General features: G+C 36.3%; 1 protein-coding gene across 1 annotated transcript; it reads right to left on the bottom strand.

The window, feature by feature from the left end:
- Positions 1-60,041: 60,041 nt before the first annotated feature.
- Positions 60,042-134,189, bottom strand: MANEA (mannosidase endo-alpha). Its single transcript, XM_022552790.2, has 5 exons — positions 134,025-134,189; positions 121,970-122,551; positions 100,611-100,720; positions 66,056-66,132; positions 60,042-65,235 (listed from the first exon to the last, which is right to left on the bottom strand). The coding sequence occupies exons 2-5, from the start codon at positions 122,511-122,513 to the stop codon at positions 64,578-64,580; spliced, it is 1,389 nt and encodes a 462-aa protein (XP_022408498.1). The 5' UTR covers positions 122,514-122,551; positions 134,025-134,189; the 3' UTR covers positions 60,042-64,577.
- Between the last annotated feature and the right edge of the window lie 9,990 nt (positions 134,190-144,179).

Raw genomic sequence — 144,179 nt, 5'->3', positions numbered from 1 at the left:
GGAAGAAAGAAGCAAAGAAGGAAAGAAGGGAGGGAGGGAGGAAGGAAGGAAGGAGGGAAAGAAGGAAAAAAGACAGAAAGAAAGAAGATACAGTAAAAATAAAATAAAGTATAATATAGTTATTGAATTAAAAAATGTTTAGAAAAAAAAAAAGAAATAGAACCTTAGGACAAATGTTGGAAGCAAAGCTATACAGAGAAAATCTTACACAGAATCATACACATACACCTTCACAAAAAGAGGTAAAGGGGGAAAATTCATAAATCTTGCTCTCAGAGACCACCTCCTCAATTTGGGGTGATTCGTTGTCTAAAGGAGGGAAGGAAAGAAGGAAAGAAAGAAAGAATGAAGGTAAAGTATAATAAAGTTATTAAAATTAATTATTAAGAAAAAAAATTTTAAAAAAAAAACCATGGACGGATAGAGCCCTAGGACAAATGGTGGAAGCAAGAGTATACAGACAAGATCTCACACAGAAGCATACACGTACACATTCACAAAAAGAGGAAAAGGGAAAAAAATCATAGATCTCGCTCCTAAATTCCACCTCTTCAATTTGGGATCATTCCTTGTGTATTCAGGTATTCCACAGATGCAGGGTATATCAAGTTGATTGTGGAGCTTTAATCCGCTGCTTCTGAGGCTGCTGGGAGAGATTTCCCTTTCTCTTCTTTGTTCTCACAGCTCACAGGAGCTCACCTTTGGATTTGGCCCTGCCTCTGCGTGTAGGTCGCTGGAGGGCGTCTGTTTTTTGCTCAGACAGGACGGGGTTAAAGGAGCCGCTGATTCGGAGGCTCCGGCTCACTCAGGCCGGGGGTGGGGGGGGGGGAAGGAGGGGCACTGCGTGCGGGGCAGGCCTGCGGCGTCAGAGACGACGTGACGTTGCGGCAGAGGCCGGCGTGACGTTGCACCATCCTGAGGCCCACCGTGCGTTCTCCCGGGGAAGTTGTCCCTGGATCCCGGGAACCTGGCAGTGGCGGGCTGCACAGGCTCCGCGGAAGAGGGGTGTGGAGAGTGACCTGTGCTCGCACACAGGCCCCTTGGTGGCGGCAGCAGCAGCCTTAGCGTCTCCCGCCCGTCTCTGGGGTCCGCGCTTTTAGCCGCGGCTCGCGCCCGTCTCTGGGGTTCGCGCTTTTAGCCGCGGCTCGCGCCCGTCTCTGGAGCTCCTTTAAGCAGCGCTCTTAAACCCCTCTCCTCGTGCACCAGGAAACAAAGAGGGAAGAAAAAGTCTCTTGCCTCTTCGGCAGGTGCAGGCTTATCCCCGAACTCCCTCCCAGCTAGTCGTGGTGCACTAACCCCTTCAGGCTATGTTCAAGCCGCAACCCTAGTCCTCTCCCTGCGCTCCGTCCAAAACCGAAACCCGAGCCTGAGCTCGCAGCCCCGCCCGCCCCGGCGGGTGAGCAGACAAGCCTCTCGGGCTGGTGAGTGCTGGTCGGCACCGATCCTCTGTGCGGGAATCTCCCCGCTTTGCCCTCCGCACCCGTCGCTGTGCACTACTCCGCGGTCCCGAAGCTCCCCCCTCCGCCTCCCACAGTCTCCGCCCGCGGAGGGGCTTCCTAGTGTGTGGAAACTTTTCCTCCTTCACAGCTCCCTCCCACTGGTGCAGGTGCCGTCCTTATTCTTTTGTCTCTGTTTTTTCTTTTTTTCTTTTGCCCTACCCAGGTACGTGGGGAGTTTCTTGCCTTTGGGGAGGTCTGAGGTCTTCTGCCAGCCTTCAGTAGGTGTTCTGTAGGAGTTGTTCCACGTGTAGATGTATTTCTGGTGTATCCGTGGGGAGGAAGGCGATCTCCGCATCTTACTCTTCCGTCATCTTCAAGGTCCCCTATTAAATACATTTTTGATCACTTTATCTCTCTCTTCTTTTTCTGGGGTCCCTATAATGCAAATGTTAGTATACTTGATGTTACTCCAGAGGTCCCTTAAACTGTTCTCGTTTTTTAATTTGTTTTTCTTTTTGCTGTTCTGATTGGCTGGTTTCTATTATTTCATTTTCCATATTACTTACGTGCTCTTCTGTATCACCTCGTTGCTTGTTAATTGCTTCTAGTTTGTTTTTTATTTCAGTTATTGTTTTCTTCAGTTCTGACTGGTTCTTTTATATTTTCTAGTTTCTTAAAATACTCACTGTTTTCATCTATTCTTTCCCCTGTTCAGTTAGCATTCTTACTACTAATGCTTGTAACTCCTTATCTGGTAAATTATTTATCTCAGGTTTTAGTTTTTTCTGTTTTTCTTTTGTTTCTTGTTCTTTCACTTGAAACACATTTTTCTGTTTTCTCATTTGCTTACCTTTCTCTGTCTCTTTGAAATTAAGTGAAACAGTTACCTGTCCATCTTGAAGGGGTGTCCTTGTGTGGGAGTGTCCATATACAATCTGCGTGTGTCCAGTGGCTTTTGTGGAATGGCTGTATCTGAAGTGAGCATCACATCTTCCCTCAGGGTGTGCTGGCAGCTATCACCTTGGTGGGAGGTGGGGTTGGAGATGAAGGATTTAGTGCCAGAGCCAGGTGTGACCTGGGTCTTTCTCTCTGCTCAGTAGCCAACACCACTCTGTTGGGGGTAGAGTCAGGTCCCAAGCTGCTGGAGCAGAAGCCCCGAGGGTCAGGTCTGAGCTGGGTCCACTCCCTCTAAGTGTGTTGTCTCCCTGTTCTCAGCATTCGCACTTTCTCACCTGAGGGGAGCAGCACAAGAGGGCCTGGAGCAGGCACCTAGTATGGGGAGGGGCACATGCTGGGGAAGTCCTGGCATACCAGTCAGTTTTCTGGGCTGCTTCTGATCTGCTGCACCCCCGTGAACACAAGTAATGGCTGCCCTCACCCTGTTCAGGGGCCATGCTAGAATCTAGCTAGCTCTGTTCCCCACACCTGCATGCTATCCTCAGTACCAGCAGCCTTCATCCTAGTGTGGAGCTGCAGTGAGGATCAAGAGGGTCTGGAGTGGTGCTCAGTGTGGGCTGAGGCATGCACTTGGGCTGTTGTGAGAAACCAGCCAGAGTCCCTGGGCAGTTTTAATCTACTTCCTTTGCCTTTCTTCAGGAGTAAGCAAGTATGTATGTTTGCCCTTCTTTAGCAAAGTCTAGGTTTCTTATAGTCCAGTTGTTAGTCCCACTGTTCTTCAAACCGGCTAACAGGACTTGTCTTCCAGGTGTTGGACCCCAGGCCTAGGGCCCCTAATATGTGGTTTGAACTGCTAGCTTCCCAAGGAGGATCTCTGAGCCTGTGTAATCTCCCTCCTCTTCTGTGCCCCTCCAAGTTCCTGACCTGCTTGTTTCTATTCCCTTCCTGCCCAACTCCATGTGGATCTTTCTTACAACCTTGTTTGTATAAGAGTCCTGCTATCTCCAGTTTGTTTCACTGAGAACTCTTCCACGTGTAGATGTATTTTTGATGTATTCATGGGAGTAGGTGAACTCCGTGTTCTCCTATTCTGCCATGTTGATCTCCTCCATCACCTTTAACTTTTGGCTCTGCATTTTTGGACTGATTATTTTTCTGTGGTAAGTGTCCAGACGCATTTACTTTTCTTACAGATATCCAATTGACTCCAGCTCCATCTGTTGAAAAGTTTATCTTTATTCCACTGTAACATCACCTTTATCATAAATTCTAGGCAAATTTTAAAGTTGAAAACCATTTAAAAAAAATGACATGATGTGCAATTAGTGCCCACTATGAACAGTCACATTTTAAATGGCTTTTTCTTCTTTTAGAGTTGTTGAAATAGTTTAAAATATTTTATTAACTTATTTATTCTTATCTATTTAATTATTCAACTCAGTGAGAAGCGGTATAATAAAATGGTTTCTGTCTCTGTCCCCCCTCATTGTGCTTTGTGATGATACCTCCTTGGTGATCTGCTGATTTTTTTTTTTTTTTTTTTTTGCGGTACGCGGGCCTCTCACTGTTGTGGCCTCTCCCATTGCGGAGCACAGGCTCCGGACACGCAGGCTCAGCAGCCATGGCTCATGGGCCTAGCCGCTCCATGGCATCTTCCCGGGCCGGGGCATGAACCCGTGTCCCCTGCATCGGCAGGCAGACTCTCAACCACTGCGCCACCAGGGAAGCCCTGATCTGCTAGTTTTTATTAAGCTTTCTTGCCATGTGCAGATGACAAACATAAAAAAAAATAGATTTAAACTAAATGATGTGCCTCTGCCCATAGCTATCTCTCCTCACTATAATTGTAATATACTCATCAATAGACCTCCTACATATGCAGAGAAGTTTCCTTTCCCAAGTAACCTTAAAATATATTTATTTTACATATAAGAAAACTGTAGTGAAATGAAGTGACTTGTCACACTACAAGTTAGAGAGACAGCCTAGAATTTAAACCCAGAAATTCGGAGTCTTATTTCCTTAGATATTTTATTTTTATTTAAATATAGAAGTGTGTACATGTCAATCCCAAACTCCCAATTTATCCTTAGAGATTCTTACTTTTAAAAAACAAAGAAAAGAAGAGAAAAATCTGAATCACCTAATTATTTTGAAAACGTGTCAATTCAACAAAAATATTGCTCCTTTTCTCTTTCCCATGACATTGGGTGTCTGAATTTTGTGCTTGAGTTAATGGAAGCCCCACTACCAGTCTCCTAAGGACCCCTGCTATGGTCTGAATATTTGTGTCCCCCCAAAATTTGTATGTTGAAAACCTCAAAAATGATTACATCAGGAGGTGGGGCCTTTGGGAGGTCCTTAAGTCATGGAGCCTTCATGAACGGGATTAGTGTTCTCATTAAAGAGAGATCCCAAGCCATGGCAAGAAGGCGCTGGCTATGAACCAGGGAAAGAGCCATCACTAAAACATGATCATGCTGATGCCTTGATCTCAGATTTCCAGCCTTCAGAACTGTGAGAAATATATTTATGTTGTTCATAAGCTACCCAGTCTGTGGTATATTATAGCAGCTGAATAGACTAAGACACTACCTGAACTCCTGCTTTGTCACCAAGGACCCAGGGAAGTGATAATAGAAAATGGTAACAAAAGGTCCTGCCTGTGTGGTTTCTTGCTGATATCCAGACTGTAATGACTCTAAGCTACCATTCACTCTGCAGATTTTGCAAAATTATAAAACAATTTGTGAGGAAAAACAAATTTCGCTCTTAAGGTATACATATGTAATAGCACATTTCTAGTCTCTGTGCATTTTATAGTCTTTATGTATTTTTCTTTATCTTTTAGTTGGACTTTATACAAATAAAAAATACAAATTAAATCTAACTGATAGCCATTCCAGATTTTTTTTAATCTGGAAATCAGTATCTAATGTAGGCACACATTTCCTCTTTTTGAAAATGGAAACATTTGTTCCTTTATGGGTGTCCCACACTTCTCCTTTCCTGCAAAATTAAAATAAAATATTTCTGGCAGTGACTCTGAGATCACATTTGTACATTTCTACAGCTTCCTAGAATATAAATCTTCAGAGTCTTGAGACTTGGATTAATTTAGCTAGGGACTGCCTCAGACAATTTATATACTGTCTCAAGCAGCAATATCTTTTTTATATTGTTCTAGCTGTTTTAGTTCAAAGATACTTTTCTTTGCCTGAAAAAAATACAATCTGAAGAATATGTGGTTATTCCTTTCATTTGTAATACTACCATTTTAACTAAGCAGTAAGTCTATTCTTACCTCTTTACAAATAACTTTAGAAGGCTATGCATTGTTTTCTACTGAAATAGGATGGTTTACTGGAGACAAGGAGACATGAATGCAAATTCTAATTTTGTTTCATTCATTGATTTGGGCAAGTTTCTTAAAGTCTAGAAGCTTTCTTTTCTTTATTCCTAATTCTGAAAAAAATATGTATCATACAGGGTTTGTGATAGGGACTTAAAGGCCATGAGATGTAAATGTAAAACATTTAGCAGAGTGTTTGGCATATATATGATTGTTAATTTCATTGAGTCACAGTACTTTGTTTTCAGATGGTCATTATCAGAGAGTGGGTAAGAGTGATTGTGTAAAATTTGTGACTCTGGGAAGCAGGCTCTGAACTAGAGTTAGGAGTGTGAAATTTTTATCAAGGAGGGCAAAAGCCTTCAGACTTCAATCCGTATCTGTCTTCTGAGAACAGAAAAAAGAGTCTCACGCTGAGATAGAGATCTGTCAAATTTTTATCTGGCCAAAGGGGCTTTAGAGCATAATTACCCACTAGAGGAGACTCAAAATGGGCGGAAATACCAAACCCTAGTCCCTCTGCTCCACTCATCAGGCAGGAAGCTGCAGAAAGCCCAGGAAGAGTGTAGTCTTTGTTTACAAATTCAGACACTGTAATTAGACATTGTCAGTCAACTGCATTTCTTGCAGCCAGATAGCAAACTCTTTCTTGAAGGGGGATCCAAGCAGTATCTCTATGTTGCCCTGTAGGGTTGTGGAGCAAGACTGCCTGTGCTCATTCCAGTCTGACTCCTCCACTTGCTAACTGGTAGATTGTAAGGCAGGTACTTAACCTCTTTGTCCTTGGCTTCCTCATCTGTAAAATGAGAAAAATAACAGTAGCTAACACAGGGTTATTGTGCAGGTTAAGTTAAATAATGCATATAAAGTACTTAGCATCTGAAACAGAGCAGAGACTCAATAAATAGTTACCACTATTATTGGCATATTCTTACATATTTTGCCTCTTTCTTGGTTTTATTCTTGCCTATATAACCCCTTCTTGCATCTTTGGTATATATTCTTTTCTAAAAAAACAAAAGAACAAAAAAAAATATGCTTTGCTGTGAACCTAAAACTGCTCTAAAAGTAGTCTTTAAAAACTCTTCATGGATATTTCTCATTGCTTATATTCCCTTCCTTGCTCTTATTCCCCATTGTTCATTGTTGTCACTGCAGGTAATTGCACTTATTAATATTTAATTCAATAATCCCACTTAGTATAGGTAAGAAATGAATCTACAGGAGATTTTCATGTCAAAACCTTGCAGATTCAATGTACTTGTTCCACAACATGAACAAAATAAGCTTCTCTGAGGGCAAATCATAAGCACTCTGGGCTATATCCTCCCCAGATAAAAGGGAGCTATTTTATATCCATCAAAGTGCAAATAAGGTTTAGTTTAGTGGACCAGAAAAATATTACCTGTTTTGACATAAATACAACAGAACAATTCCAAAGAAATCCAATTTTGAACAGCACTGCATGCAGGGATTAGAAAGTTTCAGAAGATTTGGGTGTTCTGAATGCTTTTTGTTGTTTGAGATGCTCTCCTAAGATTAGCGGAGCATTAATGTGATGAACCAGCCTTATCCTTGTGCTCTTTCCATTTCTTCAAAAATGAAAATTTAATAACTATCCATTATATTCAGAGTCTCACCCATTCCAAGAATCTGAATTTTTTAGATGTATCGTCCTTTGAAGAAAATACTCCTTTGGAGCAATGGCAAGGCTACCACTAGTATTTACATGTAAGGACAGAAACCATGAGCTATTAAACTATGATTGTAGAAAAGAAATTGGATTGTTCTGACCAACTTGAGAGTCATGATTTTTCTTTTTAAAAATGTCATTTCTTTTACATCATGTAATAATGACACATAGAAGATATAAGTGATGAATCTCAGTCCTATTTTCATGACACTTCAATCATCTTTCTTCGAACATTGCCCTAACAGTCATTTATTCACTCAGTAAGTATGTACTGAGCAGCTATTTTGTGGCTGGCCTACTTCTATGTACCATGGTACAGAAGTGAACAATTGAAATGACATTCACTCTCCCACTTAAAATTCTCCCTTATAATTAGAGTAGAATTCTTCCATTGCCTACAAGGCCAAATCAGCACTTCAGCCTCTGCCTGTGTCTACGAGTTTAAGTTGTAGAAGATCCTCTGAGCTTACTTTGCTGCAGACACAGTGTTCTATAGTTCTTATCTTGGTTTTTGAACATCTCAAGCTTTTTCCTACCCTAGGACATTTGCACTAGCTGTTGCCTCTACATGGTATGCCTTTTCTACATATCTTATAGTTTCTTCTCATTATTTAGATCCCACCTCAAAGGGTGACCTCACAAAGTCTCTGGCCTAAAATAGCTTCCAACTCTACTCTCCAATCCATGTTTATCACTTAACACTGTTTTATTTCTTATCCAAAATAATCATTATTGGAAATTATATTAATTGTTTTTAACTATCCATTGACTTTTTTGCAGTGTGCCTAGCTTTTTGATTTTATGACTCCATTTGACACCCACCTCCCTTACTTTTATGCCCTGTCTCCAGGATCCCATGATGTGTTTCTGGATCACTTTTTTCTTAGTTCTATCATAGCACTGAGTACTCTCTGTGTTGTAATGATCATTGTATTTGACTGCCCCTAGCACTGACATGCAGACTGTTTGAGGGTAGGAACTACAGTTTCATATTCACAGTTGTAGGCCCTGAAGCAATGCAGAGTAGGCAGTGATTTCTCAAAAATTATTTATTGAGCAAATTAATGAATTAATATAAAATTTTATGTAATATTTACCACTTAATTACTATATGTTGTTTCACATAAATAAGCAGAGAAAGGCATAAGCTTAATTTCCCTTTTCAAAAAACTCTTACATTTCTACTCTAAAACTATTAGAATCATATATTTTTACAGCCACTTGTGATTTCTATGGTATTGAATATCCTTCTCATTAGAGGTCTATAGATAGGAAGCAAGTAGGAAGAACTAAGAAAGTTTGGGGTACTTTTATTTGCAACTTATGTTCTAGTTCACATCATTCCCTTAAATTGATTGTAGAGAAGACTTCTGACATTTCATAGGAAGGAACTCATTTACACAGATAAATGAGAGAATGGATGAAGGTTTATGTACTAATTTTTAAATTATTATTTGTATGTCTGCCTTATTTCTACAACCATTTTAATATATAAATGCCTTTGGTTAGCAAAAAGCAGATTGAATTTCTTCCAACAATAACAGCATTGTTGGAATTTCTTCCAACATTGATTATAGCTCTTCAGTATCATGAAGCCCAATTGTTTATTAAGTTTTCAAGGAAATGATATATACTTGCTACTTATTATACCATAATAGATAATTCTTCTTATTCAGATAGACTTATGGAATAGATGTTAGATTAGAAAAACAGAATATTTGAAGACCTAATTATATGCAGAGAACAAAACATAAATCTCTTTGATTATGGTTATTTTCATCAGAGTTTTGTTTCCAAATGGAATTTAACTTCTCAAATATTTATAAGAAAACAGAATAAAATTAATCATCAATTAATGTAGCTACACCCTGTGCCAATGGAGTAATTTCATCATATATCACTAGAATTAGCCAGAATAAAGGCACCACTGCTTGACTCATTACGTTGACATTGTACAAAAATAATAATAATGATAATTCAGCCTTTATATTTAAATATTCTTCCATATGTGGTTAAAATATATATCAATAATATGAACGTCAGAAATGATATTAAATAAACCATTAAACTGGGCAAAATATTAAGAAAAACACATTACATTCTCCAATATTAGAGAATATTGGATCTAGGATCATGTTTTTAAGAAATATTAAACTAATTCATCATAGAAGGACAACTTTATTTTGTTTCAGAATGTCACTATACAGCATATTCTTTGTTTTAAAATTATGTGCTTAAGAGTGCAGTAATTTTTATGCTCTGGAAAGGATATGAATTGCCATTGTTTTTTTTACTGAAGCAGTCCAGGCAGTTTGAACTGAAATTAATGCAAGAGAGAAAAATCACCATTCAACAGAAATTTCCATGTACCACAGTCTGTGGTGTTCTTTTTAGCAATCTAGGGTGAAATGAGCAGTATTTTTCTTTTTCAAATGTTCTTTCCATATTGGCCTTTGATAGTGCATGAAAAGATGTACTCCAGTGACTGGCAGCCAGACTTGCCCTGTTATTCACAGTGGTTGCACCTTGCATAGGTATATACGTCGAGGTTTTTTACACACTGAAATAGTCACAGATGTTTTGACCACATTCCTCCAGCACATAAAGTGATGCAAATCACATGCCAGTTAGTTATATATAATGCCTCAATTTGGACAGTGCTGCTTTTAAACAAAGATGAACTCAGGAACATACTGGAAAGAGGAAGAAGTGCAGCCTAGAAGAGGAAAAAGAAAGGACAGAAAAGCCCTCCAAAGGTTTATGATCATATTGGAAGAAAACAACAGTACCTACGCTGTAACCATAATGCTTTTCCTAGCTCACATTGTTAAATTGAAGACAGTCCCTCTCTTTCTCTGTGACATGTGCATCTGCCCTATGGTGAGCTCAGTTCAGCTGATGTGTCAATTTATGGTCTGAAAATGCAATAACATCTGATGGGTGAAGTGTGGCCCTAATTAGAGAAGCATGAGAGATGAAAACTGATCTCGTACTAGGTGGTTATTATTTTCACCCTTCTACAATCCTATACCCTAGATTTTAATGTAATTTTTAATAAATATACTATGGTCAGATCATGAAGCTAGTAAGTGACGAAGCTAGAATTTGCATCCATGGCTGTGACTCCCAAACTTGCACCCTTCTTGTTATCCTATGTTTTCTCATTAGAAACAAGTGCTTAATCTTCCTTTGAGGACATGGACACCTTCAAGTAAGCAATAAAACGGCTCTTTTTAGAATAATCAATGAGCTTTTTATTAATGAAACTACATCATACAATGTAGGGGATTCACAGTGTTCCACATTTTGGGGATGAGTATTTGATTCAAAATGAGACTTTCTCATAAGAAGTCAAAATGGAAGCTTTATTTCTCTTCTGCAGGCCACGATTTTTTTTTTTAAATAGTGTTGTATTCAAAAAGGAAGAGGCAGATAAATAAGGTTGATTTTAAGGGACTAAATAGTATTATAAACTCAAGTTCAGCAACAACAGAAAAACAAGAGCAATCATTGTGCTCCTTTGTGATTAGAACAGATTGTTTAATATACCTCCTCCCTTCAAAGACCTGCATTTTAAAATAATCTTCTATTCAGCTAGAATGGTAATATTTTACTTTTCTACTTGTGTTACTGTTATTTTAATATTGATTTTTTTTCTCCTTTAGTAACTGTAACCTCAAAGTAATGATTTAAATATGGATACATTTAGACAGTACAATGTACATGATTGAGAACATTTTAAATACCTTAATTTAAGACACATAGTGTCACCATGATTTTCACGCCACCATGATTTTCATATCAGCTCATCCTTTTGTTAGTACCGTTTTAATCTACATTTCTCAATCTGGGAAACTCAACATGTCTGATTCTGTGTGCATAATCTCAGATCCAAAGCCTTAGATATTTTTCCAGTTCATTTAATTTTTAGCTTTTGTTTGAATTCAATAATGTGATTATTGAAACAATTAGAAAATCACAATGAACAAACTTTCAAAACATAAAATTCGGGGGGAGGACCTACAAGATGGTGGAGGAGGAAACCATGGAGATCACCTTCCTACCCAAAAATACATCTACATGTGGAACAACTCCAACAGAACACCTACTGAACGCTGGTAGAAGACCTCAGACTTCCCAAAAGGCAAGAAACTCCCCATGTACCTGGGTAGGGCAAAAGAAAAAAAAAAGACAAAAGAATAGGGATGGGACTTGGACTCCTGGGAGAGAGCTGTGAAGAAGGAAAAGTTTCCACACACTAGGAAGCCCCTTCCCTGGCAGAGATGGGAGTGACAGGAGGGAAGCTTTGGAGCCATGGAGGAGAGCATAGCAACAGGGCGGCAGAGGGCAAAGTGGAGAGATTCCCGCACAGAGGGTGGGTGCAGACCGGCACTCACCACCCTGAGAGGTTCGTCTGCTCACCTGCCAGGGCCAGTGGGGGCTGAGAGCTGAGGCTTGGGCTTCGGAGGCCAGACCCCAGGGAGAGGACTGGGGTTGGCTGCATAAACACAGCCTGAAGGGAGCTAGTGTGCCACAGCTACCCGGGAGGGAATCCAAGAAAGAGTCTGGAACTGCAAAAGAGGTAAAAGACCACTTTTTTGGGGTGCATGAGGAGAGGGGATTCAGAGCACTGCCTAAACAAGCTTCAGAGATGGCGCAAGCCTTGGCTATCAACGCAGACACCAGGGAACAGCATAAAATGTTAAGACTGCTATTGCAGCCACCAAGAAGCCTGTGTGCAAGCACAGGTCAGTATCCACACCTCCCCTCCCACTGCCAGGGTCCCGTGATCCAGGGACAACTTCCCCAGGAGAATACACAGCACACCTCAGGCTGTTGTCACGTCATGCTGGCCTCTGCCACTGCAGGCTCGCCCTGCATCTGCACCCCTCCTTCCCCCAGGCCTGAGTGAGCCAGAGCCCCCTGATCAGCCACTCCTTTAACCCTCTCCTGTCTGGGTGAGGAACAGATGCCAGAGGGTGACCTACATGCAGAGGCAGGGCCAAAAAAAAAAATTAATGGATTAAAAGCTCCAACGAAAACACATAGACTGGCTGAGTGGATACAAAGACAAGACCCGTATATATGCTGTCTACAAAAGACCCACTTCAGACCTAGGGACACATAGAGACTGAAAGTGAGGGGATGGAACAAGATATTCCATGCAAATGGAAATCAAAGCTGGAGTAGCAATTCTCACATTAGACAAAATAGACTTTAAATAAAGACTATTGCAAGAGACAAAGAAGGTCAGTACATAATGATCAAGGGATCAATCCAAGAAGAAGATATAACAATTGTAAATATTTATGCACCCAACATAGGAGCACCACAATATATAAGACAAATGCTAACAGCCATAAAAGGGGAAATCGACAGTAACACAATCAGGGGATTTTAACACCCCACTTTCACCAATGGACAGATCATCCAAAATGAAAATAAACACAAGCTTTAAATGATGCGTTAAACAAGACAGACTTAAATGATATTTATAGGGCATTCCATCCAAAAACAACAGAATACAGTTTCTCTTCAAGTTCTCATGGAACATTCTCCAGGATAGATCATATCTTGGGTCACAAATCAAGTCTTCGTCAATTTAAGAAAATTGAAATCATAGCAAGTATCTTTTCTGACCACAATGCTATGAGACTAGGTATCAATTACAGGAAAAAACCTGTAAAAAATACAAACACATGGAGGCTAAACAGTACACTACTTAATAACCAAGAGATCACTGAAGAAATCAAAGAGGAAATCAAAAAATACCTAGAAACAAATGACAATGAAAATATGACAACCCAAAACCTATGGGATGAGCAAAAGCAGTTCTAGGAGGGAAGTTTATAGCAATACAATCCCACCTCAAGAAACAAGAAACATCTCAAATAACCTAAACTTACACCTAAAGCAATTAGAGAAAGAAGAATTAAAAAAACCCCAAAGTTAGCAGAAGGAAAGAAATCATAAAGATCAGGTCAGAAATAAAAGGAATGAAATGCTACCAAAGAGAATAAGACTAAAATCTGGTTCTTTGAGAAGATAAACACAATTGATAAGCCATTAGCCAGATTCATCAAGAAAAAAAAGGGAGAAGACTCAAATCAATAGAATTAGAAATGAAATAGGAGAAGTAACAACTGCCACTGCAGAAATACAAAGGATCATGGGAGATTGCTACAAGCAACTCTGCCAATAAAATGGACAACCTGGAAGAAATGGACAAATTCTTAGAAGAGCACAAACTTCTGAGACTGAATCAGGAAGAAATAGAAAATATAAAAAGACCAATCACAAGCACTGAAATTGAAACTGTGATAAAAAATCTTCCAACAAACAGAAGTCCAGGACCAGATGGCTTCACAGGTGAATTCTACCAAACATCTAGAGAAGAGCTAACACCTATCCTTCTCAAACTCTTGCAAAATATAGCAGAGGGAGGAACACTCCCAAACGCATTCTATAAGGCCACCATCACCCTGATATCAAAACCAGGCAAAGATGTAATAAAAAAAAGAAAACTGTAGGCCAATATCACTGATGAACATAGATGCAAAAATCCTCAACAAAATACTAGCAAACAGAATCCAAAGCACATTAAAGGGATCATACACCATGATCAAGTGAGTTTTATCCCAGGAATGCAAGGATTCTTCAATATATGCAAATCAATCAATGTGATACACCATATTAACAAACTGAAGGATAAAAGCCATATGATCATCTCAGTAGATGCAGAAAAACCTTTGACAAAATTCAACACCCATTTCTGATAAAAACCCTCCAGAAAGTAGGCATAGCGGGAACTTACTTCAACATAATAAAGGCCATATATGACAAACCCACAGCCAGCATCATTCTCAAGGGTGAAAAACTGAAACCATTTCCACTAAGATCAGGAACAAGACAGGGTTTTCCACTCTCACCACTATTATTCAACATAGTTTTGGAAGTTTTAGTCACAGCAATCAGAGAAGAAAAAGAAATAAAAGGAATCCAAATAGGAAAAGAAGAAGTAAAACTGTCACTGTTTGCAGATGACATGGTACTATACATAGAGAATCCTAAAGATACTACCAGAAAACTACTAGAGCTAATCAATGAATTTGGTAAAGTAGTAGGGTGCAAAATTAACGCACAGAAATCTCTTGTATTACTATATACTAATGATAAAAAATCTGAAAGAGAAATTAAGGAAACACTCCCATTTACCATTGCAGTAAAAAGAATAAAATACCTAGGAATAAACCTACCTAAGGAGACAAAAGGCCTTTATGCAGAAAACTATAAGACACTGATGAAAGAAATTAAAAGTGATACAAACAGATGGAGAGAGATACCATGTTCTTGGATTGGAAGAATCAGTAATGTGAAAATGACTATACTACCCAAAGCAATCTAAAGATTCAATGTAGTCCCTATCAAACTACCAATGACATTTTTCACAGAAGTAGGACAAAAAATTTCAAATTTTGTATGGAAACACAAAAGACCCCGAATAGCCAAAGCAATCTTGACAAAGAAGAATGGAGCTGGAGGAATTAGGCTCCCAGACTTCAGACTATACCTCAAAGCTACAGTAATCAAGACAGTATGGTACTGGCACAAAAACAGAAATATAGATCAATAGAACAGGATAGAAAGCCCAGAGATAAACCCACGCAGGTATGGTCACCTTATTTTTGATAAAGGAGGCAAGAATATACAATGGAGAAATGACAGCCTCTTCAATAAGTGGTGCTGGGAAAACTGGACAGCTACCTGTAAAAGAATGAAATTAGAACACTCCCTAACACCATACACAAAAATAAACTCAAAATGGATTAAAGACCTAAATGTAAGGCCAGACACTATCAAACTCTTAGAGGTAAACATAGGCAGAACACTCTATGCCATGAATGACAACAAGATCCTTTTAGACCCACCTCCTAGAGAAATGGAAATAAAAACAAAAATAAAGAAATGAGACCTAATGAAACTGAAAAGCTTTTGCACAGCAAAGGAAACCATAAAGAAGATGAAAAGACAGCCCTCAGAATGGGAAAAAATATTTGCAAATGAAGCAACTGACAAAGGCTTAATTTCCAAAATTTACAAGCAGCTCATGCAGCTCAATATCAAAAAGACAACCCAATCAAAAAATGGGCAGAAGACCTAAACAGACATTTCTCAAAAGAAGATATACAGATTGCCAACAAACACATGAAAGGATGCTCAACATCACTAATCACTAGAGAAATTGAAATCAAAACTACAGTTAGGTATCACCTTACACCAGTCAGAATGTCCATCATCAAAAATTCTACAAACAATAAATGCTGGAGAGGGTGTGGAGAAAAGGGAACCCTCTCGCGCTGTTGGTGGGAATGTAAATTGATACAGCCATTATGGAGAACAGTATGGAGGTTCCTTAAAGAACTAAAAATAGAACTACCATAGGACCCAGCAGTCCCACTACTGGGCATATACCCGGAGAACACAATAATTCAAAAAGAGTCATGTATCACAGTCTTTATTGCAGCACTATTTACAATAACCAGGACTGGAAGCAAGCTGCGTCCATTGACAGATGAATGGATAAAGAAGATGTGGCACATATATACACTGGAATATTACTGACCCAAAGAAAGAAACGAAATTGAGTTATTTGTAGTCAGGTGGATGGACCTAGAGTCTGTCATACAGAGTGAAGTACGTCAGAAAGAGAAAAACAAATACCGTATGCTAACACATATATATGGAATAAGAAAATCATTCTGAAGAACCTAGGGGCAGAACAGGAATAAAGACGCAGTCGTACAGAATGGACTTGAGGACACAGGGAGGAGGAAGGGTAAGCTGAGACAAAGTGAGAGAGTGGCATGGACATATACACACTACCAAATGTAAAATAGATAGTGGGAAGCAGCCACATAGCACAGGGAGATCAGCTGGTGCTTTGTGACCACTTAGTAGGTTGGGATATGGAGGGTGGGAAGGAGACACAAGAGGGAGGGGATATGGCGATATATGTATACGTATAGCTGATTCACTTTGTTATACAGCAGCAACTAACACAACAGTGTAAAGCAATTATACTCCAAAAAGATGTTAAAAAAAACCATAAAATTCTAAGAGTCTATAAAATCCGCTGTTCCATTGACCAAATTTCAGAAGCTATCAGACTTAGTTCATTTTGATCTAGTTTACTTCTTCCTCAGAGGAATATGGGAGTCTTTTTTTCTGCCATGAGTAGTTTTTAAAAATGTAAAAATTCCCTTTTCAAAGATGGATCATCCCCTTCCCATCCTACAATCTTTGAACTAAGTGTCACATCAGTGACAGCATGCATACCTCTTCTTGGAATCATAGCAAAAGTTACAGCTTTTTCCCCAGCACAGGTAGAACACTGGAGGTGATAATGAAGGAGAAGTGTAGAAATTTGGAAACCTTGTAAGAATTAATGAGAAATGAACATGAAACTTTTAAATTACAAATTACTATTTACATATAAAAGTTGCCATTCTTCTTCTTTTTCTTATTACTGCTGCTGCTGCTATTACTACTCCTACTCCTACTCTTACTCCTACTACTACTATTCCTACCACCACAGTTAATATTTGGATTTTGTAAAGCCTTAAACGTTCTTTTGTCCATGGCAGGAGGGTTAGTAAATCGTCCTTGTGTTACAGAGATTAATACTGAATTCTGGCTCTACATTCAATATCTGTGTAATTTAGGGCAAATTATTTTAATTATCTTTGCCTCAGGTTCTTCATCTGTGAAATGGGAATAAAAATTTTATCTGAGTAAATTTCACTTCTGGTCATGATGGAGTAACTGGTACCAGACTTTCCTTCCGATGTAAAGAACTAGATAAATGTGTATGAACAACCTCCATGAGACAACTGTTTTCAGATATTAGGCAATAGCCGGAGTGGAATGGTTTGCCCTTAAAGAAGGGGAAAACCCTGCTGAGCCCTATAGTTGTCTCAGTTTTCTGCCTGGATGCATGTTCCAGACTATGGAACAGGGGGAGGGAATCTATGTAAGGATGGCATTTTTGCTCAGTTGATGAGTTTGCAGGCAGAGATCGAGGAAGCTAAGGTAGCTGGAATTTGCAGTGTAGAACTGTAGGAGAGGGAGCAGCACAGAGAGCCACAATTTACAGAGGGAGTTCCACTGAGTCTTTGTGAAACTGTCACATGTGATAAGATTCCGTGAGGATATGCAAAGGACAATTACTGGGACAGGACAGCTTCCAGGAACTATTCACTGAAAAATTACCAGATGAAATTTTTCAAGGGTGAAATATATAGAGGTATTTTGTTGAACATTCTCAATATTCAGTAGAGAATTTACTATATAGTAGATAGTCTTTAAGCAATCTAGCCCACATCCCTCCCTTCTCCCTCCTTCCTTCTTGTTCCCTTTTTGTTTTCTAAAGTTGGATGTGGGATAAGGATAAACTTTTGCAAAAATGAAGTGGGGATGTGACCCTCCTCTTACATGAGGAATAAATACAAAAAAGATACACCCTTACATGCACACACACATACACAAAGGGAAAGAAACACATTTTATAAAAGCAAGAGCTCTGAATCACTTTCATACTCACTACAAAAGCTCCTACCCTTTAGCACCATGGTCTATTAATGTTCTGAACTGTGACCCCCATCAGTGCTTCTTTTCCTTGGAAGGAGAATACAGAGGACTTGAATTCAGTGTGAGAGATCAAAGTTTTCCATTAATAACCATGACCTAAACTCCAGTGATGGCACATGGAAAGGGAAGGAAATGAACTGAGAGATGCTGCAGAGGAATAAATAAAGACTGGAGAGGCAAGGATTAAAAAGAAAGAAAATGATGACATCATTAATAGGACATGGGACATGGATATAATATGCAGGGATACAAAAAGTAGGCAATAATTTGAACATGTGGAGACAAGTCTAATTTTGTATTTGCTGAATCCGAAGTGCTGGTATAGGACTGAGGTGGAGCTGTACAGATGATCACAGCAAAAAGAGACATGTTTCATGTGAGCTGCAACATGATTTTATATCTCTATATCTAATTTAAATATGTAGATATCTGCTTGGAGGTGCCTGTAGACACCTTAGGAAGTAATTAATGAAGAAGTCAACATTGAAGGAAGTACAAAGTTTAGGATAAAATTGTGAGGCAAATCTGACATCTCATTTGAGTGGAATGGATGAAGAGCCAGCAAAAAAAAAATGAAGAGTGGTAAGAGAGCAGTGAGATTCCCAGGGTTCAGTGGGTATATTAGCTTGCTAGGGCTATGTGGTACTGTGATTTATAGTAAGAAATGTGTATTTGGTCTTTGACCCATTCCTGGCACAGAGCCCCCAAAACCCTTGTAATTTCCTAAGTGGTGATAGAGATAAAGGTGTCTTTTGGTATGATAATGAGGTGACTTTGGAATACATCTAAGGAAGGGGGTTGGTTGCCAGGAGAACCAACCAAGTGATTAGAGGACTGGAACTTTCAGCTCCACCCCCTGACCTGGGGATGGGGTGGGGTGCGGGGTGCTGCTGGAGATTGAGTTTAATCATCAATGGCCAATGATTTCATGATTATTGCCTATGTAATGAACCTTCATAAAATCCCCAAAGGAGAGATTTTGGAGAGCTAGCTGCTTGGTGAACACATGGAGCTTCAGAGAGTGGCACCCTCAGAGAGGGTATGAAAGTTCAGGCCCTCTTCCTGTACATTGCCCTCTGCATCTCTTCCATCTGGCTGTTCGTGAGTTACATCCTTTCATAATAAACTGATGACCTAGTAAGTAAAATGTTTCTCTGAGTCCTGTGAGCCACTGCAGCAGATTAATCAAACACCAGGGGGAGGTCCCGGAAATCTCCAGTCTCTAAGTGGATCAGAAGTAACAAGCTGGGTTTGCCTCTGGCATCTGAAGTGAGGAGGGAGGCAATCTTGTAGGCCTGAGCCCTTAACCTGTAGAATATGGTGCTATCTCTGGGTAGAGAGTGTCAGAATTAAGTTGAGTCGTACACCCTGCTGGTGTCAGAGAATTGGTGGTGGTGTGGGGAAACCCCTCCACACTGCAATTGGATGCAGCATTCTTAGAATGCCATAACAAAATACATAGGCTGAGTGGCTTAAACAACAGAAACTTATTTTCTCACTGTTCTGGAGACTGGAAGTCCAAGATCATGACGTCAGCAGGTTTGGATTCTTCTGAGGCCTCTCTCTTGGTTTGCAGGTGGCTGCCTTTTTACTGTGTCCCTCAGGGTCTTTTCTCTGTGCACAAGGATCTCTAGGGTCTCTTTGTGTGTCCTCATATCTTCTTCTTATAAGGACATTGGTTGAATTGGATTAGGACTACCCTAATAGCCTCATTTTAACTTAATCACCTCTTTAATGGTACCTATCTCCAAATATAGCCACATATTGAGGTACTTGGGGTTTAGGGCTCAATATATGAATTTTGAGGGGACACAATTTGACATAACAGGGGAGAAAGAAAAAAATTTAAAGCAAAGCATAATGAAACATATCTACAATTAATTTTAGAGCAATCAAAGAGAAAGGGATTTTAAAACATAAGCTATGGAATTCATAAACAAAATTGTTTATTAGTGTGACAGAGAGAGCAGACTGAATGTGAAGGGTTTAGATTGAGTAGTTGAATGGGAGAAGAAGACATGTATGAAGTCATTTGAGAGTATTACAAGACTGAAAGGGATTATTTTTTTCTTTTTGAGTGCAAAGGTCAGAGTGTTCTAAGTTGAGTGGGAGAAGGTGCTAATGCAAAGACAAAATAGATATGGCTGATAGAAAAATCTGTGAAGGGCATTTTAAGGAAAAGGCTTAGGAAGAAAAGGGGATAAGGAGACTTAGTTTGCAGGGTTGTTTTTTTTTTTTTAAGTTGTGGGGAGGAGAAATTGAGTAAGATCATGCCAGTTGGTCTCAGCATTTATTGTACAGTAGGTTGCTAGGCCATTTTCAAAAAATGAAAAGAGTTTGTCCTTCTGTGACTGGCTTATTTCACTTAGCAACTTGTAGGAGGTATCTAAAATGGTCAAACACATAGATGAGAGTAGAATGGTGGTGTCAGTGGCTGGAGAGAGCCGGAAGCTGGGAGTTGCTTTCAGTGGGTACAAAGTTTCAGTTTTGTAAGATGATTACTCTAGAGACCTTCTGTACAACACTGTGCCTATGGTTACAACAGTGTATTGTACACTTAAAATTTTAAGAGGGTAGATCTGGTGGTAAGTGTTCTTACTACAAAAAACAAGCAGTGCAGCTCCAGCTTAGTGGTAAAGCAAATGAATGAGAAGAGGAGTGATGCGGGGAACAGAAAAGAGGTAAAAGTAATGCTGATGTGGAGAAGGTTAAATAGGAAGAAATGAATGGGAGGTTGAAAACAGGAAAATTGTATTCAGAGCAGTGTTGGGTGGAATGCTGGAAAAATAATAGGGATAGAATGTTCTTGTGTTTCAGAAGAAACAATGCTAATAACATTACAAATTTCAAAGATTTTATTTTTCATAAATTTATTTAATTTATTTTTGGCTGTGTTGGGTCTTCCGTTGCTGCGCACGAGCTTTCTCTAGTTGCGGCGAGCGGGGGCTACTCTTCGTTTCTGTACGAGGGATTCTCATTGTGGTGGCTTCTCTTGTTGCAGAGCACAGGCTCTAGGCATGCGGGCTTCAGTAGTTGCAGCACGCAGGCTCAGTAGTTAGGGCTTGTGGGCTCTAGAGCGCAGGCTCAGTAGTTGTGGTGCAGGGGCTTAGTTGCTCCGTGGCATGTGGGATCTTCCTGGATCAGGGCTCGAACCCATGTCCCCTGCATTGGCAGGCAGATTCTTAACCACCGCACCATCAGGGAAGCTCCCTCAAAGATTTGGTAAATAAAAGAAAGTAGATTAATTTCACTGAAGAACGAGCGAGAGAGGAACCAATATCAAGCAGCTGACATTAATAGACGTAATCACCTATTTTTTTTTCCTGTCTCTCTAGTGCCCCTGTTCACATAATAAACAATAGTAGGAACTAAGGGGTTATTTTAATTCTATAACAATGCCTCATCTTTGAATGATCTGAGTGGTTTTCATTATAAACTTTTGATGTAAATTTTAATAGGCTGAACATACACAGCCTTAGGAAAGTTAATTTGTTTCTAAGGAATCCTTTAATAGCTATTACAAAAACTAAGAAAAAACGGACCTAAAGGAAAAGATTAAAGCTGATTTAACTATGTCTCAGAAAATGCAAGCTAACTGAAAATACAAAATGCCTCAATGCATGGAAATTGTTGTCATAAAATTAAATTATTTTAGGGGATATGCATTCAGAGAGTGGTAAATAATGCTATTCACTCATAAGAATATACTTTAAACTGGAAAAAAAATACAGACACCTCCCATTAAGAGAGATAGCCTCTTTGTTCCTGCAATATAGACACACTAAATGATAGAAAATCACAATACAGTCAGCAAGTCTGAAAACTCACAAGGTCATGTCTACATAATGATAGTAGTAGGATCTAGGTTCAAAAATTATATTGTGCCCATGTTGCCTATTCTCACTCTATTACAAAATAATGTAACTGAAACAGATAAACAGATTTTTATCTGTGGCTTCCTGGAATTAGAAGAGTTTGGTACCTCATCACACTCACAAGTAGATAAATTCAGCAGAAACACATGTTCACTTCCACTGCAGTTCAGAGGCATAAAGAGCATGTCAACCCTGATTTCTCTCTCTGTGATCTGTTTTCCCTCAGAGGCCTCTACTCCCACGAGGCAGCTGAAAGAAAGAAAACTAAATTTACCCAATTCAGTATTCTTAACTTGAGTTAATAATGTTAAACCACTCTTTAAGTAATTCATGTCTTCGGAATACAAATATTTATTTCCAGATTTCTATCTCTTCCCTTTCGAGAGAGGGCAATGACTTAGGCAATCTCTTGTCAGCAAAAGAGATTCAGGCTGAGACCCACATGGAATCCTTTGTGTCCTCCAGGATCTTGGCTCTGGAGGGCCTTGGACTCGTCAGCTCTCTGGTCTGGTGAGGTGTGACTGACAGTATTTTGCTCCCTGTGTCATGTGCTGGCAGCCACTGCTGAAGACTCTGGCTGCAGATATCTGTCCTGGGTCTTCACGTTCCTATCTGCAGTAGCTCCATCATGGACCTGCAGGCTTTACAAACTACCTACTGTCCCTCTTATCACATCTGCCTCCCTCACAGGGGATGCAGGGACTCCCAGAGCCTCTGACAAGTAAAGGCCTAGAGGAATGAACGTGAATGTCTACCTACCTCTGGCCACCACCTCGGAGCCACGTTTATACCACATTGGATCCAGAGAATTTTCCCAGGGGTTTGTAGCCTCAATGACACAGTTCCCATGGAATTATGCCACTTGTCACAGTGTTTCCCAGCTCTAACCTACAAGTATGGATGTTTCTCAAAACCCTCAGCTTAAAGTTTTGGTACTGAGTGGGAATAGAAGAAAGAAGTTTTGACCCTGAAACTGCTTTATCTTATCTACCTTAGGAGAATAAGACTTATGACCTAATCATCATAGGCAGATGGAATGTCTTCTCTGCAATATGAAAGAAAATCTATGGCTGGAGTCTATAAGGTTTATTTCTTCATGTACTAAAAGAATTTAGAAGATTCATATCTCTTTAAAAAAAGCTTAGATATCTAGATAATTGTTCTTCATCAAAATACTATTTTAAACATCACAAACTGAGTACAGCCATTAATTCTTTTATTCTCTTTGTATTCCTGATATGTCAACTCTTAGTCTCCACATACAAATCCAAAGGGACACCTTGCTTCTGACAGACTAGCGAGACAATCCTGAACACATTACAGAAAAAGAAAAAAAAATGCCTTAAAATATGTCAAAATATTAGATTCATTACATTGAAAAAGGAAATTGTAGGATTAGGGTGGAATTTATTTGAATTTGGAATCTATTATCTACCAATTTCTTCTGGACTTTCCACTAACTTCTTTTGAATTAAGAAAACCAAGCAAGCAGGGCTCACATCTTATCACTTCCCTATTATCTATACATTTCTCAGGCCAAATCTGGAATTGAGTCTCTATGTAACATGAGTTATTCTTGAGAACATGTGACTCTGGGATGATACACTAATGATACAGTGAAAATAAACAAATTTTAACACTCAGTTTTTTGATGTGCAGAAGGATTTTATTAAAGTCCATCTATTAATTGTCTACATTTCTTTGATACTGCTCTTATAGAAATCTAGTCTCCTTAGTTTCTCATATGTCTGTATTTTCTTTATCCATCACCTTCACCCTAAATTTGGCCCTTGTAACCTATACTGGTCATACATGTTTTTCAGTCTGTTCAGTATGATTTCTGTATTAGTTATCAATAGCTCTATCACTTTCACCACATGCTATTTGTCAGAAGCAGGTTATTAAGTCCAGCCCTCACTTAAGGGGGAAGGGAAGATTAAACTCTACCTCTTGAAGGGAAGAAAATCACATAATTTGTGGTTATATTGTAAACCACAACACCTTCCTACAGGGAACTACTCTTCTGCCATAATAATGCATCTGATTTTCATAGTCCTGTCCTGGACCCAGGGGTTAACATGTGATTGGACTAAGCCAATGACCTTCATGCACTGGACAATGGTGGTCCATTCCAGGGTCGACTACTGAAGATCTTTCGCTCTTCAACCCAAGAGATACATCCACTTTTATCTGTCATAATCCCTTTATAAGTATACTCTCTGCTCTCCCGAATCTGTATATTTGTTCACCAGATTTTCTCTGCCTGAAATACATTTCTAAATTATTTCCCCATCTTACTACATCTTCTTAATCTTTGTATATAAAATCCTGATACATCTTTGAGTTCTAGCTCAAAGCCTACCTCATGTGAAAGTTTTCTGTATTAAGAATATCTTGCTCCATTTTCCCATACTCTTACATTCTCTTAGCCTACCTTTTACTTCAGTCATTGCCTTAGCAACCAGCTTCACACAGGTATGACCTGATAGCACCTTCCCTTAGCTGTAACAGTTATTTTTTACTTTCTGTCCCAAGCTTCTCTGATAAAGGACATCTATGGGAACCAATCTGGCCACTTACTCATGTGTAATCTGGAAGTATTAGGGAGTTAATGTCCCAATGGACAACTATTGATCAGTGGAGAGAGGATAGCTGTTATTAAGTTCTGATCTTTTTTGTCCCTCAGGCAGGCAGTTCTGGGGCACAACCTTCATGGCTCCACAAAAGGTCCAGGTAGAATCAAGCCAAGTTTTTACCAGTGGTGACCAATTCAAGAATGTAGTCTGGATTTAGCTTTTCCTCCTTAACTATTTCACTCTGCCTCATCTGCCACTCTTCTTCCCTGGGATTATTTTTGCCTACTTGCAACAGTTGCAGCCTCTGTTTCCAGGTGGATACCTTGAGTATGACATTCTCCCTGACAATCGATAGAAAACAATCACTTCTTTCTTCTCTATCAGAGTAGGCCTTTTATGTTGCTCTTATTATGTCTCCTTGTACTTGTCTGTAAGATTCTTTAAAGTGGAAACTATGTACAATTCATCTGCATAGCCGTGATGCCTACCCCAGGGTTTTCCACATCATAGGCTTTCAGTCATTTCTTGAATGAAGACATAACTTTTAAATTCCTTGAAAGTAGATGACATAGCAGAATACATATGCCTGTTGTCTGCAAAACCAGATAAGTATCTTCCTTGTGAAATGTGCCCATAAACATTTGGTCAGTGATACAAATCAAATTCAGGCTATTTAAAATTAAATTCTCAAAGGAGATGCAAGCTGTGCCAATCTGAGTTTTTGGAGGCCTCTCTTCTGGAATATTATAGCCATAGATTTACGGGTAACTTTCAGGAATTTTATGGACTTATGAAGCCCAAGGCATCTTGGGAGGATCACCTGAGGCTGTATCTATATGACATCAGGAAAATAATAACTTAGCAAATCATCAGTTTAATATAAAATGAAAAATATTATGTTAAAATAGAAAGCAGTCCCGTCATTTCCCTTTGTCTTTACTTTATAATGTTCTGCAGTAGCGAGGGAGACTTCCTTGTAAAACATCCTGTTTATCTATTGGTTGATCTTTCCCTAAATTTCCACAAAGTTAGCAGTTTTCATTTTAAAGGATTATAAGGTATAGTTCTCCCTGTTCCCACTTGACTTTGTTAAAATTAATTTCCCACACACAGCAACCAAAATATTTCTAAATGTACATCAAATCATATCATCACCCTGCTTAAAGCAGGGGATGTTAGAACAAATCCACCTCCTTATCTTGACCTAAACAACCCTGCGTGTTCTGACCCTTACTTGCCTATCCCACTTTCGTACCATACTCGGTCTTGGTTACTGTGCTAGTCACAAGTCCTTTGCTCTCTAACATTCCACCTGTTTCTCATTCAGGGGTCTCCACCCTACTTCCCTCTATCTGGAGTGCTCTTCTACCTTGTTGTATGTCTGCGTCCTTATCATCTTCAGTTCCAGCTCAGTGTTACCTCCTTAGAATAATTCTTCCCTGACAACCACATCTAAAGAAACCAGACTTGACCACTGTTTTCACAGCACCTTTTACATGCTGACATTAAATTATATGTTCATTTGTTTATTATCAGCTTTCCTTGTCTCTCTCTGCCCCGACCAGGTCTATGTGAGCTAGGATCTTGTCTTCTGCATGCGTTGCTATATCCCTAGTGACCTGACCATAGCAGGTGGTATTCAATAAATCTCTGTTGAATGAATGAATGAGAAGAAGTCTAGCATGGTAGGAAAAACATGGGGCTTTGGAGACAGACTGACTCACTTTGAATATCAGCCTGACTGCCCACTAGCTATCTACCATGGGCAACTTACTTGACCTCGCTGTGCCTCAGTAAAATGCAAATGATAAAAGGACCAGTCTCATAAAATTGTTATAAATGTTAAATGCTAAAAAAAAAAAATGCTTAGAACACAGTCCAGCATAATAAGCACTCAATAAGCATTAGTTATTATCAGGCAGGACGATTTTTCAAAAATGGAAAAAGAGCAACATAGTCTTATTTAATGAGATGAAAGCTGCCTGAATCTCTACCACTCATTTTTAAAGTGAGGGACTCTGGTATTTGGAGGGGAGAGAGGAGGAGAGTCACAGTAGATATTCTTTGCTCTCTTATGTAGAAAGAGAAATTTTAAAACTTCTCTTTCATTTTGGTCCCTGAAAAAACTGGCCATGATCATGTGGTGACTTAGAAATGGCTATGAAAAATTCCTTCATGGAATACGGCACCATAATGACGTGAAAGATTCTCCGAAAGAAAGGGCAAGGTGGATAAATGCTAGAATTTCCTAACATTAACTCATGGAAAGATTGGGTAGTTTTTCAAAAGAGGCTTTGTACAGATGAAAAACACAATTTTAAACCAGAAGCAATGGATAAGCTAAACAGCAAGTGTTGAACAGCAAGATGAAATGAGTACTAGAAAATGACAGATTCTATGAATCTGAGTTATAGTGTATACATTTTGAAATTATACACACACACATACATACTCATTTAAAATGGTTGTGAATAGCATTTAAAAAAAAATACTGTGAAGAAATTCACCAAGTTATGCCATGTCTGATAGCAGGGAAGTGGTCCTCAAACTTATGTGGACAAAAGAATTACATGGTGATATTACACAATTACAGACCTGGAGTCTTTAAAGCCAAAGAGTCTGATTCAGTAGGGTTGAGTGGGCCTAGAATCTGCATTTTAAAATCTTGTTCGATGATTAATTATATGACAAGCTGTATGAGGACTAAATTTAAATAACACTCTATGTCCTAAAGATTTGTCAAACTGGTAGTTACGACAAATCAAGAAGGAGACTTCATAGAGTCATTACACAGGAGAGTAAGACTCCTAGATTTTAGACTGTATGGAAAGAAGGGAGTGAATCATTGAAAATACAAGTGGCATTAGTTATGATCTGAAAACCTGGTAAGCAACATTTGTTGTATTAACTGTTAACCAGAAAAAGTTGAAACATTTTAGAGAATGCAAGCTCTGTATAATCAAAAAGTTTAGGGAAAAGGAATCTTACAAAGAAAAGAAGACAACATTTCATATATTTTATTCTTCCATTCTCCCTAATTAATTCATTTCCAAATAGCTTAAATTATATCAAGTCGAATACCAGGCTGTCCCAACTGCTGACAAGCACCTTAATTTTATACCGATAAATGCACATAATCAAGGGAAATACGTTCCTATAGAAGCCTCAAGTGGCTTGAGCCAATTTGACTTTTAAAAAAGAATCTTCTTCCTATTGTGTGATTCCATCTACATGTTAAGTTCAGTGCCGAGCACAACAAATCTATGTTTTAGAGCTCAGGATTGTCCTTGCCCTTGGTGGAGGGGCAATAGTGCCTGAGGATGGGGGTCTGGGGAGGATGAAGGGGCTTTGGTGGCACTGATAGTGATCTGGGAGCTGGATGTACAAAAGTTTAAATTCACTGAGCTATGTACTTAGGACATGTACTTTCTAAAATAATTTTTTAAAATTTTAGAATAGCTTTAGATTTACAGAAAGACTGTGGAGGTCATACAGAGATTTCCCACATACTTCACATCCAGTTTCCCCTATTATTAAGACCTTAAATTTGCCAGTTTACTCAGATTTCCTTAGTTTTTGCTTATTCCCCTTTTTCTGTTCCAGGACTCCATCTAGGATTCCACATTACATTTAGATGTCTTGTTTCCTTAGCTGTGACCGTTTCTCAGAGTTTTCTGAGTTTTGATAACCTTGACAGTTTTGAAGAATACTGGTCAATACTGGTCAGGTATTTTGCAGAATGCCCATCAACTAGGATTTGTCTGATATTTTTCTCATGATTAGACTGGGTCATGGGTTATAGGGAGGAAGTGCCAGCATCACATCATATCAAGAGTATATACCATCAACATGACCTGTCACTAGATGTTGACCTTCATCACCTGCCTAAGATAGTGATTGTCAGATTTCTCCTCTGAAAAGTTCCTTTTTTTCTCTCCCTTTCTATACTGTGCTCTATGAAAGGAAGTTGCTGTGTGCAACCCATACTTAATAAGTGGGAGGTTATTCACTACCTATCTGAGGTTGAAATACCTGCATAAAATATTTAGAATTCTTCTGCACAGGAGATTTGTCCATGTTCCTCTGTTTATTCTATCATTTAGTTATATCAACAAGAACTCATAAATATATTATACTTTGAATTAAACATAATATTACTTTATTATGTTGCTCAAATTCTTCCAACTTCAGCCTTTGCAAGCCATTTTAGTTGGTTTCTGTGCCTTTTTGGCACACTCTTACATTGTCTTTTTGTTTTTGCTGCATTTGTTCATTTGCTTGCTTGTTTTGCTAAGCATTTCCTTCCTTTCTGGCACTGCAAAATGCCCCAGGCTAATCTTATCTATTTTCTGCCCTTAGCCCAGAATCAGACATTCTGTTAAGGAGCAACTGGTTCTTTGTATAGGACAATGGTAACACCAAGGTCTGGGCGATGTGGTTATAGCTACTAGCATGTTGTTGATTCTAAGCCCTTTAGGCTGACAGACCAAGAAAATACATGGATGTATGTACTAAGCCTGTGTATGTACATATATCTGTGTTTCTGTATGTCATCACCTATATCTATATTAAGCTGAATATGAATTAACACAGATGTAGCAAACTTGAGCCCATTACTCCATGGATTCTTCTAGCATCTTCCCCTTGCTTATCTGTTATCTCCCACTCGAACAATGAGAGACCTGGTTCCCACTGTATGCCATTCATTAATTTAAATGTTCAATTCCAGTAGACAGTTGGCCCTCCATATCCACGGGATTCACACCCATGAATTCAAAATATTTCTCAGGTGAAAATACTTGAAAAAAGATTCCAGAAATTTCCAAAAACCCAAAACTTGAAATTGCCATGTGCCAGCAACTATTTATATAGCATTTACATTGTATTTATACCTATTTACATAGTGTTTACATTGTATCAAGTATTACAAGTAATACAGAGATGATTTAAAGTATACAGGAGGTTGTCCATAGGTTATATGCAAATACTATGCCATTTTATATAAGGGACTAAAGCATTCACAGATTTTGGTATCCGTAGGGGTTCTTGGAACCAAGTCCCCCATGGACAGGGAGGGACAGCTGTACATGTAAAGCATTATGAGGATTGTTAACAAGTTCTGCTGTGTGAAACAGTTTTATCAACTAGGGAACAGTGCTTATAAGCAATTTCTTTTGCCTTTAGTCATACAGACTCCCCCCATTTCCAGAATTACTTCAATCAGCACCTTTTACTCCATCCCCCTCAGTGAGGTTGTTTGATAGATTTAGATAATTTTGGCCACACTCTGCATTCTATCCTGTGGTATCCTTTTAAATCTTTTAAATTATTTTTTTTTAATTTGCATACATAAAGGTTCACTCTGTGCTGTAAATTTCTGTGGGTTCTAACAAATACATAGCTTCATTTGTCCATCATTGCAGTATCATAGTGAACAGTTTTGCCTTCTCAGAATTCCCATCCTCTGTACTTCAAAGATTCATCCTTCCCCTGCTACCACTGAACCCCCTGGAAGTCACTGATCTGCTTATTGTCTCTATAGTTTTGCCCTTTCCAGAATGTCCTATAATGGGAAGCATATGTATGTAGACTTCTCAGACTGGCTTCTTTCATTTAGCAATATGCATTTGAGATGAATCCATGTGTTTGTATGGCTTGGTCCTTCATTGCTTCTTTTAATTGTTGAATAGTACTCCATTGTATGGATGTAAAAGAGCTTGTCTAACCATTTACCTATTAAGGGACATCTTGGTTGCTTCCAATCTTTGGTAATTATGATTGAAGCTGCTATAAAAAAAATGTGTGTGTGGGTTTTTATGTGGACATACGTTTTTAAGTCATTTGGGTAAATATCTAAGAGCTTGATGGCTGAATCACATATTAAGATTATGTTCAGCTTTGTAAGAAACTGCCAAACTGTTTTCCAAAGTAGCTGTATCATTTTGCATTCCCTCCAGTAATGAATAAGAGTTCTTGTTGTTTAATGTTCTCACCAGCATTTGTGAATGTCTCTGTTTGGATTTTAACGATTCTCACATGTATATAGTGGTATCTCATTGTAGTTTTAATTTGCATTTCCCTAATGACACATGATATTGAGCATCTTTTCATATACTTACTTGCTATCACTATATCTTCTCTGATGAGGTATTTGTTCAGCTCTTGTGCTCATTATTTACTGATTTAACTTCTTTTTGTATTTTAACAATTCTCTGTGTATTTTGGATATGTCCTTTATCATATATGTGTTTTGCAAATATTTTCTTACAGACTGTGTCTTGTTTTTCATTTTCTTAATATTATGTTTTGTGGAAAAGTTTTTAATTTTATTAAAGACCAACTTACCAATTTTTTTCTTTTATAGGTTAAGTTTTTTGTGTGAGAATGTATAATGGAGAGGAAAGGCAGAAGTTGGGGGTAGGTTGCACATGGCATACTCTCGAATTCTTAGGTGCCATAATGTTTGAGGCTCAATCCTGTAACATGGATTTTATGCTAAAGGAAAGACAAAGTAACTTGATTTGATTATATAAAATAAAGTTACTTTGTTCTTATGCAAATTTTACTTCAGCAATTGATACCAGGAGATTGCTGATGGCCAGATTCATAGACGGCTCCTTGGAAACCATAGCACAGTTATAAGAAAGGCAGGCAGGTGGGCATGGCTGACATTTTAAAAACTAGATTCATTATACAGCTAATTCTAAAGTTGAAGTACTCTCCCTTGGGCTGGACTTCAGTTTTTGTTAATTAAAAACCCATTTATCTAAATTGTATTAGGTTTCCCTCAAACCTGAAACGTGAACACCTGCAAGTGATATTGATATGGTTCTAAAGCCCAGGCTGCATAGGAATTGGCGAGTTATTTTTCATTGTCAGAAATGCCCTTAATCTAGATCTCTCTATGAAGAAAATAAGTACATAATAGAGTAAAAAATAAAGCCCAACATTGTTCTCTAAGCATATGGATACTTTTTAGAGGCAATGAAACATCACTGTATTGATAAATCCTTATCGTAAATTATTTTGCAGTAGATATCTGGAAGCAGTAAAATAATATGATAAACGAAAGTTCTGATGCCAGAGTACATGGGCTTCTATCCCAGCTCCAAAACTAACTGGATAGCGATCTTGCACAAGTTATTTAATCTCAGCTTCTTAACCTGTATGTAATCATAGTGGGTCTAATGTCAGCTATGCTCACAAGGACATACCTCACTGGTTTAATTTAGCACTGCTTTGGCCAGGAGTGAGGTTTTTTTCTTCAGCCATATTTCTATCAGGATGCTCAAATTTCCTACCATGTCTTCAAGGGGGAGCTTATAAACTTTGAACTGTGGAAGACCAGGTTGGTGGGGGATTCATGACCCACTACAGTTCCATCTTGGATGACTCTCCAAACCGTCCAGTCTCTCCTTTAGGTTTTAGATGTCATATCATTTTTTCCTCTCATTTCGACAGGCCTATTTTATTTATTTATTGTTTAATTTAATTTTTATTTTATATTATAGTTGATTTACAATGTTGTGTTAGTTTCAGGTGTATAGCAAAGTGATTCAGTTATACATATACATATATCCATTCTTTTTCAGATTCTTTTCCCATATAGGTTATTGTAGAATACTGAGTAGAGTTCCCTGTGCTATATAATAGGTCCTTGCTGATTATCTATTTTATATATAGTAGTGTGTATATGTTAATCCCAAACTCCTAATTTATCAACACATTTCCCTTTTGGTAACCATAAGTTTGTTTTCAAAGTCTGTGCATCTGTTTCTGTTTTGTAAATAAGTTCATTTGTATCATTTTTTTTAGATTCCACATATAAGTGATATGATATTTGTCTTTGTCTGACTTACTCCACTTAGTATGATCATCTCTAGGTCCATCCATGTTGCTACAAATGGTATTATTTCATTTTTTATGGCTGAGTAATATTCCATTGCATATATATACCACATCTTTATCCATTCATCAGTTGATGGACATTTAGGTTGCTTCCATGTCTTGGCTATTGCAAACAGTGCTGCAGTGAACATTGGGGTGCATGTACTTTTCAAATTATGGTTTTCTATGGGTATATGCCCAGTAGTGGGATTGCTGGATAATATGGTAGTTCTATTTTTAGTTTTTTAAGGAACCTCCATACTGTTCTCCATAGTGGCGACCAATTTACATTCCCACCAACTGTATAGAAGGGTTCCCTTTTCTCTACATGCTCTCCAGAATTTATTGTTTATAGAATTTTGATGATGGCCATTCTGACTGGTGTGAGGTGATGCTCATTGTAGTTTTGATTTGATTTGCATTTCTCTAATAATTAGCAGTGTTGAGCATTTTTTCATGTGCTTTTTGGCCATCTGTATGTCTTCTTTGGAGAAATGTCTATTTCTATCTTCCGCCCATTTTTTGATTGGATTGTTTGTTTTTTTGATATTGAGCTGCATGAGCTATTTGTATATTTTGCAGTTTAATCCTTTGTCATTGCTTTGTTTGAAAATATTTTCTCCCATCCTGCGTCTTTTCATTTTGTTTATGGTTTCCTTTGCTGCGCAAAAGCTTTTAATTAGGTCCCATTTTATTTTTGTTTTTATTTTCATTACTCTAGAAGGTGGATCAAAAAAGATATTGCTGCAATGTATGTCAAAGAGTGTTCTGCCTGTGTTTTCTTCTAAGAGTTTTTTTTGTTGTTGTTGTTGTACGCGGGCCTCTCACTGCTGTGGCCTCTCCCGTTGTGGAGCACAGGCTCCAGACGCGCAGGGTCAGCAGCCATGGCTCACAGGCCCAGCTGCTCCACGGCATGTGGGATCTTACCGGACTGGGGCATGAACCTGTATCCCCTGCATCGGCAGGCAGACTCTCAACCACTGCGCCATCAGGGAAGCCCCACCTCTAAGAGTTTTATAGTGTCCGGTCTTACATTTAGGTCTCTAATCTATTTTGAGTTTATTTTTTGTATGGTGTTAGAGAATGTTCTAATTTCTTTCTTTGACATGTAGCTGTCCAGTTTTCCCAGCACCACTTATTGATGACACTGTCTTTTCTCCATTGTACATTCTTGCCTCCTTTGTCATAGATTAATTGACCATAGGTTCATGGGTTTATGCTTCATAGGTTGCCTCCTTTGTCATAGATTAATTGACCGTAGGTTCATGGGCTTTCTATCATGCTCCATTGATCTATGTTTCTGTACCAGTACCATACTGTTTTGCTTACTGTAGCTTTGTAGCGTAGTCTGAAGTTAGGGAGCCTGATTTCTCCAACTTTGTTTTTCTTTCTCAGGATTGCTTTGGCTATTCAGGGTCTTTTGTGTTTCCATACAAATTTTAAGATTTAAAGCCTGTCTCTGAAAAGAAAATCATTTTCTTCCCCTTAGGTTGGCTGTTTCTTTCAATTTTTCTTTTTCCTTTAGTGTAAGATAGATGGAGGGAAAATAGCCCTTGGGGTACAAGTGCAAGAAAAGAGGGATAGAGAATTAGAGAATTAACTAGATTAATTAATACTTCAGGATATAATTCCATCATACATATAATACCATAAGCCCAGTGCCTGGCATTAGTAAGAGGGTAGAAACAGACTTATGTTATTTTCTAATCATAATCACCAGTATTGTGGTGACTGTCTTAGTTCAAGCTGCTATAACAAAATATCACAGATTGGGTAGCTTATAAACAACAGAAGTTTATTTCTAGAGTTCTGGAAACTGGAAGTTGGAGATAAAAGAGCCAGCATGGTTGGTGAGGGCTCTCTTTCGGATCACAGACTCTCATGTGTCCTCACATGGCAGAAGTAGCAAGGGAGCTTGCTGAGGATTCTTATGAGAGCACTATCCCCTTCACAGGAGTTTCACCTGCATGACCCAAGCACCTCCCAAAGACCCCACCTCCTAATACCCTCATCTTTGGGCGTTAGGTTTTCAACATATGAATTTGGGGAGACACAAACATTCAGACCATAGGAATGACTCAGAAAGTTTCACTAATTTGGAGTTTAGAAAAGATTACAAATAAGAATTTCTGACTAGAGAGACAAGAAAAAAGTAAAAGCCATTTTAACCACTTGAAAGAGCAACAAATAATAGAGACCTAAAGAAAGAGTGAACCAAGAGGTGAAGAAAAGGAATCAGAATTTTCCTGAATGCCTTCTTTGACTGGCTCGTACTTCACTCTCAATAGCAGCATCTTGATCTCAGATCTAGGAAAGAAAAAATCAGTCCTGCTCAGGAACCAATATATTTTTTGGCAAGTGCCAACAGAATGTTTTTTAATGAACAGCACGAGAGGTAACACACATCTCTCTTGCATCAGTCTTGACTCTACGTGTTGATCTCTTCACAGCCTCAGTGCTCCAGATGGGGCCAAGACGGGCTACCGCAGGAACCAGGCTGGGTGACCTCTAACTTGTTTCTTTTTCTGTTCAGCAGAAATGATTACCAAGTCACCTGGGGTAAACAAATTTAATAAATAGGCAGGAAATTCTCACACTATTAGCTAATGTTTATTAACCGGAAGAATAATGTATTTAAGATATTGATTTCAACTTAAGGATTTAATCAATTTGAGAAGTCGCTTTCTATTTCTTAAGCCATACTTGGATCAGTTTTACATGTTGCATCCAGAAGCTAGAGTTTTCCTTTTATTAAAACAAGCCATCAAGCCCACTCCTTTTCCTTCCATTTCTTTGAAATTCTAGGGTATTTTCTGAAGCACTCTGAGGCTACAGTGACTTAATTATAATTTTTTAAATTTGTTTTCACTAAACATGCAGATGTTTAGCACTGAACCTTAGCTTGATTTTTTACATAATAGTCTGTTTGCATATGCTTCACATGTTAAGTATTATACTGCTATTCTCTTTGCTATAATTAAAGTTAGCACTTCATTATAAAATCCTATTTTTTAAGTTTTATAGCATGGCAGTAAATATTCCATGAAGCTAATACTAACCTACCCAATTATTTGCATTTCCTTTTTATATATTGAGATATACATGTGTATGTGTTTCTGTATTTGCGTGTGTGTGTGTGTATTTTCGCTAAGCTCGGGAATGGTAAAAAGTTTGGAAAGTTTTGTATTTTGGTTTTCTTTTCATTTCTTAGCCTCAAGTTGAAGTTTACTCCAGTTTTACAATGATTGAACAGTTTCATTAACACTTGTTTTGTCATTGCTACAAGCAGTTTGGGTTACATATATTTGAAGCTACATTTTCTGTATCAAAACCTTTGATGTTAAATCATCTCTACTATCTCATGATTTGTGTGAGTTCTGAATAATCCAACTATTTCTGAGTGGTCTTCTTGCAATGGAAATGAACCTTACCAGAACTTTGCTAAGGGCTAACACCAGTATTGACTCAACCAGTCTTACTAACTTTAGAGACTCAAGGGGAACTCCAAACCACAGATACCATTTACTTTCTAAAACATAAACCATGTCTAGTTTCTCTTCCAAATCCATCTTTACTAACTTTGAAGAAAATATCCTGAAAAGCAGTTGTGACAATATGGATTGGTTGTCAAGAGACCCTAGTTCTACCTGGCAGTCTGTCCAGGTATAAGTCTCTTAGCTCTTCTGGTATTTGGTTTATAATATAAGGGTTTGCATGAGATCATTTATAGGGTCTTCTTTTAAAATTATGAGATTCTGAAAGCTGAAATTTCAATGTCAAAAGACCCATGTCCAAATCCCAAATCTACTCTGATAGACTACCTACTGGCTATTAACCTCCTTCAGGTTAGGCTTTCCATCTGTGAAACAAGGGAGAGTATCTGATCTCCATAGGCTTTTCCAGGTCACGTTAAGGATTATAGATTACTAGATTCTATATAGTAGCAGCAAAATAAAGAATAAAACTGCACATGATGACACATTGAATATATGCATTATGTTCTGCTCCTTCCTAAAATCCCATTAAATGACATCAAAATAATGTTTATAAGGTAGAAAATGACAGAAACAATGAGAACAGGCAACAAAATTTGGAAGCTGGAAAGCAGAGGCACAAGGAGGGACTGACTTGGTACACCCAAGAAAACTGAACCCAAAGCTAACAGTGGGGAAAGCAGAGGAACAATTATATTTATACCACGGAAACTTCAAAAGGCTCCAGAATTTAATAGTTGACTCTGGAAATAGGGTGAAAATAGGGCTATCCAAGGCTGACTGAAAATCTCTTCAGGTACTGGTAGACCTCTGCATACCTTCCCACTCTTGCAACCGGGCAATGACTCTTCCTTTATCCAGATAGTGATTGAAGTTTTAAGTTTTTGGATTGGGTCAAACTGAGGGTTTCTGGACTGGGGGACAGCAGACCAAGGTGAAAGTTGGGATCCATATAGAAAAGAGGGAGGAAGTAAAAATGTACACACTGATTGTTGAGTCCTCCAACTTTCTTCACACTTGGCGCCTAGAATGCTAGCAGCTAGGCGCAGGTGGTTGAAAGAATCTTTTCCAAGTAGCCTGGATCATAGGAAAAACCAAATCATACTGACAGGAAGTTTCTCAGTAAATGGTCCAGATGAACATCTCACATTAAAAATACACTCAATATGTCCTACTCAGATATTCCTATCAGGTTTTTATTGCCCATTATGTGATATGAGTGGACAGCCAAGGGTAATCTGACATTTAAGGAGTGCATTTAATATGAAAGACAAGGCCAAAAAGGAACACAAAAACTGAGTGAAAAAATAGCTTGGAGAAAACAGAGACTAGACAATGAGGGAAAAAAATCAAGATAACTTCTTCATGCTCAACTCTATAAACATTAAAAAAAAAATAAAAAAACAAATTAAAAAAAACACAAGGTGACAAAGAATGACCAAAAAGATTTGGAAAGATGAGGAGGAAGTGTAGGGATGGAAGAATGTGAAGGAGGAGAAGGAGGGGCATAGGGGAAGGAGAGAGGAGACTACTCTCTGGGTAACGTAGTAAACGAAGCCAAATTTCAATCAACCAATGCCCAGAAAGAAAACTTTCTATGTTAATTGACCATTTCACTTTTTTCATTAATACGAAGAAATCAAAAAACAGTATAACCAAGTAGGTACATTTCAGGCTCAAGGAATATTCAAAGAAACTCCTAAAGTAAGAACTGATAACGAACTTTTATTTAAAGACCTGTTTTTGTCTTGGTTATTTGGACTCATGGTCTCAATTTGCCACTCAATTTTGCTAGCAGAATTCTGGCTACAGTGAAACAATCATGCTGAATTCTTTCTTCTTTGCTTGTTTTGGAACTGATCCAGAAGAAGACCCCAAACAACCCTTTTGTATATCTAGAGTTCCTCTGGGGGACTTGCAGTGGAAATCCTAGAGGCTAGAGTTACACCTACATTGGGGAAACCACCGATTTACCCCTTGTCCTTTCCAGAGCTCTGTGGTGAAGGGCGTGTTGGAGGTGTGAAGCAGCATCTGATCTTGGCAGATCTGTCTGAGACAACAGTACGGTCATCAGATGGAGAGAAGAGGCTCACTCTGTGGTCTGGGACCCCACTGGGGAGCTTCTGACTGTGCTCCTGAAAGGAAATTCATGTGTACATGGATCCATGTGTTTGATCTTCCTCCTTGGGGCATCATTATCCAGGAGAAACAGGAGCCAGGCCCAGCTCATCACTTTCTGTCCTTTCTACAGAACAGGGCCCTGCTCAGTGTGTGCCGTCCACAGGCCCAGTTGCCCACTTTTCTCTCTGCTTTGTCAATGACCAGTTTCTATGTTTTAGCCCAGTGCTTGACCAGACTCAGGAGCCCCCAACTGGGGGAGGAGACCATGCTGTGTAAAGTAGCCCCTCTGCTTTGTGAAGTAGATTTGACAGCCAGTAGAAGAGGCAGGACACAGCTCTTCTAATATATTTTGTGGAAAAAGAAATCAATATGCTTCCTGTGTTTGATTCTCTGGCACTGCTTTTTGATGAGTATGCAGGAGAGTAATTATTCATTTTTAGAACACCAATTTTAATTGATGAGATTTTATCTTCTATTTTTAGTTGTGGAAATACTATTTAATTGTATAGTCGTCCCTAATATCCCTTCTTGTTCCAGTATTCCCTACTTACTCGACAAAGGTGGAAGAGATTGTCACACTTCAGTGGAGGATCCTTCATAAGCTGAAAGTGCTAGTTTGAGAAAGCTGACAGTTGGGAAACCACGCTGCGTTTCCATGGAAATGACTTGCAGATTTAAGAAGAACTCTTAGGTTTTAACCTCAAATTCAAGAAGCACAGAACTACACATTCTAAATGGAGAAGAGGAATGGAAGAAATGCTAATTTGAAGGCACAGAGTGATTGTTTTCTGCAAATTTAAAACTTTATCCTAAAGTTATATTTGTGTGTGTATAGTTTACCAATAGTGTGCACAAATTTGATTTTGTCAGCGGTCCAGGCGCATTGAAAATGAAGCATTTTTAGTAAGAGGCTCTCATCTTCATTTTTAGGGGGAACTTGAGAAAGCCATTTAAAAGGAAGAGTACGATGAAGGGATAGTTTTGTGATTATGTACAATGGGTTATGAAAGTTTGGCATAGACTCATCTCTGTCGAAGCATGACACTATTCCTAGGTACTAAATGGCAAGTTGTGTGTTAAACCTATGAGGATGGGCAGGTGTGTGAGAAGTATGTTAAACAAATAAAGACTCAGAATAAGTGAGTAGAAGTCTTTTGTAATATTTACAATGAAAAATAAATGGGAGGCAAAGGAAAAGCTTTGTGACAATTTCAGAAACATTCATGGGTACATTGGCACATATAAAGAGGAAGTTGGAAGGAGGTAAGAGGTATTGCCAGTCAGGACAAAGAAAAAGTCTTTAAAAAGTTTTGAAAAATCTTTTTGATCTTTTCACCTTCTGGGGAAGGTCAAAGCTAACTAGAGGATTACTGATTAGGGAATGAATCTTACAAAATGTTCTAACCAATTATTTTTCCTCAGTGAAAATCCTGGAGAAGAAAAGGATCAATTGATGAGAATTTCTTAAAAGCCTGGATAAATCGCGCTATGAAATTTAAATGAAGGGTTATTTTAAATGAATCATGGTAGTCAGGGACAAGGAGAATGGAGACAAAACCCCCTGTTGCCCAGAAGGAAAAAAATGAACCCATCAGAAATGTGATAAGGTCATTTACACATAAATAGCTACAAATAAATTATAGCACATAGGTGATGAATCTATTGTATAACAGCAAATTCTTCATCAAGATACAAACATTTTAATGGAAAATTGCCTTTTCTATAACTCAACCAGTGGTGATATTTTGATATTTTCATTTTCATGATTTGCTGATGTGCTCATGCTTCATCTCTCCCCCGTGAACCTGTCTGCATTGTGAAACAGCAGTGAGTAAACAAAGGACCCACTAGGACACGGAACTTACATTCCAGAAAGGATGACAGACTCTAAATACAGCTATGGAACCTTGTCTCTTGTGAAAGAGCCTGGAAGAAAAATGAAGCAGTGCAAGGGAGGAGAAAGAGATATGGCTGCTATTTTACATAGTATTCTCGGGGAAGGAATTTTGAGGAATTTCTAAGGAAACTCCATACTTTTCTCCATGGTGGCTCTACCAACTTACACCACCCCACCCCCCAATACTGTAAGAGGTTCCCTTTTCTCCACGTTCCCTCTAGCATGTGTTGTTTGTAGACTTTAAATGATGGCCATCGTGACTGTTGGGAGGTGATAGATAACCTCGTTGTAGTTGTGATTGGCATTTCTCTAATAGCGATGTTTTTATGTTCCTTTTTGGACAGAAGGGGCCCATGAAATGTACCTGTGGAAACTGGTGTCTTGAAAGTCGGCCCTGTTTTGAATTCGTTTGCAATTACCCACCCCAGGACATTCCTTGAGGCCTTGTGAATATGAAGTGTCCGTAAGCACCGTTTTTTTTGTTGTTGTTGTTTTGTTTTTCCATGCCCGTCTCTGGGGTATGCGCTGTTAGCCACGGCTCGCGCCCGTCTCTGGACCTCCTTTTTTTTTTTTTTTTTTTACATCTTTATTGGAGTATAATTGCTTTACAATGGTGTGTTAGTTTCTGCTTTATAACAAAGTGAATCAGTTATACATATACATATGTTCCCATATCTCCTCTTGTCATTATGGGATGTGGCCACAGGGCAGCAGCATTTCTTCATGTCCAGATTTGGTTCCTGGAGCAACCAGAGCCTTAGCCGAAGTGGTGTTCCTGGGTTGGAAATTAGGTGGAATATGCCAGCACAGACATCCAAACGTTTGTGTCTCATTACTTCTCCCCCGTTACACTTCACCATCCCCAGACGCATCCCAACACCTGCAACACCTCGATCCTGAGGGTCCTGTCGGACATAGGTGGGGCGGCGACTCTAAGAAAAAAGGCTGGAGGTGGGAAGCCCACCATCAGGAGACGGGGACCCCAGGGGACTTTTCAGAGCTCTCCCAGCCCAGGGGGTCCACCATCCTTGGGTGTACTTGGCCTGCTTTAGCCATAGGAGGGCCCGCCTGGATCTGGAGATTGTGGTGCCCTCTACAGGGGACGAGGCACTCCAGGTCCAAGGGGGGTCTCGTGTGCTGGCACATCCTCCCCAGCTCCCTCAGCCCCACGACGGTACAGCCTTGGGACCCAGCCTGCTCAGGCTCCAGAGATGTGACCACAGCCTAGGTCCCCGAGGCCTGAGGAGAATATAGAAGGCATTTCTTTTGTTTTTTTTTCTAATTCGATTTTCATTTTATATGGGAGTATAGTTTATTTTCAATGTTGTGTTTGTTTTAGGTGTACAGCAATGTGATTCGGTTACACATATACATATATCCATTCTTTTTCGGATTCCTTTCCCATATAGGTTAAGGACAGTGTTGAGTCGAGTTTCCTGTGCTCTACAGTGGGTCCTGGTTGATTATCTGTTTTACATATATATATATATATGTTAGTATGTATATGTTAATCCCAAACTCCTAATTTACCCCTCCCCGCCACATTTCCCCTTTGGTAACCATAAGTGTGTTTTCTATGTCTGTAGGTCTATTTCGGTTTTGGAAATATGTTCATGTGCATCCATTTTTAAACTTTACACATCCGTGGTATCAGATAATATTTGTCTTTTAAAATGAGGGTAGCAGTGAGCCTTGCAGGTATCTTGTGGAGCATCATTCAAGGAAGGGGAAAGAGCAGGGACCAAGGAAGGAGGAACCTGAGGCATGCACCAACTTACATTCCCACCAACAGTGTACAGCAGTGTACAGAGTGCTCCAGGGACAGCGAGAGGTCTGTGTGGTGGCTGGGGTGGAGTGCACAAGGGAAGAGTGAGGGAAGAATGCAGGGCAGAAGGGAGGGCTAGATCATGCAGGCTTACATGCCTACTGTGTATACTTTGGATTTTATTCCTAGTGTTGAAAGGAGCTACTGGATGGTTTTAAGAAATAAAATATCATAATGTACCTTAACATATTATAAAGGACCACTCAGTCAGCTACAAAGGGGTGGATAAGCTGTAAGGTTCCAAAAAAAAAAAAAAAAGGTGTGAGAAGGTACTGCCAGGGAAGAAAAAGATGGTGGCTAGAGCCAAAGTGGTCTTAGTAAATGGAATGAGAAAGTTTCGTATTGAGAACACATTTTGAAGATAGAATTGGCAGATTCTCTGCAAAGGAATGAGTGTGGTATGGGAAATAAAGAGAGGAATCAAGATTGATTCCAAAGATTTTGGCATGAGGAACAGGAAGTATGCTGATTTCACTTCCTGGGAAAGCAAATGTTTGCGGGATGCAGGAAAGTATGAGTTCAATTTTTTAAAAGTTAAACTTGAGTTACCTGTTAGAAATCCAAGTGCAGATTAGATATATGAGCCTAGAGTTCAGATGAAAAGTCAGGGCTATAGATATAGTTTGGGAAGTGATACACATATCCATGAGACTTAGAGCCATGGAACTAGACAAGGTTGCCTAGGAAGGGGATGTGGATAGAGAAGAGAAGATGTGCAAGGACAAAGCTCAGAGCATTGTAAGATTTAGTGATTAAGAAAGGCAGAAGGATACAGCAAGGTGTTGAAAAGGAACAGTCATTGTTCCTTCAAGTGCTTCAAGGAGGAGGAAAATCAACTGTGTCACTGCAGAGGGTTTGAATAAGATGGAGATTGGGAGTTACATCTGAAATTTGTCAATTTGGAGGTCATTAGGGACCCATATAGGAGCACTTTTAGTGGAGTGGGAGGAAAGAAAGACTAATTGGATCCAAAAGAGAATAGCAGAAGAAGTAGGTAAGAGAGTATAAACAACTCTTCTGAAATATTTCCTGTATCAGGGAACAAGGGTCTGTAACTAATGAGAGATAAGTCCAGGGAAGTTTTTGTTGTGGTTTTATGATGGTAGTATCATACATGGACTTCTTTGCAAATGTGAACTATCCAATAGAAAGGGGAAAAATTAACGATGGTGAGGGAAAAATAATTACAGGAGAAAAGTCTTTGAGATGGAGAGAGGGAATTGAATCAAATGCACAAGTCAGAAGATCTTAGGAGCATGGTAAGTTCGTCCATTTTAATAGGAGAGTCAGCTGAATAATCAAGAAAGAAAGATAGGTAGATTGGAATACTTGCTGATGGATGTAGAAATTCTCTTCTGATGGCCTCTATTTCCTCAGTGAATTCCAGAGGCCACAGACAAAGAGTTGGGAATTCAAGCGTGTATTAGCTGCATATTGTTGGATAACATCACAGTGTAGCAGCTTAAAGCAATGATTTGTCATCTCCCAATTTCTGTGGGTCAGGAGTCTAAACATGGTTAATCTGGCCCTCTGAAAGGTTGCAATCAAACTGTCAGCCAAAGCTATGCTCTTAAGACTTGACCGGGGAAGGATTCCCTTCCAAACTCATGTGATTGTTGGCAGAATTCAGACTTACAGACTGATGGATTCAGAGCCTTAGTTTCTTACTGGCTGTTAGCTGGAGGTCACCCTCAGTTCTTTGCCACATATTCCAAATGAGGCAGCTTGCTTCATCAAAACCAGCAAGAGAGAGCGTCTTCTAGTAAAACAGACACTACAGTCCTGTATTTCATAAGCACAGATGTGATGTCTAGGTCTAGTTGTTTTTGTAGTATTCTATCGGTTAGAATCAAGTCACAGTCCCCACCCACACTCAAGGGGAACAGATTACACAAGAACTTGAGTACCAGGAGGCTGGGAAAGCTAGGGTTGTCTTAGAGTCTGTCAACTACAGGAAAGAATGGGAGCATGAATAACAAAAGTTCAGTGCCATATGGAGCTAAATTGAGAAAGGATATGGGGTTTGGACTTCTTATCAGGGGGACTAACATAAACAGGAATATAGGACACAGTGTTAGTGGTAATGATGTTGTCTTATGGAGAGATGGATGATTAAGTTGAAATGTAGACCCTTCTTGGATTTGGTTTAATGTAAAGTGGGGTGATTGGAGCATGGGAAGTCATAGTCATAGTGAAAGTAAGCCAAGCTCTGTCATCCTCCTTACAGTTCAGTTGAGAGGGAGCAGTACAGGAGCTAGGGGAAGGTGTTCTTTCCAGCAGCAGTTAGCTTTCAGTATGGCATTATAGCACAATTAAATACACAAGGTCTAAAGTTGTACAGTTCTGGGTTTAAATCCTGGTCCTATCCCTAGTTAGCTTTGCAATCCTAAGTAGGTTACTGTGTATCACTTATTTCAACTAATAGCATATAACTCCAGGAGGTATGTGCTACTATTATTTGCATTTTATGGATGAGGAAACTAAAAATGGAGTTAAAGATAGCTCCCTTACCCCACAGGATGTTCTGAAGGTTAATGAGACAACAAAGTTAAAGTTACAACCATAGATGCTCAGAAAATGTTAGCCGGAAATGCTGTCCTTATCTATGATAAACTGACATGCTCGAATCAAAATATATGTAGGGAGTGATGCAATTTCAACTATTATCTTATTTAGAGTTTGTAATTCATGAAAATATGTAATAGACCATTCATAGCCCATAAAGTTCAAGGTAGATTATAAACTGTAAAATGTAAAAATTATTTTGGTGTTTACAGTTTAAGAATTGAAAAGAAAATTTTAAAAGATATGTCATCCTACTTTTTTATTGAAGCATAGTTGATTTACAATGTGTTAATATCTGCTGTGTAGCAAAGTGATTTAGTTATACACATATATACATTATTTTTAATATTCTTTTCCATTATGGTTTATCACAGGATATTGAATATAGTTCCCTGTGCTCTACAGTGGGACCTTGTTGTTTATCCATTCTATATATAATAGTTTGCATCTGCTAATCCCAAACTCCCAATCCATCCCTCCCCTCCTCCCCCTCCCCCGTGGCAACCACAACTCTGTTCTGTCTGTGAGTCTGTTTCTGTTTTGTAGATAAGCTCATTTTATTTTTTTAGATTCCACATATAAGTGATATCATATGATATTTGTCTTCCTCTTGCTGACTTAACTTCACTCAGTATGATAATCTCTAGGTCTATGCATGTTGCTGTAAATGTCATTATTACATTCTTTTTTATGGCTGAGTAGTATTCCATTGTATATGTACCACATCTTTAACCATTCATCTGTCAATAGACATTTAGGTTGCTTCCACATCTTGGCTATTGTGAATAGTGCTGCTATGAACATAGGGGTGCAGGTATATTTTTGAATTATAGTTTTGTCCAGATATATGCCTGGGGGTGGTACTGCTAGATCATATGGCAACTCTGTTTTTAGTTTTTTGAGGAACCTCCATACTGTTTTCCATAGTAGCTGCACCAACTTAGATTCCCACCAACAGTATAGGAGGGTTCCCTTTTCTCCACAACCTCTGCAGCATTTGTTATTTGTAGACTTTGTAATGATGGCCATTCTAACCTGTGTGAGGTGGTACCTCACTGTAGTTCTGACGGCATCCTACTTTGGATCCTGATAGTTCTGTCTGTAAGAAATCTGATCTGGAGAAATGTCATTTGTAACACTAAGCTTTTTTTTTTTTTTCCTTTAATGAAGGAAGGAAACTAGGAAGGGAAGAAGAGGAAAGAAGGGGAAAAAGCAGAAAGCAAGGAAAGGATGAAGAGAAAGAAAGTAAAAGATAAAAAGAGAAAGTTTTTAGAGTTTGAAAATGCATTTAAGCTTATTCCCAAAGTGCTTATCAATTTTTTTAGTGAAAGTGCCACTAACGAATTGTTAGCTCACTTGAAGCTAGTTAGGTAAAATAGGTTTTTCATATTCATAGTAAATAATAACTTATTTCCTAGAGCACAGTAATTACCATTAAGAAGGCATGATGCTTCTAAATGGTGAATAAAAACATATTTTCTAGACTTTTTGGAAATCTGTGCACAATAAAGAAGAAATATCTCAGCTTATAAATGCTTGGATTTATGCCTACAGAAGTTAAAAATTCAAAAAGACTGAAGTGTTACAGGGCATCATTAAAAAAAATCAGTATTTTCTCAGCTATCTTAATAAAGTATGATGCAAAAATGCCAAGCAACAAAAGAACGGTGTCAATTAGTGAGAGATATCTTAAAGAAAAATTAGGGGTGTTTCATTAATGATAAAGAGATGACTGAGATCCATCTACATGGCATATAATCACATCTGCAGAAAAGCAGATATTATTTGAATAAAATGAATATTTTATAAGGGGTATTTATGAGAGGGAAAGTTTAAGAAGCTGTAGCATATAGAAAAAATCTATATCAATTGGTGTTAGATGTTACTAGATTTTGTGAGCAAATAAATCTGAAGTTCTCTTAAAACTGTCAGCTCTTATAGGACTATTCATCCATCCTCAAAAATATTTACTTTTCCCCATAGAAATTAATATATATTTTTTGTAAAAATACCCTACTTCTACTCAGAAATAAAGCATTTGAAAAGCATCACACTAATGTGACTCAAATTTTTTTTCTTTGCCTAAGTTGTATTCATGGAGAGGCCATCCACTAACCCATCCAAGAAGTTGTCACCAATACTATCTGATTCAATGTTTCAGCCACAGTAGGGGAAATACTTGATTCCCAGAAGAAATTGTACATAACTGTACGTACTCAGCGATCACTGCTCCACTCGGGAGTTAGCAGCCCACAGGTAGTAGACTTACAGTCTTGTAAAATAAGATTTTATAAAAAATAAACTCAGAGTTATTTTTATCTTCTTAAGTCACATTTCTGTTTTACCCATTGGTCTCTAGTATATTGTTAATCTTAACTAAACCCAAGTTAGATGATTTCAGGCCTCAAATTATACCCCTTTGTAAGGAAATCCAATCCACAATAAATTGTGTATTAGTTTGAGTTCTCAGAACACATGGCAAACATTTCAAAACCTACATATAATAAAACTTGTTTTCCTAAAAAAAAAATGAAGAAAGGCATAGTGTGGAATTCAGCTGATGATTCAGTTATCAGATGTAAACTTGGGCAAGGTATTGATTTCTTCCTCAATTAGGAAACTGGTGACAATTTCATAATGTATGTAATGTATTTAAGATAATGCTTGGCACACAGTGAGAACTCAGATATTCAGTGAGGTGTTTCCCTTGCTTGCCTGTATGTTGAGCCCTTAGACTTTAAACCTTAAGAGTGACTCCTCTGTAAATGTTTCTGTAACCCTTCAGAGACGATTGCCTTTTTCTTCCTAATGCCTTCTTCATATCTACCTCAATTTTGAAACTTATAACACTATATGCAGTTGTATTAAGCAGGACTCTCTCAGTTCCGTGAAATAAATCCAACGAAAATTAACTTTATTCAAAAGGTTTACTGGCTAATGGAGTGGAGCCAAAAGGCTGGCATGGTTCAGGGTAGAATTTGAAGGTTCGAAATACACCATCAAGGCTCTGTTTCTTAACCTCTTGCTGTTTCCTTCCACGTGTTGCCTTTTTTTTTTTTTGTCAGAAGCTTTCCATGTTAGACAAAATATATCTATGAAGTGTTCCAAGTCTATATTATTAGAGCTCAGCTGAGCTTGGTTCACATGCCTAGCCCTGGAGCAAAGGGAGGAAAGTCATTTGCCGGTTGATACCATATGTCCAACCCCAAAATATAGAGATTAATAATGCCATGAGGGCCATACAGGGTGGATCTTTAAATATAAAGCATGGAATTTTTATCAGTGAGAGTTAAGGGACACTGGGCAATCAGAAACAACTGATATCTTGTGAAGAAATTATTCTTTTGCTTTTAATCTGTGAACTCCTTGTACATGGATATATTGCATTTAAATAATTTCCTCATTATCTAAAAGTAAGCATACTATATGTGTCTGTTAAATGGAAATAGGGGGTGTAATCTAAAATAAAATAGAGTAGTCAAAGAAGGCCTCCCTGGGAAGATGATATTTGAGTAAAGACCTCAAGAAGGTGAGGAACCACCAATGGTATATGTACTAAAGCTAAGAAGTAACATGGATTACTTCTGACTTCATTCAGATTTCAGCAGTTGTTCCCGTGATGTCCTTTTACCGTTCCAGGATCCAGTCCCAGATACCATTTGCATTTCGTTTCTGTGTTGTCTTAGTCTCCCCTGGTCTATGACAGTTTCTCAGTCTTCCCTTGTTTCATGTCCCTGACAGTTTTGTGGAGTTTTGGTTAGGTATTTTTCAGAATGCCCCTCAATTAGAGTGCATCTGATGTGTTTTCTCATGACTAGACTGGGGTTATATAGTTGGAAAGAATACCACAGAGGGAGCATGCTTTTGGAAGTCGGAAGAAAACAGATACTGTTTGCTGATAGGAATGATTCACTAGAAAGGGGTAGATTTAATGATGTAGGAGTGAAAGAGGACCATTGTCAGAGGAATGTCTTTGAGCAAACAAGAGGAAATAGGGTTTAGAACCCAGAGGGAGAGATTAGCCTTAGATGAAAACAAGGACAGTTTACACATAGTTAAAAGAAGGGCTGACAGAGCTTATGAGCACAGATGATACATGCAAGAGAGTGCAGTGTTAGAAGACTGGGCATGTTTTCTTTTGATTGTGTATTAGTTTTCTATTGTTGTGTAACAGATGATCACAAATTTAGCAACTTAAGACAACATATATTTTATTATCTCACAGTTTTCATGAGTTAGGATACCTGGCATGGCTTAACCTGCTTTTCTGCTCAGGGTCTCACAGGGCTATAATCGAGGTGTCAGCTGGTGCTGAAGACACATAAAGTTCAGAGTCCGCTTCTCAGCTCACTTGGTTGTTGGGGAATTTCATTTCCTAGAAGCTTTAGACTTACAGTGGTTTGCTTCTTCAGGCCAGCAAGAAAATACCTCTGTCTTCTATCTCTAACCTCTTGACCTCTCTTAAAGGGCTCACCTGAATAGGTCAGTCCACTGAACATTGCCACCTTTCGATTAACTTAAAGTCAACTGATTAGGATTCTCAATTACATCCTCAAAATCCCTTCACCTTTGCAATTTAATAATCACAGGAATGATAGCCCATTAACTTTGCCTTATTCTGTTAGAGGTAAGTTATAGATCTTGCCCATACACAAGGGAAAGGGATTTTATAAGGGCATGGCTCAGTGGGCGTCATCTTCAATGGCTCCTACTTTCTTAGTTAAGTAGGAAGCAAAATAACAAATTGTTTGGACAGAAGAGAAGGTAGTGGAAGTTTGAGGAAATGGGAAAGGATGAAATGTATCTAAGAATGAGTGTACATTTTGACTGTGAACAATCTCTTCAAGATTTGTAGGGTTTCTCCAGCATGTGGTCTCCTAGGATAACTGCTAAACCCAATTCTCACATTGTAGACGATTACTAGATATTCCAAAAGATATTTGTGGGGCTTTGTCACAAATAGTAAGAATTAATTCTGCTGTCCTTCTTAAGATTTATTGATCTATGAGGAATTATGATTAATGAAGAAATGAGGTTAGTAGTCAACTCATGATCTTCTAAATCTGAATATTGATTGAAAAGCATGTCAGTATTTTTAAAAATTTGTGGTTCATGCTCTGTTTTAATAGCTGTGTTAAATTTAGCAAAACATTTAGTGGAAAAAGCACAGGGATTATGCAAATAACTTAGAAGTTATGACTCAAGCATTATACTGTGAGAATAAATGACTGATTAAAAGTCTGTTAAACTGGGACACATCTAGAATTTCTCCCACTAATATGTTAAATCAACACAAGAGTCTATTATGTAAGCAATGGAGTTTTTTGTTTGTTTAGCGTTTTTGTTTGCTTTACAGAACTTCCCTAAACTTGACTTTGTATAAAAGGCTCATTAAAAATAACTTATGAAATAGACCTACAGCTGTATTTTTTCTTTTTTAACATCTTTATTGCAGTATAATTGCTTTACAATGGTGTGTTAATTTCTGCTGTATAACAAAGTGAATCAGCTATACAGATACATATATCTCCTCCCTCTTGCGTTTCCCCCCCACCCCTCTAGGTGGACACAAAGCACCGAGGTGATCTCCCTATCTGCTTCCCAATAGCTACCTATTTTACTTTTTAACCCATTCTTTTTTTTTTGTCTTACTGGAGAGTCTTTTTTTTTATTTTATTATTTTTTTAAACATCTTTATTAGAGTATAATTGCTTTACAATGGTGTGTTAGTTTCTGCTTTATAACAAAGTGAATCAGCTATACATATATCCCCATTATTGCCTCCCTCTTCCGTCTGCCTCCCACCCTCCCTGTCCCACCCCTCTGGGTGGGACAGGGAGGGTGGGAGCACCGAGCTGATCTCCATGTGCTATGTGGTTGCTTCCCACTAGCTATCTATTTTATATTATTTAGTTATATATAAGTCCATGACACTCTCTCACATCGTCCCAGCTTACCCTTCCCCCTCCCCATGCCCTCAAGTCCATTCTCTACATCTGCATCTTTATTCCTATCCTGCCCCTAGGTTTTTCAGAACCTTTTTTTTTAAAATTCCATATATATTTGTTAGCATACGGTATTTCTCTCTTTCTGACTTACTTCACATTGTATGACAGTCTCTAGGTCCATACACCTCATTACAAATAACTCAATTTCGTTTCTTGTTATGGCTGAGTAATATTCCATTGTATATATGTGCCACATCGTCTTTATCCATTCATCTGTCGATGGACACTTAGGTTGCTTCCATGTCCTGGCTATTGTAAATAGAGCTGCAATGAACATTGTGGTACATGAGTCTTTTCGAATTCTGATTTTCTCAGGGTATATGCCCAGTAGTGGGATTGCTGGTTCATATGGTATTTCTATTTTTAGATTTTTAAGGAACCTCCATACTGTTCTCCATAGTGGGTGTATCAATTTACATTCCCACCAACAGTGCAAGAGGGTTCCCTTTTCTCCACACCCTCTCCAGCATTTATTGTTTATAGACTGTTTGATGATGGCCATTCTGACCGACGGATGTGAGGTGATGCCTCATTGTAGTTTTGATTTGAATTTCTCTAATGATTAGTGATGTTGAGCATCCTTTCATGTGTTTGTTGGCAATCTGTATATCTTCTTTGGAGAAATGTCTATTTAGGTCTTCTGCCCATTTTTGGATTGGGTTGTTTTTTTTTTTGATATTGAGCTGCATGAGCCGCTTGTAAATTTTAGAGGTTAATCCTTTGTCAGTTGCTTCATTTGCAAATATTTTCTCCCAATCTGAGGGTTGTCTTTTGGTCTTGTTTATGGTTTCCTTTCTGTGCAAAAGCTTTAAAATTTCATTAGGTTCCATTTGTTTATTGTTTTTATTTACATTTCTCTAAGAGGTGGGTCTATAAGGATCTTGCTGTGATTTATGTCATAGAGTGTTCTGCCTATGTTTTCCTCTAAGAGTTTGATAGTGTCTGGCCTTACATTTAGGTCTTTAATCCATGTTGAGTTTATTTTTGTGTATGGAGTTAGGGAGTGTTCTAATTTCATTCTTTTACAGGTAGCTATCCAGTTTTCCCAGCACCACTTATTGAAGAGGCTGTCATTTCTCCATTGTATATTCTTGCCTCCTTTATCAAAAATAAGGTGACCATATGTGCGTGGTTTTATCTCTGGGCTTTCTGTCCTGTTCCATTGATCTATATTCTGTTTTTGTGCCAGTACCATACTGTCTTGATTACTGTAGCTATGAGGTATAGTCTGAAGTCTGGGAGCCTGATTCCTCCAGCTCCGTTTTTCTTTGTCAAGATTGCTTTGGCTATTCGGGGTCTTTTGTGTTTCCATACAAATTGTGAAAAGTTTTGTCCTAGTTCTGTGAAAAATGCCAGTGGTAGTTTGATAGGGATTGCATTGAATCTGTAGATTGCTTGGGGTAGTATAGTCATTTTCACAATGTTGATTCTTCCAATCTAAGAACATGGTATATCTCTCCATCTGTTTGTATCACCTTTAATTTCTTTCATCAGTGTCTTATAGTTTTCTGCATACAGGTCTATTGTCTCCTTAGGTAGGTTTATTCCTAGGTATTTTATTCTTTTTGTTGCAATGGTAAATGGGAGTGTTTCCTTAATTTCCCTTTCAGATTTTTTGGCATAGGTGTATAGGAATGCAAGAGATTTTTGTGAATTAATTTTGTATCCTGCTACTTTACCAAATTCATTGATTAGTTCTAGTCATTTTCTGGTAGCATCTTTAGGATTCTCTATGTATAATATTATGTCATCTGCAAACAGTAACAGCTTAACTTCTTTTCTGATTTGGATTCCTTTTATTTCTTTTTTTCTCTGATTGTTGTGGCTAAAACTCCTGCAACTATGTTGAATAATACTGGTGAGAGAGGACATCATTGTCTTGTTCTTGATCTTAGAGAAAATGGTTTCAATTTTTCACCATTGAGAACAATGTTGGCTGTGGGTTTGTCATATATGGCCTTTATTATGTTGAGGTAAGTTCCCTCTTTGCCTACTTTCTGGATGGTTTTTATCAGAAATGGGTGTTCAATTTTGTCAAAAGTTTTTTCTGCATCTATTGAGATGATCATATGTTTTTTCTCCTTCAATTTGTTAATACGGTGTGTCACATTGATTTATTTGAATATACTGAAGAATCCTTGCATTCCTGGAATAAACCCCACTTGATCATGGTGTATGATCCTTTTAATGTGCTGTTGGATTCTGTTTGCTAGTATTGATGATTTTTGCATCTATGTTCATCAGTGATATTGGGCTGTAACTTTCTTTCTTTGTGACATCTTTGTCTGGTTTTGGTATCATGGTGATGGTGGCCTCGTAGAATGAGTTTGGGAGTGTTCCTCCCTCTGCTATATCTTGGAAGAGTTTGAGAAGGATAGGTGTTAGCTCTTCTCTAAATGTTTGTCTTTTATAAATGTTTGATAGAATCGCCTTTGAAGCCATCTGGGCCTGGGCTTTTGTTTGTTGGAAGATTTTTAATCACAGTCTCAATTTTGGTGCTTGTGATTGGTCTGTTTATATTTTCTATTTCTTCCTGGTTCAGTCTCAAGGTTGTGCTTTTCTAAGAATTTTTCCATTTCTTCCAGGTTGTCCATTTTATTGGCATATCATTGCTTTTAGTAATCTCTCATGATCCTTTGTATTTCTGCAGTGTCAGTTACTTCTCCTTTTTCATTTCTAATTCTATTGATTTGAGTCTTCTCCCTTTTTTTCTTGATGACTCTGGCTAATGGTTTGTCAATTTTGTTTATCTTCTCAAAGAACCAGCTTTTAGTTTAATTGATCTTTTCTACTGTTTCCTTCATTTATTTTCCATTTATTTCTTATCTGTTCTTTATGATTTCTTTCCTTCTGCTAACTTTGGGGTTTTTTTGTTCTTTCTCTAATTGCTTTAAGTGTAAGGTTAGGTTGTTTATTTGAGATTTTTCTTGTTTCTTGAGGTAGGATTGTATTGCTATAAACTTCCCTCTTAGAACTGCTTTTGCTGCATCCCATAGGTTTTGGGTCATCGTGCTTTCATTGTCATTTGTTTCTAGGTATTCTTTGATTTCCTCTTTGATTTCTTCAATGATCTCTTGGTTATTAAGCAGTGTATTGTTTAGCCTCCATGTGTTTGTATTTTTTAGTTTTTTTCCTATAATTGATATCTAGTCTCATAGCATGTGGTCAGAAAAGATACTTGATATGATTTGTTTGCTTAAATTTACCAAGACTTGACTTGTGACCCAAGATATGATCTATCCTGGAGAATGTTCCATGAGCACTTGAGAAGAAAGTGTATTCTGTTGTTTTTGGATGGAATGTCCTATAAATATCAATTAAGTCCGTCTTGTTTAATGTGTCATTTAAAGCTTGTGTTTCCTTATTTATTTTCATTTTGGATAACCTGTCCTTTGGTGAAAGTGGAGTGTTAACATCCCCGACTATGGTTGTGTTACTGTTGATTTCCCCTTTTATGGCTGTTAGCATTTGCCTTATGTATTGAGGTGCTCGTATGTTGGGTGCAAATATATTTACAATTGTTATATCTTCTTCTTGGATTGATCCCTTGATCATTATGTAGTGTCTTTCTTTGTCTCTTGTAATAGTCTTTATTTTAAAGTCTATTTTGTCTGATATGAGAATTGCTACTCCAGCTTTCATTTGATTTCCATTTGCAAGGAATATCTTTTTCCATCCCTCACTTTCAGTCTGTATGTGTGCCTAGGTCTGAAGTGGGTCTCTTGAAGACAGCATATATATGGGTCTTAGTTTTGTATACATTCAGCCGATCTGTGTCTTTTGGTGGGAGCATTTCATCCATTTACATTTAAGGTAATTATTGATATGTATGTTCCTATTACAATTTTCTCAATTTTGAGGGATTTGTTATTGTAGGTCTTTTCCTTCTCCTACGCTTTCTTTCTAGAGAAGTTCCTTTAGCATTTGTTGTAAAGCTGGTTTGGTGTTGCTGAATTCTCTTAGCTTTTGCTTGTCTGTAAAGGTTTTAATTTCTCCGTAAAATCTCAATGAGATCCTTGCTGGGTAGAGTAATCTTGGTTGTAGGTTTTTCCCTTTCATCACTTTAAATATGTCCTGCCACTCCCTTCTGGCTTGCAGAGTTTCTGCTGAAAGATCAGCTGTTAACCTTATGGGGATTCCCTTGTATATTATTTGCTGCTTTTCCCTTGCTGCTTTAAAATTTTTTTCTTTGTATTTAATTTTTGATAGCTTGATTAGCATGTGTCTTTGTGTTTTTCTCCTTGGATTTATCTTGTATGGGACTCTGTGCACTTGCTGGACTTGACTATTTTCCTTCCCATATTACGGAAATTTTCAACTATAATCTCTTCAAATATTTTCTCAGTCCATTTCTTTTTTTCTTCTTCTTCTGTGACCCCTATAATTCGAATGTTGGTGTGTTTAATGTTGTCTCAGAGGTCTCTAAGTCTGTCTTCTATTGTTTTCATTCTTTTTTCTTTATTCTGCTCTGCAGTTGTTATTTCCACTATTTTATCTTCCAGGTCACTTATCTGTTCTTCTGCCTCAGTTATTCTGCTATTGATCCCTTCTAGAGTATTTTTAATTTCATTTATTGTGTTGTTCATCATTGTTTGTTTGCTCTTTAGTTCTTCTAGGTCCTTGTTAAAAGTTTCTTGTATTTTCTCCATTCTATTTCCAAGATTTTGGATCATCTTTACTACCATTATTCTGAATTCTTTTTCAGGTAGACTGCCTATCTCCTCTTCATATTTTTGGTCTGGTGGGTTTTTACCTTGCTCCTTTATCTTCTGTGTATTTCTCTGTCTTCTCATTTTGCTTAACTTACTGTGTTTGTGGTCTCCTTTTCACAGGCTGCAGGTTCGTAGTTCCCATTGTTTTTGTTGTCTGCCCCCAGTGAGTAAGTTTGGTTCAGTGGGTTGTGTAGGCTTCCTGGTGGAGGGGATTGGTGCCTGTGTTCTGGTGGATGAGGCTGGATCTTGTCTTTCTGTTGGGTAGGACCGCATCCAGTGTTGTGTTTTGGGATGTCTGCGAACTTAGTATGATTTTAGGCAGCCTCTCTGCTAATGGGTGTGGTTGTGTTCCTGTCTTGCTAGTTGTTTGGCATAGGGTGTCCATCACTGTAGCTTGCTGGTCATTGAGTGGAGCTGGGTCTTAGCGTTGAGATGGAGATCTCTGGGAGATCTTTCACCGTTTGATATTACATGGAGCCGGGTGGTCTCTTGTGGACCAATGTCCTGAACTCACTCTCTCACCTCAGAGGCTCAGGCCTGACACCCGGCTGGAGCACCAAGACCCTGTCATCCACACGGCCAGGTACATGGGGAGTTTCTTGACTTTTGGGAAGTCTGAGGTCTTCTGCCAGGGTTCAGAAGGTGTTCTGTAGAAGTTGTTCTGCATGTAGATGTATTTCTGATGTGTTTGTGGGGAGGAAGGTCATCTCCACGTCTTACTCCTCCACCATCTTAAAGGTCTCCTACAGCTGCATTTTTAATGTTAGTTAATGCAGATAAAATGAAATTATATATGCCAATATTATTTGGCTACAACCATGAAATCATGGAAGACGTCTACAGTTTTCTTGCAAGTAGCCCAAGGGTAATAGAATAACAATAAGAAATGTCATGAACAGAAATCTTGTGTAACACATTGTTTTGTATATGCAAAGCTTCATATGATCTATCTTCAGTTCAAGAAATGTTTAATTCACACCTGCTCTGTGCCGGGCACTGGGAATATAAAGGTGGAAAAGACTCACTAATTAGGGCCAGGCTTCAAAGTTCCAGGGAATGCTGCATTTCATTAAATTTAGTGTTGGATCTATGACTGTATTTTTTAAAGAAACTTCTATATTCTCTTTTCTATATGTATTTTATATTCTTAAAAGAAATTAAAACAAAGATATTTCCTACGCTCAATGTGCTTATAGTAGAAAGAAAGATACTCATGTATGAAACTTATCTCAAAACAAAGTAGCAGGTGCTAGAATAGAAGTGTACTTTGCCTAACCTGTATGAGTGTAGGAAAAACCTTGGGTGTAGGGAAATATTACCACATAAGGTGACACTATAGTGGAATGGCATAGTTTTCTCAGCTCTATGTCTACTCAACTGTGGGACATTGGCAATTTCGGTACATATAGTTTTCTTAAGTATAAAATAAACAAAAGCTACCTCAGAATGTTGGATGAGTATTCTGTGAAATAACATGGACAGCACTTAACAGTGTTTGATACACATTAGATTCTTGTTAGAAATATTTATATTTCCTTTTTTTCCTTTACCTTTCTGTCCCATTCTCATCCTCTTTCCAGTAGGAGTAAACTAAGTGAGGAACAATGGGAAAGACATCACTTAAAAAAAAAAAACAAAACCCACAAGAACCCAAGTCTTCATGAGGTTATAAGTTTTGGTTATCCCTCTGAAGTATAATCTGAGGGATAATATTACTGTAGCAGAAATTCTGAGGAAAAAAAAAGAGGAGAGAAGACTGTCATTTTAGGTATAGGACAGTAATGGGACATCTTGTATACCTTGAGAAGAAGTTTGTGCTTTCTTCTGTAGGCAGGCAATTTGGAGTCACTTACATAATTTGAAGCAAGAGAATGGCCTAGACTCTGAGTCTAGAGGTTGATTTGAGTTAGACAATACTGTAAGTATATAAACTAATTGAGAATATATAATAGGCCAAGTGAAAAATTATGATGTCCTGGATATGATCAGAAACAGTACACACAGAATAGTAAAAATATTTAGGAAATAGCTAGGGACAAAAAGGAAGTAGTACTTAATGGTTGATGGGATTTAGAGCATGAGAAAGTGTGATAAGGCAAAGAATGACCTTAGGTTTCTGGTTGTGTGGCATGAATGACAGTGTCATGAATGGAGAGAATGAGGAGGGAAGATGAGAAAGTCTACTACTAGTGGAAGAGGAATTGTTGGTCATATGGTAAAGATAATGATTAACTTAACAAGAAAATGCCAAATGGTTTTTGAAAGTAGGTGAAGTGTTTTATACTAACACCAGAAAAGTATGAGAGCTTTAGCATTGTCAGTCCTTTTAATTTTAGCCATTTGTATCAGTGTGTAGTAATACCACATTGTGGGTTTTTAAAAATATTAATATACAGAAAATTCATTTGTTGTTTTGGGTATGCTGGTGGGGGAGTTGTATAGCTTTGAATTTTGGCAGATGTACAGACTCAGGTAATCACTACCTCAGTCAGGATACAGAATAGTTCCCTCACTCCTAAACCTTAGTGGCTACTAATCTGTAGTTCTGCCTTTTCCAGAATGTCATATAAATAGAATCATACAGTACATAATCCTTGGATGCTGACTTCTTTTACTTAACATAATGCATTTGAGATTCATCCATGTGGTTGTATGTATCAGTGTTTTGTTACTTATTATTACCAAGCAATACTGTATGAATGTACCAGGTTAATTTATGCTTTTACCCACTGAAGGACATTTGGGTTGTTCCTCTTTTGAGTATAAAAATGACAGTAATGGCCGACATTTGTTGAACATTACCATGTTTCAGGGCTGTTTTAGGCACTTTATTTGTATTAACATATTTAATATTCACAACAATGTGATCTGAAAGGAAGAGATTAGAGTAATAAAATATAGAGTGGATGACAAATGTTAATTTTAAGGTTGGTATAATCTTATAGAATTTTTCCCCCTGACCCCCGGCAGATTTTTGTCTTAATTATAGAAATGCAGAATTTTTTTTCTTTTGATGCTGTTAATAACATTAGTATAAAAATAATTTTAGTGCTGATTAGCAATCTGAGCCATCATCCAATCCAATCCCCTCCTTTTAAAGATACGGAAACTGGACAGATCAATTTATAGTAAACGTTCTGGTTTATTTTTTGTTAATGAATGGTGAGTTATGGTTAATATACTACCAATTCAGCAAATGTAAATCTTTTTCTATATAAAATTCTGAGCTACATAGTTAATTTCATTTTCCTTTCTGGAACTAATCTGTATTTGACTCAGTTGCCTTTCATTTTGATTATTTATGAGAAAAGCTCTGTCATGGATATAGCTGATTAGACATAAGGAATCCAAAAATGTAAACTGTATCACATAAAACATAATGCTTTATAAGTTAAAAAATGTAAGTATCTTAAAAGAAGCTAGCACCTGACTTAAATGTATATCCCCTTCACCACTACACTCATTATTAAGATATATACAATGGAATATTACTCAGCCATAAAAAGATTAATATAATCTTTATTGTATTATATTATTAGTATCCTCTTTATGAGACTCCTCAGAAGAAATTCTTCTCTTAATAGCAAAGCAGCTATACTTTTCTTGAGAAATTTATTTCTATCTTATACTATGGACAATGCACAGTGTACATGATGAGATGTTATTTTTCATACTGGCTACTCAAAGCTTGGATTTTAAATTTGTGACCACCAGTATAGCAGTGTATTTACCACATTATTCAGTTTTTATTTAATGCTGGGCTCAATAGGTGCATTTTTATTCTTGCTCTCCTTTTAAGACTATATTGTTACATGTTATGTATTCTAACAAATCACTAACATCCTTTTTGAAACAAAGCAGATAAGAAAGGCAGGTGAGTTGAGACTAAGCAAGATAGGAAGGCTGAATAGTGGGCAGATAGGCAGAGGCAGGCAGGCAGGCAGCAAAAGGACAGAAAGTAGGTTGCAGAAGTGGAGACTAGAATTAAACACAATTACCTACAGTTTTTTTTCTACCTACTTGCCAGGCTTCAACAATGAATCCATATCTAAAAAGCAACAGAATAAAAAGCATTCCAAGTCCCTCTCAGTGAGAATTAATTCAAATCAGCTATTCAAAAGTCAAATTAGGAGGAATAATAGAGAAGACTGGCGGAGAGATATGCACCTAACTCACTTTTTTGGTGCTTTAATTTCTGATTTCTTATCTTATTCTGAGATAAGACCTGGGGAAAGCTATCACATCATCAGAGCCACATGGATTTACTTTCACTGACTTGTGTTTTATTGTTTCATACTTGGAATATATCCAATAATCATCACAATAACTAGTCATATGAAATCCCCTTGAGTGTTATAAAACATTCAGGACATTTTTCATAATCTAGTTTTACATTCTTTGCATCAGCAGTCACAAACTAATGACCAATGAACTGAGCCAACCAGTGAGTATTTTAAAAATCTTTTGCAGTATCTGCCAGCATGTTATAATTAGAAAAATTTACAAACACGCAGGCATACATACTTCCTCGTTTTAGGGACCCAAGCTACAGAAGGGGCAACACTGACAGGAGCTGTTAGCAACTACTCTTATTAGAAGACAGTTGTCCACAGTCGCTCTGACTGGGTTTAAACCTGATGCATTTACTTATATTGCCTGACAGTCTCCTATAGGTTTCTGCATTTTTGACCCTAGGTATAACGCCTATTTGAGAAATGTATTTTAAAATGTATTGACAAGGCAAAGTTTGCCTTGCATAGGAAAGGAGGTGCTTCTTTTCTGGCAACAAGAGCCATAACATCTTGCATTAGCTACTCAGAAGCTCTCAATACCAAATGTGTAGTCAACCATATATGCTAGTATCATATATGTATGTTCCTTTTTAAAATTCTGTCATTCGTTTATATATATTAATTTTGTAACAGTTTCTTATGAAAAATATGTCAAATCCTGTTTGCAAAGAATCAGCATGCACATATTCTTATAGGAGGAAACACTACCTAAATTTTATTTAAGAATGACTCAAGTAAAAAAATGAAATGAGAAAATAATGTGCATTAATGGAATATTTTATTTGAGGATTAAATTAAGCCTTTAGCTACAAACACTCATGAGGAAAAATAAAACAGAATTTCAGCTCAACTACTGTTCATATAATGACTGTCACTAAATATTGTTCTTACAAGATACCTAAAAAGCCAAGAGCATAATTTTCAAGAATGTACTTTAAATATAACAATGCAGCAAATTTTCAAGTAAGAATTTAGCTATCAGATTTGCAGTTGACTTTTTGCATGAAGCCAGACTGGACTGCACAATTTTAATAGTAATGGCTTAATAGTCTGCCATATGGATAATACGTTTGGGTAATTAACGATATATAGAACAGCAGTACTCAAATATAAATTTAGTGTGTATAAACTAAAAAAAGTGTGGCTGCTATTCTTAGGTGACTGTGTTCAAACATATACATTTCTAAAAGGTACTGCATGTATTACAAATGAATTTCTTCTATTTTTCTCTTTTGCATATGATATTTTCAAGATCCGTATAAAAGTCACATTGTTAGATACTATAATCAAATTAACATGGTGATATATAGTGCTTTGAAAATGGCTTTTATAAAATGGACTAAAAAATACTTTTATGCATGGACATAATGTATTTTAAATGCTACTGAGTAGCAGAAGACTGCCACTTTGTGTTTATAATGATTGTTGTTTTGACTTTTTAAACAGGTTAAAAATCTAAAGTAGGAGATATCTGTATATGTATGGCTGATTCATTCTGTTGTGCAGTGGAGGCTAACACAACATTGTAAAGCAACCATACTCCAATAAAAATTAATTAAAAAAATCTAAAGTAAAAACACAAAAGCATGACAATACAATCATATAGTATAAGTTGAATTGTATACAGAATTATCACTACCATGGTACATCATTATTTTGTTTCATGAAATAATTATTTCAATGAGATAGACTCTAAGGCTTTTTAACTTTATGGTTACATTTAAGGTTATATAAATGAGAAATTTGAACTTCAATATATAAGATGCTTTAAATGAAGTTTAGAACACACAATATAAAAAGTACCACTATGTTTTGACTTCAGTAAATTTTAGATCTATGATTATTTGCTTATTAGGTCTTAAATTATTTTTTCTTTTGATATAATAAATGGTAATTACAACAACAAAATCTAGTAACATTGAAAAATGTTCCCCCCTTCATTAATAGTTGGGAATATAATAGCACTACTGCTAAGTTCTTTGACTTGACTAAGGATGACTCTGTAAGTAAGCCAAAGTAGTACCTGCATTCTGAAGGATAATAATCCTGTATTAAGCATACTATAACATTTAGCCTTTATGTGGATATATAACAGTCAGTATATAATTTAAATTTAAAGTACATTTAAATTTACAGTACTTTTTTTTAAAAAAAGGAATAGCTGAGCCAAAAATCTATTTTTGGCTCAATTTTTCTTTTTGAAATTGTAAATATTTATAAAAATAAAATTTGCTGGTCGTAAATAAAGTATTGCTTCTACACTATGGGACATGAGAGTGTTCGACCTTAATTCAAAATTTAGATAAAGACTTTTAAGGACTGCTTCTGTAGGCACTATAGAGTTTAGGAGCAGTCACTATGTTTAAATTGAATAACTGTGATCAGTTTCAAAAAGGGCTTGGTTATGAACTTGGTAGGTTCTCTAGTGGCTTGTTACTTTTGCTGTTTTAGGGTAAGATCAATTTTCTAAAGGATGTTGGAGCTCATATATGATTATGCCCAAAGAATAAAAAAATAAACCATCTTCCAAATTAAAAAAATTCATATTTTTGTGTGTATAACACAAATTCACAGATTTTAAAAGTACAGTTAAAAGATATCTACTTTTTAAATGCTGTATATTTCAAATAGAGAAGATATATAGAGTGGCGACTGACTACTACTTTTGAACTGTTAATCAGAAATTAAACATTTCATAAAAAAAACAGATTTTTATATCTAAGATACAATTTATTCCCTGTATGCTTTTATTAGGTGAAAGTTAACTACTTCATGTAACAAAAGAGTCATTTTTAAACTACTCTTAAAACAAAAAAGTTAATATACAGCTGAGATCAACATCAATTACAGCAGTTTTTGACAATATCAGTCCTTAAAGAGAGTAGTAAAAGATTTGATTTCTATACAGTCAAAACAATTAGACTGATTAAACCATAAAATAATTCATTTTGATTCATGCATTGCATATATTACACTGTTTTTTCTTTAACAGTTACTTTAGTTTATTGAATTAAAAGCAAAGAATTGATTTCTTGTGATTATGCAATCTAAACTTGTTATAAGTCAAATGGTAAAGGCAGCTGTAATGAATACCTGAGGAAGATTTTGAAAGCGTTCTTCCCTAAGAATAACAAAATTATTAGAGATAATTCCTTCTAATAACTGTTTTTTTAAGAAGAGGAGAAAAGAAACATGATATTCAAATAGTTATAAATCAGTAAACTATCATTAGAGCTGATTCCAAACATTCTTCCCTTGAGAATTAATTAACTTTCTGCAATGAAGACAGACTCTGTTTTATCTTACTTTGAAACCAACTGTCAGTGGCTGGTTGGGGTAGTGCATTAGAACAAAGCTCAGAGGGAAATTCTGCAGTCCTAGATTATCTATATGTCTGCAATGGGAGCAGGAGAGAAATGGTGGTGTCCGTGTTGAGGATTTGCTGACCTTGTTTTTATACACTTTCTCGTAATCTCAGAACTATTTCATAAAATTGTCATTATGGGTTCAACTATACAACATAAGCAATGACAAAAATTCCTGTGTGTTAGACATCTCTCTAACTAAACTTTAATAAAATATGGTATGTTATAAATATTATTAAGTATACCATATTTAGAGTTTATCCCTAAGATAACATATAGTGGCTAACTGGATGTAAGAAAAAAAAAATCCACAGGTTGTATCTGTATGAGTGTTCCTATGAAGATACTTAGTTGTAACATTATAGTGATTTATTCTTGTAATTTCCTCTACAAGGTGAATTACTAATTACTATTATACTGGTTTCCCATGGTCTGAACATTCTGAGAAATGGCAAATTCTCAGTTATAAATAAGTTTAACATTAATCATGCTTCTTTTCAAAGACATGATAGTTAACTTAAAAAGCACTGCTTAAAATTAAATTTGTCTAATGAGTTATTTTATGATAAATTCCACTGCTAATTTGTTTCTGAATGAATGTCCATATATTCAGAATATTTATATGTATTGTTTAGTATTTCCCTATTGCTTACATTTAACAAATTAAATATCTAAAAAAAAATTCATGTAATAGCATATATATTAGATTCTTTTACTATAGTTCTAGTTACAAATATTAACGATAATAAGAGTGTATTTTATTCTGTAGTTTTTAAAGTAAAGAGATTCATTTTTACAGATGATTAATTTGTCACACTATGACAATTGATCACAACTCTTTAACCTGTTAGGTAACATAAAAGTATAATGTTTTTAGATGGGGATGTTATATTATAGACAATAAAGTCTTAAATATTTCCATCATTAAGTGTTATACCTAATAAAAAGTCAAACTTAGTAATGAACTTTCATTTCCATATCCTTAAAATCTGAAATGGTAAGTAAATTTTCTCTATTAGTTTTAGTAAAAACAGTTTAAAATCTTAAAAGAAGGCAATCCAATGATAGTATCAACTTTTTCTTATCTAACAGTTGGTCTCTGATTAATATTAAATTGAAAAATATGAATAAAATAAGTTAAAGATTGACAAGGTACCCTAAAATAACATTTGAGGCACTGTATTTTCATAATTGTAAAGCAGCTATTTTTTTTTAATAACTCAGAAGCAATCCTTAACCTTTATGAAAAGATTTTCCTTCTAAAGCCTGAAATTTATAATGTAGAAACAAACATTAGACATGCAAAACACCTAGCAAGCGCTAGGAAACCAAAAATCTGCAAATGATGATACATATTGTACTATAGAAAGCAGACCTTCCTAACAAAATATGGTTCACAGTAAGGTAAGGCTTAAGGTATATGATATTTTTCTGAAGAATTGTTATTGGAGAGTTATCCAGAGTCTGAATGCTAATATGATGAAGTTGAGTGGATCATTAAAAAAATGAAAAAGGAACCATGTACATTATCTTTTAGGTCTTTGTTCTTCAATAGACATATCAAATATATACACAGTCCTTTTTCTTTGGGCCCAGAATACAAGTAGGATTTAACTGTGTGCTAACTACTCTATATAACACAAGCAATTACCTATTGTGAAACAAAAATAGCTATAAAGCAGGATTTCAATTCCAGTCAGAAATTCACCAAATTATGCCACAAGGAATGTTATTTGCACAACTTTTCTCAGTGCAACATCGCCATTGTGAAAGGTGGCAATGATAATATTACTACCTTTAAAAATATACAAATTATTTTTATTAGAGCTAATAGTACATACTGACTTTGAGAGTTTTCTTTCCATAACTCAAAACAAAAGGAATGTATTGAAATTAGGTGATATCTATAATTATTAAACTTTAATCAATGCATTAAGAAACAGGTAGCTGGTGATCGAATGCATAAGTTGCTCTTTCCTTACTGTATTTTTCAGACCACTTACGAGTTAGATCTAGATAAAGACTTGGTTTATGAGGCCGGTAATCCAGGTACACGGTATTACTGATTCTTTTGGGAACAGCTTTTTCAATCTGAGTTCCTTCATGCCACTCATTAAAAGAGGTGATGGAAATTATACTGGGGTGGGCTTGGAGTGCAGCACTCAGAGCATCCTCATAATATTTCCCATTGACTCGGTTGCGAGTGTTTTGACTGTTCCACGGACGGATGCTGGTATCTATGTATCCTGGGCCCACACTTGGGATGAACATTAGGTCGAACTGATCACAAAAAAATTTTAGCTTAGCCCAGTTCTCATAGGATGAGCCATAAGTAAAGCCATTTGTGGCAAAATACGTATAAATTCCATCAAAACCACCTCGAAGAATTTCATATCTATGTTTTTTTTCTACTAGAAGTGCAATAAACAATGCATCATAAGGAGAGTTGCGAATGCTCTGAGACCCTGAGCTGGTTAACAGATTGGCCCATTTTTCAGCTGTTGTGATATAGGAATCATAGACATAAAACAGTGGAAGAGCACTGCCATTCTTAGTCTTGTACCTGTAAAAGGCAGGATGATTTCCATATCTAGAATACAAACATATATGAAAGCAAAATGAATATTCATAACTCAGTTGCAATAGACAATGTTTATGTATTGAAAATGAAGGTAATCAGTGCAGTTTAAGCACACTGTTCACCTTTGGGGAATTAGCTATATAAGTGTAAACATTAAAAATGCATTTTTAATTTTACACATTGAAGAATGAGATACTGGATACATTAACAAACAAGAAATTATACTGAGGTTTAGAAATGATGACTAACACAATAAAAAGCCCATTTTCTACATGAAAATACTGTTTGTTTTTGTTTTTTGTATAAGTGATAAATGTCCCACTGTTGCTGACATGTTTTTTGTAAGAATATGGCAGCTGTCACAGACTATTATTAGTAAACCCTTAAACAAAATGAAACTGTATTAATAAATTCTTTCCTTGTAATCATACTAAATGAAAATATTAGATGTGGATCTGCCATATCTAATAGCAATTCAAAATTGCAAAAGCAGTTCACATTTCATACTCTGAACTTGCTTTTAAAAAGACAACTCTATATTCATATGATTTGCAGAATACTAATTTAAATGTCAGATGACAGAAATCATAGTCTAATATACACATAAAACAGGTTCCTGTTTTTACTGTAACTATTCATACAGAAAGTGAATTATAAGGAAATTCAGAAATGTTCTTTAAAATGATTGCAGTATTCATTACAAAATTAGTTTAAACTAATTTTAATATGTCATACTGTAAGTCATTCAAATCTCTCAAATATAAACATACTTATAACAGTAATTATCATTGGATCATATAACAGTAATTATAGGACAGAAGAAACTCACTTGTCTATAATGTATCTGATATTTTGGTACATGTTTTTATCATCTCGATTCTTATATGGTTCAATGTGAAAAGTGACCTAAAACAAAAAATATTGATTAGAGAAAGAATTATGATGTAAAAATAAAAAGGAAATCATATTCCATATTTTTAATAACCTTAATTTAAGATGAATGTGTTTTTTATTAAAGTATAGTTGATTTACAATGTGTTAATTACTGCTGTACAGTGAAGTGACTCCGTTATACATATATACACATTCTTTTTTTATATTCATATTCTTTTCCATTATGGTTTATCATAAGATTTTGAATATACTTCCCTGTGATATACAGTAATACTTTGTTGTTTATCCATTCTGTATATAAAAGCTTACATCTACCAACCCCCTCCCCTGGCAACTACCATTCTGTACTCTATGTCCGTGATCCTGTTTCATAGATAGGTTCATTTGTGTTGTATTTTAGATTCCACATGTAAGTGATATCATATGATATTTGTCTTTCTCTTTCTGACTTCATTTAGTATGATAATCTCTAGTTGCATCCGTGTTGCTGTAACTGGCATTATTTCATTCTTTTTTTTAAAGGCTGAGTAGTATTCCATTGTATAAACGTACCACATCTTTATCCATTCGTCTGTTGATAGACATTTAGGTTGCTTCCATGTCTTGACTATTGTGAATAGTGCTGCTATGAACATTGGGGTGCATGTATCTTTTTGAATTATAGTTTTGTTTGGATATATGCCCAAGAATGGGACTGCTGGATCATATGGTAATTCTATTTTTAGTTTTCTGAGGAACCTCCATAGTGTTTTCAACAGTGGCTGCACCAACTTACATTCCCACCAACAGTGTAGGAGGGTTCCCTTTTCTCCACACCCTCTCCAGCATTTGTTATTTGTAGCCTTTCTAATGATGGCCACTCTGACAGGTGTGAAGTGGTACCTCATTGTAGTTTTGATTTGCATTTCTCTAATAATTAGCGATGCTGAGCATCTTTTCATGTGCCTACTGGCTATCTGTATTTCTTGTTTGGAGAAATGTGTATTTAGGTCTTCTGCCCATTTTTGGATTGGGTTGTTTTTTTTGTTGAGTTGTATGAGCTGTCTGTGTATTTTGGAAATTAAGCACTTGTCAGTTGCATTGTTTGCAAATATGCTCTCCCATTCTTTAGGTTGTCCTTATTTTTTTTATAAAGTTATTTATTTATGGCTGCATTGGGTCTTTGTTGCTGTGTGCGGGCTTTCTCTAGTTGCGGCAAGCAGGGGCTACTCTTCGTTGCAGTGCACAGGCTTCTCATTGTGGTGGCTTCTCTTGTCGTGGAGCACGGGCTTCAGTAGTTGTGGCTTGCAGGCTCTAGAGCACAGGCTTAGTAGTTGTGGTGCACAGGCTTAGTTGCTCTGCATCATGTGGGATCTTCCTGGACCAGGGTTTGAACCCGTGTCCCCTGCATTGGCAGGTGGATTCCTAACCACTGTGCCACCAGGGAAGTCCTGTCTTTTCGTTTTGTTTATGGTTTCCTTTGCTGTGCAAAAATGACAGATTTAATATGTACTCTTATTCAAATAATTTATAATAAAATTACTTTAAAAAATCAAAAACTAGTACTATAATGGACAATAGTTTTCAGAATGCTTGCTATTGATGTGGTTTATATATTTCTACTATGATAGCAGAAAGCAGTAACCAAAAAGGTTATATATAAATCAAGAAAAACTAATTATGGCTACCAAAACCATTTTGTATGTCATTTATAACTAGTGGAGTAGATTAAGGGAAATATCATGTGTACTGTCTACTTAAGATCTGCAAAAACAACTATGAGAATTTTCACTTTTATTACTAATTTTACTGACTTACCATTAACCATTACTTTATGGCAATATAATAAACTAAAATACTGTCAATAAGAGTTCAGTTTCTATGAAGCATGTATGGAATTAGAGACTTCTATGCTACTGCAATATAGCTACTGCAATATAAAATGCCTTTGTTTTCAACCACCTAATTAAAGTGAAATATACTAGTTTTCACATAATTATAAAGTCAGACAGCATTTAGTGAAACTAGAATTCTCTACTTTTAATAAGATTTCAGTAATATTATACAAAGAAAGTTTTTATTAGTAACAAAGTAAAGTAAGGTCAATTTCGTTTGTGCAGTATATTGTAAGTATGGCTAGGGCAGTTAGATTTTGCAGTAGCTCTGGTATGTATGTGCTTTTTAACTTCAATTGAAAGAAAAGTGGCAAGGGTATAGGTATTTTCATACTCTTATATATAATGTAACCTTGGGTAATCTCCCTTTAGCTGTAACATTTCCTAAGTAAGTTTCCAATTTATACATAAAGGACACCAAATTTAAGCAAATATCCTATATTATAATGAATTTGCTTTTGAAGTTGCAAACTCTACATGGCTTCCTTCTTTTTTGTAAAGTGCAGATCAATACATTTATAGTAATTCAAAAAGCCACTATTTTATACAATAATAAGTTAGAAATATGAGGGAAAATATTAATTGCAATAATATTACCTTGTAGGCTTAGTGAATAAATAATGTGATGTATCACCATTCCACTGTTCCATTTGGAAAAATCTATTAGACCAATATACTATAATGACTTTAAAAATGATAGAATGCTATATACAAAATCAAATGTTTGCATTATCTTTAGATGGGGAAGTAAGAGTCCTATAAGTGTTCCCTCATTTCATGCTTCTAATTTTGACCATGCACCCAAAGTGTACTTCCTAAAGTGAAAATCTGATGATCCTGGAGAGTGATATTAGCAATATGATGCCATAAAATGTTCCTACTATTTATTCCTTTTTAAATCAACAAATTGGACATTCATACATGAGCAAAAGTGCCTTTGTGGTGTTCTGGGACCTAGTGTCTTATTCCAAGGAACACAGGAGTAGTCTCACTCACCACAAAGATGGTAAGAGACAAACGTCTGCTCGAGGTGGGGAACCAGAGGAGCCAGCCAAACTGCCCAGACCCCTTTTGTTCTTGCCAGGCACTCACATACAAGACAGAGAACTTGCGGAAGTCTAGACCTCCCAACGGGAAACTCCAGCACATAACTGGAGACAAAAAAAAAAAGCTAGTTTGGTTGCAACAGAAGGCAGTAGAGAAGCTTTCCTGGCACCATGCCTCTGCCCAAAGAAACACTGAAAGGGGAAAAGGAAAGCAGGGAGTGAGTGCCCAGCTAGACTGGAAGTGGCTGGAAAAATCATTTCTCCACCAGCAACTGGATTACTAAGATGGGAGCTTTAGAACCAGGGGTAGGGAGGATATTAGGAAAGATGCAAATTAGAACTTCAGTTGGTGGGAAAGGGATTGTTCTTAGCAGAAGTCCACCTAGGAGCCAATGGGATCACCCTACTGGATCTGCAGGTGCCCCCAATGTACCCAGTGGTAAACCCACACTTTCCCCCCACTCTACGTTTGCTCCTTGTGTGGGTCCCAAGTGCCACTGCAAGAGAAAGCTCCAGTAGACTGAGAGCCTGCTCAGAAACCATGAACTTGAGCTATAGCAACCTTCTGGAAAACAAGAGAGGTTTCCAGTAGCCAGCCTGGTGAACTGTAAGAAACAGAGATGGCATAAATGTTTAAAAACTCACCCAAAAGAGGGAACAAGAAGACTGGAGCAGGTATAAATTCACAAAAACAGTAAAAACCCGGATAATATCAACACTACAGAATATAACATACCATCTGCTGAAGGCAACGAGAAAAGAGTTAAGACTACTTCATATGCAAAAACAACAATGCAAATCTAAAGGGATTATGAAACATCAAGGAAACATGGCATCACATAAAAACTATTTCTAGCAAACTCAAAGCCACAGAATATTGCAACCTATCTGATAAAGAGTTGAAAATAGATGTTATAAAAAACTCAACAGGTTACAAGAAAACTCAGAAAGACAATTCAATAAAATCAGGAATAAAATATGTGAACAAAATGACCCTTTAAAAGAGAAAGAAATTTTAAAAAAGAACCAAACAAAAATTCTGGTGCTGGATAGCATGCAATGCAGAGAATATGTAGCAAGGCAGAGCATATGAAGATAGAAAAACTGACTTGGAGGATAGAAAATTTGAAATGACACAAAAGAGAAGAGGGAACTTAGAAAAAGAGCAAAGAAAGCCTACATGATCTATGGATATCCATATATCCATCCATATATCCTGACAAATGTCAGGATAATCGGAATTCCAAACAGAGAAGGCAGGGGCAGGAAGTTAACTTAAAGAATAATAGCTGAGAACTTCCAAAATCTGAGGAAAGACTTGGACATACAAGTCCACAAAGCTAGTAGATCATCCTAGTATCTCAATGCAAAAAGACATTCTCCAAGATATTAAAGGCAGGCAAGGGAAAAAAAAGAAGAGAACTTACAAAGGACTGCCAATAGGCTGTCAGCAGATTTCTCTGTAGAAATTCAACAGGCCAGAGGACAGTGGAATGACATATTTGAAGAGTTGAAAGATAAAAGTGGCCAGCCAAGACTACTTTATCTAGCAAAGTTATCCTTTAGATATGAAGAAGTAAAGCCTCTCCCAGACAAACAAAATCTGAGGGAGTTCACCACTATTAGATCTGCCTTGCAAGAAATGATGAAAGGAGTTCTTCAAGCTGAAATGAAAACATACAAAATTACAAAATACTCTGGTAAAGATGAGAAACATACAGCCAGACTTAGAAAACTATAATTCTGTAGGAGGATGGTGTGTTAACTACTCAACTATAGTATAAACGTTAAATGAAAGTAGGAAAAATAACTATAAGTTAATAAATATAAACTGAGGCATCAATATGCAAAAGGGAGGAGCAAAATAATGGATACCTGCGGGGTTAAAGATAAGTTTCTATAAACCTAAAATGGACTGTTTTATCTAAGAGATGTTTTATGGAACCCCCCCCCTTGATAACCACGAAGCACAAATCTAGAGCAGACGCACAAAAGAGGGGGGAGAAGAGCATACCACCATGAAAAATAACCAATTTACAAATGTAGGCAGAGAGAAAAAGAAATAATGGAAATACAAAACCAGACTGCAGTTGATAAGATTACATATTAATAATTGCTCTGAATGTAAATGGATTGAATTCACCAATGAAAAGGCACATAGTGACTGGATGGATAAAGAAACAAGACCAAACTGTATGGTGTTCTTAAGAGATCCCATTAAGCTTTAAGGATGCACACAGACTCAAAGTGAAGGGGTGGAAAAGATATTACATGCAGGTAGAAACTGCAGTGGAACGTAAATTTAAACAGGGATGAAAAATTAAATGACCAAGTAGAAGCTAACTTTTTATGGAAATGTTCCATGTGCTGTGACAATTATTTTTGTGTTTCTTCTGGTTATTTTCCTCCATATCAACAGATCTTTATAATTCACTGTACTTAAGATGATTACTGTTAACTTTCTTTACAAAATTATGTCTCAGCAATTGTCAAATATTTTTGTTTCTTTGTAGTTTTACTTTATAATTTTATTGACGTAAATATATCTCTGTTCTAGTAGGAAAAATAAATGGTTCTGGTGATGAGGGTAATGTAGGGAGATCCTGAACGTACCTCCTCCCATAGACACACCAAATCTACAGCTAAATATGGAACAATCTCCTCCAGAAAGAACCTGGTGGAGTGACCCCATCACATCTGGCAAATGAGGGAAACCACATCAAAGCAGGTAGGAAAGGCTGAGATACGATCTCACCATAAAGCCCATCCCAGCAGTGACATACAATCAGGAGAGAACTCAAAACCCAGAGCTTCTCCCTGAAGAACAAATAGCTTGTATCCCACATCCGGCATACCAGTTTCTAAGACCAGCCCCTGAAAGATGAGTCCCCAAAATATCTGGCTTTGAATAGCCAAATGGATGTAGCTCTTAAAGAGCTTGCATGTAGACTCATCCATCCCAGGACCAGTGCAGAAGAAGCCCTTCAAAGAGCACCCAAATGTTACGTAAAATAAACTCATTTGCCAGTTTTAAAAGCATTGGTCTGAGAGGCAAGGGTCTGCTGGGATATTCTATGGGGAAAGAGGCTGGAGGGTTCTATCTTCCTGTTCACCCTCTGCTTGTTAAAGCCAGCAGGTGCCATTTTTTTACTTTCTTTTCCTTTTTATCTTTTTCTTCTTTCAGCAGGTGCTGTCCCTGTACTCTCCATCTGCCCCACTCCATGTAGTGGGTGTCACTGTTGAGCTCTTCCTCTGTCATGCTCTACAGCACCAGTATTTCCCAGAGGGGAGCTTCTACCTGGTTACCTAGATTTTGCAGCTGCCACGAAGGGACACCTCTTGATCACATGGACCTGGAGGCCAGGGTAGCTTGTGTCCTGGGTCCCATGGGACTGTAACAACAGACAGTTTTTGGTAGAGTACCACTCCTATGGCATTGCACAGATATCCAACTGAAACATACCCACAGTCTTTCTGAAAAACAGGCCTACTTCCTTCTATAGCAGCTTTGGCCTGTGGGGCAGGCTTCTGGTTTTGCACACTTATAGGAGCCTACAGAGGTACTCTTGGGGAAGGGAGACAGTGGGCACAATCTTTGCCCTCTCTCTCTGCCTTGCTCCAGATCACTGTTGTCTTCAGAAAAGGAGTTATATTCTTATATCCTTGGCTGGTGCCCTGATTTTTGTAGCTTGCCAGGGGATGCCTCTATATCACTTGGCTCTGGTGGTCAGGGGAAGCTTCAGGTTTGGCACAGTTCCAGAGTCTACAGAGGCACTCAGGGTATGGAGGTCGGAGAATGCCATCTTTTTGCTCTCCCTCTACCTTGCTATAGCTCACTGGTATCTCCCAGAAAAGAACACTTAACTGGAGCCCCAATTTTTATGACTGCCACCCAGCAAACACCCCCAGATCACCTGGCTCTGGTGGCCAGCAGCGCTTACACTGTGGTCCTACAGTTCTGAATATATTTGCACTTGTTAAAATCTGCTGGCTGAGGGTCTAAATTCTAATCAGCCTGAATCTAGGTGCTACCTGAAATCCTCTCCTTAAGGACAGTGACTGGTCTCAGCACACTTCAACTACTAGAAGCTATTAAAAATAAAATAGGCTGCTTAGACGACTACAAAGGTTTGAGACAACCAAGAGCTAGGGAAGGGCTGAATGATAAAGTTCATCTCATATGCAAGGCCAATGCTTTAAGACAGAGAGAGGTGAATGTATCATCAAATGCATAGAAACCAACACAGAGAGTCAAGCAAAATGAAGAAATAGAGGAATATATTCCAAATGAAAGAACAAGATAAAACCTCAGGGGGAAAAACCCTTAAAGAAACAGAGATAAGTAAGTAACCTGATAAGAGTTGTAAGTAACCTGATAAGAGTTGAAAAGTAAAGGTAATAAAAATGCTAACCAAATTCAAGGAGAGAATGGTTGAACACAGTGAAAATGTCAACAAAATGTAACAAAGAGGTCACAGAGCTGAAAAATACACTAGAGAGGTTCAACAGCAGACGAAAGGATCACTGAACTTGAAGACAGGGCAAGAGGCACTCACCTAATCCGAGCAGCAAAAAGAACGAAAACCAGTGAAGATAAATTAAGGGACTTCTGGGACACTTGTGTGAAAGTTAGTTTGCTAGATGTTGTCCTATAAGGAGCAGAGAGAGAGAAAGGGGAAGTAAACTTATTGGGAGAAGTGGTGACTGAAAAATTCCTCAACCTGAGGAAAAAAATACATCCAGATCAAGGAAGCCCAGAGAGTGCCAAATAAAATGAACCCAAAGAGAACCACACCTAGACATATACTTAAAATGTCAAAATTAAACATAAGAACCCACACATATATAGTCAAGTAGTCTATGATAAAGGAGCCAAAATATACAATGGGTAAAGGACAGCCTCTTCAATAAATGGTGTTAGGAAAACTGGATCACTACCTTACATCAATAGAATAAAATAAAAGTGGGTTAACTTGAATGTAAGACTGGAAACCATAAAACTAGAAGAAAAATATAAGCAGTAAGCTCATTGACAGGTCTTGGCTGCAAGTTTTTGGATTTGACAACAAAACCAAAGGCGGCAAAAGCAAAAATAAACAAGTGGGATTACATCAAACTAAAAAGTTTCTGTATAGCAAAGGAAAATATCAACAAATAGAAGCAACAGAAGAAAATATTTGCATATCATGTATCTGATAAGGGGTTATTATCCAAAATATATAAAGTTCTCCAACTCAGTAGCAGAAACCTATTAAAAAATGGGCAAAGGTTCTGAAAGGATATTTTTCCAAAGACGACATACAGAGGGCCAACAAACACACAAAAAAACCCTCAAAATCACTACTCATCAGGGAAATGCAAATTAAAACCACGATAAGATACCACCGCATGCATATCAGAATGACTATTATCAAAAAGAAATAAAAAGTGTTGGCATGCATGTAGAGAAAAAGAAACCCTTGTGCACTATTTTTTGGGAATGTAAACTGGTACAGCCACTATGGAAAACAGTAGGGAGTTACTTAAAAAGTTAAAAATCGAACTATCATGTAGTCAGGCAACTCCATTACTGGGTATTTGTTTGAGGAAGACAAAAACACTATGTCGAAAAGATACATGCACCCTCATGGTCACTGCAGCATTATTTACATAGCCAAGATAAGAAAGGAAACAACCCAATGTCCATCAATGTAGGAATGGATTAAAAAAATGATGTGTATGTATATAACACATATCCCACCATAAAAATGAATGAAATGGGCTTCCTTGGTGGTGCAGTGGTTGAGAGTCCGCCTGCCAATGCAGGAGACATGGGTTCGTGCCCGGGTCCAGGAAGATCCCACATGCCGTGGAGGGGCTGGGCCCATGAGCCATGCGTCCAGAGCCTGTGCTTTGCAACGGGACAGGCCACAACAGTGAGAGGCCCACGTACCGCAAAAAAAAAAATGAAATCTTGCTGTTTGCAACAACATGAATTAACCTTGAGGGCATTATGCTAACTGAAGTAAGTCAGACAGAGAAATACAAATACCATACGATCTCAATTATATGTGGAAAAGACAAAACAACAAAAAAAACCAAGCTCATAGATACAGAGAACAGATTGGTGGTTGCCAGAGCATGGAGGAAGAATGTGGGCAAAACATACAAATTTCCAGTTAAAAGATAAGTATAGCATAGGGATGTAATGTACTGAATAATGGCTATAATTCATAATACTGTATTGCATATTTGAAAGTCCTTGAGAGAGTAGATCTTAAAAGTTCTCATCACAAGAAAAATAATTTTGGAACCATATATAGTGATGGATGTGAACTAGACTCATTGTAGTTAACCATTTCACAGTATATTTAAATGTCATATCTTTACCTTGTACACCTGAAACTAATATGTTGCATGTCAATTATATTTTAATTTTTAAAAAAGTAAAAAAATTAATATCTCAAATGAAAATGGAAACATAACACACAATCCTATGGTGTTGCAAAAGCAGTTCTGAGAGTGAAAAATGCATATATTAAGAAATGAAAAAGATCACAAATAACCTAACTTTGCACCTCAAGGAGCTAGAAAAGTAGCAAACTAGGCCCAAAGTTAGCAGAAGGAAGGGAATAATAAAGATCCTAGCAGAAATAAATGAAATAGAGACCAGAAAAATAATATAAAAGATCAAGAGGTGGTTTTTCAGGAAAAAAAAAAAGGAAAAGCCTCAAGCATAACTAAGAAAACAAAAGTGAAGACTGAAATAAAGTCAGAAATGAAAGAGAAGAAATTACAACTGACACTACAGAAATATATGTTATGATAAGAGACTGTGAACAACTATAAGCCAAAAAATTAGATAACCTAGAAGAAATGGATATTTTCCTAGAATCATTTAACCATCCAAGACTGAACCAGGAAATGGAAAGTATGAACAGACCAATAACATTTAAGGAGATTGAATCAGTAATCAAAAGCATCCCAACCCTGAAAACCCCAAGACCAGATGGTTTCACTGGTGAATTCTACCAAATATTTCAAGAAGAATTAATGCCAATCTTTTTCACTTTTCTAAAAAACTGGAGAGGAGGGAATACTTCTGAACTCATTCTATATGCCAGTATTACCCTGATACCAAAGCCAGAAAAGAACCCTACAAGAATAGAAAACTATAGACCAATATCCCTATAAAACATAGATGCAAAAATTCTCAACAAAATACTAGCAAATTCAAGAAGTCAGTAAAAGGATTATGTACCATGACCAAGTTGGATTTATTACTGGGATTCAAGGATGGTTCAACATATGCAAATCAATAAATGATATAGCACATTAACAGAATGAAAGATTAAAATCATAGGATCATCTCAGTAAGTGCAGAAACAGCATCTGACAAAACACAACATTCTTTCTTGATAAAAACTCTTAACAGATTGTGTATAGAAGAAACACACCTAATTATATTGAAAGCAATATACACTAAACCCACAGCTAATGTACTCAGTGAAGAAAAAGTGAAAGTTTTTCCTCTAAGATCAGGAACAAGGTGCTCACTTTTACTACTCTTATTCAACCTAGTACTTAAGTATCCTATCTAGAACAATCAGGCCAAAGAAATAAAAGGCATCCAAACAGTAAAGGAAGTCACTATTGTCAGATGATATGATCTTATATATTGAAAATCCCAAAGACTCAACATTGCAGGACATAAAATCAGTACACAGAAATCAGTTGCATTTCTATTACACTAAAAATGAAACATCTGAAAAATTTAAAAAAATAAACACTATCACATTCACAGTAGCTTCAAAAACAAAATACCTAGTAATAAATTTAACCAAGGAAATGAAAGACCTGTACAGTGAAAGCTACAAGACTTTGAAGAAATCAAAGACAACACAATATAATGGAAAGACATGCCATATTCATGAACTGGAAGAGCTAATATTGTTAAAATTAACTGCCCAAAGCCAATTATAGATTCAACACAATCTCTACCAAAATCCAATGGCATTTTTCACAGAAACAGAAAAAACAATCCTCAGACTTGTATGGAACCACGAAAGACCTTGAATAGCCAAAGTAATCTTGAGACAAAAGAACAAAGCTGGAGGCATCACACTCCATTTTCAAACTATATTACAAATCTACTATAATAAAAACCGTATGGCATTGACAAAAAAACAGACACAGAAATCAACGAAACGAAGTAGAGAGCCCAGAAATAAACCAAAACAGATGGTCAATTACTCTGACAAAGGAACCAACAATATATAATGAGTAAAGGACAGTCTCTTCAATAAATGGTGTTGGGAAAACTGGATAACCATATGGAAAAAAAGAAAACTGGACCCCTACCCTTACACCACTCACAAAAATTGCCTCAAAATAGATTAAAGATTTAAACATTTAAACATAAAACCTGAAACTGCAAAACTCTTAGAAGAAAATAGCTCCATGACATTGGTCTTATTAATGATATTTTGCATATGACATCCAAAGCACAAACAGTTTACAAAATTTTAAAAAAGTAAGTGGAACTAGATCAAACTCCAAAGCTTATGCAATGCTAACGGAACAACTAACAAAATGAAAAGGCAACTACAGAATGGTAGAAAATATTTGCAAACTATGTGTTGGATAGGGGTTAATGTCCAAAATTTATAAAGAACTCATACAACTCACTTTTTAAAAATCTGATTAAAAAATGGGCAGAGGACCTGTAGAGACATTTTTTTCCACAGAAGACAACAAAATGGCCAACAGTTACATGAAAAGGGGCTCAACATCACTAATCATAAGGGAAATGCAAATCAAAACTAAAATGACATAGTCATAAAAACAGATGTGAGGTGCTATCATCAAAAAGATAAGAAATAAGTGTTGGGTGAGGATATGGAGAAAAGGGAACCCCTTTTCTTACCTTGGGTAGTTCCTTCAAAGAAATGAAATCACCTGCACCCCCCCTGTTCATTGCAGCATTATTTACAATAGCCAATACATGAAAACAATGTTAAGAGTCATCTATGGATAAATGGATAAAGAAAATGTGGCGCATACACACACACACGATGAAAAGTTATTCAGTCATGAGAAAAATGGAAATGCTGCCATTTGTTTACAACATGGATGGACCTTGAGGTCATTATGCCAAGTGAGATGGATCGGACAACGAAAGACAGATATTGTATGATATCTCTTATAGTGGAATCCAAAATAAAATAAACTTGAAAAAACGGAAAGGAATGGTGGTTACCAAAGGCTAGGAGGTAGGGAAATGAAAGAGATGTTGTTTAAAAATATATACGTGGGGCTTCCCTGGTGGCGCAGTGGCCGATGCAGGGGACATGGGTTCATGCCCCGGTCTGGGAAGATCCCACATGCTGCAGAGCGGCTGGGCCTGTGAGCCATGGCCACTGAGCCTGCGCGTCAGGAGCCTGTGCTCCGCAACGGGAGAGGCCACAACAGTGAGAGGCCCACGTACCGAAAAAAAAAAAAAAAATATATATATATATATATATATATATACTTGCAACTAGTAGATAAATAATTAAGTTATGGAGATCTAGATCTAATCTAACAGTGATTATAAACAACAAAACTGTATTACATTAAACTTGCTAATCAACTATCTTAACTGTACCCATCACTAGAAGAAATGGTAATTGTGTATCATGATAGAGGTATTAGCTATCAATGACAGTAATATTGCAATATAAATGTATCCAATCAATGTTATATACCTTAAACTTACATAATTTTATGTCAATTATACTTCAATAAAATGAAAACTTAGGCAAAAATCTGATGATGCTTTTCTCCTTCTCAAAGTCCTCCACTCACTCCTTCACTCATGCACACCCTCCACTCCCCACTACAATTATACTGAGGTAGATCTTCCTACCTATGTGGTACCATCATACTCCTCCTGCAAATACTTGTGTTTGTCTCTGACCTCCAGTAGATTGCAAGGTCTCAAGTGCATAGAAAATATCTTATCCTTCTTAGTACTACCAGCATCTCCAACAGTACCTGCCACACAGCAGACCCTGCATGCATGAATGCATGCAGGAGTGAATGAATGATTTCCATGCAATAGGTAACAAATTAAACTCTAGGTCTGCCATTTATATACCCCATTTAGGTAATATTCACCAAATTTTCACCATAAATTCATATTATTAATTTAAGAACAAGGCAAAAAGGAAAAAAAAGAGCTCATAGACAGTAAAACATTTTTTCAAATGGAGCTGAAAAATCATTTAGAAAAGAACCAGACAGACATACTACATGCAAATTTCACACGGTTGAAAATCTGCAGAAGCCTGAGAAGCAGATATTATGATGACTCTAGAGCAACAGGCCAAATAAATAATGGATGGTGAAATCAATACTATGAGAAATGTGATTTATATATAAAATAGGAAAAACTTGCTTTTAAAATATGATACAAAACTTATTAAAATGCAAGAATACCACCAGTGACTGAGTTAGTTCTTTCCCTTAAAATCCTGATTTTCTTTAACCTAGATGGATGGTTTAATTCAGTCAGGTTTGATGTCATGTTTTTTACAGTAATCCACAATCTGAGTGGCTTTCAAAGACAAACCTTGTTTATTGCACACAGGTCTATGGACTGGCTATGCTGGCTCTGCTTGACTGTGGATCAAGTTCAATTCTGCTCCACATGTCCGTCAATCTGGGTCCTAGACAGAAGGCGCACTGGGGCATGCTGTTCTCATGAAAGAGGAGCACAACCATTGAAGCACATATAATACTTCTGCTCAGACATGGTTTTCTTACAGTTTTCATACATGACATTTTCTTACATTTCATTAGTCAAAGCAAGCCATGAGGCCAAGCCCGACAACAATGGAGCATGAGGTATACTTGCTCTTTCCATAGAGGGGAAGGAAAACAGGAATATTTGCTAAAAATGATACATCTATCAAAACATATCTATCATGTTTCACACAAAAAATTATTTCTCCGTTATTAATGATATAGTGGTAAATATCCAGCTCTGATATTTATAGTCTCTACAAAACCAGCCTACTCAATGACAGTCAAAAGTGCTACAGTGTTTGCTCTAGTGAATATGCAGACAAGTATATGTATAAAAGAGCAAATATTTAAATCTTTTTGAAAAATGACTTACATTTTAGTTTTACTTTTCCCCCCCAAAAAATTACTTTACATTTGCTAAAGATAATGTAGAACAAGTAACTAAAGTGTCAAACATTTTTGTTATTCCTGTATGATTGTTTATGATTTAAAAAGCACTCACCTAAATGACTTTTAGTTGAAGTTAATAAATCAAAATGACAATTACAACGTATTTAGTAATGAATATTATTTAAAACATTATGTAATCAAAACTAATGAGCTATGAAAAAAGCTTAACAGTAAGACAAATTAATTCCTTAAAAACTCTCTATTCCTAAACAACAAAAAAATGAAAAAAAATTTTCACCTCAAAAAGTAGAAAAACAAACCCAAGCAAAGAATGAGAAATACATTAATCAAGAATGAAGAAGAATTAATAATTATAATCATTAGAATATTTTAAAAGTAAAATCATCAATAAATTGAAGGGCTGTTTTGGGGGAAAGGGGCTAAGTAAATCTATACTAATCAAATTGGGGGAAAGCGCAGATTATTTCCTTGGTTTGAAGATTAGCAAGCAAAAAGAGTTGTTAATAATGGACCCACTTATTTTACATTTAAGGTTTCAGGTGTGATCAGTTATGTACACTACAGACCCCAGTTTATCAGCATAGAACTCACAATACTATTATTCATCTATTTATAGCACACTGCCTTAAAAGTTTCACTAATTCTAGTAATTATCATTAATTAAACATTAACTTGTCCTTATATTAGGAAACAAAGTTTTCCATTCTTTACAAAACAGAAATTATACTTCATCTAATTATAAAAAAAATCGATGCAGAACATCAATACAACAGAAATCACACAAAAATACTATAAATAAAACCATCTTATGGTTTTGTCCTGTAATTCTACAAATGAAGCAGATAAGCCAAGAAGATGAAGTAATTAATATAAGATTCCAGAGCTACTCAACTGGGACAAGAACTCCAGTCTCATGGTTCCTGGTCTATTTGTTTTAGCGCAAGGCCAAGAAATTGTTCTAAAAGTTTTGGAAACTATTACCCTGTCTGGTTCCAAATTTTTCTGATCATCATATATACAATCTGAAGCACAGAGAAATCAAGTAAGTTGGTGACTAGACCTCTTGGCCACATTCTCCTTCTACACAGAAGTTTTAAGCAGAAAAACTAAGCTATCTTCATGCATCAGAACATTTTACTTTACCTTTAAAAAACCTCCTGAAAGTACTAAAATTGCCAGCTCTCCTCAGTTGTGAAGGCCTCTTATTTCCCATCTTCCAGGATTATAGTAGGCCCTGGACAAAAGAGTGGCCTTTGGACCTGTTCTGTGGAAAATAAATCGTATTTATCCAGTCTCAGACCTGATGCCAGAACCTGCAGGTCTGTCTACTTGCAGATTTCAAGTACCAATAAGAGTTCACTGAATGAAACTAAGGGACATGGCAGATGACAGCTCTTGCCAGTCAGATAATTTAAGAGATGCAGGATTGTAAAGTAGAAAGAGAAGTCTTCATTGACAGGAATAACAACAACAACAAATTCTTGCATATTTAGCTATTTCTCTTTCCCTAGAGTCCCATTTCTATTCCCCAATAACTAGAGAGTCTTTAAGCTGCAAAAGGAGTATTAAAACTAATTTTTCATATTTTTATTTGGAAATAAACATTTCAACTGTGATCCATATTATCTCTTAAAAAGCTTACTCAATTACCTGTACTGGACAAATCAGCCTGTGTTCCATTAGGCTATACAAACTGCAAGAAGTCTCAGAGTAAATGAAAAACTTTAAGCAATTTTTAAAAGTGATAGCAACCTGAGAACTCAGGGTAAATAGTCTCTAGTTACTCTAATTCATGTTTTCAATAAGATTTGCAAACACATTTGCATTGAAAAAGAATAAACTTGAAGAAGAATGAACAATCTGAGAAGTAGAATTATTAGACATGAAAATTAATGTGCAAGGACACAGAACAGCAGAGTGGATAATGCAAAAAACTAAGCCAGTATCATGAAGCTAAGATCATGAATAAACATTCCTTTTACACTTCTCTCTAAATGATTCTTGTATTACATATTAGATTCTCATATAAAGTGCCTTGTTTCTAGACTCTGTATTATGTTTCACTGATCTCTTTGTGGATACTGATGCTAATGCCACACTCTTAATATCTGCCATTTTAAAATACATTTTAGTATCTGCGAAGACACATTTTGAATGTTTAATAAACATTTTTTCAAAAGTCTAACGTTTTTCTTACACATTTATAAACTTTAGGGATAGCCTGTCAAATTCTTCATTTAAAATTTCACTGAAACTTTTAACTGGGATTGCATTAAATTTATAAAGTATATTGAAAATAAAAAGAAATATTAGAGAATGGCCACTTTTACAATTTTGGATCTTCCCATAAAATTCATGTTTCTCCATTTATGTAAGTCTTTCATTTCCTTCAATAAAATGCCAAAGATATCCCTGTATCTACTGCTAATGTTATTTTCAATGTAGTTTTTCCCATATTTTCTCCTGTAATATAGGAAACCTTTTGGCTTATATATTGGGTTGGGCAAAAGGTTCATTCAGTTTTTTCCGAAAGATGGCTCTAGTAGTGATTAGTTGTCTTCAACTTCATTCGAAACAGTTTTGTTAGTGTTGTGACAGCTGTCATATCAATGTGAATTTTTTTAAAAAAAGTATCAAAATTGGTGAATTTTTGTGTAGCCATTTTAATATTGAAGATGGAAGAAAAAAAGCAACATTTTCAGCACATTATGCTTTACTATTTCAAGAAAGGTAAAAACACAACTGAAACGCAAAAAAAGACTTGTGCAGTGTATGGAGAAGGTGCTGTGACTGATCCAACATGTCAAGAGTGGTCTGTGAAGTTTCGTGCTGGAGATTTCTTGTTGGATGATGCTCCACAGTTGGGTAGATCAGTTGAAGTTGAAAGTGATCAAAGCAAGACATTAATTGAGAACAATCAATGTTACACCATGTGGGAGACAGCTGACATACTCAAAATATCCAAATCAAGTGCTGAAAATCATTTGCACCAGCTTGGTTATGTTAATCGCTTTGATGTTTGGGTTCCACATAAGTTAAGCAAAAAAAAAGCCTTCTTGATCATATTTCCGCATGCAATTCTCTACTTAAGCATAACCAAAACATTCCGTTTTTAAAATCTATTGTGATGGGCAATGAAAAGTGGATACTGTACAATAATGTGGAATGGAAGAGATCATGGGGGAAGTGAAATGAACCACCACCAACCACACCAAAGGCCAGTCTTCATCAAAAGAAGCTGATGTTGTGTATATGGTGGGATTTGAAGGGAGTCCTTATGAGCTTCTTCTGGAAAACCAAACAATTAATTCCAACAAGTACTGCTCCCAATTAGACCAACTGAAAGCACACTCAACGAAAAGCGTCCAGAATTAGGCAATAGAAAACACATAATCTTCCATCAGGATAACACAGGACCATATGTTTCTTTGATGACCAGGCAAAAACTGTTACAGCTTGGCTGGGAAGTTCTGATTCACCCGCCATATTCACCAGACATTGCACCTTCAGATTTCCATTTATTTCAGTCTTTATAAAATTCTTTTTTTTAAATACATCTTTATTGGAGTATAATTGCTTCACAATGCTGTGTTAGTTTCTGTTGTACAACAAAGTAAATCAGCCATGTGCATACATATATCCCCATATCCCCTCCCTCCTAAGCCTCTCCACCCCCACCCCAACCTACACTTCTAGGTCGTCACAAAGCACCGAGCTGATCTCCCTATTCTATGCTGCTGCTCCCCACTAGCTATCTATTTTACATTTTGTAGTGTATATATGTCAATGTTACTCTCACTTCGCTCCATCTTCCCCTTCCCCCCACCCCCGTGTCCTCAAGTCCATTCTCTATTTCTGCGTCTTTATTCCTGCCCTGCCACTAGGTTCATCAGTACCATTTTTATTAGATTCCATATATATGCATTAGCATACGGTATTTTTCTTTTTCTGACTAACCTTACTCTGTATGATAGACTCTAGGTCCACCCATCTCACTACAAATAACTGAGTTTCGTTTGTTTCTTTTTATATTTGAGTAATATTCCATTGTATATATATGTGCCATATCTTCTTTATCCATTCATCTGTTGATGGACATTTAGGTTGCTTCCATGTCCTGGCTATTGTAAATAGTGCTGCAATGAACATTGTGGTACACGTCTCTTTTTGAATTATGGTTTTCTCAGGGTATATGCCCAGTAGTGGGATTGCTGGGTCAAATGGTAGTTCTATTTTTAGTTTTTTAAGGAACCTCCATACTGTTCTCCATAGTGGCTGTATCAGTTTACATTCCCACCAACAGTGCAGGAGGGTTCCCTTTTCAGCACACCCTCTCCAGCATTTATTGTTTCTAGATTTTTTGATAATGGCCATTCTGACCAGTGTGAAGTGATACCTCATGCAAGTTTTGATTTGCATTTCTCTAATAATTAGTGATGTAGAGCAGATGTTCATGTGCCTCTTGGCCACCTGTATGTCTCCTTTGGTGAGATATCTATTTAGGTTTTTGGCCCATTTTTTAATTGGGTTTTTTTTTTTTTTTTGGATATTGAACTCCATGAGCTGTTTGTATATTCTGGAGATTAATCCTTTATCCACTGTTTCATTTGCAAATATTTTCTCCCGTTCTGAGGGTTGTTTTTTAGTCTTGATTATGGTTTCCTTTGCTGTGCAAAAGCTTTCAGTTTAATTAGGTCCCATTTGTTTATTTTTCTTTTTATTTTCATTATTCTAGGAGGTGGATTGAAAGAGATCTTGCTGTGATTGATTTATGTCAAAGAGTGATCTGCCTATGTTTTCCTCTAAAGGTTTTTTTTTTTTAACATCTTTATTGGAGTATAGTTGCTTTAGAATGGTGTGTTAGTTTCTGTTTTATAACAAAGTGAATCAGCTATACATATACATATACCCCCATATCTCCTCCCTCTTGCATCTCCCTCCCACCCCTCTAGGTATAGTGTCCAGTCTTACATTTTAGGTCTTTAATCCATTTTGAGTTTATTTTTGTGTATGGTGTTAGGGAGTGTTCTAATTTCATTCTTTTACAGGTAGCTGTCCAGTTTTCCCGGCACCGCTTATTAAAGAGACTATCTTTTCTCCATTGTATGTTCTTGCCTCCTCTGTTGTCAATTAGGTGACCATATGTGTGTGGGTTTGTCTCTGGCCTTTCTATCCTGTTCCATTGATCTGTATTTCTGTTTTTGTGTCAGTGCCATATTGTCTTGATTACTGTAGCTTTTTAGTATAGTTTGAAGTAGGGTTGCAGGATACAAAATTAATGCACAGAAATCTCTGGCATTCCTATAACACTAACAATGAAAAATCAGAAAGAAAAATTAAGGAAACAATCCCATTTACCATCTCAACAAAAAGAATAAAATACCTAGGAATAAACTTACCTAAGGAGGAGAAAAACTTGTACTCAGAAAACTATAAAACACTGATGAAAAAAATCAAAGATGACATAAACAGATAGAGAAATATACCATGTTCTTGGATTGGAAGAATCAATATTGTGAAAATGACTATACCACCCAAAGCAATCTACAGATTCAATGCAATCCCTATGAAACTACCAACGGCATTCTTCACAGAATTAGAACAAAAAAATTTACAATTTGTATGGAAACACAAAAGACCCTGAATAGCCAAAGCAGTCTTGAGAAAGAAAAATGGAGCTGGAGGAATCAGGCTCCCCAACTTCAAACTATACTACAAACCTACAGTAATAAAATTCTCTTAATGGAAAAAAATTTAATTCCCTGGAAGACTGTAAAAGGCACCTGAAACAGTTCTTTGCTCAAGAAGATAAAAAGACTTGGGAAGATGGAATTATGAAGCTGCCTGAAAAACAGAAGGTAGTGGAACAAAACAGTGAATACACCTGCGCTGATGGCTTCCTAAATACAGCACCTATGGAACATCCAAACAGACAAGTGCTCCTGCAACTGAGACAGGTCTGGCTTTAGCAGCTGTGGGCTTTGTGGGCACATTCACATGAGGGTTGGGCCAGGCCAGAGTCTGAGCAGCCTCCATAGCTCCCACAGCAGGTCCAGGTGAACAACTATTGCATGTGCTGGGACCTGACCTCAGTGGATCTGCACCAGTGGTCTGGTGAAAACTACACCTGAGAGTCACCAGGGCCATTTGCTGGCATACCCACGGTTATGATGGGACTGAGAGCAGTGCCAACAACAGTGTACTTTGTGAGACCGCACAACAGGCAAAAGGTGACATAACAGAGCACACTCACAGGTGAACATCTCCAGAGGAGGAATACTCAGAGGCTTCTCTCCCAGTGGAAGTGCTTCAATCCCACCTACCTCTCACTGCAGATCAGAAACACAGCTAAGAAACAGATCTTCAGGCCTCTACTTCAACAACTAAGGAGCATACCATGACCCTGACAGGGCAGTGACAACCACAGAGCAAAGGGGAGGGCCCACTCAATATCCACCTCACACACCAGGGGGCAGACATCAGAAGCAAGAGGAGCTATGATCCTGCAGTATGCATAAAGGAGACCACAGACACAATAAGTTAGCCAAAATGAGATGACAGAGGAATCTGCTGCAGACGAAGGAGCAAGATAAAAACCTACAAGAACAACTAAATGAAGAAATGATGAAAAAGAATCAGAATAATGATAGTAAAGATGATCCGAGATGTCAGAAGAAGAATGGAGGCATGGATTGAGAACATGCAAGAGATGATTAATAAAGACGTAGAAGAACTAAAGAACAAACAGAGATGAACAATACAATAACTGAAATGAAATATACTCTAGAAGGAATCAGTAACAGAATAACTGAGGCAGAAGAATGGATAAATGAGCTGGAAGACAGAATGGTGGAAATCACTGCCGTGGAACAGAATAAAGAAAAAAGAATGAAAAGAAATGAAGACAGTCTCAGAGACTTCTGGGACAACATTAAACATACCAACATTCGAATTATAAGGGTCCCAGAAGAAGAAAGGAGAGAGAAAGGGCCTGTGAAAATATTTGACGAGATAACAGTCTCAAACTTTCCTAACATGGTAAAGGAAATAGTTACCTAGTCCAGGAAGTGCAGAGAGTCCCATACAGGATAAACACAAGGAGGAACACACCGAGACACATGTTAATCAAACTAACAAAAATTAAATACAAAGAAAAAATATTAAAAGCAAGAAGGGAAAAACAACAAAAAACATACAAGGGAATCCACAGGTTATCAGCTGATTTTTTAGCAGAAACTTTGCAGGCAAGAAGGGAGTAGCATGATATACTTAAAGTAATAAAAGGGAAAAGCCTACCTACCAAGAATACTCTACCTAGCAAGGCTCTCATTTAGACTTGACGGAGAAATCAAAATCTTTACAGACAAGCAAAAGCTAAGAGGCTTTAGCACCACGAAACCAGCTTTATGACAAATGCTAAAGGAACTTCTCTAGGCAGGAAACACAAGAGAAGAGAAAAAAAGAGGAAGGGAAGAAAAAAGACCTACCAAAACAAACCCAAAATAATTAATAAAATGACAATAGGAACATACATATCAATAATTACCTTAAATGTAAATGGATTAAATGCTCCAACCAAAAGACACAGACTCGCTGAATGGATTCTAAAACAAGACCCATATATATGCTGTCTATAAGAGAACCACTTCAGACCTAGGGACACATACAAACTGAAAGTGAGGGGATGGAAAGTAATATTCCATGCAAATGGAAATCAAAAGAAAGCTGGAGTGGCAATATTCAATCAGAAAAAATAGACTTTAAAATAAAGACTGTTAAAAGAAACAAGGAAGGTCACTACATAATGATCAAGGGATCAGTGTAAGAAGGAGATATAACAATTGTAAATATATATGCAGCCAACATAGGAGCACCTCAATATATAAAGCAAATGCTGAGAGCCATAAAAGGGGAAATAATAGTGGGGGACTTTAACACCCCACTTACAACAATGGACAGATAAACCAGACAGAAAAGTAATAAGGCAACACAAGCTTTAAAGGACACATTAGTCAAAATAGACTTAATTGATATTTATAGGGAATTCCGTCGGAAAGCAGCAGAATACACTTTCTTCTCAAGTGCACACGGAACATTCTCCAGGATAGATCACATCTTGGGTCACAGATCAAGCCTTGACAAATTTAAGAAAACTGAAATCATATCAAGCATCTTTTCTGACCACAATGCTATGAGATTAGAAATCAATTACAGGAAAAACACTATAAAATACACATGGAGGCTAAACAATATGTTATTAAATAACCAAAAGGTCACTGAAGAAATCAAAGAGGAAATCAAAAATACCTAGACACAAATGAGAACAAAAACACGCCGACCCAAAAACTATGGGATGCAGCAAAAGCAGTTCTAAGAGGGAAGTTTACAGAAATACAATCTTACCTCAAGAAACAAGAAAAATCTCAAATAACCTAAAGTTATACCTAAAACAACTAGAGAAAGAAGAAGAAAACCCAGACTTAGTAGAAGGAAAGAAAAATCAGGGCAGAAAGAAATGAAATAGAAACAAAGAAAATAGTAAAGATCAATGATACTAAAAGCTGGTTCTTTGAGAGGATAAACAAAATTGATAAACCTTTAGCCAGACTCATCAAGAAATAAAGGGAGAGGACTTGAATCAATAAAATTAGAAATGAAAAAGGAGAAGTTACAATGGACAAAACGGAAATACAAAGGATCATAAGAGACTACTAAAGTCAACTATATGCCAATAAAATGTACAACCTTGAAGAAATGGACAAATTCCTAGAAAGGTACAACCTTCCAAGACTGAACCAGGAAGAAATAGAAAATATGAACAGACCAATCACAAGTAGTGAAATTGAATTAAAAAACTCCCCAAAAACAAAAGTCCAGGACCAGATGGCTTCACAGGTGAATTCTACCAAACATTTAGAGAAGAGCTGACACCTACCTTTATGAAACTCTTCCAAAAAATTGCAGAGGGAGGAACACTTCCAAGCTCATTCTATGAGGCCAACATCACCCTGATACCAAAACCAGACAAAGATATCACAAAAAAAGAAAATTACAGGCCAGTATCACTGATGAACATAGACACAAAAGTTCTCAACAATATACTAGCAAACCGAATCCAACAACACGTTAAAAGGATCATACATCCTGATCAAGTGGGATTTATCCCAGGGAGGCAAGGATTCTTCAATACAGTATATGCAAATCAATCAATGTGATACAGCACATTAACAAACTGAAGACTAAAAACCATATGATCATCTCAATAGATGCAGAAAAAACTTCTGAAAAAGTTCGACACATTTATGATAAAAACTCTCCAGAAAGTGGGCATAGAGAGAATCTACCTCAACATAATAAAGGCCATATCTGACAAACCTACAGCAAACATCATACTCAATGGTGAAGATCTGAAGCATTTCCTCTAAGATCAGGTACAAGACAAGGATGTCTACTCTCGCCACTTTTATTCAACATACTATTGGAAGTCCTAGTCATGGCTGTCAGAGAAGAAAAAAAAATAAAAGGAATCCAAATTGGAAAAGATGAAGTAAAACTGTCAATGTTTGCAGATGACATGATACTATACACTGAGATTCCTAAAGATGCTACCAGAAAACCATTAGAGCTCATCAAGGAAATTGGTAAAGTTGCAGGATACAAAATCAATATATAGAAAGCTCTTGCATTCCTATATGCTAACAAAGAAAGATCAGAAAGAGATATTAAGGAAACAATCCCATTTACCATTGCATCAAAAAGAATGAAATACCTAGGAATAAAGCTACCTAAGGAGGCAAAAGACTTGAACTCAGAAAACTATAAGATGCTGATAAAAGAAATCAAAGATGACACAAACAGATGGAGAGATATACCATGTTCTTGGATCGGAAGAACCAATATTGTGAAAATGACTACACTACTCAAAGCAATCTACGTATTCAATGCAATCCCTATCAAATTACCAAGGGCATTTTTCATAGAATTAGAACCAAAAAATTTTACAGTTTGTATGGGAACACAAAAGACAACACAAACAATCTTGAGAAAGAAGAGCAGAGCTGGAGGATGAGGCTCCCTGACTTCAGACTAAGTACAAAGCTACAGTAACCAAAACAGTATGGTACTGGCACAAAAACAAATACAAATCAACGGATTAGGATACAAACTCCAGAGATAAACCCACACACCTATGGCCACCTAATCGATGACAAAGGAGGCAAGAATATACAATGAAGAAAAGACAGTCTCTTCAATAAGTGATGCTAGGAAAACTAGACAGGTACAAGTAAAAGAATGCAATTACAACACTCCGTAACACCATACACAAAAATATACTCAAAATGGATTAAAGACCTAAATGTAAGACCGGACAGTATAAAACTCTTAGAGGAAAACACAGGCAGAACACTCTTTGACATACATCTCAGCAATATCTTTTTTGATCCACCTCCTAGAGTAATGAAAATAAAAACAAAAATAAACAAATGGGACCTAATGAAACTTAAAAGCTTTTGCACAGCAAAGGAAACTATAAACAAAACGAAAAGACAACCCTCAGGATGGGAGAAAACATTTGCAAATGAAGCAACTGACAAGAGATTAATCTCCAAAACATACAAACAGCTCATGCAGCTCAGTAACAAAAAAACAAACAACCCAAATGAAAAAATGGGCCAAAGATCTAAATAGACATTTCTCTAAAGAAGACATACAGATGAACAAAAAACACATGAAAAGATGCTCAACATCACTAATTATTAGAGAAATGTAAATCAAAACTACAATGAGGTATCACCTCACACTGGTCAGAATGGCCATCATCAGAAATCTACAAACAATAAATGCCGGATAGGGTGTGGAGAAAAGGCAGCCCTCCTGCACTGTTGGTGGGAATGTAAATTGGTATAGCCACTATGGAGAACAGTATGGAGATTCCTTAAAAAACTAAAAATAGAGCTACCATATGACCCAGCAATCCTACTACTGGGCATATACCCGGAGAAAACCGTAATTAGAGAGGATGCATGCATCTCGATGTTCACTGCAGCATTATTTACAATAGCCAGGAAATGTAAGCAATCCAAATGTCCATCAACAGAGGAATGGATAAAGAAGATGTGGTGCATATATACAATGGAATATTACTCAGCCATAAAAAGGAATGAAATAATGCCATTTGCAGAGACATGGATGGACCTAGAGATTGTCATACAGAGTGAAGTAAGTCAGAAAGAGAAAGACAAATATCGTATAATAGCGCTTATATGTGAAATGTAGAAAAATGGGATAGATGAACTTATTTGCAAAGCAGAAATAAAGTCACAGATGTAGAAAACAAATTTATGGTTACCAAGGGGAAGAAGAGGGGTGGGATGAATTGGGAGATTGGGATTGAAATACATACACTACTGTATATAAAATAGATAAGTAACAAGAACCTACTGTATAGCACAGGGAATTCTACTCAATGCTCTGTGGTGATCTAAATGGCAAGGAAATCTAAAAAAGAGTGGATATATGTATCTGTATAACTGATTCACTTTACTGTACAGCAGAAACTAACTCAACATTGTAAAGCAACTATACTCCAATAAAAATTAATAGAAAAATAAACAAAATAAAAATAAAAGAAACCCTTTATCAAGTTAAAGAACTATTTTTATTAAGAGTTTTATTAGTAATGAGTTTTTATTTCCTCAGAAGTTTAGTATCAAGATGATCATGTTTTATCTCCTTTAAATAATCAATTAAGTCTTATTTAGTTAACACTTACATAGTGTTTACCATGTGCCAGACACTAAGGGCTTTACATATATTACCTCATGTAATCTTTATAACCATTCTGTAAGGTAGATTTTGTTACTTTTTCCATTGACAGATGAGGAAACTGAGGCATAAGAGTTAAATACACAGCTACTAAGTGCTTGAGCCAGGAGTGAATGTGGGAGATTTGGATTCAGATTTCATACTCTTGAATCCCCTCTTAGATTCTTGCTAATAAACATTTCTCATACATAAGTTTTCTTTAGGAATTTTGCATATATTTTCATTAATGAGATCACTGTATGAATGAATCTCTTTTTTGTGCTATCCTTCTTTAGTGTTTGAATCAGAACTGTGTTATCATTATAGAATAAAGTTGCAAGTCTTCTCTGGTAGCCAGTCTCCGAGATGGCCACCAATGCTCCCCATCTCCTAATATTCATAACCTGTGCAGTTGCCTCCCACATTGTACCAGGGTTGGTTTACCAGCAGATAAACCAATAAAATAGGGCATAAGTGACAGTCACTTTCTAAATTAGGTCAAAACACTGCACCTTCTATACTGAACGCTCTCTTTCTCAAATCATTCATTATGGGGAAGCCAGCTGCCATGTATTAAGGAGACAGTCCTGTGGACAGGCTGCCCGCAAACTAAGTCTTGTATATCTGAAACACTGTAAATCAACCATACTTCAATTTAAAAAAAAAAAAGTACTAAGTCCCATTCCAACAGCTAAAAGAAACTGAGGTCTGTCAACCACCACATAAGAATGCTTAGAAGTGGATCCTCTAGGCTTCCGATGACTGTAGTACCAGCCAACAACTTGATTATAACCTTCTGAGAAATCCTGGACCAGACTCACCAGGCTAAACCACTTCCAGATTCCTGACCTTTAGAACTTGCGTGAGATATAAAATGTTTGTTGTGTTAAACTGCCAAGTTTTGGGGTAATATGTTATACAGCAATAGATAATGAGTAAACTTTCCACTGTATTTTCACTATCACAAAAATCAACCAGTTCTCAAAGGTTGAACAGAACTGACAGGTAAGATCTGGTGCTTTGAGAAAGACATACACTCAATAAAACTTCAGAATTTTTTTCTAGGATATAAGTCAATTTAGATTTTTAAAACTTCTCTCTGTACAAAAAGTAAAACTTTTTTGTATTTTCCAAGAATGCTGCCTATTTTTTATATTTTTAAAATATGGTGATATAAAACCTTAAATGCTCTTCTATCCCTATAGATCTCTTCCCTTTCAATTTTTGATATTATATCTTCTCTGTGTTTTTCTTTTTTAATCTTGCCAGTGGTTTGTCTGTTTTTTTTCTTCCCCACAGTGGAAAAATAATTTTTCCAGACTACTGATTTTGAAGGTTTTGTATTTTATTAAGTGCTTATTTCATCCTTATTAATCCCTCCTTCTAATTTTAGTTTATTTCATTATCCATGTCCTACTGGTATCGATAATCTCAGTGCTATTTATTTATTTATTTTTATTTTTTATTTTTTTGCAGTACGCGGGCCTCTCACTATTGTGGCCTCTCCCGTTGCAGAGCACAGGCTTTGGACGCGCAGGCTCAGCGGCCATGGCTCACGGGCCTAGCCACTCTGGGGCATGTGGGATCTTCCTGGACTGGGGCACGAACCTGTGTCCCCTGCATCGGCAGGTGGACTCTCAACCACTGCGCCACCAGGGAAGCCCAAGTGCCATTTATTTTTAATCATCCTAAATTTTCACTTTTGATCTTAAAAGAAATGTTATTTTTAGTTTTAATGTTATAATTAAAATTTTAGACAATTTTTTACTTTTTAAATGTTTATTTTGGCCTTATTTTTAATGTTCAGTTATACTGAATATGGTCAGAGAATGCAGACCATATGGTTATATTTTTTGTGAATTTATTAAGATTAATGTTGCTAACTATCACGTAACCAATTTTTGAAAAGTATCCTTGGATTTTAAAAACGATTCTTATTCTCTTGCTATTCATTATAAAATTTCCTTTGCGGTGCTATTCAAAATCCTTTTCATCATTACTTCTATTTGTTTCCATGATTCATTAATTTCTGAAATAAATAAATAAAATTTTATACTGTGAGAAATTTCCCCACATTTGTAACACGCCTTACTATCTGGGTAGAATATACTTGGTCTTACAACTGTCTTCAGACTTTCACCTGCATTTTTTATGTACCTGGGTGTGTATGTGTTTGTGTGTGTATGTGTTATACAAGGTTTAAATGAAATACAGATTTTGACAAATTTTTAAGCAGCAGTTTGTTTTCTAACTACTTTAGAAATATTTAAATTCATATGGTTAACAAAACTTGTTTTTAGTAAATCTTTGACATCCAAGATACTTAGACATGTTAATCTCACTAATTACTGTATTATCTTCATAAAAACACTGCGATTTTCCTTCTTTTCTGCTAAAATAAACAGCAAGTATATGAATATAAAACAATACAGAATAATAGTAAGGAAACTTTAATAATAAGCTATGATCTAGATGAGGTTTGGAACTCAGAAATTTTTAATGAAAAAATGTATTATTAAAAAAGATTCCAAGTCATTTTCACATCAAGTTTTAATTAAAACAACTACTCCAAAAATTATAATTACTATCTTCATGTCCAAAAGGATAGTTCACAAGTATTATATTTTATTATCAATAATACCTTTAGAGGTTCTAGTTCAAGACGGCAATGTAGGGGAGCCTTAACTTACCTCCTCCCAGGGACACACCAAATCTACAACTATATAAGGAACAATTTTCTCTGAAATAAACTCCTACATACTGGGTAAACAAAAAAAGACTGATGTTGAAATGGGTAGGAGAGGCTGAGACACAATCTAACCATAAACTCCACTCCTAGCATGGAGACCCATAATCAGGAGGGAACCCACAACTCTGAGCTTCTTCCTGAGGAGCACAGGATGTGAAATCTACATCTGGCACCCCAACTTTTAAGACCTGCACCTGAGAGACAAGCACCCAAAACCATCTTTGAAAGTTAACAGGGCTGTTGTCCATGAGACACACAAGGCTATAGTGAACTGAGAAACATACTTAAAAGGCTCATGAGGATTCACTATGCCTACACCCCAGGGCCCAGCACAAAGGCAGCCAATTAAAATGGCTAGTCTTTCTGTAAAAGAGACTTATATGCTTATCTTAAAGCTTCGGCTTAAGTGGCAGGCACCTAATTTAAGGCATACCTAGAAGCTTACTGAATACTCTCCAAAGACCAAGGAGCCTCCCCCATCTCACTCCAGGTCACCTTATCTTCCAGAAAGAAGCTCGTATATACATACATCTGATGGCCTGGTTTTTGCGGCTGCTGCTAAGTAAGGGGGCACTACCTCGATCACCTGGCTCTGGTGGCCAGAGTGATGGACATTTATGAGTCCCATAGGACTGAAACAAATAGAGAAAGAGTTCGTAACCAGCAACAACCCACAGGACAAAGCAGAGAGGCAACAGAAAGGCACCCAATCTTTCTGTGAAAGAGGACTAATATCCTATTTTCATAGCTTTGGCCTGAGGGGAAGACATCAAATTAAACACACATCTAGGGGCCAACTGCAATCTTGTGCAGAGACCAGGGAAAGAAGTGGGCACCTACTTTGCAAACACCCTCCGCCCAGCCCCAGGTCGTGGTAATCTTTGAGAAAGGAGCTTCTGCCCACATTTGGTGCACCAACTTTTGTGGTTTCTGCCCACAAGAAATAACCCTCGATAGCCTGGCTCTGGTGGCTAGTGGGTATTGTATTCACGGGTCTAATGGGATGGCACAAAGGAAGAAATGGCTCTTAACTATCATGCAGGGCTCAGTACAGAGGAAGCAGAATGAAATATCCATCTCCCAGGCTTCCATGGAAAGAGGTATATATGTATAACTTAAAAGCTGCTGCCCGAAGTCTGGCTTCCAATCAGCCTGAATTTAGGTGCTGACTGAGATCCTCCCTTTTAGGACACTGGCAGGTCTTGGGAAACCCTCAACGGCTGGGAGCCACTAAGAACCAAGTAGGTGGTTTGGACAATCACAAGGATATGAGAGACAGCCAAGAAATAGGACAGGGTTAAACGTTAAGGTTCATCTCCTACATGAGGCAACGCCTTCAAGACTGGGAGAAGAGGTTGTTTCATCTAATACATAGAAACCAACACAAAATGTCAGGGAAACTGAAAAAACAAAGGAATATGTTCCGAATAAAAGGACAAGATAAAAACTTCAGGAAAATACTTAATGAAAAAGAGATACATGATTTACATGACAAAAAATTCAAAATAAGTAATAAATATGCTCACCAACGTCAGAACAAAACATGAAAGTGAGAATTTCAAGAAACAGAAAATAAAGGAAAGTACTCTACAGAAATGATGAAGTTGAAGAATACAACAACTGTACTGACAAATATGAGGGTTCAAAAGCAGACTAAGAGCAAAACAAAAGATCAGTGAACTCAAAGACAGGGCAGTTTAACTCCTCCAACTAGAGCAGCAAAAAGAAAAAGGAATAAAAAAGAGCAAAGATAGTTTATGGAATTTATGGGAAAACATCAAGAGGACCATTATTCGCATCAGGTTCCCGGAATGAGGAGAGAAAAAGGGCAGAAAATTTATGTGAAGAAATAGTGGCTGAACACTTCCCTAATCAGGGGAAGGAAACAGCATCCAGATTTATTTATATATATAATATAAATAAATCATCAAAAGTTAAAAGCAAGGACAGACTGTATGAAGAAGCAAGAGAAAAACAACTTCTTATACACAAGGGAATCGCCAAAAGACAATTAGCATATTTTCCAGCAGAAAAATTGTAGAAGGATGTGGCATGTTATATTTAAAGCTCTGAAATAATTAAACTGCCAACCAAGAATGCTCTACATGGTAAAGTTATCCTTCAGAATTGAAGGAGATATAAAGAGTTTTCCAGAAAAATAAAACATAGAGTAATGACCAATAGCCCAGTCCTATAAGAAATGTTAAAGGGACTTTTTAAGCTGAAACAAAAGGGTGCTAGTCAGTAACAGGAGAAAAATACAAATATATAAATCTCACTGGTAAAAATTAACATACAGTAAAATTTAGAAAAACCTAATGTTGTAAACGTGATAGATTAGTCACTTATACAAACACTAGTATGAAGGTTAAAAGACAAACAGTAAAAATAACTATAACTGCAATAATTTGATAGTGAATATGCAAGATAAGATGAGGTAAATGGTGACTTCAAAAATATAAAATGGGGGTAAGTAAAAATGTAGAGCTTTAGACTGTTACCAAATTTGTTATTGACTTAAAACAGACTATTATAAATATAAATTGTTTTATGTCAGCATTATGGTAACTACAGAGCAAAAACCTAGATTAAGTACACAAAAGATAAAGAGAATGGAATCTAAGACTGCCACTACAAAAAATCATCAAATCACAAAGTAGGAGATCAAGAGAAGTAGAGAGGAAAAAAGAAATTACAAAACGGCTATAAAACAATAAACAAAATGGCAATAACTCCATACCTATCAATAATTAAGTGTACATGGACAAATTCTGGGAAGACAAACAAACAAGCAAGCAAAAAACCCAGAGAGTAGCTAAACAGATTTTTTAAAAGTCATCTATATCTTACCCACAAGAGTCTCACTTAGATGTACAAACACACGCAGTCTGAAAACGAAGGGATGGAAAAATATATCCCATGCTCTTGGAAACCAAAAGAAAGCTGGGGTGAATACTTACATAAGACAAAGAAGAACATAAAACACAGACTGTAATATGAGACAAAGAACAAAGTAGGTCATTACATAATGATAAAGGGATCAATACAATAAGAGGATATGACATTTGTAAATACTTATGCACCCAACATAGAAGCATCCAAATATAAAAGCAAATATTAACAGACCTAAAGGGTAAAACAGCCATACAATAATAATAAGGCACTTTAATACTCCACTGACATCGCAAATGGATATATTCTTAGAAACATACAACCTTCCAAGGCTGAATCATGAAGAAACAAAATCTGAGCAGACTGATTACTAGAAAGGAGATAATCAGTAATCAAAAACCTCCAACAAACAAAATCCAGAATCAGACAGCTTCACTGGTGAATTCTACCAAATATTCAAAGAAGAATTAATACCAATCTTCTCAAATTCTTCCAAAAATTAGAAAAGAAGGGAACATGTCCAAACTCATTTTATGGGACAAGCATTACTCTGACACCAAAACCAGTCAAGACACCACAGTAAAGAAAATTACAGGCCAATATTCCTGATGAACAGAAATGCAAAACTCCTCAACAAAATATTAATAAGCTGAATTCAACAATACAACAAAAGTATCATACGCTCTGATCAAGTGGAATTTATTCCAGGGGTGCAAGGATGGTTTAACACCCTCAAATCAATCAATGTGATATACAACATTCACAAAATAAAGGATAAAGTCATGTGATCATCTCAAAAAAGCAGAAAAAAGCATTCAACAAAATTTAACACCCATTCATGATACAAACTCTCAACAAAGTGAGTATAGAGAAAAAGTACTTCAACAAAATAATGGCCATATATCACAAGCCTCCAGCTAAAATCATACTCAAGGGAGAAGTCGACTGTTTTTCCTCCATGATCAGCAACAACTCAAGCACACCCACTCTCACCACTTTTATTCAATAAAGCATTGGAACTCCTAGCCAGAGCAATAATGCAACAACAATAACAAATGAAAGGCATCCAATTCAGAAAAGGAGGAGTAAAACTGTCTCTATTTGCAGATGACACTGTGTGACATACAGAAAACTCTAAAGATTTTATCAAAAAACTGTTAAAATAAATTCAATAAGCTTGCAGGATACAAAATCAATATACACAAATCACTTGCATTTCTATTCACTAATTATGAACTCAGAAAGATAAAGTAAGGAAACAATCCTATTTATTGTACAACTGCATCAAAAAGAATAAGATACCTAGAAATAAGCTTAACCAAGAACATGAAAGATCTGTACACTGAAAATCATAAGATGTTAATAAATGACATTAAAGAAACAGAAATAAATGTTAAGATAGCCCACACTCATGGACTGGAAGAATTAATTTTGTTAAAATGTCCATACTACCAAAAGCAATCCATAGATTCAATGCAATCCCAAAGGCATTGTTCACAGAAATAAAACAAACAATCCTAAAATTAGTATGGAACCACAAAAGACCCTAAAGCCAAAGCAATACTGAGAAAAAAGAACAATGTTGGAGGCATCACACTCCCTGATTTCAAACTATATTACAAAGCTATAGTAATCAGAACATAAACACAGACACATAGATCACTGGAACAGAATAGAGAGCCCAGAAATAAGCCCAGGCACCTATGGTCAGTTAATAACAAAGGAGCTAAGAATATACAATGGGGAAAGGACAGTCTTTTCAATAAATGGTGTTGGAAAAACTGAGCAGCCACATGCAAAAGAATGAAACTGAACCACCATCTTACACCATGCACAAAAATTACCTAAAAATGGATTAAATTCTTAAGCATAAGACCTGAAACCATAAAACTCTTAGAAGAATATAAAGGTAGTAAGCTCCTTGAAATTAGTGTTGGTAATGATGTTTTGGATTTGACACCAAAACCAAAACAACAAAAGCAAAAATAAACAAGTGGCACTACATCAAAAAAGCTTCTGTACAGCAAAGGAAACCCCTAACAAATGAAAAGGTAACATAATAGATGGGAGAAAATATCTGCAAATCATGTATCTGACAAGGGGTTAATATGCAAAATATATAAAGGACTCCTACAACACATTAGCAAAAAAAAATCTGATTGAAAAATGGGCATAAGTTCTGAATAGACATTTTTCCTAGGAACACATACAGATGGCCAACAGGTACTTGAAAAGGTGCTCAACATCACCAGTCATCAGGGAAATGCCAATCAAAACCACAATGAGATATTACCTCATACCTGTTTGAATGGCTATTAACAGAAACACAAGAAATAAGAAGTGTTCGCATGTGGAGAAAAGGAAACCCTTGTGCACTTTTGGTGGAAATATAAATTGATGCAGCCAGTATGAAAATAGTATGGAGTTTCTTAAAATAATTTAAAATAGAATTATATTTTCCTGCAATTCCCCCTCTGGGTACTTATCCAAAGGAAGCAAAAAGACAAATACCATATGATCTCACTTATATATGGAATCAAAAACAAAACAAAGCAACACCAAAAAACCCCACAAAAAGAAAACATAAAACAACCAATTCATAGATACAGAGAACAGATCTGTAGCTGCCTGAGACAGGGGGTGGGTGAAGATAGTTAAAAGGCACAAACTTCCAGTTATAAAATAAGTAAGCCTCCAGGATGTAAAGTACAGCTTGATAACTACAGTTAATAATACTGTATCGTATATTTAAAAGATGCTAAAAGAATAGAACTTAAAAATTCTCATCATAGGAAAAAAAAATTGTAACTACATGTGGTGATGGAAGTTAACTAGACTAACTGTGATAATCATTTCACAATATATACATATATCAAATCATTATGTTGAACACAAACTAATGTTATATGCCAATTACATCTCAATAAAAGAAATTAAATTAAATACCTTCAGATTATATTTATGAGCTTTATCCAAAATAGTTGGTACCAAGTTATCAGTAGGTTCTCCATTCTCATCATTTGAGTCAGGTGGGTACCAAGATAGGGCTAGTACACCTAATAGAAACAACCAAAAAGAAAAGAAAAATAAACACAGGAACAGAAATGAGGTATTGTTAAAAAAATAAAGGTATTGGTAAAAAATACAGGTATTGTTAAAAAAAAAAATACGGCAGAATAACGACCAAATTGTTAACAATAAAAAGAAACATATTCTCAAATAATGTTGTTTTGTTACTTTACTTAGATACCACTTAAGTTTATTTGATTACTTTGTATACTCAATACTTTAAACTTTTTATCAGGCATCGGTATCTTTTAATTAGTAGATTTTACTTTCTAGAATAAGTTTTATGTTTACAGAAAAATTATAAAGAAAGTAGAGTTTCTATCTTCTCCTCTGCTACTCACCATCCCCCCATGCCACACAGTTTCTGTTAGTATTAACATCTTACATTAGTATAGTAAACTTGTTACAACTGATGAACCAATGTAGGTATATCATTAACTAAAGTCCAGAGTTTAAATTAGGGTTCCCTCTTTGTATTGTACAGTTCTATGGCTTTTGACAAATGTATAGTGTCATGAACTATTACAGTAACACACAGAATAGTTTTACAGCCCTCAAAACCCTTTGTACTCCACTTATTAATCCCTCCTCCATGTCCTTCCTCAATCCCCCAGAAAATAACTGATCCTTCTACTATCTCTATATACTTTGCCTTTTCCAGAATGTTATGTAGGTGGAATCATAAAGTAACATTTTCAGACATTTCTTATACTCTGAAATATGCATTTAAGTTTCATGTCTTTTTAAGACTTGACAACTCATTCTTTTTATTGCTGAATAATGTCCCATTGTATCAGTGTGCCACAGTTTGTCCACTTACCTATTGAAGACATCTTGGTTTCTTACAATTTTTGGCAATTATAAATAAAACTGCTATAAACATTTATGTGCAGATTTTTGTGTGGATCAATATCACTTAACAGAAGATTCAAGAAATTTTTTAAATTACAGTTTATCCCTGTAGTACCTACTTACTTTTGAACTGATAAACTACAAAAAGAAAGTTTTAGAAACAATAAGCCTGCAAAGAAATTACTAACTGGAGAGGGAAATCTTTGAAATCAACTAATCTAAAGCCTCATTACATATATAAAGAAGCAAGAGGCCATTAAAAGTATTGTACTAATTTCTAAATCATTTAACAGACTCTTTCAGACAAGGAGGAAAATGCAATGTTATCAAAAGATAAGCATGTGGAGATACAGAAAAGGCAAGGTTAGAAACTGGCAGAGAACTAAATTTTAAGACTTAAATTTGTGTTAACTATGTCATGTAAAAACAGCAGTCCCATCTAAAGACAAAACAGAACTTCTAGGTTAAGTTAACGGAAAAAAAAAAAAAGATATCTGTCCCCTATACAATCTGAAAATAAAAATAGCAATAAGAACACAAAGAGATAGGAAAAAGAATCTATAATGTATGGGGCTTCAGGGGAGATTCTGGCTACCTAAGAAAGCAGTCATATGGAAAAACAATGTTGATGAGAAAAGTGTCGGAAGACAACTGATCAAACATTCAAGCTGCCTACTTCTCCAGCTTATAAGAAGGACATCACCAATGAAAAGTGACAATAAAGATTTTCTCAACATGGGACCTATGAAAAAATCCTGCAAAAAAAAATGGTGAAAAAGAACATGGGAAAACATTATAAAGGAGAAACATACAAAAGAAAGATTATGCCATAGAGCTCAGGAAAATTATGAACACGGCATGCTTTGATGAAATTAAAAACAAGATTCCTGTTTCTAATAGATTAGGTTACTTAGACCAACATTCCCAACAAAAACAAATTATTAAATAAGATATGGGAACAAAAAACTTCCAAAAGCCAAAGAGCTGAAGAGAGTAAAGAATTACCTGTCTAAAATAAAGTGAAAACGTGAAGTCAGAGAAGTAACTGAGAAAGGAAGTCAGTCTGCCCTAAGCATAATTAGGAGAAGTAAACCAGCCCTCAAAATCAGTGGATTAAATCCCGGGTGGACAATGCTTGGGAAGTCCTCTAGCTTGAAAGGGAATTTAAGGTGGGTAATATTTTCTACTGTACAGCACAGATATAGAATATTTTCTATATCTACAAGCACAGATATAGAATATTTTCATTATCACAGAAAGTTCTATTGTACAGCATTGCCAGTATTCTGATTCTCTAAACACCTTATCAACTTGTTCTTATCCAATGATTTTTTCTTCCTCCCTATCCTTGCTGAAGGTATACTCTAAGGCTTGGGGAGAATGTTCTCTGTTCTTCCTTATCCTCTTATTGTGTTTCAGTCAATTATCACTTCCACATGTTGAATTATACCCCCATATTGTGCTCTACAATCCAATTTATCTTTGTACAGTGTCTTCTGGGCTGTGTTACTCATGAGCTTTGAACAAGTAATGGCCTGGGAACCAAGCCAATGATGTTCCTACTCCTGAGGAGAACTGGCCCATTTAAATGTTAATGAATCCTTCACAGTAACCCAAAAGGTTTCTCTAAAATATGTACACCAAGTATCATTTATAAATAAAATCTTTTACTGTGTATTTCTACCACTCCAATTGCTAAGGGAAAAGGGATACTCTTTAAAGTCCATTCTTAGAATATTAGCATATTAAATGCAGACCACTTCATAATGATCACATCCTCCCTCCACAGCACTTACCACTGGATCCTCAATATAACTGATACCCAACAATATTTTTGTTAAGCTAAATGCTTCTAAACAGGGTAATAGTTAAAAACACAGGTAGGAAATCAGATAGACCTGGAGAATCCAGTCCCAACTCTGCCGTTTGATAGATGTTTAACTTCAGGTAAGTTTGTCTACTTAAGTTTTCACATTTGTAAAATGGGAATAAATTCAGTTCATAACCTAAAAGGCTGTTTTAAAAAGTATACATGAGAGAATGAACTATGAAGAGTAAGACCTCCCCCAAAAAGTGATTAAAAAAAAATTTAATAACAAGAAGACAGTAAAACAGTATGTAAATTTGTTACCTCAACAGAGCTTGTGATAGTTTCTTTTACATATAGGGAACTTAGTGCTTCTTTCAAACTCTCAAACATTCTTTCAAACTAAAGATTTAATAGAAAGAAAGAAAGCCCATTTCCAGGCATAAACACAATTATGCAGGATGACAGTTTCAAGAAAAATTATAAGACATAAAAAAGCAAGAAAAATAATGCACATTCAAAACAATCAATAGAGCCAGATCTGAAATAGATGTTGAAATCACTAAACAAGGAATTTTAAATTACTATTATGATTAAATGTTAAAAGATCTAATGGGAAAGATAGTCAACATGTAAGGTCAGGTGGAAAATATTAGCAGAGAGATGAAAACTAAAAGAATCAAATAGAAATGCTGGAAATTATAAAAACATTAAAAGAGATAAAGAATGCCTTCAACAGACTCATGAACAGACACAGCAGAGCTGAGGAAAGAGTCAGGTAATTAAGCATGTCACAAGAAATTATCATAACAGAAATATAATTAGAAAAAATGCCTGGGGGCAAAAAACAATAAACAATGCATCCAATACCTCTGGGATAAATATCAAAGTTCTAACATACATGTAATTGAAAGCTCAGAAGTAAAAGGTATATAGAGAGAAATAACAGCTAAGAATTTTGCAAAGTTAATGACAAAACGCAAGAAATTCAAGAAGCTCAGAGAACACGGAGAAGGCTAAATACCAAAAAACAACAACTAAAGATATATTAAAACTGCTAAAAATCAAAAACCAAGAAAAAATATTGCATAGAAAGTCAGAGAAAAAAGACAGATACATACAGGAAAATTAAGATATAAAAAGATGTTTAAAAATTACAGCGTACTTCTCATCAGAAACCATGAAAGACAGAAGACAATGGCATAATATTTTTAAAGTTCCAAAAGAAAACAAATAAAATACCCCCAAATCTGCCCATTGAGAATTCTGTAGCAGACGAAGTATCATTCAGATAAAAGATACAAACAAAATGTAAAAAACTTCATTGCAAGCAGATCAGTACTACAAGAAATGGTAAAGGAAATTTTTGAGGGAGAATGAATGTGATACCTAACATCCACTTGGATTTACTCTAAAAAATGAGGAACATTGGAAATGCAATAAATGAAGGTGAAATACTCTTTTTTTTTCTTTTACTTTTAATTGCTTTATAAGATGACCAAATGTTTGAAGCTGTGGTCAGCAACACAGTGCCCATGAACCAAATCTTGACCTCTGCAAGACAAGTGTTCTGCACCTTTGTTTACACTTTGCTTATGGCTACCTTTACACTACAGTGGCAGAACTGAGTAGTCACAAAAACAACGTGGTACATAAAAATCAAAAATATTTATTGTTACCTGGTCCTTCACAGAAAATGTTTGCCAAGCTCTGGTCTATAATAGGAGTAGTGTATAGTGCCTTTTCTAATAGAAGAATTATGACAACATTAGCAAAAAGTACGGGAAGGAAAAACTGGGAATATACTGTGGTGAGGTCCTTATACTACATAAGAAGCATGTATTATTTGCAAGTAGACTCATTACACATAAAGGTGTATTTTGTAAACCTTAGGTTATCAGCTAAAAAAGAAAAAAAATTAAATACTAAGCAAATAGTAGACACTAAACGTAATCATAAAAAGTATGAAATTCCTAAAAATCTTATATGTTCTGGTATAATGTTATAAGTCATAATTCTAGTTATTACTTTAAAATGTATATCTCAGAAATAGCTAAATTTCCTTGTCAATTGCATTATGAACTTTCATCAGAAAAAAAAAGAAATAGGAAGAGACTGAAAAGACAGTAGATTTCAATCAATCCAACTATATAAATAAATCATATTAGGTGCAAACAGTCTAATCATACTGATTTAAACACAGAATTTTCAGATTGGATTTTAAAAAAGCAAGACCTAACCATATGTTGTGTCCAAGAAAACCACTTTAAGTATAAAGACAAAGATAAGTTAAAGGTAAAAGAATGAAAAAGGATATACGAGGCAAACATTAATCAAAGAGAGCTGGAGTTGTTATAGCAATGTGAGACAACGTAGACTTCAAAACAAAGAATATTACCAGCAATAAAGAGGGATTATTTCATAACAAAGGACTCAGTTATCCCCAAAGATATAATAGTCCTAAATGTTTATGTACTTAAAAAAAGACCTTCAAAATATATGAAGCAAAAACTGACAAACCTGAAAGGAGAAATAGATGAATCCACAATTCTACTTGGAGACTTCAAAACTGCTTTATCAGTAACTGATAAAACAAGCAGAAAATCAGAAAAGATAAAGAAGATCTGAACAATACTATCAAGAACTTGAACTAATTGACATTTATAAGATAGCCCATTCAACAGCAGCAGAACACACATTCTTTTTCCAGAGAATCAATGAAACCAAAAATTGGTTCACTGGAAGAGTCAACAATAATAATAAAACTCTGTAAGTACTGACAGGAAAAAAATGAGAAAAGAAGCAGAAATCTTTTGGCAACATCTATATAGACACCATATACTTTAAAAGCATAAGAGGGCTTCCCTGGTGGCGCAGTGGTTGAGAGTCCGCCTGCCGATGCAGGGGACACGGGTTCATGCCCCGGTCCGGGAAGATCCCACATGCCGTGGAGTGGCTGGGCTCGTGAGCCATGGCCACTGAGCCTGTGCGTCCGGAGCCTGTGCTCCGCAACTGGAGAGGCCACAACAGTGAGAGGCCCGCGTACAGCAAAAAAAAAAAAAAAAGCATAAGAAAAATAATACACACAGCTCTTTGCCCAAAAAACTAACAAATTAGATGAAATGGACCAGTTCTTTCAAACATAAAAGTACCCAAACTCACTCTAGAATAAATAGATAACATGAATAGTCCTATGTCTATTAATGAAATTTTGTAGTTAAAAAAATAATGAAATCACCAGCCCAAGAGGATTTTGCAGGTGAATTCTATCAAATAGGTAAAAAAAAAAACAAACAAACCAACTCTACTCAATCTCTTCCAGAAAATGAAAGAGGGAAGACTTCTTGACTAATTTTATGAGGTCATAACCTACTCTAATGACAAAAGACAAAGACATCAAGAAAAGAAAAACCACAGACAAACATCTCATATGAAAAAGGACACAAAATCCTTTAAAAAGATGAGCAAACAGGATTTAGCAATATAGAAGCAGGATAATAAATCATCACTAAATGGGGTTTATTCTAGGAATAAAAAATGAGATTCAACATTTGAAAATCAACCCATATAAGTAACTATATTAAACACTAAAGATTAAACAGTCAATGGATCAAAGAAAAAATCACAAGGGAAATTGGAAAACACTTAAAGAGATGAATAAAACAAAAACATGACATACCAAAACTTATGGGACATGGCCAAAGTGATGCTAAAGGGTAAACAAATAGCTGTAAATGTTACAAACAAGGAAAATCTCAAATAAACAACTTTACAACTTAAAGAACTAGAAAAAGAACAAACTAATTCTAAAGCTAGCAGAGGAAGGAGATAATAAAAGATTAGCTCAGATATAAACGAAACACAAAACAGAAAAACAATAGAGAAAATCAATGAAACCAAAATTTGTTTTTTGGAAGAGAGCACAAAATCAACAAACCTTTACCTGGATGAACTAAGAGGAAAAGATAGAAGATACAAATTACTAAAATCAAAGATGAAAGTGAGGATATTACTACTGATTCTACAGAAGCAAAATGATAACTAAAGAGTACTATGAACAATTTTACACCAGCAAATTTGATAGCCTAGATGAAATGGAAAAATTCCTAGAAGCCCAAAACCTACCCAGACTGAATTATGAAGAAATAAACAATTTGAATAGACTTATCACTATTAAGAAAATTCAATCAATAAACAAACATCTCCTGACCATAAAAAAAGCCCTAGACCAGATGGCTTCATGGGTGAATTCTACCAAATATTTAAAGAACTGAAGCAATCCTTTTCAAACTGTTCCAAAAACCAAAGAGGAGAGAATATTTCCCAACTCATTCTATAAGGTCAGCATTACCTTAATACCAAAGCCAGACAAAAACACAAGAAAACTACAAACTACCATCCCTTATGAATACTGATGCAAAACTCCTCGAAAAATATATTAGCAAATTGAATTTAGCAGCATACTAAAACGGTTACACATCATGACTAGGTAGGGTTTATTCCTGGAATGTTAGGATGATACAACAAATGGACATTGATCAATGTAATATACCACATTAACAGAATGAAGGGAAAAATAAATGGTCATCTCAATTGATGCAGAAAAAGCATCTGACAAAATTCAACACTCTTTCCTAAAAGCACTCAAGAACTAGGAATAGAAAAAAAAATACCACAACATAACAAAAGCTTTAGATGAAATAGCTACAGTGAACAGCATACTCAAAAGACTAAAAGTGAAAGACTAAAAGCTTTTCCTCTAAGATAAAGAACAAGGCAAGGATGTCTACTTTCACCACTTCCATTTAACATAGTACTGGAAGTTCTAGACAGCAATTAGGGGGAAAAAAGAAATAAAAGGCATCCAAATTGGAAAGAAAGAAGTAAAATTTTCTCTGTTTGCAGATGACATCATCTTATATGTAGAAAACTCTAAAGATTCCACATACACAAAATAATTAGAATAAGTGAATTAATCATAATTGCAGAATACAAAATTAACACACAGAAATTAGTTTCATTTCTATACAATAACAACAAACAATCTGAAAAGAAAATTTCAAAAACAATTCAAACACAATAGCATCAAAAAGGAAAATATACTTATGAAATAACTTAAGGAGGCAAAAGACTTGTACAATGAAAACTACAAAACATTGCAAAAAGAAATTAAACAACACGAAACATGCAAGCATGTCCCATGTTCATGGATTGAAAGAATTTTGTTAAAATGTCACGACTATTCAAAGTGATCTACAGATTCAATGTGATCCCTATCAAAGTCTCAATGACATTTTTTGCCTAAATAGAAAAACCCATCCTGAAATCATATAGAATTTCATGTAATCCTGAAGAGCCAAAATAATCTTGAAAAAGGACAAAACTGGAGGATTCATACCTCTTGATTTCAAAACTTATTACAAAGCAACAGTAATCAACATAGTGTGTTGTGGTACTGGTATAAAGACAAACATACAGACTAATGGAATAGAATAAAGACCAGAAATATACCCTTGCATATATGTTCAAATCTTTTTTGACAGAGATGCCAAGACCATTCAATGGGGCAAGGACGGTCTTTTTAACAAACGGTGCTGGGAAAACTGGATGTTCACATGCGAAAGATTTAAGTTGGACCCTTATTTAACATCATACACAAAAATTAACTCAAAATGGACCACAGATCTAAATGTAAGACCTAAAACTATAAGACTCTTAGAAGAAAATAGGGGAAAAGTTTCCTGACATCAGATTTGGTAATGTTTATTTGGATATGACACCAAAAGCACAGGTAACAAAATAAAGAATAAATAAACTGGACTTAATGAAGATTTAAAAATTTTGTGCATCAAAAGACACTATCAACAGAGTGAAAATGCAACCCACAGTATGGGAGAAAATATTTGCAAATCATTTATCTGACAAGGGATTAATACATCCAGAGTATAGAGAGAACTCTTAAAACTCAACAATAAAAAAAATAAACCACCAGACTAAAAATGAGCAAAGGACTTAAATAGAAATTTCTCCAAAGAAAATATTCAATGACCAATGAGCACATGAAAAGATGTTCAACATCACTAATCATTAGGGAAATGCAAATCAAAATTAGAATGAGATACTACCTCAAACACATAAGGCTCGCTCCTATTTAAAAAAAAAAAAAATACCAGAAAACAATTGTTGGCAAGGATGTGGAAAGATTGAGATCCTTGTGCACTGTTGTTAAGTATGTAAAAAAGTACAGTTGCTGTGGAACACAGCAGAGCAGTTCCTCAAAAAATTAAAAACAGGATTATCACATAATCTAGTAATTCCAATCTAAGTGTATAACTAAAAAAATTGAAGTTGAAGTCTGGTTATTGAAGAGACATTTATATTTGTACACATGTTCATAATAGCATTATTCACATGCCTAAAATGTGGGAGCAACTCAAGTGTCCATCAACAGATGAATATATAAGCAAAATGTGGTATCTACATACAATGGAATATTATTCAATCTTTAAAAAGAATGAAATTCTGCAATATGCTACAACATGGATGAACCCATATGATGCTAAGTGAAATAAAACAGCCACAGAAAGATAAATACTGTATGATTCTACTTATATGAGGTGCTTAGATACAAAATAATAGCGACAGAAAGTATAATGATTGTTGCCAAAGGTGAGGTGAGGGGAACAGGGAGTTATCATTTAATAGGTAAAGTTTCAGTTATGAACATGAGTTATGAAGATGGATGGGGGTGATGATTTACAGTGTTATGTATGTATTTAATATCACTGAACTGTTCACTTAAATATGGTTAAAATGGTAAATTTTATGTTATGTGTATTTTACTAGAATAAAAAGAATTTGAAAAAAAATTTTTAAAGATCTTATCAATGGGTACAGAAAAAAAGCATTTGATAAAACTCAGCATGGTAAAACTCTCAGCACTAGTAATAGAAGTGAACTTCTTTGACTTGATAAATGACATTAAAAAAACCCCTGGAACTCATATAATACTTAATGAAGAAAGACTTCTTTTCCCCTAAGATCAAAATCAAGTATATCCTCTTCTCTTACCACTTATATCCACATAACATCGGAAGTCCAAATCAGTGCAATAAGGCAAGAAAAAGAAACAAAGGTATACAGATTAGAAAGCAAGATACAAACATGTCTTTATTTGCATTCAACTGTCTATAAACACAAAGAATCCACAAAAATGCTCTTAGAGTTAATAAGCTGAGTTTATCAAAAGCACAAGATACAAGATATACATATAAATATATAGTATTTCTACACACTTTTGATGGGCAAAAAAATAAAAATTTAAGAAAACAGTGTCATTTATAATAGCACTCCCCCAAAAAATACTTAAAATAAATGTAAAAATATATGTACAGAATCTGTACACTGAAAATTATAAAAATCTAAAGAAAGTTAAAAAAATTTAAAGTCCTGTATAAATGGAAAAATACATCACGTTTATGGAATGGAATATTTAACTTGTTATTGTTCAAAAGTGGTAACTTAATTATTTTAAAAATGTCAACTTTCCTCAAATTGATCTACACATTCAAGGCAATCCCACTCTAAATTCCACCAGGATATTTTAAAGATACGGACTAGTTGATATGGATAGGCAAAGGAACTAAATAGCCAATGCAATTTTGAAAGAGAACAAAGAGGAATCATACTATCTGACTTCAGGAAGCTAAAGCAATCAAGACAGGGTGGTACTGATGAAAGGATAGACATATTAAATCAACAGATCAGAATAGAGTCCTGAAATAAACCCAAACAAATATACATAGTCATTAGATTTTTGACAAAAGTAGAACATGTCAATGGCGATAGTAGTCTTAACAAATGAAGTAAGAAATGCCCATATTACATTCTTAGCAGAAAGAGAGGCATGTCCATTTTCCAGAGATGAAAGCTACATACTACAGTTCTATGGACCTACAGAAGACAACATGCTTTCAAGAAAAAAATTACAAGGCATATGTAAAAACAAGAAAAACCCAGCACACTCCCAAGAGATAAAGCAATCAGTAGAACGAAACTCAGTTATCTATAGCAATATGAAACCATCACCAATCTGCATTTATAAATATGCATTTTAAACTTAATACAATTATTCTAAAAGGAAAATTTATGACATTGTGTTAGATGTTAATTTAAACGTCAAAAATCTAATTCATCTTACTGTAAGTTCTATTTCTTCTACTTTTATGTACAAATTTTAAAGGCAGGAGATACAGAGATAATTGTGGCCTTGTAAAAACTGATAATTTCCACCTTCAGAAAATATTCTAATATTAGTTTCCATCTAGTGCTTTTGAAGTACCATTGAAGGAAACAAAGGCAAGTACAAGATATGTGACTTATTCTTCTTCTTGTCCCTAGAATCTAACATAAGGTTGGGACACGGTAGAAACTCAGTAAGTATTTAGTGCTAAACTGAAGGAAAGGGAAGATAATTTTAAAGACATAGAATGAATTATGTTTTGCTAAGTGTATTAGTTTACTATTACTACCACAATGAATTAACACAAATTTAATGGCTTAACACAATGAAAATTTATTATCTTACAGTTTTATAGGTCAGAATTTGACATGGGTCTCACTAGGCTAGTATCAAGGGGTTGCACTGAACTACATTCCTTTCTAGAGGCTCCAAGGAAGAAGCTGTTTCCTTGCTGTTCTGAGCTTGTGGAAGACACCACATTGTTTGGCTCATGACTTTTCTAACCCCATTTCAAAAGCAGGCAGAGCAAGCTGAGTCCTTTTAAGATCACTTATCTCTGACTCTCTCTTTTCCCTCTTCTACATTTAGGGACTCCAATGATTAGATTAGTCCCACCTCAAGGTGAACTAATGAGCAATCTTAATTATGCATCTGCATCCTTAATTCCTTTTGCCTTGTAAGACAATATATTCAGAGATTCTGGGCATTAGAATGTGTACATCTTTGGGGCCATTATTCTGAATACTACACTATGTTTTTTGAAAATTTTATAAAAAAAAAGGTACTCATCTGTGATACTTTAAAGACTTGAAAAGGATACATATCTATCAGTGGCTTCTATCTGCTATCTGAGACATTATTATAATAGTTGGAATTTAAATATAACATTAATACTTCATTTTAATTTCATTCTTTTCTAGGAAAAAAAAGGTTAAACCGCTAATATTTATACACATAACACTTTAATTGTTAAAGCAAATAATTAACCAGCTTGTACTGTGAGATACAAAAGTATCATTACCTCACAGAGCAATTCAATAAAAATAAAAATGAGGCCATTTATATCAAAGGAAAAATATGAATGTTAAAGAAGTCAAAGCACATTCAACTATATAGCAATTTAAATAGCCTTCACTGACTGTCTTCTTCAATTAAAAAAATGCCAGGGTCAGCATGATAGTTCCATGGACCAAAATAGTGTTCACTGTTTTTATAGTTAAATTATTCTTTGCCTAATAATGATAAGTATAATAGGAAGTGACATCAGCAACATGGTGGCATAAGATGGTCCTCCTTTATATCTCCCTTTTTAGATATCCTTACATAAATGAATCACCTCTGTGGGTATTTTGGGACCTAGCACCTCACTCCAAGGGACCCGTGAGGAATCTCCGCCAACAGTGTAGCAAGAAACAGACAAACCTCTCTAAGGGCTGCCAAACCAGCAGGGCCAGCAAATCTGCCTAGACCCCCACTGGCTGCTATCAGGCAAAAATTGAGTGAGTGCTATCCCTGGCAGGCACTCATGCATGAAAGAGAACTTGCAGAAGTACAGCCTTCACAAAAGGACTTGAATTTGGTCACAGAGAAGGAATTATGAGAAACTTTACTGGTGCTGCCCCTCCCCCAAGGAAACACTGAACAAGGCTGATTTATCCAGTGGAGGTAACCTCTCCTTCATGGGGAAAAGAAAGCAGTGGGTAACAGGCTACCCCAGCTGGGCAGGATATGGCTGGAGAAACCCATTTCTCTTCACCAGCACCTGGAGTACTAAGGTGGGAGCTTCACAACTGAGGGAAGGGAGGATGATGGCAAAGAGGAGAAAAGAATTTCGAATCACATTAAAGGGGTAGCACGCCAGCCATGAGCCTGTTGGAACACCACCCACTGAGATTGCACAACTAGGTCTGTGGGCACTCTCAATACACCTCAGTGCTGTCACCCACACCTCCTCCCACTTCGCTGCTGGCTCCTTGTGCTCACTCCAGAGTGAACCTCCGGAAATGTGTGCTGGTAAACAGGCAGCCCACTAAGAAAACAAGACACCACAGTCAGTGGTTTCTCACAGTAAGTGGGAAACCACAAATCTGAGCTATAGTGGCCAAATTCTGAGAAACAAAAGAGGTTTCCAACAGCCAACCTGGTGAAACGTTAAAAGCCAAGTAGACATAAAAGCTTAAAAGTCTGCCCACAGGGGGTAAGAAGTATACTCGAGCAGATATAGCTTCACAGGGGAAAAAACTCAAATATCAACACTATAAAGATAATATGTCATATGCAGAGGGCACGGGCAGAGTTAAGGAGATATCTACTACTTCAAATGTGACAGCATCAAACCATATCCACAAGAACTATAAATAAAACCAAGGAAATACAGCATCACAAAAAGAAAATAGTATTTTCCAGCAACCAAGCTACAAGGTGCAGAACATATGATCTAATAAAGAATTCAAATTAGCTCTTCTGAAGGAACTCAACAAGTTACAAGAAAACTCAGAAAGACAATTCAATGAAATCAGGAATAAAATGATTTCTTTATTTCCTTTTCTTTATTAAAGAGAAGGAAATTATTAAAATTATTATAAAGAACCAAACAAAATTCTGAAACTGAAAATTCAATGAATGACCTGAAGAATTATGCAATACAGAAAATCTGCAGGAGGCCTGACTATATGGAAGAAAAAAAAATGTAACTTGGAGGATAGGAATTTTGAAATGACAGAAGAGGGAATTTAGATTAAAAAAGAGCAAAGAAAGCCTACGTGATCCATGAATATCCATCAAAAAGGCAAATATCAGAATAATCAGGGTTCCAGACAGAGAAGGGGGAGGGCAGGGAGTTAATTTAAAGAAATAATAGCTGAGAACTTCCAAAATCTGAGGAAATACTTGGATATACAAGTCTACAAAGCTAATAGACAATCCTATTATCTTAATGCAAAAAGACATTCTCTGAGACTTTAAAGGCAGGCAAGGAAAAAATAAAAAAAAGAATTAAATCTACAATGGACTGCCATTAAGCTATCAGCAGATTTCTTTGCAGAAACTCTTCAGGCCAGGGGACGGCAGAATGACATATTTGAAGAGCTGAAAGACAAAAATGGTCAGCCAAGAATGCTTTAACTAGCAAAATTATCCTTCATATATGAAGGAGAAGTAAAGTAAAGGCTTTCCCAGACAAACAAAATCTAAGGGAGTTCACCACGACTACATCTGCCTTGCAAGAAATGCTTAAAGGAGTTCTTCAAGCTGAAATGAAAACAGGCTAATCAGCCAAATGAAAACATACAAAATTACACAATACACTGGCCAAATTGAGAAATATACAGTCAGACTTAGAAAACTATAACTCTGTAGTAGTATGGTGTGTTAACTATTCAACTATAGTATAAAGGCTAAATGAAAGAGTAAGAAAAGTAACTATAGCTGCTATAAGTTGTTAATAAATATACAACAAAAAAGAGGTAAATTGTGACATCAATAATACAAAGGGAGGAACAAAATGGTAGACACATTAGGGAGTAAAAATAAGTTGCTTTCAGCCTGAAATGGACTTTTTTATGTGTAAGATGTTTTACACATAACCCCCTTGGTAACAATAAAACAAAAATCTGGAGGAGATCCACAAAAGACAAAAAAGGGGGAAAAAGAGCATACCACCATGGAAAATAACCAATATACAAATGCAGGCAGAAAGAGAGAAATAATGGAAATACAAAACCAAAATGCAATTAATAAAGTGGCATTAATAAGTCCTCACATATTAATAATTACTCTAAATGTAAATGGATTGAATGCACCAATCAAAAGGCACATAAGTGGCTGGATGGATGAAAAACAAGACCCAACTGTATGGTGCAACAAGAAAACTTTAAGGATGGACATAAACTCAAAGTGAAAGGATGAAAAGATATTCCATGCAAGTGGAAACCAAAAGGAAGCTGGGACAGCTATACTTATAACAATCAAAAGAGCTGGAAAATCTCATGAACAACCAATGGGTGAACGAAGAAATCAAAATGGGAATCAAAGATTATCTAAAAACAAATGAAAATAAAAACACATCATATGTAAACCTATGGGATGCTGCAAAAGCAGATCTGAGAGGAAAGTTTATAGTGATAAATGCAGATATTAAGAAATGGGGAAAATTGCAAAGAAACAATCTAACTTTACACCTTGAGGAATCAATACATGACAAGAGAACCAAGAACAGCCTACGGGGAAAGGACAGTCTCTTCAACAAGTGATGCTGGGAAAACTAAATAACCATACGTAGAAAAGAAAGTTGGGCCTATCCTACACTACTCACAAAAATCACCTTGAAAAGGATCAAAGAGTAAACATAAGACCTGATATAAAACACCCTGAAGTAAACATAGGATGGAAGATCTTTGATATTGGTCTTGGCACTGATATTTTGCATATAACACTGAAAGCACAAATAACAAAAGAAAAAATCAGCAAGTGGAACTATATCAATCTTAAAAGCTTCTACACAGCAAAAGCAACAACGGCACAATTAAAAGGCACCGACAGAAGTGAGAAATTATTTGCAAACCATGTAATGAATAAGGGATTAATATCCATCAGTTACAAAAACTTCATATAACTCAGTAACAAAAACCAAACAAACAAGCAAACAATCCAATTTTAAAATGGGTAGAGGAACCAAAGAGGCATTTTTCCAAGGAAGACATGCTAACGGCCAACAGGCACATGAAAAAATTACGAATCACCTGGAAAATACAAATCAAAACCACAGTGAGGAGACTCTGGGAGGGCTCACGCCAAGGAGTACTTCCCAGAACTTCTGCTGCCAGTGTCCTTGTCCCCATGGTGAGCCACAGCCACCCCCTGCCTCTGCAGGAGACCCTCCAACACTAGAGGTCTTGTGGCTGACAGGGTCTTGGTGCTCCAGCTGGGTGTCAGGCCTGTGCCTCTGAGGTGGGAGAGCCGAGTTCAGGACATCGGTCCACCAGAGACCTCCCAGCTCCATGTAAAATCAAAAGGCGAAAGCTCTCCCAGAGATCTCCATCTCAATGATAAGACCCAGCTCCACTCAACGGCCAGCAAGCTACAGTGCTGGACACCCTATGCCAAACAACTAGCAAGACAGAACACAACCACACCCATTAGCAGAGAGGCTGACTAAAATCATAATAAGGTCACAGACACCACAAAACACACCACTGGACGTGGTCCTGCCACCAGAAAGACAAAATCCAGCCTTATCCACCAGAACACAGGCACTAGTCCCCTGCACCAGGAAGCCTACACAACCCACTGAATCAGCCTTAGCCACTGGGGACAGATACCAAAAACAACGGGAACTACGTACCTGCAGCCTGTGAAAAGGAGACCCCAAACACTGTAAGTGAAGCAAAATGAGAAGACAGAGATACACGCAGCAGATGAAGGAGCAAGGTAAAAACCCACCAGACCTAACAAATGAAGAGGATATAGGCAGTCTACCTGAAAAAGAATTCAGAATAATGATAGTAAAGATGATCCAAAACCTTGGAAATAGAATGGAGAAAATACAAGAATCGTTTAACAAGGACCTAAAAGAACTAAAGAGCAAACAAACAATGATGAACAACACAATAAATGAAATTAAAAATTCTCTAGAAGGAATCAATAGCAGAATAACTAAGGCAGAAGAACAGATAAGTGACCTGGAAGATAAAATAGTGGAAATAACTACTGCAGAGCAGAATAAAGAAAAAAAGAATGAAAAGAATTTAAGGCAGTCTTAGAGATCTCTGGGACAACATTAAATGCACCAACATTCGAATTATAGGGGTCCCAGAAGAAGAAAAGAAAAAGGGACTGAAAAAATATTTGAAGAGATTATAGTTGAAAACTTCCCTAATATGGAAAAGGAAATAGTCGATCAAGAACAGGAAGCACAGAGAGTCCCATACAGGATAAATCCAAAGAGAAATACACCAAGACACATATTAATCAAACTATCAAAAATTAAATACAAAGAAAAAATATTAAAAGCAGCAAGGGAAAAACAACAAATAACATACAAGGGAATCCCCATAAGGTTAACAGCTGATCTTTCAGCAGAAACTCTGCAAGCCAGAAGGGAGTGGCAGGACATATTTAAAGGGATGAAAGGGAAAAACCTACAACCAAGATTACCCAGAAAGGATCTCATTCAGATTCGACAGAGAAATTAAAACCTTTACAGACAAGCAAAAGCTAAGAGAATTCAGCACCACCAAACCGGCTTTACAACAGATGCTAAAGGAACTTCTCTAGGCAGGAAACACAAGAGAAGGAAAAGACCTACAATAACAAACCCAAAACAATTAAGAAAATGGTAATAGGAACATACATATTGATAATTATCTTAAATGTAAATGGATTAATTGCTCCAACCAAAAGACATAGGCTGGCTGAATGGATACAAAAACAAGACTGGCAATATATGCTGTCTACAAGAGACCTACTTCAGACCTAGGGACACATATAGACTGAAAGTGAGGGGATGGAAAAAGATATTCCATGCAAATGGAAATCAAAAGAAAGCTGGAGTAGCAATTCTCCTATCAGACAAAATAAACTTTAAAGTAAAGACTATTACAAGAGACAAAGAAGGACACTACATAATAATCAAGGGATCGATCCAAGAAGAAGATATAACAATTGTAAATATTTATGAACCCAACATAGAAGCACCTCAATACATAAGGCAAATGCTAACAGCCATAAAAGGGGAAATCAACAGTAACACAATAATAGTAGGGGACTTTTAACACCCCACTTTCATCAATGGTCAGATCATCCAAAATGAAAATAAATAAGGAAACACAAGCTGTAAATGATACATTAAACAAATGGACTTAATTGATAATTATACGACATTCCATCCAAAAACAACAGAATACACTTCCCCCTCAAGTGCTCATGGGACATTCTCCAGGATAGATCATATCTTGGGTCACAAATCAAGCCTTGTTAAACGTAAGAAAATTGAAATTGTATCAAGTATCTTTTCTGACCACAATGCTATGAGACTAGATATCAATTATAGGAAAAAACACAAACACATGGAGGCTAAACAATACACTACTTAATAACCAAGAGATCACTGAAGAAATCAAAGAGAACATCAAAAAATATCTAGAAACAAATGACAATGAAACCACGATGACCCAAAACCTATGGGATGCAGTAAAAGCAGTTCTAAGAGGGAAGTTTATAGCAATACAATCCTACTTCAAGAAACAAGAAACATCGCAAATAAACCTTACACCTAAAGCAACTAGAGAAACAAGAACAAAAAAACCCCAAAGTTAGCAGAAGGAAAGAAATCATATAGATCAGATCGAAACCACAGTGAGATATCCTTTCACAGCTGTATCAATAGCTATCACCAAGAAAACAAGAGTGACAAGTGTTGGTGAAGATGTGGGGAAAAAAGGGAACTCTTGTGCACAGCTGTTGGGACTATAAACAGTTTAGTCACTATGGAGAAGAGTACAGGAATTCCTCAAAAAATTACAAACAGAACTACCACATGATGTAGCAATCTGACTTCTGGGAATATATCCAAAGGAAATGAAAACAGGTTATTAAAGTGATACGTGCACTACCAAGTTTAATGCAGCATTATTCACAATAACCAATGTACAAAAACAACCTAAGTGTCCTCCAATGAGTAAATGTGGTGTGTGTATATATATTCCATTATATATATATATGAAATATATATGTATATATATAATATATGTGTATATATATAAATATATATGGAAATGGAATACTACTCAGCCACAACAAAAAGGAAATCCTACCACTTGCAACAACATGATGGATAGTGAGGATTTATGCTAAGTGAGATAAGTCAGACACAGAAAGACAAATACTACAAATTATCTCTTATATGTGGAATATAAAAAAAATATTGAACACAAGGAAACAGAATGGAAGGGTGGTTACTAGGGGATCAGAAGTGGGGAAATGGGAGATATACTGTTTAAGGTACACACTTGCAACTAGTATATAAATTAAGACGTGGAGATATAATACACAGTACAATGATTATAGACAACAAAACTGAATCATAAACATGAAACTTGCTAAGAGCCTATGTGTTAATTATTCCCATCACTAAAGAAATGATAATTAGGGGATGTGATAGAGGTTTTAGCTAATGCTATCTATAATGGCAATCATGCTGAAATATAAATATATAAAATCAATATCCTACACATCTTAAACCTATATAACATTATATGTCAGTTATTTCTCAATAAACTGAGTATAATTCAATATTTAACTGATAAGGAAATAATTTATTTACAGATAGACTGTAATGTCACTTTCATTACTCACAAGTGTTAGGTGTTCCCCAGTGGAAAATCAACCAAAGAAATAAAATATTTGCATCAATAGTGTGACTGTCAACACTTAAAATTAAAATTGTACTGTTGACAATGTTTTAAAACATTTCATGTTCAAAAACTTATATAGCAGTAAATAATATATGGGGGAAGATCTTTATAAATGTTAGGCATAAGTCTAAATATGAACTGAAACTCTTCCTAATCACAATTAAAATTATAAAATATGCAGTATGTCATTTATATATTTATATATAATAGTTATATGTGTTATAAGTATGTGTACATGTAAGTTATACATCTGAGATTTTAAAAAACCCTCATTGTATACTTTTATAGCCATAAACAAATCAATCTTGAAATAACAAAAATGACTTGAATGTGATACAAATACTTTGTAGAAAACAGGAAAAAAGTCTTTTGAAAGATTCTCCCTCCAAAAGTAAATTGTAAATAGAGGCAGATACATACATACAGAGCAGTCAATGCTCTCTCAATTTACCAATCCTATTTTATGTCATGTTTTGTCATACAACATAGAAACTAGAGCTATAAATATATACTAGAATGTTAGATTTTCAAAAAATAGTTGAAAAGTAACCAATTACTCCACAAAAGAAAAACAAGTCACCTTGCACATAGTTGATGTAGATTCACAGGACTTTATATTGTTTTGTTCATGAAAAAGTCTTGCATGTCTCTATACCCATATCAGCTCAACGGTGAGTTGGCACCTTCCGAAGAGTCAGAAAAATGTTAGAATACCCAATTTCTTCTTGTGGCCCTAGTGCTAGAGACACTAACAAGACACAGGGAACCAAAACAGGGAGAGTTTTATAAAGGGTATATTAATAAATTGAAGAATTTTCAGACACCCAATTACACATTTTTTTCATATTATTTACTTGTGGGACAACATGTAAATATGTGTAATTGGAGTGCCAGAAGTTAGAGGGAAGAGAAAGTTGAGAGGAAGGGGGGGACAACAATAAGAATAATTTGTGACTTCCCAACAATTAAGTTAAAGAGGCATGTTGTAAACGTCAGAGCAATCATAAAATAAATAAAATGAAGGAATATATCTAATAAGCCAGAAGAGAATATAAGATGGAATAAACATTTTCAATACAAGTAAAGGCAGAAAAAAGGAGGAAAAGGAATAGAACAGAGAGAAACAGAAAACAAATAGCAAAATGAAACATTTAAAATCAACCATATCAGTATTACATTAAATATAAATGAAATAAACAGGAGTTAAAATATAAGAGTTTGTCAGACTAGTTTAAAAAACAAACAAAAAAAGACCAAATTCTATGCTACATGCCTAAAGTATGAAATATCACAAATGTGCATCAAGACGAATGCAGAAGCAACTTGCTATAATCATACAATGGAATACTATTAAGCAATAATAATGACTAAACTACTGATAGAGTCAACAACATGGGTAAATTTCAAAACAGCAAACTGAGCAAAAGACTCCTCCCCACGCCACACACACACATAAGTGTTTGATGATTCTATTTTTATATAATAATAGAAAATTTACAACTACTACTCTACAGTGATAAAAATAGTTTCCTGGAATGTAGGGAGGGCTGAATAAGGGAAGCTATAGAATATTTTACTTCACGATTGGGGTGATATTTAAACAGATGTACCTCAAAGTGAGAGAATTCATTGCAGCTTATGTCAATCATAATTTAATAAAATTCAGAAGGAGTATTAAATTAGAAATAAAATTAGTATTAAATTAGAATAAAAATATTATATCCAGAAATGTTAGTGCTAACATGTTAAAAGATACTTAACAACACTTTAATTTATGGTATGTAAGCTTAAAATTATAATTAACAATGTGAAGACTAATTAGTAATTAATGTTCTATAAAAAATTATTTATACACACAAACTCATATACATACACACTCACATACATACACACACATATCTAAACACACACATAAAATAATTACCAATTGAAGCTGAGTACATTTGTTTCATGTGCGTTTCAATGACATAAGGATCCCGAGAGCTGTAACTTCCCAACTCAGGGTAAAAGCTGGAGCCAATGTCATCTGGGGGGTTGTGTTTCCCTTGTGGATATTTCTTGGCTATTCTAAGGTCCCAATGCGAGAGGATTGGATGGTTCCAATGTATATATTTACCATCAAACTGTGGATTTCCATACCAGCTGTAATAAAATACATGTAAAAAATAATTCCGAGGTGGCAGTTCTTCTGGGTAAGGTTCAGAGGCTTTGGAAGGTTTCATAGTGATTTCAACACTTTTTAAATTCTTGACGTTTGTTTCACTGTCGATTCTGTCACTCTTTTGGGAATCAAAAGTTTTTACCAAATGAGGAGTTTGTTGCCGAATTTCTGGAAGAAGGTCAAGTCCAAAAGGATCTCCAAAAGCAGCTTTATGTGGTCTCAGCATTTTTAAACCCATCATCAGAGAGAAAATAAATAGAATAAAAAGTGACAAAGTGATGCAAGTCCTTCTTCGAAACTTTGCCATGATGTCATACTTTAAATTCCAAAATGGTAAATGTTTAGCTGTAATTTATTGAAAACCGGTAATTAATAAGTGGTATTAACAATATTTTCCAATATATTCAAAAGGAAAACTAAAATCCATAAAGTGTTACACTGCAAAATTTTAAAGTGCATTATGACATTAACTATATAATCAAATCTTTATACAAAAGAATCTACATATGGCTAGACTGAACAGCAGTATGTATTTGGAAATATCACAATTGCATTTTTGTCAGACAAAGATTTTAAGAATTTAAGAAAATGAATATATTCTTCATCATTTGGACAGATTTTACATATACTGACTATAGAAAGGAAACACTCCATATAGAGAGACTAAAATTTTCTAAATATAAATATAAAATGAAAAGTTCATATTTAAAAAGGAAATATTTATGAGTATATTAAAGACCTAGTCATTAAATGGAATTTCAAAAACTTATTCTTTGACTACCTCACTTCTAATGACCTGTTCTTCCACCATATTTCACCAACTCAGGTGTCATACTCATAATCTTGATCTCGTCATTTTCGATCAAAACCATTATGTCATTTTTTTCCATTTTCTACACATACCCTTCCATGCTTTGAGCCTCTCTACTTTAGTACTCCCACGCAGTCAATTCCTTTACCTTTTTGAGATGTCTAATCCACTGATTCTACCACTTTTTCACTATCACTTTTTTTTTTTTTTTTTGCGGTATGTGGGCCTCTCACTGCTGTGGCCTCTCCCGTTGCGGAGCACAGGCTCCGGACCAGCAGGCTCAGCGGCCATGGCTCACAGGCCCAGCCGCTCCGCGGCATGTGGGATCCTCCTGGACTGGGGCAAGAACCCGTGTCCCCTGCATCGGCAGGCGGATTCCCAACCACTGCGACACCAGGGAAGCCCAGTACCACTTTTTTTCTTCATGTTTTGTCTCTAGTAAAGCAGTTTATAGGCCATAGTTCAGCACTGAAATTCCTCATTTGCAGAACAGTAGGCCCTCCATATCCACAGGTTGTTTGAATCCACGGATGAGGAACCCACAGATACAGAGAGCAAACTGTACTATGCCACTTTACATAAGGAATTTGAGCATCCACAGATTTTGGTATCCACGTGGGTCCTGGAACCAATCCCAGCCCCCTCACGGATACTAAAGGACAACTGTACCCTTAACTTCCTTTACTTCTCTCCTTCCTTAATACTTATCTGGTAGAACCTCAAATAAATGATTCCTGGCTTGACCTTGATCCAGAATTACATAATGATATTGGAGAAAAACACACACCATGTTGACTTTTCACTCTGAATTTATGACCAAAAATTTCGGACATTCAAGATGGCTTAACAAACCTATTACTATACCCCAGTACTTTCACTTTTCTAACCTCAAAAGAATTATTTCATTCTTTCTCATTTTTCATCAAACATGCTACTAAATCACCAATTTCCTTTATTCTCTTCAGATAGACATGTCTTATACTTTGTAGAGAAAACAGAATCAATCACATAAGAAATCCTTTATCTTCCTATTAAGAAATTAACCTAGTAACATCTACTGTTTTATGTCAGCAAATATTTCCAATTTTAACTTTAGTATTGTTTCACTGCTTTGCTTTCCTTCTTCAAGAAGTGCTATTACTTTTATTGAATCTTTGCTGAATTTTTACAACTGCACCTTCTCTTTTTCACCTCCTTCTTCATTTAATTTTGATTTTTAAGTGTCTTGTTACCCTCTATTTCTCATACGGCATTATCTGTTATGTTTGTCTTCTAGTCTTCAGATAGGAATATGAATTTTGTCGATTTTAATTATCTTAATATTCTCTCATTTCTGAGTTTTCATAATTGTAATTTACTTGTTCATTCATATCTCACATAATTACTTTACTTGTATTTAAATATTAGGTTACAGTTGTTATATATTTATGAACATGGTTCTTTGGCATGCTTCAAGTATTTACAAGTTTAACTTTTTTGCCCATAATGACTTTGCATGGAATTTGACTCAAATTATTTTTTTTGTTGCTAAATATTACATGAAATAATTTTTCCTTAATGTTTGAAATGAATGTTCAATCATGATAATTTTTCTAGCTTCACGACTCTAGCAATCATTCTTCTGTTGTTTTTGTGAAGTTTTAATATGGCCTTGAATTTTTTTCCGAGATCAGTTGGGGTTTACTCCATTCCCACGTTTACCTGGAATTTTTTATTTCCCTCACTTTTATTTTGTTCCTACCCTGTTCAATTTGAAAGTTATTTCCAGAAGTTACTCTTCAATATGAGGCTTTGTCCTGAAAATGAGCTTCAGCTACTTAGATTTATTTTAAAATTTTATAAATAAATAAATTTATATCTTTTTGTTATTGATTTCTAGTGTGAGTTAACTGAAAACATTTACCTGGAATTTTTTATTTCCCTCACTTTTATTTTGTTCCTACCCTGCTGAATTTGAAAGTTATTTCCAGAAGTTACTCTTCAATATGAGGCTTTGTCCTGAAAATAAGCTTCAGCTACTTAGATTTATTTTAAAATTTTATAAATAAATAAATTTATATCTTTTTGTTATTGATTTCTAGTGTGAGTTAACTGAAAGCATTTCCAGTGTGATTTCAATCCTTTGAAATATGTTGAGACTTGCTTTAAGGCTCAACCTATGAACAATTTTGTTAAGTATCCCATATGCACCAGAAAGGAATATGTATTAGGCAGCTAGTGGTTACTGAGTTCTACATATGTCTACCAAACCAAATACACTAAGCATGTGGGTTATGTTTTTCATATTCTCACTCATCTTTCTTCTACTTGTGTTAAAAATCCCCCACCATCATTATGCCATGTCTGTAACTGCTTACATTATATAATTGTCACTGATGTTATTATGTGGAGACAAATTTAGGAGTTACATTTTCCTGAAGTATTAAATCTTGTTTTATAATGAAATGTTCCTTCCCTTCTCTACTGATGGGTTTTGACTTAAATTCCACTCTAATATTAATATAGCTGTAACATATTTTATTGGGTTCATGTTGGCACAAAATACATTTTTATCACCTCATTGTCACCTTAAATGACTAGTTTTTTAAAAATATGACATTGCATTATTGTTATTGTTGGTTTTAATCTAATCTGATAGTCTCTGTGCAATAATTATAGTATTCAGCACATTTACAATTCTACAAATATGGATACTATAGCTTTAAATCTACTTCCTGCTTTTATCCTTAAGTCTACCCTTACCCTTCTACTTGCTTTCCTTTTGGATTCCTTCTTGCTGGCCCTAATTTCTCTCTTACCTTCTTTTTTTTTTTTTTTGTGGTACGCGGGCCTCTCACCGCCGTGGCCTCTCCCGTTGCGGAGCACCGGCTCTGGACACGCAGGCCCAGCAGCCACGGCCCACGGGCCCAGCCGCTCCGTGGCACGCGGGATCCTCCCGGACCGGGGCACGAACCCACGTCCCCTGCATCGGCAGGCGGACTCTCAACCACTGCGCCACCAGGGAAGCCCTCTTATCTTCTTTTTAATTGTTTCATTCTTCCCTATTTCCTTGTTAATCATACAATCTCTTTGCTATTAATTTAGTTAGTGATTACAAGCATGTACTCTCACTTGTCAAAATCTAGTATGAATTAGAACTTTACCGTTTCTTAAATAATGAAAGCACTCTTAGAAGATTTTGTTTCCTTTATCCCTGCCCCAACTTTTGGCTCCTATTTTGGTATATTTTATTTTTTTACATATAACTTATACCCCTCCAGATACTATATTGTTCTGTACAGTCAATGTTCATTATATTCACCCTTTCCTTTGTTCTTCACTTGCTCCATATTTCCATTTAAAATAATCTCCCTTAGGATGAAGAAATAATTCCCTTTAATAGGGTCTTTGGTGTTGGTCTGCTGATACTCTTTTCATATTACTTTGTTTGAAAGTATCTTTGTTTTGCCTTCACTTGGACTTTTTATGTATATACTTCTATATTCATAATTATTTTCTTTCAGCACCACCCTTATCTTCTTTGATTGTTTATGATGAAAATCCAACTATTATTTTTTCTCTTTATTCCTTTAAGGATAATGTATTTTCTTTTTCTCTGGTTGCTTTTAATATTTTTTCTCTTCATCTTTGGTTTTCAGCTGTTTTCCTATGGAATATATAGTAGTACGGTTCTCTTAACTTTTATCTTGCTTGAGGTTCAAAGTGCCTCTTCAATCTCTGGGTTGGTATCTTTCCTTAGTTTTGTAAAACTCTTGAACATTATCTCTTCAAATATTGCTTTTGCTCAATTATTGCTCTCTTGCTCTCTCATCTCTCATTATGGAATACATTACACACATCAGAATTTTATGTCCCATGTGTTTCTTCAATATTTTTTAAAATTTTCCTGCTTTTGTCTCTCCATAGTTGTCTGAATATTTACTTCTGAACTATTTTCAGTTTCCTGATTCTCTCCAGCAGTGATTAATTAATTTCAGTTATAATTTTAGTCATAGAATTTCCATTTGACTCTTCTTAGAGATATCAGTTCTCTGCTAAAATTTTCCATCTTCTCTTTTAACTCCTTGAATTTTTTAATCCCATTTATTTAAAGTCCACCTCTAATAACCTGAATCTGAAATATTAGGATTCTGTTTCTATTGCCTGTTTGGTTTTTTCCTCTTAATATCTGTACAGTAACTCTTATTTTACAGGCTAGGTTATTTTTTTACTGAATTCCAGACATCATATATGAAAATTTTCAGAGACAATGTGACGCTCTATATATTATTTTCCTTCCGAGAAAGCTTATTTTTGCTTCTTGAAGACTTCTAGAGTAGAGGAAGATTATCTTAATATAATCAGAGATTGAAATCTTCAAAACTAGGTATAAGTCCTTCCAAAGATTTGGTGTATTTCTGAGTCATCTTTACTCCTTTATACTCATGGGTTCTGATATCAAAGTCACAGGTATTTATCAAGATCCCTCCTCTAGGATGGGCTTTGGAAGGGCCCTGAATTCCAATTTTGGTCCCCAAAGAGCCATGAAACTACCAAAAGCTCTATTCATTTTCTCAGCTGCCACTTTCTACTTAATTCTCAGCTTCTCTGCAGCTATTTTTGAATCAGAGGTTTTAAATAACCCCCCTATTTCCTACCCTAATCTCCCAAAGAAAAATTAAGTTTTAGGGCTAGAATCATTCAAATACTTATATAATCCCACCTGAATTCCCTTATATCCTTAGTATAGTGAAAGGCTTTCTATACCTATGACTCAAAATTCAGATGCAATAAATAAAAAACAGATTAATTTAACTACATTAATTTTTAAATATATATATCAAAAGCACTATAAAATAAAGTGAAAGGACAACTGACAAACTGAATGAAAATATTTGCAAGATCTTCTGTGTCACTCAAAACTAGAAAAATGTAAATTAAAACCTCACAAAGGTATCATTTCTTATCTATGAGATTGGCAAAAAATAAAAAGTATGAAACTACATCCTGTTGGCAAGACAGTGAGAAGCACTCCTATGCATTGCTAATGAATGCAAATTTGTACAACATTTTTTGGGAATTGGCAATATCTAAAAAAATTACACATCCATTTTCCTTTTGACTCAGCAATCCTACTTCCTGGAATTTACCTTGAAAATACACAACCAATAGTAAGTACATAAGTTCATATACAGCATTGTTTGTAATTGTAAAATGTTGAGTATTCAGAAAAAAATGAGGAAGAGCTCTTTGAGATGACGGAAAGTGATTTTCTGGATATACTGGCTAAATGAAAAAAGCAAAATGCAAGTAAGAAAAAATCCATTTTCTCAAGTGAGCAAAATAAACATAGAAAAACAAGAATCGAATAAGGTTGATTATCTACAGAGTTAGAAACTGGGTGGAAAATAAGGGGAGATGAAAATGGGGTAGAAGGGTGGGGAATGTACGTAACTCTTCTCAGAGTATAACATTTTATGCAGTTTTGTCTTTTTGAGCCACATTATATTTCACATATTCAAAACAAACAAAAAATATTTAATGTTAAACTCCAGTTAGTAAATGGGTTATTTTTTGCTATGAAACAGATTAGCAATTCTTAAAATACTTAACGTATATTGTAAAAATAAGCAATATATGCTGCGAAATGGGGCCCAGGTTTTTCACTGACAAAAAAAAAAGTGAGTTACAAATGTAGGAAGTGGGAGGCTAAAACAAAACTTGTGTTGTCAGATTGCAACTGGCAGTATCAGTATGGATGTATGGCTTTTAAAAGATCAATAAATAGGAGTGTGTGTGTGGGTAGGTGGGTGTGTACACATATAAATACATGCAATTTATTTCCTAGCTCTGTCCACTGAGAGAGTATAGAACCAAAGAAATCCTGGCAGCAATAAACACATCTGATGACGAGACTCTGAATTGTACGTAGCCCTGTCTACTTGATAGAACCATGTTGATTCCAAGAACATGGCCGAGAAAGTACAAGATGAGCTTGGGACATCTTGCCAGAAAATCAGGAAGTAGTCAAAAACTGTAGAGACATGTCCATAGGACACAGAGGTCAGGTTGAAGGGGCAACTACTGACTAAATCTGGGACAGTTTCAGCATCAAAATAATGACGAAGAATAATAAATTATAGACATTAAAATAAGAATTCATGAATCTATACTGACATTTTTAAAATGTAAAAATAAATAAATGGAATAAAGAAGACATTTTAGAATACCAACTAATAAATTTAGATGGAATAATGGAATTGGACTATCACTATTTGGCTACTACCATAACTGTATCAAGGAAGAATCATTAATGGATATTAAATGAGGGGTTAAAAGAAGCAGGGTTTATGAGAAACAGGATATCTACATATTGGCAAAGCATCTCCCCCGCCAAAAGATATCCAATTAACTACGAAGAGAGACATAGTAACTTAACAGTGCAGAACCTAGCAGACACCACCTTAAACAAGTGATCAAAATTAACTTCAGCAGTTAATTTTGAATAAGTAGATATCTTGAGTCTACAGAGTGGATGCTCTAAGAAGAACACAGAATCACTGCTGTGGTATTTCTGTCAGTATTAATCCAGATCTAATCACAAAGATACATCAGACAACATAGTAAGATACTCACATACACAGATATGTACCTACATATATATATATATGTATACATATATGCATATATATGCATATGTACACATATTACATATAATATGTATGTAAAATTATATACAATGTAATATATGAGTGTGTATGTGTGTGTGTGTAATGATAAAGCAAATGTGGCAAAATATTACCATTTGGTGAAGCTGCAGGAAAAATATACAGGGATTGTTGAGTTGTTTGTATTACTTTTGAATCTTTAAGTCTAAAATTATTTGAAAATGGAAAAGAAAAAAAAAAAAACTATCACCAGCAAACTGGAGGACATGAACTCTTAACATAATACCTGCTTATTTCGGGGAAGGACCAACTCATACAGTCCTTAAGCTTTGCACTGCAGGACTCCAGGGAGTGATATTCCTATGTATGGAATGTGACAGCGTTGCGCATAGGAATAAAGGATGAGATAACCATTTTGACCTGCTTCTATGATTTGCTGTCCTAAAATTTCCAAGTTGTCAAGATAAAAATAAATCCTTCCCTTTACTTAAAGAAGGTAAGAATTTTGACAAGCCATTAAGTAGAAAAAAAATTATGGATATAATATAATCTCAACTACAGAGAGGAAGGAAGTGTACTTAAACACGTATAATGATTACCTCTGGGTAATCATTTACTCAGTGATATTTTCTTACGCTGTCTTCTAAAATTAGAACATAGTATTTCATAAGGAAGAAAAGTTTGTTTGGAGTAGGTATTTTATGAGGAAATAATCAATGGTAATGAATATTGACAAATCATAGAGAATGGGAGGAATGACTGCTAGATTCAGAAATTAGTAAGATTGATTTTTGAAATGTTGATCAGCTGAATGGGTGAAATGCATGGAAGAGTCAGGATACATAATGGAAAGAATATTGATTTTGAAATCTGAAGATCTAAGTTCAAATCAGCTTTGTTGACCTAATTGTGTGACCCTGAGTTTTTTTAATCATCTTAAAAGAAAAAAAATTAACTGTTCTGTTTTCTGACAAAGTTGTTCTGTAAATCATGCAAGATAACGTATGTGAAATAAAATGTAAAAGGGTAATGTTTTAATCAAATGTAAATACTGATCGGATTTTAAAAAAAGAAAAGTGAAGAAATATACGAAACAAATAGTTCTGAGACATTTTTCTATTTGTTAGATTCATTTCTCAGAGCTATGGATGAACACAAAATATCTATTTATAAAAGCCACATTTCCCCCCCTTTTGCCTCTAAATCTAATTTCTCTTTTCTTTTTATTTAATTCATTCATTTAAAATGTTTACCACATCATTGTAGGTGATCCACTGGCTCTACCCCAACCTCCTGATCTCAGTGAACAATAAGGCATCTCAACCTAAATAACGGCAGCAAACCACTGTGATTAAAAGCATGGGCTCTGCAGTTCAAATGCCCGGGTTCAAATTCTAGCTGTGCCTTTTTTTAGCCATTTCACCTATACAAGTGGCTTGATCTTTTCCCCGCTTCTTTTCTCATCTTCATGAGTTATTACCTCACTCAGAGGATTTTTGTGAAGATGAAATAAGTTAATATTATAAAACCCTTAGAATCATTTCTGGCTTAGTGTAACACTGAATAAATATGAACAATTATTTATTCTCATGATGATTATTATTAAAGATGGGTGTCTGGCAAGCAATCAATAACCAACACATAGTTTACTCTCTCTAAATACCTATTCTCCGTATAGCTAACTTCTGAAATACTACTCTAATCCTTCAAGACAAGGCTGAACTGTTGCCTCTTCTTGATACCTCTCCCAATGATTCCAGGGTGAAAAGTACTCACTATCCCATACAGTCTATTACACCATTACCTACTTTTTAAATTGGCTTTTTTAATGTATTGCTTCATGCTATTTAATGTATTATACCCCCTACTAGATTGTTCCATAAGGTCCAGAAATAGAGTCCTTACCTTTACACTCTAGTAGAACCCAATATGTCTTACATTTAGTCAGTGGCCATTAAGTGTTCAGCTTAAAGAATTTAATTTCTGGCCCTTTTGTTTTTGACATTGGTATTTATTTGGGCAGTATGTGTATAAACAGATTCTACTGACTATACATATAGTTGACATTTGACATTGCTATTTATTGGGGCAGTATGTGTATAAACAGATTCTACTGACTATACATATAGTTAACATGTTCAGTCTATACTAAACATATTATATAGGAAGAATCATAGATAGATCTAATAATTTCAAAAATCCATTCTAATAAAAATTATCATGTCCAACTTAGCAGAACGATGAAACTTGAGATGCCTAGCAAGTCTAACGATTTTTAGTAGAAAAGGAGTGGTAGAACTACTTATCTGTTTTCAACAAAAGAAAGAAGTTTCAGAAGTCACCTCAGAGAAAAAAAATCCAAGTTAATTGCAGATGTAAAGGTTCCAAAAGTAGTAATGTACTCAATACTCAAGGTACTGGGTAATGAAAATCTAGTATCTTCAAAGGGCTGTTTACATGACATAATAATACATAGAAATAATACATTCTTTTGAAACTCGATGGCTTCTATTTTTGTGTTTGGTGATTTGGAGGTCTTTTCATCTTTTAAATGATTGTTTTTGACTTGGAGGTCTAGTGAGATATAAGAGATTCAGAATTAGTGTGATATCAATTATGATTTCAAAAAGGATTAGCTCCTACCCTGTTACTCAGAAAAGCCAAAAAGATTTCACTTTTTAATTATTTATTATTATACAGATTTCTGGTTGCTTTTTTCTTTTTCTAGCTGTTTCCTAATATTATTTTCTAAGAAGCCACTGTAGAAAAATATAACTAACACTAGAAGACACACCTGGAGCTTTCAAAATCCATTTCTGTACCACGAGTTCCTTGATTAGGTTGGTTTTAATGTAAACACTTGTACCCCTTCGTTAACAGAAATTCAGTTAAGCATAATCTCATCTTTCCATTTTAATCTTCCCAACAACCTATGATGTAGAACTTCTTTTTAATACCATTTTACAGATGACTGAACTAAGGTACAAAGCATTTGGTAACTTTTTCCAAGTCTCTGGGCTAACAAATGGCTAAGTAACCTGTCTGAGTTTAAGCAACTAGCAAGGAGCTGAGAAGTATGGCTCTAGAATTCAAGCTCTTGTCCTCATCTTATTCCACCTTCCTACAACATTTTAGACAAATCAAGTTTAGAGAATACAACACCATAAATTTTGTGACAGATGAAAACTGCTGACATGTGGTCATGTTTTCATTTAAAGATTATGGATTTAGAAAACAACGATCTGTTACCTACTCATAAACTGTAGTCCAAATTTAATCTGAAGAAAGCTTATTATCTTATCATACACTTACTATTCATTGTGGGACTAAAAGCCAGCAGCTCTGGTAATGTTTTATGCATAAAACCTGAAAATCCACAAGATTCACTACACAACACTATTTTTTCATGGTTTACATATAGCTCAACATGAAGGGAGTAACACATTGTCATGAAAACGATGTGCAAACAACGTAACTTAATATTACCAATACCTAGATTTTATTTTGTATTTTTCTTTCAAACTATTGTCTAAATACTTTACCATAATCAACCCATTCCAGTCCAATTTGCCTTTTTTTAAGGTCATATAATTAACATTTTCCTCCCTTGTTTTATTTTTTTAAGCACTTCCGCATTTTCCCTTAACTCTCATCCGCAGGGTCTTGCAACATTGAAGCGGAAACAAACTATCCTAACTGACTAAATTTCAATTTGCTCCTTTAGAAAATGGGAAAAGATACTATTCCAGCAGAGTTGCACCCTGCGATTTAGCAAACGAGTACAGTCTAAGATGATAGTGCCAAACGTGTGAACAGGTGAATGGAAAACCCATTTCTGCCTCGGCCTCCCCCCCATCGCTCTCCTCTCCGGACGGCCGGGCGGCTGGAGACCGGAGCCCGCCACCTTCCTGCTATAGCCCAAGCCCGGTAGGCCTCGACCTTCCCACTTGCCCGCAAGGCTCAAGGCCGAGTTTGGGGACTAAAGGACACGGCTCTGAAAGGCTTCCGTCACTCCCGAAATACCCAGCTTGCTGGGGAGGGAAGGGAAAACAGAGGCGACAGGACGTTCCGCTCCAAAGAAGTGGCAGAGACGACGCCAGCAGGGTCGAGATAAAGTAGTAATATAGAAGGCAATAAAACTAACCCAGACAAAGTAAGGGGTAAGAGTGACAGAGTAGGGTGTCCCAAGGTCCCACAGCTCGCAGCTTGAAGCCCCCAGCCGCCAGTCGGAGGGGCGCAAGGTCAAAGGCCGTCTGCAGGCGAGCAGATTGGCTGGCGGGTGAGCGCGCAGGCGCTGGGGGGTGGCCCTGGTACCGGCCAAAACCTCATCTGCAGGGCCCAGAATCCTCCAGCCACTCACCAGGGTCTAGGAATTCAGCCACCAGTAGAGACTCGGCCGCCCGAGACGTTGAAGCTCGGAGTACAGAGAGCCCACAGCGGCCCTGCTGCGAGCCCGAGCAGCCCTGCCTCCCGAAGAGCGCTCGCAGAGCTTTCCGGGAGCCCCGAGGGGCGGGGCCGGGATGGGGCGGGGCTCACTGAGTGGGCGGGTCTCTGGTTTCCAGGCAGAAACCCCTGGGGTGTGTGAGGGACTGGAAGGGGTGTGGGTGAGAAAAGGGAGAGCATTTTCTGGGCGTCTCGTACGAGTGGAGAAAAGGCGCAGAGTAGAGTTGGGCTGGACTCGCATACTCTTTTCCCAACTAGAGATGACTCATTCCTCTGTTAGAAACTGGTTTTCTAAGGTTCTGCTGGGAAGCTTTCACTAATAAAGGACAGCTGTATTTGATGTGAGGTGTCCAAAAGTTGCTTTTAACTGGAGGACACTGGCTGTTTTCAAATTTTTTTAATTAAGGAACCGCTTGCCCTTTAAAAAAAAATGAAACTTTACTTGAAAGCTAAAAAGTAAACAGATGACATTTTTAATTTGCAAACATATTTATAAAATCACGTTTGTGTTGGAATACTTATAGAAATAATTGAGAACAATGAGGCAGCTGCGAAGAGCAAGAACTTTTGAAATAGGGGTTACAGCTGAAGGTTTTTCACCTTACATCAGCCTCAGAAGCCAAGAGAATTCTCTATTTTGTTTGGTTACATAGTAACAAGGAAATCCTCACAGCCTAGAAGTTGCTAATGCGAACGATTTTGTAAGGGCTCTCCTTAAAATCTCACTGGATCTTTTAAACAAATTTTAATTGTTAAATATACATATGTGAATGTATCCCATATGTGCACATTTTAAAGAATAATAAAAGGAATACCCAGGTACCCACTACATACCTGAAGATTCAGAAAAGTACCAGCATTTTTGAAGCCTTTTAAGAGGCCTCTTTAAAAGTATCTCTTTCCCTCCCAGCCAGACATAATTATTATTTTAAGTTTTATATTACTCCTTTACTTGCTTTTTTGAAAAGTTATATATGTATAAGTCCCTAAAAATATAGCTATCCTGGTGTTGTATTTTTATGTAAGTTATACTACATCTTTTCCTCTAACTTCTTTTTTCACTGCACATTCAGGTTTTGAGATTCAGCTACACACAAATCCATTTCACATGGACTAGGCTGGCACATCATTATCCATAACACCCACGCTGTTGTTAGATTTTAAAACTTTCGCCTGGTGGTAGCATCTGATTGATCTTTTAATTTGCATTTTCCCCCTTGCTAATAGGATTGTGCATCTTTATATGCTTAGTGGCTATTTGGGTTTCTGTGAAATGCCTGTTCTCAATTTTGGCTCATTTTGTTGGCTTGATTGTTTTTGAAAATTAATTTGTTGATAATCTTTATATATTTTTAAAGCTTAAGTACTTCCCTCTTGTCAGTCATACGTGTTACGAACAGCTTCTCTTAGCTTGTGGATTGTCTTTCAACTTTTTACGGTATCTTTTGTTGACCAAAAGCTGTATATTTTAAGGTACTGCTAGTTGAATTTAACAATTTTTTAGATTATAATTTTGTGCTTTTTGCTTTCTTGTTTACAAGGGTCTTCCCAACCAGAGGCCATAAGCTATTCTCTTTTATTTTCTTCTAAAAGTTTTAACGCTTAATTACAAAATATTTTAAACACAGAAAAGTACAGATAACTTAATGAACGACCATGCACTCAATTCTATGTATCCAAACATTTTGCGAGCCCCTCTTCCTTATGTTTCTTCTCTAAAATTTCCTAAGCTATTCTTGTCTCTTTACTTTTTCATATAAACTTTAAGATGAGTCAGCCAAGATCCATAAAAATCCCTACTTGGATTTAATTGGAATGGAATTGGCAGAGGTCTACTGAGGTTCAATGTATATACTGACTGAATTGTGTCCCCAGACTTTCCCAGACTTACTGGTTTAGACAGGCTAGTGAGTGGTGGTTCTGCCTAGTGCTTTCCATCCTTGTTCACATTTTGTCAAACAGAGAAAATCATATTTTCATGAAACATTGAGGCAAACAGCCTACTCGCAGTGAACATGGTGGATCTGCAACTCTGACTATCCCAGACCCTATGTGGTAAATCCTAGGGTTCAAAAGAGTGATATATTGGCATACCTGTAACACATTAATGGCACCCTAGATGAGAAGCTCTTCCCTAGCTAATTAATTTCAATTCACCACAACACACCACTATATAGAGTCTTCAGGAAACTGGGGCTCCTGCAGCTATGCTGGGAGATGAATGAAAACCACAGTGTATGCCACTGTGGCTTGCGGACAGATTGGGAAACCACCCATTTGTGGCATCCATCTATGAGTGAGGACTAGGTTTGGACAATCTCATCAGTGCTCTATATAAGAAAGCCCCTGTTTGTCTTCCATGCACTAGTGTTATTTCCCAGCTCTGCATCATGCAGTTTTGTTTTATAACTTAGTGCATGTCTTTCTAGTTCTTTTCTTCTCTTGCAGTAATAGGGGATTTGGAAAAAGGTGAGCTATCAGTGTCCTCTTGGTCATGAGAGATACATTTTGTCATGTTCCTTTTCTGATTGGCTAGTGAATTTATACCACTTCAGGCTTTAAGCTCCCTATTCTATTTGATTACAGTTTCAAGAGGAATATTAGAATTGTAGCAGTAGAATTTTAATGCAGGCCTGTGTATTCCAGGAAGAAGGGTTTTCTGAGAGTCCAAGTTGATAATGTGCCTAGGGACAGCTGGGTCAAGTGGTAACTAGCAAGGCAGATTTTGGTGGCACCAGCCTTTCTGTTATCATATATGGATTTTCAACCCCCTCTTTTCTGTATTATATTTTTTCACAGTAAACTTATAAATTTATAATAACCATAACTAGCAAATAGGTATGTGTTCTTAAAATAGAGAATACAACCCTCAGGGCCCACACTCCCTTACTTTCATTCTTCTAGGATTCTATGATATTGGAAACATTACTCAATTTCTATTTCTATCAATTTTTAAAACTGATAAATGGGTGACAATAATTTGCCCTAGAGAGAGAGAGTTATCTAAATGGTCAAATTAAAAGCTGAAAGGTGTTTGTGTCCTGAAATTCCCTACTGCACTGGAAAAGACTAGTGTCTCCTTGACAACATAGATTTTGCCATTTTTATCTTTATGTGTCCGGAGCCAACAAAAATTGTCGTCATGTAACCAGAATTCAACAAACAATTTTTTTGGGTGATAATAGAGTGAAAAATTAGGTTACTTAGTCGTTATTATTTAACCCTACTTCCCAATATGTTTGTTCTAGTCCCCAAACTGTCCTACTGTCTGTCTCCTTAATACAGTTGCCCCTCAGTATCTGCAGGGGATTCATTGGTTCCAGAACCAACATCCCATACTAAGACCTGTGGATGCTCAAGAACCTTATATAAAATGGCATACTATTTGCATATAACCCAGGAACATCTTCCCTTATACTTTAAATCATGTCTAGATTATTTATAATACCTAATTCAATGTTAACACTATATAAATAGTTGTAAATACAATGTAAGTGCTATCTAAATAGTTGTTGGAGTGCAGCAAATTCAAGTTTTGCTTTTTGGAACTTTCTGGAATTTTAATTATTTTAAAATAATTTTCAACCTGAGTTTGAATTTGCAGATGTGGAACCTGCAGATACAGAGGGCCAGCTGTATTTCAAGTCTTTTTTTCCCCTCCAGTCTTGGAGGTTTTATTAGAGTCTCCGAGGCAATCATGCCATTCTCTCTCCACTCACCTGAGATGTCTTCTCAGTTCCTGTCCACATCCTCTCCACTCCCATCAGTCAGAGTTATTTTTTGCAGGGAATAGAAACTGAATCTGGCAGCTAAAACACAGATAGGCTTTATGTGAAAAGCTACAGAGTACAGCATGAAGGTGAAGGCTAGTCCTTTAGGCAATGGCAATGGATAGGAACCCAGAAGGGCTGGGAGTTGGGAGCACAGCTTCATACAACAATACAGATTAGGACACTGATACTTTCAGGGATGTACTGAACCCTCAAAGTTGTTGATACCACCATGAATAATTTCTCAATTCTGCCTGCATTATTTGTCTCATTTCTTCAAGATTCAGGTTTTGGGCTGGAATAATCTGCTTAGCTACGCCCAGTTTATATGTCTGTATCTCCTTAGCTTCCCCAGGTGATGCTATTAGAAGGTGGGGCCATGAGAGCAGAGGTCTCATGAATGGGATTAGTGCCTTCATAAAAGAGGCTTCAGAGAGATCACTTGCCCATTTCTGCCATATGAGGATAAAACTAGAAGTCTACGACCCAGAAGAGGATCCTCACCTCACCATACTGGCACCTTAATCTTGGACTTCCAGCCTCCAGAACTGTGAAAAATAAATGATGTTTATAAGCCATCTGGTCTATGGTATTTGGTTATAGCATCCCTGGACAAACTAAGACAGCAACTAGACTGGCCAAATGTCTTGACAAAGGCTCTTTTCATTTTCTGATTCAAGCACTTGCCCGGATCACGGCACTCCTGCGTGATGGAGATGGGAGAGAGCTCCAGTGTCATACCTTCCCATACAGAAGTGGCAGGATGTTCACCTCTGGTTGACTGGTGCTGCTAGATGTAAATGCACCAGTGACTGGGTATGGGCCATCTCTCATGAGAGACACCCTGTTCCTTTCACAGGCATGGTGGCAGTTGAGACAGATGCATGCCTTTAGTTGAAAGCTGAGCCAGCAGGGATATGCAACACTTCCTGAGTGGGGAAACTACTTCACAGGTTGATCCAGAGCCTCTTGGTGTTTTGAGGGAAGGAAGTGTCATGTATTGTGATAGTGTGTTAGTTTCATACCCTAATCAGCCAAACTGAAAATTTTACACCACTTAAACCCAAGCTTTACAGATTCATTTCCTAAGGCATTAGTGTTTGAGTTTCTTCCTTTCCAGGATGCTTTAGGTTCCTTAACCAAATTGACCCAACCGTTCTTCTGCCATAACACCACACTCTCCTGACATAAAAAAGGAACAGTTTGCAAAGTCACTGGAAAAAAAAAAAAAAGGCTTCTATTTCCTAAGATAGATGAGCCCACTCATCCTCTGTTTATATATGAGAGTCCACAAGTAATTCTTCTTAACAGTATCTGTCGTAAGGTGATCCTTCTGTGCCTGCTTATTCTAAGTAGCTGGGGATTTTCTGTGCCTGCTTATTATAAGAAGTAGCTGTCAATTTCTCTTAAAAGAAAAGAAGAAAAGACATGAACTTATTCTCTGATAAAAAATTTTTCTGTTAGAGAACCCAATTAAAAAGCAGGTCTGTGCCTTGTACATCTTTTCTTCCTTCCATCATCTCAAGCTCCATGAGTGGAGGTACAGAGATGTCTGACTCACAGCTGTGTCTCCTACATGCAACACATAGTAGGTGCTTGTAGTAGGATGAATAATGGCCCCCAAAGATATTTAGGTCCTAATCTCCCCTGAACCTATGAATGTTACTTCATATGGCAAAGGTGACTTTGCAGATGTGATTAAGGATCTGGAGCTAAGGATTACCTGGGTGGGTCCTGTCATCACAACTGTCCTTATAGGTGGCAGACAGAAGGAGATTTGACAGAGAAAAAGGCAGTGTGTTTATTGAAACAAAATGCTATGCTGCTGACTTTGAAGATTGAGGAAGGGGCCACAAGTAAAGAGATGCAAGGAATGCATTTCTGGACACTGGAAAAAGCAAGAAAACAGATTCTCCCCTAAGTCTCCGAAGGGAGAGTGACCATGCCAACACCCTGATTTCAGCCCAGTGAAATTGACTTCAGACTTCGGACTTCCAGAGCGGCAAAAAAATAAAGGTATGTTTTTTTAAGCTACCAAGTTGGTAGTAATTTGTTCCAGCAGTCATAGGAAACTAATAGAGTGTTCAATGAATGTGTTGGATAACTGAAGCAATGAACAGGAGGGATTCAGTAAACATTACATTAATTATAAGATGCCCAGGTTGGTCTAAAAATAGTGTGTGAAGAGAAAGACAGTAGATATATTGTATATTCTTTTTTAATATAGACTTGAGAAGGTTCTTGGGATGTGAAACAGCATTCTTCAAATATATCCACAGAGTTAAAACTAATTACATTGACTTAACCAGGTGTTTTTATTTACCAAATCTCATTCTGGTTGTTTTGATTGGTTTTGGTTTGTTGAGATTGCTCCATATGTTAGTTTTATGATAATTGGCTTTATTTGATTATGCATTTATTCAAAATTTGGTGTGGGGGTGACTTCTATAGACTACTTCAATTCATAAGAAATGTCTGTCTTCTAGGAGCTTGCCATCTACCAAGAGATACAGAGCTATACGCTGTCATTAATTATATTAATTATCCACTTAACACTGCTTGGGTTACTTCAATAATATTTTATGGTATGTTCAAAAGAGTTTGTGCTCCTATAAGGCAGGCTTTTTTTCCACTCACTTGTGTATTTTTATAGCACCTAGTTCAATGCATTTCATGTAGCAAGTCTTCAAATATATTTAATTGAATTATCTAGTGGCCAAAAATTCATCCTTTATTGACTGAATAAGAAACAAAGCACTGTGTGTGTGTGTGTGTGTGTGTGTGTGTGTGTTTATTCATGCGTGTGGTAACTTGATGGTAATATTTTTTTACTCCTGCTTCTTTCAGAATAAATTCTCTGAGTATGTTTAATCATCTTTTGAAATGAGAAAAGTGCAACAATAAAAGCAGAACTTGTCAAATTGCCATTTATGATTTCACAGAGGAGAAAATACATATATATGCTGTAAAGTACTATCTCTCAATGATATTTTATGATTCATTAGAAAAATATAATCTGCTCTCAAAAAGATGTATTAAAAACATAGCTGTATACATACATTTTAACTGCTTTTATAGATTTAGAATGTATTGCAAGATATGAAGTATTTTCATTCTGCAACATTAACTTTTATATTCCCTGCAATTTGCTCATGAAAAGTACAGAAAGAGCTATCAAAAGAATGAGGAAGTATTGACTTCAAAAGTATTTTTCAGATGAGTATCAGTGATATTTATTGCATTAAAAAAGGAAAGTGAGGAAATTTTAGATTGGGTTTACCAAGGAATAGAAGATTTTGGCTTCTCTCAAGCTTTTCTCCAAAATTTCTTTTGATTTTGATTTCTTCCTACATATGTTCAAAGTCCCCACACAATTCCTCTTCCTACTTCTATCTCTGCCTCCTGACCTGAGATTTCTTTTCCCTCCAGCTTCTACTGTGAACAGCTCAGCGATAACCCCTACTTATACTCATCTGCAGGTCTGAATATGCTAACTGACTGGAGGTACGTGGCTTAGGCTCATTAATTCTCCCTTTGATTATATCAGGTTTGCATCTACTGGGGCTTTGTTGGGGTTATGGCCACTCAGGATTTTAGCATGTGGCTGGACAAGATTTCTCTTAGTAGAACAATCTCTTCTTCCACTCCAGACATGTGGTTGCTAGACTTTGCTCTGAAACAGCCAAGAATAGGCAAATGATTCTCATAAAGTCAGGACAAATTGATGCAAAGCTTTCCCAAACTGTACCCAAATGAGTTTCCCTATTCCTTCTGTACACTGGTCCTAACTCTTTGTGGAGCTCCAGAAAACACTATAACCCCACTTCTACAAGAAAGCCCTAAAAATAAATGAATATGTTTCTAATTTTCATTCCAAGTTTTTAGAAAGGAGTATTTTGACCTCTTTAAAAATTCTCTGTATAACTTAGCATCCAAAATAAACGACTGAGTTGCCAGTGCAGAATACATTCTATTTTTGAAGGTGTTCTTCTGTCAGTGTAGCCTGAGATGCCATTATCAGGAGGAAAGGAAAAGCACCAATTCTTCACATGAACCTTACTTTAAATTTCAAGAGAAAACTTCTGGTGAATGTAACACTGGGTGCACTAATCAATGTGGATAGCCCCCCTTGCCCCACACAGAGATGCTGAGTAAAATGTAATTGCAAACTGTTTGGTTTTAATATGCAACAGAGCTGAAAGAGAGAACTTTAAGTGTCAAAAGCAAAGAGAGAATTTAAAGCCAAACAACAAAGGCAACAATATAAATAATAGCAACAACTCATTAAGTACAGACAGTTTTAGAAGAGGTACCAAAAAATATTCACATAAACAAGAAAAAAAGTCTCAGGCAAATATGACTAAATTTTAAGTGGATTGTAGGTACCTGTATTTTATATTTTAAAGTATATTTCAAAAGTAAATTTTAATGTAGATTTCAAAATATTTCATGATTTTAAAAATCTAAGAAGAATCTAGGAGAGATTTGGGGATACCTGGTAAGCAAATGTAATTTTAAATAAATTCCCCATGAAAGGCTTCTCTCATAAAGTTTACCTACTCTTTGTGAAAGCTATTCTATTTTGTGAGTCCTCTATTGACTGCAGACTTAACTCACTGCATATTAGCTGTTATGTGTTCATAAAATATACCAAGGCCCCTTTTATGTTTTTATTTAAGTTACTTATGAACTAATACTATCAGAACTTGGGGTGGGAAGGGTAGTGGTGGTAGGAAGAGGCTGGAGAGTGGAATGGGAATCAGGGCAAGTGTAGGTAACAACATCAACTGTGGTACATGAAGTATCCAATCACATGTGGACAGTTAGCTGTCCCATCACTTGAGTCCTAGCAGAAAGCTTTGGGATTCAGAAATATGGACCTTTTATTCAAAATTGTATTTAAATATTTTCTGAGTGAATAATTAATATTCTACTGCTAATTCATCATAGACACCAAGAAAATCTACTAGGTCAAGAGGATATTCTCATAAAATCATGTGTGGCCCTCTAACGCAGGGGTCCCCAACCCCCAGGCCACAGACCAGTACCAGTCCATGGCCTGTTAGGAGCTGGGCCACACAGCAGGAAGTAAGCGGCAGGTGGGTGAGCGAAGCTCCATCTGTATTTATAGCCGCTCCCCATCGCTCGCATTACCACCTGAGCTCTGCCCCGTCAACATTATGGTGAGTTTTATAATTATTTCATTATATATTACAATGTAATAATAATAGAAATAAAGTGCACAATAAATGTAATGTGCTTGAATCATCCCCAAACCATCCCCCCACTCCGGTCAGTGGAAAAATTGTCTTCCATGAAACTGGTCCCTGGTGCCAAAAAGTTGGGGACCACTGCTCTAACGTGTCACATTAGAATACATGTGAGATTCAAAGAATGAATAATGACACTCAGTAGTCATAAAAGCAGTTTTGATTCCTGGAAAAGGTAAAGGCCATGGCATTAAAATAACTGATAACATCCAGTTTGGGCTAAGATGTGGAATATGGTCACTCTCATATATTATTGGTGGAAATGTTAGTTGAAAGAACCTTTTTGAAGGGCAAATTGGCTGCATCTGATAAAGTGGTATATCCACTCTTTGTGTGAGCTATTCTATGTTTAACAATTTCTTCTACAAAATTACACCCATAATGAGCAAAGCTGTGTGCATAAGTGAGCCCTTTTTGTAAATGACATGTAAAGGTGTCCATGTATATTTTTTAAGAAAAATTAAGTTGCAAAACTATGTAAATAGCTACAGAAATACATTTATATCTGTGTGTCATCTATCACTATCATATCAAATTATCACAAATTTAGTGTCTTGAGCAACACAAATCTATTATCTGACAGTTCTGTAGAAGTCATACTTAAGTCTCTTTAGGCTAGGGTCAAAGTATCAGCAGGGCTGCCTTTCTTACTGGAGGCTCTAGGGGAGATCCCCTTTCCCTGCTTATTCAATTAGTTGGCAGAATTCAGTGCCTCATATTTGCATGACTGAGATCTGCATTTTCCTGCTATAAACTGAGGGCAGGGTCCAGTTTCTAGAGGCCACGGCATTATTAGGCTCATGGCCCCCTTCCTCCATCGTTGAAGCCAGCAATGGCAGGTCAAGTCCTTCTCATGTCACATTCATCTGACTCACTTTTTTTTTTTCTATTGAAGTATAGTTGATTTATAAGATTGTGTTAGTTTCAGGTGTGCAGCAAAGTGATTCAGTTATATACATATATATTTTTTTCAGATTCTTTTCCATTATAGGTTATTACAATATATTGAATATAGTTCCCTGTGCTATACAG

The sequence above is a fragment of the Delphinapterus leucas genome, chromosome 12, assembly GCF_059928025.1.
Source record: "Delphinapterus leucas isolate spDelLeu-1000000601 "Yukka" chromosome 12, BTC_Dleu_Yukka2, whole genome shotgun sequence".
NCBI classification, from domain to species: Eukaryota; Metazoa; Chordata; class Mammalia; order Artiodactyla; family Monodontidae; genus Delphinapterus; species Delphinapterus leucas.
Note: the sequence above shows the minus strand (reverse complement) of the source record. Positions and strands in the feature narration are given on the sequence as shown.

Coding starts and splice junctions, on each gene's coding strand:
- MANEA (XM_022552790.2), bottom strand. CDS start 122,513: ATGGCAAAGTTTCGAAGAAGGACTTGCATCACTTTGTCACTTTTTATT. Junction 100,721..121,969: donor AATGTACTCAGCTTCAATTG/GTAATTATTTTA, acceptor TGTTTCTATTAG/GTGTACTAGCCCTATCTTGG. Junction 66,133..100,610: donor CTCATAAATATAATCTGAAG/GTATTTAATTTA, acceptor TTTTTGTTTTAG/GTCACTTTTCACATTGAACC.